Source organism: Lutra lutra, chromosome 13 (genome assembly GCF_902655055.1).
Source record: "Lutra lutra chromosome 13, mLutLut1.2, whole genome shotgun sequence".
NCBI lineage: Eukaryota > Metazoa > Chordata > Mammalia > Carnivora > Mustelidae > Lutra > Lutra lutra.
Window position 1 is genome coordinate 69,046,271 of NC_062290.1, and position 144,179 is coordinate 69,190,449.

Consider the following 144,179-nt stretch of genomic DNA (forward strand, 5'->3'; position numbering starts at 1 on the left):
CTACCAGCTTTGTACAAATTACATGTGCCCTCAAAAATGTTTTTAATCTCTTGGGAAAACACAAGCTTATTGAGGGCAGGATATTATTGTATTCTTTTTTATACCTCCACTAACTCACGGTGTGACTTGCACATTATGGTTGCTTGAGAAATGTTAGATGAAACAATTTAAAGAAACTAATCCCATTCTGAAACTCTACCCTTCTGGACTGCATAGGTTTATTCAAAATCATCGAACTTTATATTAAAAAGGGTGAATCAAATGTATGTAAATTAAACCCTTAAAGCTGACGTAAAAAAATTCCTTGAGGACCCAAAAAGAGTTCTCAAGAAGTTATAACAGGAAAATTTAAAACAGTCCTTCACGTATTCGTTTTAAAATAATAAAGGTGCTAATGTTAACATAAGTAATGTATTTTCCGACGGAACACCAGGAAGCCGCTCGCTCCGCCCACTCCCAGGACGCGCGGCCCCGCCCCCAAAGCGTGCCGGCGAGGGTCCCAGGGCGCACGCGCAGGGCTCCTCCAGGCCGCGCGGAAGGGCGCGCGGCCGCGGCGGCCCCCCTCCCCCACTTTTCGCCGCGCACGGCAGGAACCCGTCGCCCGGGCTCCTTCGCCTGCTGCGGTCGGTCGTCGTGATGGATTCTCCGTGGGATGAGCTGACCCTTGCCTTTTCTCGCACGTCTATGTTCCCCTTTTTTGATATCGCCCACTACCTGGTGTCCGTGATGGCGCTGAAGCGTCAGCCGGGTGAGTGCGGGGAGAAGCAGACGGTCCCCCTCAGGGTACCTCTCACTGAGAGGACGGCCTGGGCCGCCTGAACGGCCGAGTTGCTTCTGTCCCAGAGTCCTGGAGGGACGCCGCGAGGCGACCCTTTGGACCCCTCGAGCGCAGGTGGGGAAACAGGCAGGATAGAGAGGTGGCCCCGGTACTCGTCAAAGGAGGCACAACCTCGGGTCCGAGATACCGCGTCAGGGGCAAGTGACAGGGAAGCCGCTGGGGCATTTGGGAGCCCGGTTCCTGCCTGCGTCCACCCAGGATGTGCGCCGTCTCCCGGTGGTGCCACCACTTCCTTGGAAAGTACAGTATTTAAAAGTCCCCTGGGGACCGAGGTCCCGGGGACTGCAAGTGGGACTCGGTCGCTTGGAATAGTGAGTAGTTCTGGACGGTTCTGCGGTCCTGAAAGTTGTATCAACACTTAAAAAGCCTCAAGCAGGCACACCACTATTCTCCTTCACGCAGCGCTCTGTCACCTTGCTTAGCATGCTGGCTAAAGTGATTGCTGGAAAACAGTGGATCCCCCTTTTCCGTCGTATGAGACTCAGTATGTGTAGACTGAGGGTAGAGTCTGAATACAGCATTTTGAGGGGTTTTTTTTTTTTTTTTATGGCCAAGAAGCAATATTTGTATTTTCTTGTATTTTACATTCAGTGTATGTTTGCTCTTGTGCTGCTTGATTTTTGCAGTTATTCTCTTTGCCTTTTGGTTTTATGGATCTCTTCTTTGAGTTCAGGCATTTATTTTCTTTTTCTACTTTCTCCCTGTTCGTGCCGCCTGGTCCTACAGAGAGAGTGAGGGCTTGAGGAGGTGCTGTACCTCTTACTGACAATTGTTTGTTTTTTAAACTGTTTGGTCTCGGAAATATCTTTCATTTACATTGGTGTTTGTAGCTCAGTCTAAAGCATGGTTTGGTAGACGTTTTGACCTGGGAAAGGTGAATATGGTATTAAAGCAGGACCGATAATCTGCGTAAGAAAGTGTTTCCCTGATTTGAAAAGAAGTACATTACCGTGCCATATTCAATATTTGAAATTTTCTTGTATAGGCTCAATCAAGTTCTCAAAGTGTGGTCCAGGAACCCTTAGGGTTCCGGACACTTCCAGGTCAAAGTTACTTTCATAATAATATGCAGATGTTATTTGTCTTTTTTACACTAATTTTCTCACAAGTGGACAGTGGAGTTTTCCAGAAGCTACATGACCTATGATATGGAACAGACTGAATACAGAAGCAGAATGAGAGTCCAGCTGTTTTCCCTTTGAAGCCAGACATTAAAAGGGATTTGCTAGCGTATAAACAGTGGGACTTTTCTCACTAAATGTTTTTTGCTTTGGAAAAGTTATTTTTCATAAAGAATACATAATTTATGTTAACATTTAGTACAGTTACTATTTTTAAAGTGAAAACATTAAGTACTACTTTAAAATTTTTTCAGTTTCTAATGTGTTAAATATTGATACCTGTAACTCAATAAAAATTCTTTGGGGTCTTCAAGAATTTTTTTTCAGGTCTGATTTTTTTTAAAGGTTTAATTTGCATATATTATATTCACCCTTTTTAATAATAAAGTTTATGATTTTGGAGAACACATACAGATGTGTGATGACCAACATTATCAAGATATACGATAGTTTCATCACCCACCCCTGATTCCCTCCTGCCCCTTTATAGTCAGCCCTCCCCCAGTCCTTGCAACTATTCATCTGCTCACTAATTTTTAGGGGCACAAGGAGTCCCGAGACCAAAAAATTTGAGAAGCACTGGACCAACTGAATGCTAAAACAATATTACACATGGTGTGAAAAATATTTTATATTCCAGTAGCAGTGCTTGTAAACAGGTAGAAATGATAAAATTCATACAAAAGAGTTTACCTATTTAAGCTTTTGCCAGAAATGTGTTAGACTGCCCATTTCTTTCACAGTATTTGCTTTTTTTTTTCCTCCCCTGCTGTTACCATTCTTAAATATCTTGTCATTCTAATGATCAGAAAAATAGTTTTCATTTGCATCTGTCATGGTTGCTGGGTGTGTCCTGCTTAAGTTTATTAGCAATTTGTATTTCCACTTCTTATTGAGTTGATCATATTGTTTTTCCTATTTAAATTGTAATGTAGGGGCGCGTGGGTGGCTCAGTCAATTAAGCCGCTGCCTTCTGCTCTGGTCATGATCCCAGGGTGCTGGGATCGAGTCCCACATCGGGTTCCTTGCTCGGCAGGGATCCTGCTTCTCTCTCTGCTGCTGCCTGCCACTCTGCCTGCTTGTGTGTGTGAGCGCGCGTTTGCTGTCTCTCTCTCTGACAAATAAATAAATAAAATCTTAAAAAAAAATTGTAATGTAATACATTTTTTAAAATGATAAATCAGGGGTGCTTGGCTGCCTCAGTCAGAAGAGCATGTGATTCCTGATCTCAGGGTTGTGAATTCAATCCCCATGATGGGTGTAGAGATTACTAAAAAAATAAGTAAATAAAAATTAAAACTTAAAAAAATGATGAACCATCCTTACATTCTTGGGATAAGCTCCACTTGTTTGAGGTATTATTTTTGTTTGAGATATTACTTTAACTCATTAGGGATTTTGATTTGGCAATATTTTATGTAAATTTTTACTTAATTGGCAACATTTTCTTATCCACCATTGACTGATTCTCTAGAACTTAGACTAGTAGTACAATGAAACTACAATTCATCCATGTATTACCAGGATTCTTCTTCTTCTTCTTCTTTTTTTTTTTTTTTAAGATTTTATTTATTTATTTGACAGAGATCACAAGTAGGCAGAGAGAGAGAGAGAGGCCGGGGAAGCAGGCTCCCTGCTGAGCAGAGAGCCCGATGGGGGGCTCGATGCCAGCACCCTGGGATCAAGACCTGAGCTGAAGGCAGAGGCTTTAACCCACTGAGCCACCCAGGCGCCCTGATTCTTCTTTTTATTCTCTCAAGCATGTTACTCCTTGAGATTCTTGGCTTTTGGAATGTGCTCTGCCATTGCCAATACCTCACTCCTCACTTTCCTACTGTTTACATCTTATATGTCTCTACCTAGATCTTAAAAAATGCCAGTGGAAACAAGATGTAAAGTGGGTTAACTCTTTCTGTGGTGTAGATAAGGACAGCGTCCCTTTTTTGTTTGGTTCAGGTTGTAGGCCTTCAAATCCAAGGATAGATGATGGTTTTCCCCTCATTTCCTTTTCCACATGACTTGTGCTTCAAGCAAATCAGGGTATTTAATAAATTGGATTGTTTTTTATTTCTTTTTTTTTAAGGTTTTGTTTATTTATTTGACAGAGCACAAGTAGGCAGAGTGGCAGGAAGAAGGAGAGGGAGAAGCAGGCTCCCAGGTGAGCAGGGATGTGCTCCGATGTGGGGGTTGATCCCAGGACTCTGGGATTGTGACCTGAGCCAAAGGCAGATGCTTAACCAACTGAGCCACCCAGGCACCCCTGTTTTTTATTTCTTAATTTACCTCCGTTTGTAAATAATTAACTTTAGTTCCTCCTAAACCGTGGCATCTGATAGTTTTTAGTTTTGTTTTAGGATAGGTTTTGCTTGTGTTCCATTTTTCTGGGTATTTTATTAGGAAGTTGGAAAATGCTGCCTTGAGGGCTATTAGTCAGAAACCATTTAATAGAAAGTTTAATCTTTAATTTCTCTTACCTTACATTTTTAATCTGCCTTCTCTCCTTATTTAAATCTTCATTAAAGTAGACACATTTCTTCAATCATGTATTCATATCCAGTTGCTATTTTCTGTTAAGACTTCCTGAAAATTTAATCTACAGTTATTTCTACTTGATTTTAACACACAAAATCTGTTTTTCCCCTTAATTCTCCCATCACTATTTTGCTAACCTCTCTGGAATCACAGGGACTTCAATTAAGCAAATATTTATTGAAACTCCACTGCATATCAGGCACTATATTAGATATTGAGGATACCAAGATGAAAGATGCTGTTGTAGCCCTAAAGGAACTCAGCTGTGCTATTAGTCTTCTTTTTTGGATAGTATCACAAAAGGTTTTATGATACTTTCCTATAAAATAACGATATTCGGGGTGCCTGGGTGGCTCAGTGGGTTAAGCCGCTGCCTTCGGCTCAGGTCATGATCTCAGGGTCCTGGGATCGAGCCCCGCATCGGGCTCTCTGCTCAGCAGGGAGCCTGCTTCCTCCTCTCTCTCTACCTGCCTCTCTGCCTGCTTGTGATCTCTCTCTGTCAAATAAATAAATAAAATCTTTAAAAAAAAATAAAATAACGATATTCATTTCAAATACATACAAAAACATTGTAGTATCTTAATTCTAATCCTCGTATCTCTTTAAGATAGGTATTGGGGCGCCTGGGTGGCTCAGTTGGTTAAGCAACTGCCTTTGGCTCAGGTCATGATCCCGGAGTCCTGGGATCGAGTCCCACATCGGGCTCCCAGCTCCATGGGGAGTCTGCTTCTCCCTCTGACCTCCCCTCTCATGCTCTCTCTGTCTCTCAAATAAATAAATTAAAAAAAAAAAAAGATAGGTATTGAACTCCTTTTACAGATGAGGAATAACCTTACAGGAATAAAATAACTGTATTTAAGTCACATTGGTTAATAAATTATGGATCTAGGTCTTCAGCTAATTCCAAAGTTCTCAAATATTCCTTGCTTTCTTTTTGCAGGTCCATTTAATGTTTCTGGTTTCTTAGTATTGAGCAGTTTCTCAATAAGCTTTTCTTTGACATGGCTATTTTCTCCCATGATTTCTCTCATTTCCATATCACCAATGAGTTTTTCCTTTGCTTTTAGGAATTAAATCCAGGAAGAAAGCTTATTATTGTTTCCCCCTTCTGATTTGTAGGAAATGAAAGGATTAATATGTCAAGAATTTGTCAGTTCTGATGATTCTGTAAGGTGGCAGCATAGTTTTGCTCTCTTTATGAATCCACACGTAGCACACAGAGAAGTACAAAAATTGTAAATGTATAGCTCAATGAATTTTAAAAATGAGCACATCTATTTAATCAACATCTGGGTAAAAATAGAACATTCATGAAACCCCAGAAGCCCCTTTTGTTCTGTGATGTTTTAAAAACTGAGTTTGTTGTGCCCAGTGTAGGGTGGAAAAGGATGTTTGAGAAATGACAGTTCACAATTTACTTCTACTAGGTTAGAGAATCTTACTTAAATATCTTTAATTTATAAGTGAAAGATTGACATGACATAAAATATTGGTCAGGGGATGCGGTTTGGTAGAAAGAGCTCATAAAATCGGAGACCAGTGTTAAATCTCTATCACTAACTGGGTAGTTTGGGATAAGAACTTAAAACCCAATATTTCATTTGTAGAGTGAGTAGGCTGGACAAGAACAATGGCTGAGCAGTGTTCCCTGCTTAGGAGTCTCAGTTTTGGTTCTAAAGAGATGTTTGTTCGTGTTTCTAAATTTAAATAATTTCAGCCCATCCTTTGTTTCCCCAGCAATGGTAAACTGCTTTCTGTAGTTGATACCGTAGTATTTACTTTTTACCTTTTCAACAATTACTTAACAATTTTATATTTAATGATTTTAGAGTAAATTCTCTCTGTTAAAATAACCATGTATTTTCTCTTTCCTGACTGGATTCTGAAAGGTACAGATTCCTAGCAGTGGAGTTTAACTTCCTACTTTCTGGTTTGGATATGTCATGTTAGGATATCCAAAGTACTGGCTACTTCCTGCCCGTAGATCCAATCAGTATAATGTCATCAGTGTAGTGTAGTGTAGGGTCAGTGTAATATAGTTTGGATTCCCAGTATGATCAAAATCTCTGTGGACTTTGTCGGAGAGCAGGAAAGTTGACATAGAATTAAGGCAAGACTGCAGTAGTGTACTGTTCACCTAGCCTGGTAAAAGCGAAGTGTTTCTGGGGTTCCTTGCAAATTAATATGGAGAAAAAGGATTTGCTTACCAGGTTATAAGGGTTATGTTGCTTTGTTTCAGGAAAAGTACTTCATCTTGAACACCAGCTGCAATTGGAGTCACTGCCTGTCTACAATTATGATAATCCACATTTTCCAAGATCCATCTGCTTTACATATAGACCAAATAAGCATGTTAAATGGGATGTGATAGGTATCACCACCTTTTCAGCTTTGATGTTTTTGGTTATAGCACCCATCTCTGTGGTATTGCTTTTTAAAAATACCTTAAGGAGGAGAAGAAACTCTAGGCGCTTTTACTTGAATGTTTCTACCATCTACTGATCCTTACTCCATAGATCAGAGGATCAGCATGGGCTTTGTGTCAGTTGCCAACTGTGTCTGTTCTAGTTATACATTAAGGAACTGGGGAAATAACCACAAGGTGGGTCTGTAGATTTACTTGGCCCACTATGATTCAAACTTGATCCAAAACTGGAAGTAGAATATGACTTTATTTTCTAGCTTTCATTTCATAATAAACTATTTTGATCTTAAAAGTCCATAGGTGGTTATGAGTGCTTCAAAACTCATATACTTTGAATTAGAGTAAGGCTTCAGTGTGACAAATTTTGCTGAGTTTTGGGGAAAATAATTCCATTGCTAGCATATCACAAATATCTTAACTCAAGGTAGGACAGAGAATTTTTTGTCTTTTAAATATCAGCATGTTAAAAATAAAAAAAAATCTTAAATATCACGGCTTGTTCCTAGGCTAAAGGAATATATCTTTGTTTTAAAACTGAGAAAAAAATTAAAGCTATCATATTAACTGTTTCTTCCTATTGAAAATTATTTTATGCTGGAAAGATACACAGGCTGTTTCTGGTTAACTTTCTGTATTTTCACCATTTAACTTCATGGTGAACTAATTCTGGTACTGTTATGATATATACAAAGGAACATAACACCTAAGAAAATTTGTCCTAGGGTTGCCTCATAACTATAAAATGTGTTACCATAGTGTGCATACTGAAGAGAGCATTATAGAAAGGCCAGTTTGACTTAGGGAAGTTTTTTTTTTTTTTTTTTTAAAGATTTTATTTATTTATTTGACAGAGAGATCACAAGCAGGCAGAGAAGCAGGCAGAGAGAGAGCAGGAAGCAGGCTCCCCGCTGAGCAGAGAGCCCGATGCGGGGCTCGATCCCAGGACCCTGGGATCATGACCTGAGCCGAAGGCAGAGGCTTTAACCCACTGAGCCACCCAGGCGCCCCAACTTAGGGAAGTTTTTCTAGATGATGTAATTTTGAGAATTAGGCAGAAAAGATTGATGTGAGGGAAACCCTTTAATTCAGTTCTTTTCTTTTTTTCTCTAATAAAATCTTAGTATTGCTGATTTAAGTCTCTTAGGGTTATGAGTACTTTTTTAGAGCTGTGGTGTGTTGTTTTCATCCCAGCCTTGTAATAAGAACTCAAAAGAATTAGATCTTGGGCTAAGAGATTAAAAGCAACCCGAGGTCGTATTTTGCCTACTTTATCTGTGGGTCATGATCAGTCCATTCAGTAGGTAAGTCAACAAAGTGTCCGCCATGTACTAGGTAGTAAGTGTGTTTTTATGTATATTTCTTTATTTTAATCCTTATAAGTTATGTATTACTCCCATTTTATGAAAGTTGAAACTTAAGCTAAGAGGGCTTAGTGGTCCTACAAAGATGTCACAAAACTGGTATGTAATTATAGCTGCCTCTTTGGTTTGTACAATACAAAGGGAAATTCATGGTAGTGAAATCATAATATTTGACCTCTTGAAATATTTCACATATATTTTTCTGTCATTCAGTACATTTATAGAGCACCTACTCTATACAAAAGTCTCTTAGAATTTTAATAATAAGAACTTTATAAATGGAGCTAACACTTAAAAAAACTTATAAATCTAGAATGTGATATGTAAAATGTGCAAGTTGAGGAAAAAGGAAAGTTATTTTGACAAATGTAATCAGAAATGAATGTTACATAAGCAAATCATTAGTATGAAATCATTTAGTAAATTTGATTTGGATTGTTTTGCAAAGGAAAACCTGGGTACATTTGAATTTGGTTGTCAGTGAGTGGTGAGTATCAGGTGGATGAAGGTAATGCTAAATCTGCATTAGAGTAATACTAAGGAACGTAAAGGACAGACACCAGTGAGTGTTTCTAATTGTATGTTTATTCAAAGTAATCAGTTACCTTAGAATGGGTTCTTCATAGTGACTGTGCTGTGATGGGCCGTTATGGCTCTCATGCAGTAAGAACTCCCATTTCCAGAATGCATTTCCAGAGCTAACCAGGGTATGCCTGTGAGAAAGAGAGAGGGATACACACACACAGTAGGGTTGGAAGAGAGTTAAAGAGTAAGGGGGAAAAGGGGTGTATGTGTGTAAATAAGCATAGGGAAAAAAGCCTGAAAGTTGCCTCAGACAACTCAGAATAGGAGTGTGATGAAATGGCAGAAATAGAGAGGAGAGAGTAATTTTGCTTTTTATTTTTATTTACTTAGGTAATAATAGTGATTAGCTAATACTTAGTTGCTTACTATGTGCTAGGCCCCCATTCTAAGTGATTTCAAAGTACTCACTTGTAGTTGATCCTTAGTTGATCTTTACAACAACCCTGTGGTGTAGGTTACTTTTTTCTTTGCCTCTTCTATGTGTGTGTGTGTGTGTGTGTGTGTGTTTAAGATGTGTGAAAGCAAACAATTAACTTGTTGCATTCACACAACGAGTAAGTGCTGGTGCCAAGATTTATACCTGAGCAGCTAAACTCTAGAGTCTGTACCCTTTAAGCACTCTATATTGTTTTTTAATTTTTAAAGATTTTATTTATTTGAGAGAGAGAGAGAGAGACAGGTGCAGGCAAGTGGGGGGAGGGGCAAAGGGAGAGGGAGAAGCAGACTCCCCACCGAGCAGGGAGCCTTATGTGGGGCTCTATCCAGGACTCTGGGATCATGACCTGAGCTCAAGGCTGACAGATGCTTAACTGACTGAGCCACCCAGGTGCCCCTCTCTATTGCTTTTCAACATGAAGATGGTGCAGTATGGGAGCTAGTGACCATTACCTAAAGAAAAGATTATACTCATTTATTAGGCTGACTGACCAATGTTATAATCAGTCACCACTGTGTGGTGCTGTATTGTCTATACACATATTTAGGTAGGTCATAATATTTAGGTAGAGACATACTGGTATCACATCTTATGTGGGACTTGGGCTTTAAAGACAGCATGATCATGTATTATCAAACAAAGTTTAGGGGAAATTGCTACACTGAAGATTGATACCCTGTCTTTTAGTACATTTCTCATAACTGATTTTTCTTCCAGATTGGAACAGGTCACCATTTCTTGAGTTATCACCAGATGCATATAATTAAACCTTGGCATCACTTCACTTGACAGGATGTGTACACCACAGAAAATGCACATCTGCCAACTCATGTTCACTCCTGGGCACATTTTGTTGTATGGAATGGTGGGTTGCACTATTTGACTTTTATCTCCTCCTTTTGCTTTGTTTTCCTGAGCACACACAGATGAATTCCCATTATTTTAAAAAGATTTTATTTATTTATTAGAGAGAGAGAGAGAGCACAAGTAGGCAGAGAGGCAGGCAGAGAGAGGGGGGCGGTGTGGGGGGGAAGCAGGCTCTCTGCTCAGCAGAGATGCGGGGCTCAATCCCAGGACCCTGAGACCATGACCCGAGCCAAAGGCAGAGGCCCAACCCACTGAGCCACCCAGGCACCCCGAATTCCCATGTTAATACAAGTATGATGATGTTACTCTACTGAACTCACACATACATTTATGTAGTTTGTTTTGTTTTTGCATAAATGGGCCTTTTCCCAAGTGATAACAACAGTTAACTGTTTGGTTATAAATTCTTGCAGACCTTATTTTATTTATTACTTGTATAATATTCTGATAGAATAACTGGTTTTCTGTTTTTTCCCTGTAAATGATTTCCTACTGTATATATTATGTATACACACATGATTTTTTTGGTCACATCAGTACATGTAAAGCCGCTACATTCTTTTAAATAGATGCATTGTATTCCACAGATTGGGTGTGACATAATTTGTTAAAATTTTGTTTAATTATACAATTAGTAAATGAACATTTTATTTAAAAGAATCCCAATATGATTAAATAATTTACTCGGTATAATTAAATAAATTTACATCCCCTTTGAGCATCCTCCCAAATCCTAGGCTTCCTCAAGAGACAGTAACAGTTAACATGTTGGTGTATTGCAGACCCTATTCTTTGCATTCCATGTATATGCAGGTACCTAGAGAAATGTATTGTGTTTGCATTTTTGCTCATAAATGATTCTAAAAAAATTTAAAAAGTAAATGATTCCATGCTGTAATACTGCTGTTCTACATAATTGTATTTGGTTCCTTGTTTTTACTGAATAATAATATCCCATTTTGATACTGCTTTATCACACTCTTTATTGCTCCTGTATAATATTCCGTAGCACAAATGATCATGGTTTAACTGTTCTCTAATGATGGTTGTTTAGATTTTTTTTTCATTTTTTTCACAGTATTATAAACACACTGCTTTAATATTCTTGTATGACATTTCTTGGGTACTGAGTCAGTTTTAAATGAAATTTTTTATTTATACTCCCAAATTATTCTTCAGAATGACTTTTTAATACTCTCACAGGAGTATATGAATTTCTTCAGACCTTTGCTGACTAATAAGTTAATAAATATTAAGCTGTAAATTTTTTTGCCAATTGGATGTGTGAGAAATATAACATCTTTTTAAATTTTGTTTTTTCTTGATTACTGATGACTTAAGGGAGGACTTTCTTATTTTGGTATGTTTATTAATCATTTATATTTCCCACTTTGTGACTTGCTCATTTTTCTCTTGTGTTTGTTGTCTTTTTTTGTTGATTTACTGGAATTTGCCTTATGTAAATTGAAAAACACTGTTCCAGACTTTTTTCATATAGAGGTTTTAAATTTTAGTGGGGTCAAAATAGTCTTTCCCTTTATAGCTTAATTCAGGTTAAGTACTTTTCCTTCTGTTCTTAGATTGCTAGATTTTTTTGAAAATCAGGAACATTGAATTTTTAGGTCTTTAACTCTGTCTAAAGGAGAGATGATAATTTGTTAGTATGGTGAATGATTTAAATGAATTTTCAGATATTGAATCCTTTTTAATTCTTTGGATAAAATCTACTTGGTCATGATTTATTATCTTTTCAAAAAACTACTGATTTCAATTTGTTATTATACTTCTAAGTTAGAATTATAGTGTATCTTCTTCCTTTCCTTCCTCCCTCCCTTCCTATCTTTTTCCCTTCCTCCTTCCTCTCTCACTGTCTCTTTTTTCTTTATTTATAATTTTTGATGTTGGGAGTATGTTTCATAGAATGATTTAAGTTTTTCTCCTTTGCTATATTCCATAATGGTTATATAGAATAAAAATGAGTAATCCAAAAATATTTGGTAAATTTTTTCCATTAATTTATTGAGGTTAGCACCTTTCTTAAGATAGATCTTTGCCCTGTAGTTTTTTCCCCCATAGTTATATGTAGATTCAAGTTTCTGTCTATTCTTAAGGGAATTTTGCTGATTTACACTGTCCATTTCAACAGCATCTTCACATTTATTAGATTAAATGCATGTTGCTTTCCTATAATTAAAAAACTCTATAAAACTATTTCCTTATTTTTCCTTCTAATGTTTTGCATTATTTTTGTTTCTGCTCCTGCCCCTTTCTTAGACTTGTTGAACAATGGTCTGTTTTATTGGTCTTTTCCAGTAATAACTTTGGGTTGGTTTTCTGGTTGCCCATCTTCATCTCCCTATTCTAGCTTCTGTTTAATGGGTTTCTACTTTTATTTTTATAAATTGCTTCTATTTTTCTGGCTGAGTTTATTTTTTATTTTTTTGTACTTTCCCTTTGATATTTCATACTTAGAGAATTGCCAGAATAGGTCAAGAAATTCTCATATACTTTACTCAGATTCACCAACCATTTACATTCTGCCCCATATATTTTTTTCCAGCTTTATTGAGGTATAATTGATAAAATTATATATCTTCAAAGTGTACAATTTGATGGTTTGATATACATATGGATTGTTAAATGATTCTCACTCAAGTTAATTAGCACACCCATTATCTCACATGGTTACTTTTTTTTTTTAAATTGGTGGTGGTGACTTGAGATCGACTGTCTTAGCAAATTTTAAGTGTACAATACAGTATTAATAACTGTAGTCACTATGCTGTACATTAAATCCCCAGAATTTATTCATTTTATAACTAGAAGTTTGTACTTTAGCATCTCTTTGTGTGTTTTTATTTATGCATATTATTTTTTCAGAGCCACTTGAATGTAAATTGGAAGCATTTGCCCAGTTACTTCAAATTACTTAAGTGTGTTAATATTTACGAACCACAAAACAGTTACTAAAATCAGAAAGTTTAACAGTGATACAACACCGTTATTAGGCCAGGGTCCATATTTAGATTTCATCAGTTGTCCAAAAAGGTCATTTATAAATATTCTTTCCCACTCCAGGATATGATCTAGAATATGCATTGTATGTAGTTGTTGCCTCTTTCATGTTATTTAATCTGGAGCATTTCATCAGCCTTTGTTTTGTTTTTGTATTTCTTGACTTGGCTTTGCTAAAGTATAGGCGAGGTTTTTTTTCCAGAAGCGCCCTCAGTTTGGGTGTATCTGATTAGGTTAGTTTAGGTTATATATTGTTGGTAGCAGTACTGTAGGAGAAAGATGTGTTCTTGGTGAATCATAACAAGAGTCACCTGATGTTTGTTTATAGTAATGTCTGCAAGGTTTCTCCACTCTAAAATTACTATTTCCTTCTGTAATTAATAAGTGCCTTGTTAGGAAGCATTTTAAGATTGTGTATGTATCTGTTCCTCATCAACCTTTCACCTCTGGGTTTATTTTGTGATTCTGTTTCTAGCCTGTCATGTTAAAAGCTTAGTTTATTTATTTCAGCTTTTATTTTTTAAAGTGTTTAAGATAATTTTTCTTCAAATTTGCTCTGACATATCAACTGGAAGTACTTAAAATAGGGCTGGGAATAAAAGGAGAGAGTAGGTGGGGAGATTGTTTATAATAATGTGCTACTGGGAAACTGGCAGTAAGAGCCCGGACAGAGTATTTTAAAGGTGCCCCAAATTATGTATGTCTTAAAATGTTTCCAGTCTTGGTTTAAAGAATAATAGGTAGAGTTGTGATGATCATGATTGCCACACCTATGAGTAATAGTAAGCTTTTGAAAGTTATGAAATTAAGTTTATTTCTTTAGCCATTGGTACCTTAGGATTTGTTTAGCATACAGTTATCTCAGACCACATTTTTATTTTACCATTTCAGGAGCTGCGGCAGTGGCATGGAAGAATCCTCTTTCAAGCTGGTTTACTGCTATGCTCCATTGCTTTGGTGGAGGAATTTTATCCTGTGTATTGCTTGCAGAGCCTCCGTTGAGGTTTCTTGCAAACAACACTAATATATTACTGGCATCTTCAATCTGGTAAGCTGCCATTATGGTGAAATATGAGACATTTTAAAAATTGTTTTGTAAATTATTAATAAATGAATCTTTTTTTCTTTAAAACCTATTTTATGTTCCAAAAGTGAATGCATGTGCTAAGGAAGGAACCCAAATTAAGCCAATGTTTTTAAGTACAAAGTTTGTCTTTCTCACCCTTCACTTATATCCTGTCCCAGAGGCAAGTATTGTTACCATTTTCTTACGTATCTTTAGTTGGAAGCTTGTCAAATGTGAAAGGGCACCAAATATTTGGCCCCAAACGGTTTTTCTAACTACTCATACATACAGATATACAGCAGGATAAAATAAGAATGTGACTAACTACACACAAAAAGTCCAAGTGATTATGATTGGTATGTAATAATCGTTCTTTTCATAGTCTCTGTTGGATTTTTCAGAGCCTTGTGGGATGTAACATTAATTTTGTTTTGTGTTTGTTTTTTAGATTATTTATTTATTTATTTGACAGAGAGAGAGAGAGAGAGACAGCAAGAGAGGGAACACAAGCAGGGGGAATGGGAGAAGGAGAAGCAGGCTTCCCGCTGAGCAGGGAGCCTGATGGAGGGCTCCATCCCAGGACCCTGGGATCATGACCTGACCTGAAGGCAGATGCTTAATGACTGAGCCACCCAGGTGCCCCTAATTTTGTTTTTAATTTAATTTTGAAGTGAAGAAAAAAATGTTAGCAGGAATTGCTTTGGTTTCTTACAAATTCAAATATTTAGTTATCCTTAAGGAGAGTGATCCATAAAGCTAAAAGAAAACTATAATACAAAGTGCTTTGCTATGTCTGAAGCAAAAACTATACTTTTGAATAAAAACCGTATCAAATATGTAATGTTAGGAATACTTAAAGTTCATTTTTTTTGTGATAATTTTTTTTTTTTTTAAAGATTTTATTTATTTGTCAGGGAGAGAGGGAGAGAGAGCAAGCACAGGCAGACAGAATGGCAGGCAGAGGCAGAGGGAGAAGCAGGCTCCTGCTGAGCAAGGAGCCCGATGCGGGACTCGATCCCAGGACGCTGGAATCATGACTTGAGCTGAAGGCAGCCGCTTAACCAACTGAGCCACCCAGGCGTCCCTTTTTGTGATAATTTTTAAATGGGTATATAACCAGTCTTAAAGGGGAATATTATACATAGTGATGGCAGTGTGAAAAAGTAGTAGTGGAAATGTGTGGCAGTGGAAATAAGTGGAAATAGAATAATAAATTTGATAGCTAATATTTACTGAGTTGTTAACTGTATATCAGCTAAATTCTTTATATTCATATTTAATCATGAGTACTATAACCATTATTTTTCACATTTGACAAATGAGAAAATTGAGGTATCGAGAAACTTTGCTAAAATTTACGTGTTTAGTGATTGAACTAGGATCAAAACCAGGAAATTTGACTTTAGAACCTTAACATTTAATAGCCACTATCTCTCATAAATTAGATTTTTGTTTTTTTTTTTTTTTAAAGTAAACTCTACCCCCAATGTTGGATTAAACTCATGATCCTGACATCAGTAGTGCATGCTTTACCAACTGAGCCAGGCAGGTGTCTCTATTTCTCATGGATTTGTTTAACCACCTCTTATAAAAGCGTAGTCTTCCACTGGTTATGTGTTTTCTTTCTTTTTTTGAAGTACAATTAACATATAATGTTATATTAGTTTTGGTGTACAGTATAATGTTTCAAGAATTCTTACTCAGTGCCCATAATGATAAGTGTACTCTTAAACTCCTTTATCTATTTCATCCATCACCCTACCATCTGGCCTTTGGCAACCAGCAGTTTGTTCTCTGTATTTAAGAGTGTTTTGGTCTCTCTTTTCTTCCTTTCTTCCTCCCTCTCTCCTTCCCTCCTTCCCTTCCTTTCTTCCTTCCTTCCTTCCTAAGATTTATTTATTTATTTGACAGAGAGAGAGACAGCGAGAGAGGGAACGCAAGCAGGTGGAGTGGAGAGGGAGAAGCAGGCTTCCTGCTGTGCGGGGAGCCCTATGTGGGGCTTGATTCCAGGGCTCTGGGATAATGACCTGATCATGACCTGAGCCAAAGGCAGACACTTAATGACTGAGCCACCCAGGGGCCCCTCATCTCTTTTTTTCTTTGTTTGTTTGTTTTGCTTCTTAAATTCCACGTGTAAGTAAAATCATTGTATTTGTCTTCTTTGACGTATGTTATTTAGCATTATACCATCTAGCATTTCTATTTTAGGACCAATCACTATCAGGAAAATGCAAATCAAAGGTACAATGAGATATTACCTCACACCTGTCAGAATGTCTAAAGTGAAAAACACAAGAAACAGCAAGTGTTGGCCTGGACGTGGAGAACAAGGAACCCTTGTGCACTGTAGCTAGGAACGCAAATTGGTACAACCATTGTGGAAAACAGAATGAGGGTTCCTTAAAAAATTAAAAATAGAATTTCTATTTGATCAAGTAATTCCACTACTGGGTAAAATGAAAATGAAAATCCTAATTTGAAAAGATACATGCACCTCTGTGTTTATTGTAGCATCATTTATAATAGCCAAGATATGAAGCAAAAAAATACGGTATATACATACAATGGAATATTATTCAGCTATAAAAAAGAATGGATCTTGCTATTGACAACAACATGGGTGGACCTCAAGGGTATAATGCTATGTTTTTTGTTTTTTTTTTTAAGATTTTATTTATTTATCAGAGAGAGAGAGGAAGAGAGAGCGAGCACAGGCATACAGAGTGGCAGGCAGAGGCAGAGGGAGAAGCAGGCTCCCTGCCGAGCAAGGAGCCCGATGTGGGACTCAATCCCAGGACTCTGGGATCATGACCTGAGCCGAAGGCAGCTGCTTAACCAACTGAGCCACCCAGGCGTCCCTATAATGCTATGTTTTAAAAGCATTTCTCAAGGACTTTTATTTTTATAACAATATTTTAAAAAGATATTAGCTTAGCATTTATTATAATTTTTTTTGAAAGATTTTATTTATTTATTTGACAGAGATCACAAGTAGACGGAGAGGCAGGCAGAGAGAGAGAGAGAGGGAAGCCGGCTTCTTGCTGAGCAGAGAGCCCGATGTGGGACTCGATCCCAGGACCCTGAGATCATGACTTGAGCCGAAGGCAGCGGCTTAACCCACTGAGCCACCCAGGCGCCCCTATTATAATTTTTAAAATTTAATTTATTACAATTTTTATAATGCTGAGACTATATAAAAGGTAGGATAGCCGGAGTCTGACACTTACTGTTATTTCCACTTCTGCTCCTGTATACTAACCACCACTCTTTTTTGCATGGACAAAGTGATTAATAAAAACAAGTTAGAGTGGTGCCTGGGTGGCTCAGTAGGTTAAGTGTCCGACTCTTGATCTCAGCTCAGGTCTCAATCTCAGGGTCATGAGTTCAAGCCCTATGTCGGGCTCCATGCTGGTTATAGACCCTACTTAAAAAAAAAAAAATACTACTCCTAGGCTCAGTAGTTTCTTAATCTGATTAAGAACAAAATCTAAAACTCTTTACAGTGGCCTATAAAACCCTACAATATCTACCCTTTCATTCTTTCTGATGTAATGTCTTTCTACTGTATTCTTATTCATTCTGTTTTAGCCACCATTGGTTTTATCATTTCTTGAACACATAAGGTATTTTTCTACCTCAGTACTTTTGTACTTGCTGTCTTCTCTCTAATGCTGTTTCCCCAGAAGGCATATATATATATATATTTTAATTAAATTAATTAATTAATTAATTATTTTTCTTTCAGAGAGGTCTCCCTGACCAAAATAGTACCTTCTCTCCCATGAGTATCACATCATCCTTCTTTATTTTTCTTCTTAGGCTTATTACTATCTGATCTATTATCTGTTTATTTCTTTTTTATCTTGGTCTGTGTCATTCTACTAGAATAATAGCTTATGAGAACAGGGACTTTGTTTTGTGAACTGTGTGATAAGTACTTTTCTGTGTTCAGTAAATACATTGCTAAAGAAATGGACTGCTATGTATTGTTATAAGGGATTTCTGTACTTGAGTAGTAAGGAATTCTAGATCTTGATTATTTGATCCATTAAATGATATAAAATTGCTTTTCTATAAATGGATGCTTTCTTGGCTTAAATTAAAAAGTTATGTTAGAAATGGAAAATGAATGCATTTTTACATGGTGAATTAATAATATAATAATAAGAATATACGAATATTATAAATAACATAAAAATAATATTATAAAAATATTATTTGTTATCCTCAGATCTTTTATTATCCCATTTTTGTATAGGAGGAAATTGAGGCTTAGGGAATTGGTGAGTGGCAGGGCCTGAATTCAACTTAGCATTTGGACTATGATCTTAACCAAGATGAGTTTTCTTTTTTTCCTTAAGATTTATTTATTTATTTATTTATTTGGAGGGAGGGTGGAGAGAGAGAGAGCATACACACAAGCAGGCAGAGGGTCAGAGGAAGAGGGAGAAACAGACACCCTGCTGAGCAGGGACCCTGATGTGGGGCTCTATACCAGGATCCTGGGATCATGACCTGAGCCAAAGGCAGACACATTTAACCAGCTGAGCCACTCAGGTGCCCTTAGATAAATGTTCATTTTGAACAGTTTTCTTTTTTTAGGACCAAATCTTTTGTCTTATTTTTATTTGTTGATTTATTACAATATATTTTTTTAAAGATTTTATTTATTTATTTGACAGAGAGAAATCACAAGTAAGCAGAGAGGCAGGCAGAGAGAGAGAAGGAAGCAGGCTCCCTGCTGAGCAGAAAGCCCGATGTGGGGCTCGAACCCAGGACCTGGGATCATGACCTGAGCCGAAGGCAGCGGCTTAACCCACTGAGCCACCCAGGCGCCCCACAATATTTTTTTTTCTTTAAAAATTTTCAATTAATACTGAACAGGTACAAAAGAAAATTTATAAAATATATGCGAAGTGTAAAGAACTGTGATACAATAAAAACTGCATTTTTAAAAAAATTTTTTTTTTAAAGATTTTATTTATTCATTTGACAGAGAGAGAGGAGGAAGCAGGCTCCCTGCTGAGCAGAAAGCCCGATGTGGGGCTCGAACCCAGGACCTGGGATCATGACCTGAGCCGAAGGCAGAGGCTTAACCCACTGAGCCACCCAGGCGCCCCAAAACTGCATTTTCATTATGTAGAATAAGAATCTTTTTATTATAAAGTGAAATTCAGAAAACCACAAAAAACCGTGTTTTGCCTAATGAATTATTCTGAAGTATAACCTTGAATCCACTACCCAAGTCTAGAGAGAAGACTTAACCATTCATCCTAAAACCCCCTTCTGTGTGTCCCATTCCAGTCACAATGCTTTTCTCACCTTAAATAAGCATTATAGTAGCACACCATTATCTTCACTTTAATGGTAATTACTTGTATATTTTTATAATTTTATCATCCAAATGCATCCCTAGATACTATCCTTTAGTCATGCCTATTAAAAAAATTGATGTTTCTTAAGTTGCTTTCATTTTATAGGTTTCCTCTCCATTCCTTATTTCCCTTATAATTTTATCTCTTGAAGAACCAGAGTCATTTGACATGTAGAGTTTTCCATAGCCTGGAATGCACTGATTGTGTACTCATGGTGCATATCATTATATTTCTGTATCCTACAGAGGATACAGAGGATTCCTGAAAATTGGTAGTTTGACTCAATACAAATCAGATTTAGGTTAGATTCCTTTGGCAAGACCATAAAAGACCTAAAATATCTGATTTGCTTTCTTTTTTTGTTGACATTGGCACACTTACATTTAAAGACTGATTTAATTAACTGGGAATTACAAAATGTTGATAGTCTAATTCTATCTTTTCTTGTGTATTATATGAAGTAGTATAAATAAATACTTCCCACTAATCATCTATTATTTGGTTATCCAGTTGTATGGACATATAGGAACAGCAGGATAAATCCTTGATTCTTTATCTTTACGTACCAGTTTTCATGGTAATTAATTGGTCCTCTGTCATCCTCCAACGATGGTCTATTTTTTTGTTTTTTGAGTAATTATGAACTTATGGATTTAAGCATATTTTATAGGTTTCAATAAATTGCAGTTGTCATTATTGAAGATAAATTGTTTCATCTTTGGCTGGTGGGAGCTTCTTCAGATTGGTTCTTCAAACTGATTAGCTCCTTGCTACTTAATATTAAGATTCACCTTATAATTTTCTTCTGGAATCACTCATTTCTCTAAGAAGCTCTGGTTTCTCTTAGTGAGAAATGGCATTTCAAGACCAAAATTTTAGCACTAGAGATGTTTGTTATTACTGGATTGATATTGTTTCTAAGTCTTTTTAGTGGACAGAACTAGGAAAAATAAGGATGAAAATTATTCTATTTCTAATTCAAATGCAAGACCATAGAGCCTTCACTAAACTTTCTGTGTGTATATATATAATGTATATGTAATATATTTGTGTGTGTGTGTGTGTGTGTATCCTTTCTTCTACACTAAGAATTTTCTCTCTTGAGGGCACAAGACATAATAGAATATTCCAACATTACTCATTTCTTTTATTCTTCATTATACACACAATACATAGTAGCTTTGGAGTAACAGTACTAAACTTCTACTGATGGGATTACATTAATTTTTCTGCATATACACTTCTCGTTCTCTTCCCATTTTTAAAATAGTTGTGCTATTCTACATAGTCTTACAACCATTACACACTATTACTTTTTGCTTCCTAATCCTCATTCAGTCTTAGTTTTACAGTTAACTGTATGTTTAATGCTTATCACCAGTCCTTATGTCTGTGTCTTTTTAGTAATTTTAGTTGTTTGAAGCTTATGCTCTAGGAGATGCATCACTGATCCCATATGTTGGCGTTTGTCTGTGTCTTTTGTACTTGAAAGTTAGTTTTACTGGGTATAAATAAATTGGATCATACTTTGTATCTTTGAGGATTTTAAAATGTTACTCCATTTCTTATGTCATAAAGCATTGCTGTGAGAAAGTTTGGTAATCACTTTATTTTCTTTCCCTTATAAGTCACATATTCTTCTAGATGCCCAAAATAATTTTTTTCCTATTAATGCCTACTAATGTAAATAAAGTAAGTCTTGATGTTGGTCCTTCTGGGTCAATATTTCTAGGTATGTGGTATGTTCTTTTTAGTAGGTACTTTTTGTTCGTTTGTTTTTAATTGAGAACAAGTTATTTTAGTATTTGTACTCTTCAAGACTTTTATGGTTGGTATATGGCTCTTTGTCTTTCTTCAGTGACTTTTTAAATCTCTTTTTTAAACTTTAAAATGTTTCCCCTTCTGTTTCTTTCAAGGTATTGTTATGTTTATTTCTCTTTGTTTTCATTCTAGTTCGGTTTTCATTACTGAAGTGATTTCTTTTTCTTTAAAGAAATTTTTTTTTTCCTGAGAATTGTATCTTCAGTTCTCAGTTTTTCTAATTCAGATGTATGTTGTTGTTCTTTTATATGTTGTATCACTTTTCTTAATGTCTTTAGCTTATTTTGAACAGTAGGTCGGAATTTTGATCTTTTTGGTGGACACATTTTCCTGAATGCTTTCATTATCTGTAGGGATTTATTCCGCCTTTTTTTTTTTTTAAATAAATTTATGTGGGATTTGACCTTGATATCTTTCTTTTGGTCATTTTAGGTCGAATTAGGTTTCTTGAACTTTTAGGGTAAGGTGGAATTCAGGAAAGACGTTATGACTTCATAGAGCTAACTCCTGCTTCTGTTGTTTTTATAGTGTTCAGAAGATGAGGACCAGAACTTTCTCAGTTTTCCTGTGTCTCTTTCCCCTTAATCCAGTTTGGTCTGAACCTTCCATTTCTTCTATTGCTCTGTACTGCTCAGTTTTGATTGTATACTAGTGTTTTCTTCACGTGGGGCTTGTTCTGGGAGACAGCTTGGGTGGATCCGTTTTGAAAGTTCATGGGGACTAAACTGCTTTAACCCCTTAGACCTTTTTACTATGGACCCTTTTTCTCACCTGGTATTGGAGAATGCCAGAGTCTCTCCCAGTTCAGCTGTTATTATTGTTTCCAAATTGGCCTCTTGTACTTTCGGTGAATACTCATTTGCTATTTTGGAGTTGTTTTGTTCTTAGGTCCATTAGTTTCCACCTTGTTGTTTCCTTCCTTCCAAAAAGTAGAGGTCTTGTGGGTATCTGTGAATTGTCTCTGCGCTTTTGCCTTTTGGGGTTTGAAGGGATACCTTGTCACATAATTTTAAGTGTTTTGGATGGGATTTGGTTTTGCTTTCTAGTTGCCCTTTTTTTATGTTGGGATTTGAGGAGATCAAAGTCTGTACAGCCAGAGCTGCCACCATTTTCCCTAAAGCCTTGCCGTCAGTTTCTGTATCCCTTGTATGCTACTATCCCGCCGCCTGCTCGATCCCATCTCCTTTCTTCCTTTCTCAGAGGTAACCATTACTCTTAATTTTGTGCTTATCCATTCCTTTACTTTTCTGTGTAGTTTTAGGATATGTTTATATCCCTAAGCAATACAGTTTTTCAATATATATGGTATTGTGTGTACATATTTTTCTCTAACTTGCTGTTTTTGGTCAGTCTGTGTTCTTGAGATTCAGTCTTATTGTGTATGGTTGTAATTTTTTTTTTCACTTACAGCATACTAGAATGAATTGTCATAATTTATTCATTATTCTGTTGGCAGAGTTGTTTCTAGTTATTTTTCTATTGCAAACAGTGTTGCTAAGAACATTCTTATATATACTTACTGGTGTACATGAGCAAGATTTTCTCTTGGTATTTGCTTAAGAGTAGATTTACGGAGTTACAGAGGAAGTGATTTTTAAACTATGCTATGTAATGCCAAATCATTTCTCAAAATGGTTAACTAATTGACACTTCCATTGTATTGGATCCAACCTAAGAACTGGACCTTACCAATAACTTTCTTTTCCCCTGTCCCACTTCTCTGTACTTTTCCTGCAGATAACCTCTTTCCTGTTTGTGTTTATTCTTACCTTTCTAAAAAAAGAAGGCATAATAATATATGTCATATATAATTATATGTACGTATATATATTCACATGTATAATCTGTAATCATATATATAAAATAATATATATGAATATCTACACAATAAGTTTTTAGTTTTATTTATTTTTGCCCCTATTTTAAAATGGAGTATTACACTGCATATGGTTTTCTGGGATGTGTTTTTTTTTTTTTTTTTAATTTATTTGAGAGAGAGAGGAGTGGGGTGGTGGGTGTAGAGGCAGAGTTAGAAGCAGACTCCCCCCTGCGCAGGGAGCCTGATGCGGGGCTTGATCCCAGCACCCTGGGATTACAACCTGAACCAAAGGCAGAACTTGGCCCACGGAGCCACCCAGGGACCCCAGGACTTGTTATTTTCAGTCAAAATTATGTTAGTAAGATTCAGCTGTGTCTTTGCAAGTTCTTGTAGTACCTTCCTTCTTATGCTCTATAATTTATTAATACCTATATTTTATTTATTCTGTTGATGATCAATGTTATTGGTTACAAAACAATAATAATAGCAACCACTGATAGAGTATTCACTATGTCCTAAACATTTTTTTAAGTGTTTTATATGTATTATCTCCCTTAAACCTTATAAGAACTGTGTGAGGTAGGTACTATTTTATTTTCATTTAGCAGATGATATAACTGAGCAAGATGGGTTAAGTAACTTGCCTAAGGTAACACAGATATCTTCTACTAGTTGGGGCTGGGATTCAAATCTAGTCTGTCTATAGTTGGCTCTTATGTAGTGTGTTGTTTTGGATTCTGGAAATACAGGTAATATTTCTGTCCTCTCAGATCTTTAAATATAAAATATGATACTTGTTCAAAGACACAGCGTATTTTACGATTTTTAAGGTTTTAATGTTGAGAAAAAATTTATAATCTTTATTTGATTGTAATTTGAGAGATAAAATTATGTTTGGAATGTACTTCAAACTCTAGCAAGCTAAACTACCGGACTCTGAATGCACTGATTGGGAAGGCCATCTTTATTTAGTACAATAGCTCATAGTGCTCACATGTGGATATTAGCACCATCTACTGGCAACGGCAAACAATAGCTTGGTGTGTCACAGTATAGTATTGTTTGGAAGACAGTGTACACCTTCATAGGATTTTTCTTTTTGAAAACTGTTCCTGGAGAAATTAGTATTTTGTAATTTTTCTGTGTACTGGGTTTTATGCCGCACTTTGGTTTCCTTAAACTTCCAAGTATCAACTATTAAATACTGCACATTTGCATACTTCGAGACTGTATTGCTTTGAGGAAAAGTTCAAGAAAAAGTATAGCTTTATAGGTCTGTCATCCTTCAGTAGTCTTTTTCAAAGCATACATAAAATACATGAACTTATTAATTTACTAGAGTAATAGGAAGAGCAAAGTTGTCATATTGGACTAATATGAAGTATATTTAATTTGTCATTCTGCTTTGGCTTAGTTAAGTAATACTGTCTTTTGGAGTCAGAGGAGTAGAATTAATAATGGAGTGAAAATAAGGGTTCTCTGATAACTGTGGAAGCTTTTCTCTGCTCAGTTCTTGGTATTAACCTAAATTTTACTTTCATCTTTCCTCCTTAAACTGTTTTAGCTTTCATTTGTCAGTGGCCTGGTATCTTGTTTGTATCCTGTTTTAGACTAACTTCTATATTTTGAACTTTTCTTTGCTTTTTATTTCTCTCTTTTAACCTATGTGACTTAAAAATGTATGAGAAATCATTTGCCTTCTCTTTCTATTTCTTGTCTGATATTTTCCATTTTTTCTTCTTTTCCAATATGTTTTCTTTAGACACTTTACAAGTTAAAGTTGCCTTAGATGTGATGATTTTAGTAAGGAGAAATATAATCTTTATAAAAGGAGGGACATGGTGACTGCTTAATGAGTGTTGGTTGAGTGGTTCATTATGGAAATTTTAAAAAGCTAACTTATATTATAGAGCAAGAAGGACTCTGTAGGGAGCCATTGGTCTGATATGTTTATTTGTGAATCTACTGAGAACAATACACAATTGTTTTTTTATTGCCCTGTGGCTATTTAACACTTGAAATGAGAATTGTTTTCTGTTTAAAATGTTAGCTTATTATTGGTATACTTTAGCAATATCTGATTAAATAAGATAAAGGGTTGTTTATTTAAAAATAGCAATAAGGGGCGCCTTGATGGCTCAGTGGGTTAAGCCGCTGCCTTCGGCTTAGGTCATGATCCCGGGTCCTGGGTTCAAGCCCCGCGTCGGGCTGTCTGCTCAGTGGGGAGCCTGCTTCCTCCTCTCTCTCTGCCTGCCTCTCTGCCTACTTGCGATTTCTCTCTGTCAAATTAAAAAAAAAAAATTTGTATTTAAAAATAGCAATAAAAAATTTTAGACTGTATGTCACATTGGCACATAGTTGAATTTAAAAAGTCAAAGTTCATAATAGTTTAGGTTTTTAACTAATGTTAAAGATAGTCTTGGTGTAGGAAATGAAAATGGGGTCATTATGCTGTATTTGTTAAGTTTTTGTTGTTTCTTTGAGTATTTTACTTTTGAGCATTCATTACTGCTAAAGGGAAACCTAATTCCCCTTCCTTAATCTGATCTATGGTAGATACCAAAGCATTTTTATTACATTTAAAAATATTTAAAAAAATTGCTTACTTTAAGTGTAACTCCTCCCCCCCAATACTTAGTCGACTACCTTATTCTGTATTTAAAGAGAAAGGTGTATAGGAGGCTCTCAAAAATATATGAACATGTAAAATTTTTAAATGATATGAGTTTTCAAAATGCTTTTTATTACTGTCAGATAATTTATTCCTTTCTCTCAGACTCTTTAATTATCAACTGATTCTTTGATTTGATATATTTTGTCTCCTGATTAACTGCTAATATTGCTTAATTCAGAGCTACTTTTCCTCATGCTGAGTTTTAGATGGGGGGATAACAAAATGAATGATTACTGCCATCTAAGGACTATTATAATTTATTATGGGGGCGCCTGGGTGGCTCAGTGGGTTAAAGCCTCTGCTTTCGGCTCAGGTCATGATCCCAGGGTTCTGGGATCGAGCCCCACATCGGGCTCTCTGCTCGGCAAGGAGCCTGCGTCCTCCTCTCTCTCTCTGCCTGCCTCTCTGCCTACTTGTGATCTCTGTCTGTCAAATGAAATGAATAAAATCCTTAAAAAAAAATAATTTATTATGAACTTTACACTCTTTATATGTTCTAGAGAAAAATATGTAAAGAGATCTGTTGAGGCAGAAGAACTGATTGTTTTACTTGTACAGAGCCATCAGAATTTAGTCTGAACTGAAAATATTAAAATGAAACTCCCCATGTCGACATACATGGTAGGTAGTATTTGGGGGGGACCTTGAAGAATAGGAAGGAATTGGTAAGTGGAGATGAGGAAAGGGTGCTTAAGCCTAAACAAACCATTGCATTTTGCACTGGATCTTTGAAGTAGTATTTTAACAAATAATTTCATATTCTATGAATACTCTTGGGAATTCTGACTTTATGAATCATGAGTTGCAGTTCTTTTAGAAGACGTATAATACTTCTTTCATGTGGTGTATTCTATATCACTCCATTAGAAGATTATGTTCTGCTTTACGCATGAAATTGTCTGCCAGAGTATTTTAGAAATGGGAGAAAAAAAAACTAGTGTGTTTTCCAGTTAATGCAGTTGGTATACTGTTTGAACAGGTGCTTAGAGAAAAAATTAAGTTTCAAAACATAATTTACCTGGGGAGTGAATTGTTTTTAAACTAGTATCACAATTTAGGGAACATTTTTCATATTCTTTTACCTGTATGTAAAAATATTTTTCCTCAGCACAAATCTGTCTCCTTGAGAGTTATCACCTTTCTGTGTATAGACCCTAGTTTATGTGCTGCACAAAAGGGCACAGGTAAAGATGTTTGAAAGGGTTGAAATGCAGCTCTTCTCGCTACTAAGAGCTCTTCTCTAATTCCTTTTCCCAGAGGACAAACACACTTCAGTTAGAGAAGCCCCTATCCTAGAAGTGATTATACATTTGCTTTATTTAGTGAGTGGATTCAGCACTTACCTTCTAGAAGAGTATAGGCACAAATTAGGAACTCAGTAAATATTTTCTGCATATATAGAATATTCAGAAGTCCAATCAAGATGAAATTCCCCTTTGATCCTGTCGTTTGGGCAGATTATTATATATGTCTCTTGTGATTTAGAAAAATTGACTACCCAATCTATGGTTTTCTTGAAGTCAAATTCTTGGTTTATATGGGTAATTCAGTTCGTTGTGCTTTGCCAAATTGTTATTGCCAATATGCTGGGTTTTTATTTTTTTATATTGCTCTTGTGATTTAATGGTTTAAAATTCTAACTTATTGGGGCACCTGGGTGGCTCAGTGGGTTAAGCCTCTGCCTTGGGCTCAGGTCATGATCTCAGGGTCCTGGGATCGAGCCCCGCATCGGGCTCTCTGCTCAGCAGGAGCCTGCTTCCTCCTCTCTCTCTGCCTGCCTCTCTGCCTGCTTGTGATCTCTCTCTGTCAAATAAATAAATAAAATCTTAAAAAAAAAAAAAAGTCTAGGGACGCCTGGGTGGCTCAGTTGGTTAAGCAGCTGCCTTCGGCTCAGGTCATGATTCCAGCGTCCTGGGATCGAGTCCCGCATTGGGCTCCTTGCTCAGCAGGAGCCTGCTTCTCCCTCTGCCTCTGCCTGCCATTCTGTCTGCCTGTGCTTGCTCTCTCTCCCTCTCTCTCTGACAAATAAATAAAAAATCTTAAAAAAAAAAAAAAAGTCTAACTTACTCAACTAAATTGAGTGTATGTTAAATATTCATTAAATAATTTTTATCTATATATTAATGCACATTATACCTAATATATTTAACATTTTATTTATAAAATATTTATTAACATACTTTTATTATAAATATTTATACTTTATATATTAAATAAAATATTTAAATTTTAATTTCAGGTATATTATATTTTTTTGCCCATATGACCTAGTTTCCCAGGGCTATTCTTTCCTACCTGTTCAACTCTTGGCTGCGGGAATGAAGGAAGTGACCAGAACTTGGAAAATAGTAGGTGGAGTCACACATGCTAATAGCTATTACAAAAATGGCTGGATAGTCATGATAGCTATTGGATGGGCTCGAGGTAATGTTAACATTATGTGTTTGTAAATATTCTGTTACTGATATATTACTGCTACTGAAGGATTGTCTAGCAAAATTAATAAGGGTCACATACTTTAGTAACAGTATTTTTGGAAGAAGGAAGTCTTCTCTCGGCTAGTAAAGTTAATTCATAACTAGCACTTTCACTAGTACTAGTCATCAGCCATTATTTTGAGCCTGACTACCTTACAATATAAAATTCTTCTGATTGATTTGATTAGTAACTCAGAACCAGAGAGATTCATAGTTAATTAAGGTATAGTACCACCATAAATAAAATAAGTTGACTTAAGAAATTATGTAAAAAGATTATATTAAAATTTGCTCTTTTTTGTATTTTTTTTTTCATCCCAAATAACTAGAAGTAGTAAATATGATTGATTATGGGTTCATCTTTACTCTGTATCATGTAGAAATTGAACAAATTTCCCTAATCTCTTATTGTATTGTACTGCATCTAAAACTAGTATCAGGGAATGAAATGATAAAGCAGAAAATTTTAGTTTTCAGGCCTGAAATAAACCTTTAGGAACATCTCTGTTCTTGAGGCTCTTTAACCTTAATTTTAACCTTAATTGTGATATGATAGACAGTTGGCAACACTGACCGAAGGGAGGAATTACAATTGTTTCAGTACCACAAGTATACAAGAAAACTATTTTCTTCCTACTCAAAATTATATTGGGATTTTCTTGGGTTGTTTCAAATACTTCCTCCATAAAATTTGGCTAAATATTCTTGTTTTATTTTTAGGTGCAGGTGGTAGCATTATCACGAATTTTGAACAGTTGGTAAAAGGAGGTTGGAAACCAGAAGCTGATGAATGGCTGAAGATGTCCTAGTGAGTTGGTGTAATCTATACTGAGACCAGCTTTTTATCCTTAGATCTTACCACATTTTTAATATGGATGCAATGGAGCTTAAAAAAATAGTCATGATAATGGGAGGAGAATCAGGAAACTTACTCTTTCAAAAAGTCTGCTCTCTCAAATGTAGTTTTTAAAATAAATATCGATTCTTTTCTCTGTGGGTTCCTCCCCTTAGAAAATAAAACCAAACCAGAGCTCTTGGATTTTTATAGAATCGTGGGAACAGTGTGTATTTATGGAGAAAAAACTACATAGGAACACACTTCACTGGATGGAAATGAATCAGTTGCAGGTTCTTGACATTTTCATTAATGACTACATTAATTCACATAGTAGTAAAATGTTAAGCTTATGGGAACAAATCAGTTCGTTATCATAAGACATTGTTGCTTTAAAAATGAGAGTTGAGCTTAATTACACATAAAAATAAGATTAGAGAAGGTAAACCACTCTATAATTGTAGGATGCAGAGACTACCTTTTGCATCCATTTAAGAGAATCTGATCATTAAATGTTATCTAAAGATACTTACTCATTCGTAAATAAGTTCACAGATGTATCCCTGATGCTCCCAAAAATGAAATAGAGAGATGTAATTATTATTTCCACAGCTCAAGAAGGAATATACTTAGGGAATAGTGGTCATAGTAAACAAGGTAAGGAAAGACTCCATTTAAAAATAAGCTCATTAGAATAGATTAAAAATGAAGTTTAGAAGCAGTCTATGTGATGACGTATATGTTTCTGTGGACCAATAAATTCTAGGAAATTTAACTTAGAAGGAAAGTACCCCTTAAAGTGTGAATGAGGTAGTTTAGAAATAGAACAAATAAGGCTTTGATAAGTTATAAGTAAGGCATTAATGAGATTCAAGGGAAATTTTTCTCATTTTGAGCATATGCCTTGAAATGTCTTTTGTAAAACATTTCTTGGGCTCTTATAACCAAAATCAAATTGTTTCTCCTTTGTTCAAAACCTTGGGAATGACTGCCCAGATGGCCTGTAAAATCCTCCCAAGATCTGCCTTTCTTCCATACCCTATTTGCTTTGACTTCATTTCTTACTATTCTTTCTTTTGCTTGTATCCTTGAACAAGCCAGGGAACTTGCACTGTATTCTTGAATAAATCTACCACGTAGTAGATACTCAATAAATATTAGATGAATGAAAGAATTATCAGTTGGTCAGATGAGATTGATCACTGGTTTGTTATGGTATTTTGTGTATGTGTGTATATATAGAAATTTCCATTTATGTATTACCAAATACTTTTGCATAGTAGAGAAAGCCCATATGGTCTTAGAGAATACATATATTGTCATAAACACAATGTTGGTAGAATTATGAATGTTAAAGGTGAGGGCTCAGAAGAAAATGAGGAGCATGATATTGGAAATTGGAGGAGGTGTGATATAGTTAATAGTGGGAGAAAACTTAGTTGAGTTGTTTGCTACAATTACATGGAAAGCATAATTTGTGAGCAGTGAACTTGGGTATTTAGCTGAGGAGATTTCAAAGCAGTGTTAAAGGTCTGGACTGGTTTCTCCTTGCTGCTTTTAGTAGAGTGAGAGAGGAAAAGTTGAATTGAGGGAATAACTGCTGAACAAAGAAAACAAGATGACGATTTGGAAAGAACTCAGCCTATACAGATTGCAAAAGATGATTAAATTAGGAGATTCATTTTTAGTAAAGTCTGTTGTGGAGACTTTCTAAGTCTTACTCTAAAGGTAAAGATTAAAGGGTGCGGCTGGAAAACTTTTGCTGTTAAAGAAATTAAGTGTGTGACTCATGGATCCATTCAGCCATCACAGCACAAGCCAGGAATGCACCTGAGATTATCCAGAAAAGATACATGAAGGACCATCTTAACTGATATCATGGATCCGTGTCGTATGCTGGAGACTCACAAGGTTTTTGAAAATCTTCTATCAGTAGAAACACTGCTAGCTTTCACTGAAAGGGACAGAAATAAGGTGAAATAAAAGGAGGCTGTCAGACTCCCAAAAATTTATAGGCAGGAAACAGGCTGATAAAACTCAGCTGCAAACGTGTGTTACCCTTCAAAGAAAAGGAAAAATGAATTTTGGCTGGGAGCCATGGACCTAGAGGTCTGAGGCCAGGCTCACAGGTTAGAGTACAGGTGCAGAGGCCAGAGCCACGAGTGTAGAGGTTGGAGCTGTGGACTCAGAGTATGGATCCTAATGTCACAGGGGATTATTCCTAGGCCTTGGAACTTTGAAACCTAATGGAATTTGCCCTGCTGGATTTTGAAATTGCATAGGACTAGTGATCTCTTTTTTCCCTCCTTTCCTTTCATTTTCTCCCTTTTGGAATGGAAATGTCTCTGTTACCATATACCTATTCTACTATGGTATTTTGGATGCAGATAAGCTCATTTTCTAGTTTCATCGGAAACTAACATAAGAATATTTTCTAAATGCATCCTGATCTTCCAAACCAGTCTCATGGACATTTTCCTAAATCTCAGTCCTTCTCCAACTCCCTGTATCATTTTATTGTCTGCAGAATCCTTGCTTTTCAGATTCAGTGCCTCTGAATTTATGCTCTAAGGGAGTGCAATCCAAAATGGAATGTGAGTGTGCTAAGAGGAACCCATGATGAGGCACTGTGGTACAGAACCCAAACTTAGAAACAAAGAATAGCAAAATGACATTAAGATAAGCCTAATTTCTTTTTCTCTTAATCTCATCCTTTTTTTTTTTTAAGATTTTATTTATTTGACAGAGAGAGATCACAAATAGGCAGAGAGGCAGGCAGAGAGAGAGGGAGAAGCAGGCTCCCCGCCAAGCAGAGAGCCCGATGCCGCTGCCTTCAGCTCAGGTCATGATCTCAGGGTCCTGGGATCGAGTCCCGCATCGGGCTCTCTGCTCAGCAGGGAGCCTGCTTCCCTCTCTCTCTCTCTCTGCCTGCCTCTCTGTCTACTTGTGATCTCTGTCAAATAAATAAATAAAATCTTAAAAAAAAAAAAAGAAATGAACTCTTATCAGAGAATCATCATATATGTATGAACATTCTAAGATCTCTGGTATTTTATTAGAGTGAAATTATACTTTATATAGCTTAGCACTTCTAAAATTTTATAAGTATACTTATGTAACTCATTTTTGTCTATTAATAACTCATTAAATTAATATTTTCCAGAGTATTCTTTGAGAAATATAGAGATGGATCATGTTTGTTACTTACTGACTTATAATGTGTTTTATTTTCAGCCCTGCCAAGGTAACCCTACTGGGGTCAGTTATCTTCACTTTCCAGCACACGAAGCATCTGGCGGTATCAAGGCATAACCTTATGTTCCTTTATACCATGTTTCTTGTGGCCACAAAGGTAAGAATTCAAAGTAGCTGTAAATCAGTATTCTAAATTCTGTACGACCAGAATTCTGCATACTTCGCAAGTAACAGGAACATATATTTTTTAATAATATTACAGTCTCTAAAAAGGTAAATTTTGGGTTATTTATTCAGTGCATCCATGAGCTTCTGAAACATAGCTCTTCTTTGATTCCTCATTTGACTTATGCCGGGCTATCAAGAAAGATTTGCAGATAGTCTAATAGTATATTGGACACCAGAGAGTAGTGGAAATAGCTCTAGCTGATCAGAGACTGCAGACAGCATTGTCTCATTTGTAAAATTAGGTACTTGGCGTAGATGTTCTCTGAGGTTCCTTTAAGCTTTAACATTACAAAATTTTATAGTAGGACATACTTGTGCTTAGTCTCTTGTATTATTACTGCCTCGTTGGAAGCTTTATTCCGTCTTGAAGATAGAAGATCGTGTGGCGTAAGATCACAGGTTTTGGAGACAGGTAGTCTTAAGTTCAAATCCTAGCTTTGCTGAATAAGGCACGTCATTTAATGTCTCTGAATCCTGATTTCCTCATCTTCATTGTATGATTATTGAGAGGATTGGAGATGGTGCATATCCTTCTATCACTGTGACATATCTTATGAATTCTATTTGCATCATGAGGCTAATTCTGATTATTGTTATTCTTACCATTATTAGATACTGTTCGCTATTCAAAAGTAGATGGTTGGATTTAAAATAAGATTATTATTTAAGTGTAGAGGAATTCTATAGGTATTTTTGGTTAAAAATTTACCCATGGAATTCTTAAAAGGAAAACATTATGTATTATATAAATTTTATATCTTAGAGTCAAGTTGTTAGAGGGGTCATTTCCTTTTGTTTCAGTAGTCTCTACAGTGGAGGTGATCTGTGGCTGTATTTTAAGTACTGCAGATATCTGAGGCAGTTTCTGTCATATGTGTCCTTCTCTTCCAGTCCTCACATTTTGAGCTGTATGTATTTTTTGTAACAGCTTATTGAGCTATATGTTACATACCATAAAATTCATCCATTTAAGTGTACATTTCAATGTTTTGTTTTTGTGTAGTCACAGAATTGTGCGGCTGTCACCATAATCAGTATTAAAACATTTTCAGCATTCCAAAAAAACCCATCATGCCAATTAGCAGTCTCACATTTTCCCTCAGTCCCCCCAACTGTGGGCAACCACTGTTCTACTCTCTAGTGTTTTAGTTTATAAATTTGCCTGTTCTAAGATTTCGTGTAATTGGTATCATAAATATGTGGCTTTGTGACATGTTTTTTTCATTCTGTGTAATGTTTTTGAGGTTCATCCATGGTATAGTATGTATCAGTATGTTACTCCTTTTTTATTGCCAAATAATTATCTATCATATGGATATACCACATATTGTTTATCCATCATTTGATGGATATTTGGGTTGTTTTATATTTTGGTTAGTAGGAATAATGAGCCATGAGCATTATTGCACTTTTTTTTTTTATAATTTTTTTAATTTTTTATAAACATATATTTTTATCCCCAGGGGTACAGGTCTGCAAATCGCCAGGTTTACACACTTAACAGCACTCACCATAGCACATACCCTCCCCAATATCCATAACCCCACCCCCCCTCTCCCAACCCCCTCCCCCCATCAACCCTCAGTTTGTTTTGTGAGATTAAGAGTCACTTATGGTTTGTCTCCCTCCCAATCCCATCTTGTTTCATTTACTCTTCTCCTACCCCCTCTACCCCCCATGTTGCATCTCCTCTCCCTCATATCAGGGAGATCATATGATAGTTGTCTTTCTCCGATTGACTTATTTCGCTAAGCATGATACCCTCTAGTTCCATCCACGTCGTCGCAAATGGCAAGATTTCATTTCTTTTGATGGCTGCATAGTATTCCATTGTGTATATATACCACATCTTCTTTATCCATTCGTCTGTAGATGGACATCTAGGTTCTTTCCATAGTTTGGCTATTGTAGACATTGCTGCTATAAACATTCGGGTGCACGTGCCCCTTCGGATCACTACGTTTGTATCTTTAGGGTAAATACCCAGCAGTGCAATTGCAGGGTCATAGGGTAGTTCTATTTTCAACATTTTGAGGAACCTCCATGCTGTTTTCCAGAGTGGTTGCACCAGCTTGCATTCCCACCAACAGTGTAGGAGGGTTCCCCTTTCTCCGCATCCTCGCCAGCATCTGTCATTTCCTGACTTGTTAATTTTAGCCATTCTGACTGGTGTGAGGTGATATCTCATGGTGGTTTTGATTTGTATTTCCCTGATGCCGAGTGATATGGAGCACTTTTTCATGTGTCTGTTGGCCATCTGGATGTCTTCTTTGCAGAAATGTCTGTTCATGTCCTCTGCCCATTTCTTGATTGGATTATTTGTTCTTTGGGTGTTGAGTTTGCTAAGTTCTTTATAGATTTTGGACACTAGCCCTTTATCTGATATGTCATTTGCAAATATCTTCTCCCATTCTGTCAGTTGTCTTTTAGTTTTGTTCACTGTTTCCTTTGCTGTGCAAAAGCTTTTGATCTTGATAAAATCCCAATAGTTCATTTTTGCCCTTGCTTCCCTTGCCTTTGGTGATGTTCCTAGGAAGATGTTGCTGCGGCTGACGTCGAAGAGGTTGCTGCCTGTGTTCTCCTCAAGGATTTTGATGGATTCCTTTCTCACATTGAGATCCTTCATCCATTTTGAGTCTATTTTCGTGTGTGGTGTAAGGAAATGTTCCAATTTCATTTTTCTGCATGTGGCTGTCCAAATTTCCCAACACCATTTATTGAAGAGGCTGTCTTTTTTCCATTGGACATTCTTTCCTGCTTTGTCGAAGATGAGTTGACCATAGAGTTGAGGGTCTATTTCTGGGCTCTCTATTCTGTTCCATTGATCTATGTGTCTGTTTTTGTGCCAGTACCATGCTGTCTTGATGATGACAGCTTTGTAATAGAGCTTGAAGTCCGGAATTGTGATGCCACCAACTTTGGCTTTCTTTTTCAATATTCCTTTGGCTATTCGAGGTCTTTTCTGGTTCCATATAAATTTTAGGATTATTTGTTCCATTTCTTTGAAAAAAATGGATGGTACTTTGATAAGAATTGCATTAAATGTGTAGATTGCCTTAGGTAGCATAGATATTTTCACAGTATTTATTCTTCCAATCCAGGAGCATGGAACATTTTTCCATTTCTTTGTGTCTTCCTCAATTTCTTTCATGAGTACTTTATAGTTTTCTGAGTATAGATTCTTAGTCTCTTTGGTTAGGTTTATTCCTAGGTATCTTATAGTTTTGGGTGCAATTGTAAATGGGATGGACTCCTTAATTTCTCTTTCTTCTGTCTTGTTGTTGGTGTAGAGAAATGCAACTGATTTCTGTGCATTGATTTTATATCCTGACACTTTACTGAATTCCTGTACAAGTTCTAGCAGTTTTGGAGTGGAGTCTTTTGGGTTTTCCACATATAGTATCATATCATCTATTGCACTTTTTTTTAATGTGGATATGTATTTCATTTCTTTTGGGTATGTGATGTAGAAATGGACTAGGTAATCATAATTCTGTGTTTAGCCTTTGGGGAACTAACAGACTGTTTTCCATGGTGGTTTCATCATTTTACATTCCTACGAGAGGTATATGAAAATTCTCATTTCATATACCATCATCAACTCTTGTCTTTTTTATTAGAGCCATTCTAGTGGGGGTGAAGGAGCATCTCATTGTGATTTTGACTTACATTTCCCTGATGACTGATGATGTTGAGCATCTTTTCATAAGCCTCTTTGTAGATCTTCTTTGGAAAAATGTCTCTTCAGATTACTTGCCCATTTTTAATTTTTTCCATTTGTCTTTTTAATGTTGAGTTGTAAGAATTCCTCATATATATCCTAGACCCTTACTAGATTTCTGATTCGCAGATGTTTTTTCCCATTCTGTGGATTGTCTTTCACTTCCTTGGTCATGTTTTAGAAGCACTGATTTCTAAAATTTTGATGAAGTCCAGTTTACCTACTTTCTCTTTTGTTGTCTATGCTTTTGCTGTCATATCTAAGAAACTATTGCTAAATCTAAGGTTAAAAAGATTACCTCTGTTTTCTTCTATGAGTTTTAAAGTTTTAGTTCTAATATTTAGCTCTATGATCTATTTTGAGTTAATTTTTGAGTATGGTATGAGGAAGGATTCAATTCAACTTCATTCTTTTACATTCTGTGGATATGTATTTTAACATACATATTCATTACATTCATTATTTTACATGCATATTCATTACATTCATATTCAGGTTCTACCGATATCTTGTCATCCTAGTATTATGTGTTGAAAGGACTATTCTTTCCCTCATTGAATTGTCTTGGCACCCTTGCTGAAAATCAGCTGTAAATGTGAGGGGATTTTTTTTTCTCCCTCACTTTTCTTCCCTTCATCTATTTGCTCACCATTCTACTCATACCATACTGTCTTAATTCTTTTATCTTCATACTTAGTTTTGAAATTGAGAAGTGTGAATCCTCTGAATTTATTCTTCCTAAGGATTGTTTTGGCCATTCTGGGTCACTTGGATCTCCATATAAATTTTAGGCTTAATGTCATAATTTCTGCAAACAAGGCCTGCTCATATTTTCTTAGAGATTGCATTGAATCTGTAAGGAAGTTTGGGAGTATTATCACCCTAACACTGTTAAGGCTATCAATCTGTCAACACAGATGTCTTTCTATTTATTAGGTCTTTTTTTTTGAATATTTAATTTTTAATTAACATATAATGTTAGCCCCAGGAGTACAGGTTAGTGAATCACCAGGTTTACACACTTAATAGCACTCACCATAGCACATACCTTCCCCAATGTCCATAAGCCAACCACCCTCTCCCTATACCTGCCTCCCAGCAACCCTCGGTTTGTTTTGTGAGATTAAGAGTCTCTTATGGTTTGTCTCCCTCCTGATCCCATCTTGTTTCATTTTTTCCTTCCCTACACCCCAAAACCTTACTTTGCCTCTTAACTTCCTCATATCAGGGAGGTCATATGATAATTGCCTTTCTCTGATTGACTTATTTTGCTCAGCATAATACCTTCTAGTTCCGTCCAGGTCACAAATGGCAAGATCTCATTTCTTTTGATGGCTGCATAGTATTCCATTGTATATATATGCCACATCTTCTTTATCCATTCATCTGCTGATGGACATCTAGGTTCTTTCCATAGTTTGGCTATTGTAGACATTGCTGCTATAAACATTCAGGTGCATGTGCCCCTTCGAATCACTACCCTTGTATCTTTAGGGTAAAATACCCAGTAGTGTGATTGCTGGGTCATAGGGTAGCTCTATTTTCAACTTTTTGAGGAACCTCCATGCTGTTTTCCAGAGTGGCTGCACCAGCTTGTATTCCCACCAACAGTGTAGGAGGGTTCCCCTTTCTCTGCATCCTCACCAACATCTGTCGTTTCCTGACTTGTTAATTTTAGTCAGTCTTACTGGTGTGAGGTGGTATCTCACTGTGGTTTTGATTTGAATTTCCTTGATGCCAAGAGATCTGGAGCACTTTTTCATGTGTCTGTTGGCCATCTGGATGTCTTCTTTGCAGAAATGTCTGTTCATGTCCTCTTCCCATTTCTTGATTGGATTGTTTGTTCTTTGGGTGTTGAGTTTGATAAGTTCTTTATAGATTATAGCCCTTTATAGCCCTTTATCTGATACATCATTTGCGAATATCTTCTCCCATTCTGTCAGTTGTCTTTTGGTTTTGTTGACTGTTTCCTGTGCTGTGCAAAAGCTTTAGATCTTGATGAAGTCCCAATAGTTCATTTTTGCCCTTGCTTCCCTTGCCTTTGGCGATGTTTCTAGGAAGAATTTGCTGTGGCTGAGGTCAGATGCCGCCTGTGTTCTCCTCAAAGATTTTGATGGATTCCTTTCTCACATTGAGGTCTTTCATCCATTTCGAGTCTATTTTTGTGTGTGGTGTAAGGAAATGGTCCAGTTTCATTCTTCTGTATGTGGCTGTCCAATTTTCCCAACACCGTTTGTTGAAGAGGTTGTCTTTTTTCCATTGGACATTCTTTCCTGGTTTGTCAAAGATTAGTTGAACATAGAGTTGTGGGTCCGGTTCTGGGCTCTCTATTCTGTTCCACTGATCTATGTGTCTGTTTTTGTGCCAGTACTGTACTGTCTTGATGATGGCAGCTTTGTAATAGAGCTTGAAGTCTGGAATTGTGGTGCCAACAACTTTCGCTTTCTTTTTCAACATTCCTCTGGCTACTCAAGGTCTTTTCTGGTTCCATATAAATTTTAGGATTATTTGTTCCATTTCTTTGAAAAAAAAAAAGGATGGGATTTTGATAGGGATTGCATTAAATGTGTAGATTGCTTTAGGTAGCATAGCCATTTTCATAATAGTTGTTCTTCCAATCCATGAGCATGGAACATTTTCCCATTTCTTTGTGTCTTCCTCAGTTTCTTTCATGAGTACTTTATAGTTTTCTGAGTACAGATTCTTTCCCTCTTTGGTTAGGTTTATTCCTAGGTATCTTATGGTTTTGCGTGCAATTGTAAATGGCATTAACTGCTTAATTTCTCTTTCTTCTGTCTTGCTGTTGGTGTATAGAAATGCAACTGATTTCTGTGCATTGATTTTATATCCTGACACTTTACTGAATTCCTGTACAAGTTCTAACAGATTTGGAGTGGAGTCTCTTGGGTTTTCCACATATAGTATCATATCATCTGAAAAGAGTGATAGTTTGACTTCTTCTTTGCCAATTTGGATGCCTTTAATTTCATTTTGTTGTCTGATTGCTGAAGCTAGGACTTCTAATACTATGTTGAATAGCAGTGATGATGATGGACATCCCTGCCATGTTCCTGACCTTAGCAGAAAAGCTTTCAGTTTTTCTCCATTGAGAATGATATTTGTGGTGGGTTTTTCATAGATGGCTTTGATGATATTGAGTTATGTGCCCTCTATCTCTACACTTTGAAGAGTTTGATCAGGAAGGGATGGTGTACTTTGTCAAATGCTTTTTCAGCATCTGTTGGAGTATCATATGGTTCTTGTTCTTTCTTTTATTAATGTATTGTATCACATTGATTTGCGGATGTTGAACCAACCTTGCAGCCCAGGAATAAATCCCACTTGGTCGTGGTGAATAATCCTTTTAATGTACTGTTGGATCCTATTGGCTAGTATTTTGGTGACAAATTTTGCACCTGTGTTCATCAAGGATATTGGTCTGTAAATCTCTTTTTTTTTTGAAGGGGTCTTTTCTGGTTTTGGGATCAAGGTAATGCTGGCCTCATAAAATGAGTTTGGAAATTTACCTCCCATTTCTATTTCTTGGAACAGTTTCAGAAGAACAGTTATTAATTCTTATTTAAATATTTGATAGGATTCTCCTTGGAAGCCGTCTAACCCTGGGCGCTTGGGAGATTTTTGATGACTACTTCAGTCTCCTTACTGGTTATGGTTCTGGTTTTCAATTTCATCCTGGTTCAGTTGTGGTAGTTTCTGTCTCTAGGAATGCATCCATTTCTTCCAGATTGTCATATTTGCTGGCGAATAGTTGCTCATAATATGTTCTTAAATGGTTTGTATTTCTTTGGTGTTGGTTGTGATCTCCCCTCTTTCATTCATGATTTTATTTATTTGGGTCCTTTTCTCTTTTCTTTTTGATAAGTCTGGCTAGGGGTTTATCAATCTTATTAATTCTTTCAAAGAACCAGCTCCTAGTTTCGTTGATTTGTTCTGTTGTTTTTTTGGTTTCTATTTCATTGATTTCTGCTCAGATCTTTATTATTTCTCTTCTCCTGCTGGGCTTAGGCTTTCTTTGCTGTTCTTTCTCTAGCTCCTTTAGGGGTAGGGTTAGGTTGTGTATTTGAGACCTTTCTTGTTTCTTGAGAAAGGCTTGTATTGCTATATATTTTCCTTTTTTTTTTTTTAAAGATTTTATTTATTTATTTGACAGAGAGAGAGAGATCACAAGTAGGTAGACAGGCAGGCAGAGAGAGAGAGGAGAAAGCAGGCTCCCTGCCAAGCAGAGAGGCTGATGCGGGACTCGATCCCAGGACCCTGAGATCATGACCTGAGCCGAAGGCAGAGGCTTAACCCACTTAGCCACCCAGGTGCCCTCCTTTTGTTTTTTTAAAATCTGATCTTATATGCTGTGTCTTTTGACTGGGGCATTTAGCCCATTTATATTCGGAGTAACTATAGAAAGATATGAATTTAGTGTGATTTTATTACCTGTAAGGTGACTCTTACTGTATATTTTCTCTGTTCCTTTCGGGTCTATGTATCTGTAGGCTCTCTCTTTGCTTAGAGGGCCCCTTTCAATATTTCTTGTAAAACTGCTTTGGTGTTTATAAACTCTTTTAGTTTTTGTTTGTCCTGAAAGCTTTTTATCTCTCCTTCTATTTTCAGTGATAATCTAGCTGGATATAGTATTCTTGGCTGCATGTTTTTCTCATTTAGTGCTCTGAATATATCATGCCAGTTCTTTCTGGCCTGCCAGGTCTCTGTGGATAAGTCTGCTGCCAATCTGATATTTTTACCATTGTACGTTACAGACTTCTTGTCCCGAGCTGCTTTCAGGGTTTTCTCTTTGTCACTAAGACTTGTAAGTTTTACTATTAGATGATGTGGTGTGAACCTATTCTTACTGATTTTGAGGGGGGTTTTCTGTGCCTCCTGGATTTTGATGCTTGTTCCCTTTGCCATATTAGGGAAATTCTCTACAATAATTTGCTCCAATATACCCTCTCTCTCTTTCTTCTTCTTCTGGAATCCCAATTATTCTAATATTGTTTCGTCTTATGGTATCACTTCTCTCTCAAATTCTCCCCTTGTGGTCCAGTAGTTATTTGTCTCTCTTTTGCTCAGCTTCTTTATTCTCTGTCATTTGGTCTTCTATATCACTAATTCTCTCTTCTGCCTCATTTATCTTGATTGTACCTCATTAATGGCTTTTTTGATTTCAGCTTGGTTAGATTTTAGTTCTTTTATTTTTCCAGAAAGGGCTTTTATTTCCCCAGACAGAGTTTCTCTAATATCTTCTATGCCTTTTTTGAGCTCAGCTAGCACCTTGAGAATCATCATTCTGAACTCTAGATCTGACATGTTACAATGTCCGTATTGATTAGGTCCCTAGCCTTTGTTACTGCCTCTCTTTTTTTTTTTTTTTTTTTTTTGGTTTTTTTTTTTTGTGGTGAGTTTTTCTGCCTTGTCATTTTATCCAGATAAGAATATATGAACGAGAGAATAAAATACTAAAAGGGTAGCCAAGACCCCGAAAAATGTGCGTTAACCAAATCAGAAGAGACCCCAAATCATGGGGAGAGGAAAGGGGGTAAAAAGAAGTTAAAAAAAGAAATTTAAACAAAAGAGAAAGAAAAGAGAAAATAGATATGTTAGACTGGTGAGTAGAACAGAGCCACCCACTTGATTTTGGGAGTATTTTGGTCTCCTAGAAGAAACTACCTCCCAAAATTTTAAAGAAAGAAAAACATATATATATACAAAAATAAGGGTAAACACGATTAAGGGATGGAATCTGATGGTAAAGATGAAAATTAAAAAAAAAATCTAAAAAAGGAGTTGATAAGTTGGTTGGGAAAAGAAAGAAAAAGAAAGTGGAGAGAATTTGCTCAGGCTAGAGATAGAGCAAACCCTGTGCTAGATTTAGGGTGTATTTTGATCTATTAGAAGAATTTGTATCCCAAAATTTTTTTAGAAGAAAAAACCTTACGTGTATACAAAAGATAAAGTTAGATACAATGAAGGATTAAAATATGACTATAATAATAAAGGTTCAAAAAGATTTTTTTTAAGAAAGGTGTTGTTAAGATAAACTAGATAAAAAACGTTAAAAGAGAAAAGAGTAAAAGTTAAAAAAATTAGAATAAGAAAAAAATTTTTAAAAATTTAATTAACTTTGCAAGACTAAAGAATCATGGGGAGAAAACCATAAATTCCATGCTTTGCTTTCCCCTCCTCTGGAATTCCGCTGTTCTCCTTGATCAGTGAGCTTGATCTTGGCTGGATGTTCTTGCTGATCTTCTGGGGGAGGGGCATATTATAGTGAATCTCAAGTGTCTTTGCCCGAAGCAGAATTGCACTGCCCTTGCCAGGGGCTGGGCTGAGTAATCTACTCTGGTTTGCTCGGGAGCTTTTGTTCCCTGAACGGTTTCTGTAGCGCTCTGGAGAATGGGAATGAAAATGGCGTCCTCCCAATCTCCGGCCCAGAGGAGTCTAGAGCTCGGGGCCCCACTCCTTAGTGCACCCTCAGAAGAAAGCACTCAATTACTCCCATCTCCCTGGTCTCCACCTGTGCTCCAAGCTCACCGGGCCTGTGATAGAGCATTTCTGTCTCTGGTGCACATCCTCATTTTGAAGGGGTAGGGGGTGGGAGGTTGGGGGCACCAGGTGGTGGGTATTGTAGAGGGCACGGATTGCAGGAGCACTGGGTGTGGTGCAAAAATAATGAATACTGTTATGCTGAAAAAATAAAAAATAAAAAAAAAAATCTCAAAAAAAAAAAAAAGGTAACATTTAGGGGCACCTGGGTGGCTCAGTGGGTTAAAGCCTCTGCCTTCAGCACAGGTCATGATCCCAGGGTCCTGGGATCAAGCCCTGCAGCAGGCTTCCTGCTCGGTGGGGAGTCTGCTTCCCCCCACCCCTGGGTCTGCCTCTCTGCCTACTTGTGATCTCTGTCTGTCAAAAAAATAAAACAAAATCTTTAAAAAAACAAAAAGAAGTAACATTTACAATTGTATCAGAAAATAAAGAATGTCTAGGAACTAATCTAAGGAAAGATACAAAAGATCTTTCTGAAGAAAATTACAAAACTTACTGAAGGGCATAAAATAAGTCCTAAATAATGGAGAGATAAGTTATATTTACAAAAATGGGAGACTTGGGGCACCTGGGTGGCTCAGCGGGTTAAGCCTCTGCCTTCGGCTCAGGTCGTGGTCTCAGGGTCCTGGGATCGAGCCCCGCATCGGGCTCCCTGCTCAGCGGGGAGCCTGCTTCCCTTCGTCTCTCTCTCTCTGCCTGCCTCTCTGCCTACTTGTGATCTCTGTCTGTCAAATAAATTTAAAAAAAAGATGGGAGACTTAATATTGTAGAGTCGTTTATAATTTTAACATAGTATGAATCAAAATTACAAGTGTTTTTTAGAACATTAAAAACAGATCCTTAAATTTTAATCAAGAATCAAAGGGTGTCAAATAGACACATACTTAAGTAAGCAAAGACAGAGAAACTTCTATACAAGAGAACATGCTTATTTTTAAATGTAGTGATTAAGATAGTAGAATTTTGACATTAGGATAATAAAATGACCAACAGAGCAGAATAGGGAGCCTTGAACAGCTGCATGTTCATGGGAGGAAATCTGATTTGTAAGAGAAATAACACTGTACTTTTGAGGGGAAAGATGAACACTCCAACAAAGGGGGCTGGGACAACTGGTCAACCATGTGGAACCAATGTAACATACCCCCACATTCGCAAACATCAGTTCCAGGTGGATTAAACACATAAATATAAAAGGCAAAACCATAAGATGTTCGGAGGACAATAGAAGAAGATAGACATTATAATAAAACGTGTTTACTTTAGGAATGGATAAAAATTTGAAGCAAGATGCAAAACAGGACAAACTATAGACATATGAGTGGTAAATTTCCCATTAAAATGAAGAACGTCATAGGGCACCTGGGTGGCTCAGTTGGTTAGGTGTCCGACTCTTGATTTTGGTTCAGGTCATGATCTCAGGGTCATGGTATCAAGCCCTGCATTGAGCTCTGTGAGTCTGCTTGAGATTCTCTGTCTCCCCGTCTCCCTCTGTCCATCCTACCTGTCACAGGGAGGGAGTAGGCTCTCAGCTTGGGGTTACCTTAAACTGTGATCCAGAGCACAGTCGGGCCACTACTTTTTGAGCAGGGACCCCACAAGTGGCAGATATGGGGAGATTCACTTTTCTCTGGGTGGGGCAGGGCTTCAGGAATCTGCTGAGTGGTAGGTTTGGAGACTCCAAACAGGGCTGTGCATCAAAAATAGAAAAGTTCAGTCACAGGCCAGGTGAGCTCAAGAGTGCAGCCAGAGACCAAGGAGACAGGAGGGATTGACTGCTTTTATCTGAGGGCACACTGAGGAGTGGGGCCCCGAGCTCTTGCATCCTCTGGGCTGGAGACTGGGAGGCTGCCATTTTCATTCTAGTCCTCCAAAGCGGTACAGAAAGCGTTCAGGGAACAAAATCTCCAAGAGCAAAAAAAAAAAAAAAAAAAACCAGTAGATCCCTGCAGCTCTTCCAGGGGGGTCTCCCCAGATCTGCCACTTGTGGGGTCCCTGCTCAAAGAACAGTGGCTGGACTGTGCCACGGATCACAATTTAAGGTAACCCCAAACTAAGAGCTCACTCCTCTGCTCTGTTTCTGTAGCCGGCTTCCCCACTCTAATACCTGCAAGCTCTGCTATACTCAGACACCCCCATCCTTCTGTGACCCTTCGGGACCTGAGACCACACTGTCCCCATGAGGGCTCCACCCCTGCTTAGCCTCTGGAGTGATGTCCCTCAGTGGAGCAGACTTCTAAAAGTTCTGATTTTGTGTTCCGTTGCTCTGCCGCCTGCTGGGAGCCAGCCCTCTCCCCACAGTCTTATCTTCCCGTCGCTTTGGATTCTCTTCTCCTTAGGCCCTGCTTTTCAGAAAGTGGTTGATTTTCTGCTTCTAGAGTTGCTGTTCTTCTTCTCTTCCATCTCCTGTTGGATTTGTAGGTGTTTGGAATGGTTTGATACCTATCTAGCTGATCTCCTGCTACCTGATGTCATCTCAGCCTCCTACTCCTCCACCATCTTGACTCCTCTCCCTTTTTATTAGGTCTTTTAAAATATTTTTTCATAATGTTTTCAGTGTATGAGTTGTACACTCCTTTTGCTAAATTTCTTCCTATTGTTTTTAATGCAGTAGTAAATGTAATTGCTTTTTAGTTTTCCAGGTTGTACATTGTAAATGTGTAGAAATAAAATTGATTTTTGATCTTGTATTCTTTAATCTTGCAAATAAACTTGTTTGTTAGCCCTAATAGGTTTTGTGGGTTTTTTTGGTGTGGATTCTTTAGGATTTTATATATTTAAGATCATGTTAACCTCAGATAGAGATGGTATTACTTCTTTTTTTTTTTTTTTTTTTTAAGATTTATTTATTTGAGGCGGGGAGAGAGGCAGAGGGAGAAGGAGTGGGAAAGAGAATCCTCAGGCAGGCTTGCAGCTGAGCACAGAGCCAGAGGCAGGGCTTGATCCCAGGATCCGAGCCAAAGTCAAGAGTTGGCTGCTTAACTGACTGAACCACCTAGGAGCCCCTGCTTCTTTCTTTCCAATCTGCATGTTTTCTATCTAATTTTCTTGTGTAGTTGCTCTGGTAGACAATCTAATACAGTGTTTAGTAGAAATAGAATGAACATCCTTCTCTTTTTCCTGGATCTTAAGGTGAAGCCATTTAGTCTTTCTTCTTTTTCTTTTTTTTATAGTTTTTTAATTTTTTATAAACATATAATGTATTATTAGCCCCAGGGGTACAGGTCTGTGAATTGCCAGGTTTACACACCTCACAGCACTCACCATAGCACATATCTTCTCCAATGTCCATAACCCCACCACCCTCCCCTCCCCCTGGCAACCCTCAGTTGCCATTTAGTCTTTCACTATTAAGTATGATATTAACTGTGGGTCTTTCATTGATGCCCTTTATCAGATTGAGGAAGTTAGTTCCCTTCTATTCCTCACTTGCTGAGTGTTTTCATCCTGAAAGAGTGTTGGGAACTATATAATTTCTGAGATTTTCTAACTTTAAAAAAAATGAACGTGTATTATGGGCTTATTAGTAAACCAGTATCTTGAACTTTTTAATTACAAGCATCAGTTTTTGTTGAAGGCTTAATTTGTTCAATAAAAATGAGTTTTTCTTACAATAATTGCTGGACATAGAGTTCTTTAATATAAAACCTAAATTTAAATACCATATTGCAATGTGATAATAACATATAGTATTGAACTTGTCTCATAATATTTCCCAGCATTTTCCTAATTATCCACCAATTTCTAAATAGAATGTACATTTTAACCCATATTTTTGCCTAAATTCCATTTAGATTTATATCGATTTTTAAATGGCTTTTCATTTGCTTCTGAGTAGCTACTGTAGTTTTTCATTTCTTAGATATAAAAAAATGAATTGATAGAATATATAGGGAAAAATTTGGCAGTAATTATTTATTTTTCTTTGCTCTTTTCCTGTGTTGTTTGTATAGTCAGGAAATGTGCAGTCTGTTTTGGATAATAATCTAATGTTTTGGCATATAGAGAGATGCTAATAAATATGATTTCTCTTTTCAAAGAGAATAACTCCACAAAAGTAAAACAAACACATAGAATGCTATAATACAAGTATTTAAATTGTGTGTTCTGTAAGAGAAACAGAAAGTAAATTTTCCCTACCATTGCTCAATCTGTAGTGTATCTTTTGATATCTCAACCCACTAGCAGCCACTCTGTGATAGGCCACAGGAAGTTTCTCTCTTGACATATGCAGGCTAGCCCTAAGCCAAGGACTTGTGGCACCATACCATATAGATATCTGAAGTCTCCTCCGCCCCCCCGCCCCGTGCTTACCCATTTTCCTCCCATTTGATACCCTGCCCTGCAGATCCAAGTCTGTTTAGCTTCACTGAGTTCAGTCTCTGCCACGTCAGTTTCACTTCAAGCTTTCTGCTTGAGAACTGTCCTGAGGCAGAAGTGAGGTACGTGTATGGATCACTTCATCAGTTACTCTCTTTTCATGATCAGTCTTATACTCTCTGTTGTCAGATCGTAAAAGTACTTACCTCTTTTTTTGGTCAGGTTTATGGTTTTTGGTCAGGTTTATGGTTTTTATGCCTGGAGTCTAGAACCAGTTATTCTGTCATCAAGGATCTATTTGATCCGTCTTGTCAGAGGTTTTTGTATATTGTCAGTCTTTTCAGAGGACCAATTTTTGGTTTTGTTGTTCCTCTCAATCATACTGTTTTACATTGCTGTGTCTCACGTCACAAGTTTTCACGTATGTGCTTTTACTGTCATTCAGTAAATTCCTTCTTTTTTTTTTTTTTAAGATTTAAGATTCCTTTTTTTTTAAGATTTATCCGTTTATCCGAGAGCAAGTGAGCATGCAAGGAAGTATGGGGAGAGGTAGAGGGAGAGGATAAGATACACTTCAGCAGATTCCTCGCTGAGCAAGGAGCCCGATGCAGGGCTCAATTCCAAGACCCTGAGATCATGACTTGAACCAAAACTTACAGACACTTAACTGACTGTGTCACTCGGGTGCCCCAGTTTAAATTCCTCTTAACTTACAATTAGAATTTCTTCTTTCGGGGCGCCTGGGTGGCTCAGTGGTTTAAGCCGCTGCCTTCGGCTCAGGTCATGATCTCAGGGTCCTGGGATCGAGTCCCGCATCGGGCTCTCTGCTCGGCAGGTAGCCTGCTTCTCTCTCTCTCTCTGTCTCTCTCTCTCTCTCTGCCTGCCTCTCTGTCTACTTGTGATCTCTCTCTGTAAAATAAATAAATAAAAGCTAAAAAAAAAAAAAGAATTTCTTCTTTCACCAAAAATGTTTAAGAGTGTGTTTTAAAATTTCAGAAATTAAAAAAAATCTTTTAAACTTTTAAAATCTTTTCTTTAACTGCATTATAGATGGTATACGTGGTCCGTCTGTTATTCTTGTGTTTGTTGAGACTTCATTTCCTTACAATATTGATGAGATTTTATAATTATTTATATATATGAAAAGTAAGTATATTCTTTATTTTGGAGGTATAATAAGGAGCCTGCATATATCTATACATATGCTTGCTTGTTCATTATGTTTCAAATATATAGCAACTAATATTTTCCATGTCTGATCTATTAATTTTCTTTCTTCCTGAGAGAAATGTGTTAAACTTCTTCCTCCTCCTCTTCTTGTCTCTTTCCCTCTCTCTTACCTTCCTTTCCTTTCTTCCATAGCCCAAGCAAACTGAATATTCAGTGATATTCAGCCCTTGTAGGGTCCTCATTTCTTTCAAGGAGAACTTAGTTCTACTTTGCCAGCTTTCACAAGTCATTAATGTTTGTTAAAATCCAAGTCTCACAGTAAAGAAATAGGTGCCAGTTAAGACTGTTGATGTAGGGAAAAGCACATGGGCTTTGGAAGGACATGTGAAATCCAGGTTTCACAATTTTGAGCAAGTCATTTATGTTTCTTAAGCTAGAGTTATACATATTCTAAGGGATCTATGGCTTTTTGGGGCAGTAACTGTACAAAGTCACATTATAAATGTGATATATTATGTACCATTGGTTGATCTCAGTGTCAATTATTATAAACATTTTTAAGTTAAACAGGAATATATTATGGGATAGAATTCAAAAGTCACATTTTTTAAGATGAGATAAAATCTGACATTTTATATTTGGCATGCCTTTGTTTTGAGCCCGGCCAGGTTCACTTTTTCTTTCACAAGAGTTGATTAGAGAAAAGTTTGAGAGGCATGGATTATCTTTTGGCTCCTTGGTATAAGGAGTTATGGTGAAATAGTGTTATTGTGAAATAAAACACAGGGAGACTTGAGTGGTTAAGAGTGATTAAAACTGAAAAGAGGCTGTTGGATTTTGAAATGAAGAGGTATTTGGTGACCTTGGTAAAAGCAGTTTCAGTGGACTAGTAGAGAATAGAAAAATGATTATAATAGACTGAGGTGAATAAGAGGAATTGAAGAAAAAGCATATAAACTATTTTAAACGGATTTGGAGAGAGTATAAATAGAAGTAGCTTGGGAGAGCAGTTTGCCAATATCTGACAAAGCTGAAGAGTCACATATCTTGTGACCTGTTCATTCCTTTACTAGGTATAACCTACAGCAATAGGTCTCCCAGTGTGTGTTATAGAGCCCAACTTCATCAGTATCTCTGTTAGAAAATGTTTTTGCAAAGTAGCATTTTTTTTCTTTCAGATCCGTCTAATACCCAAGCCACCAACTCATTCTTTTGTGTACTCTGATTTCTCATCCTTAGTATATGTGGTCTTTTATTCAGGGTGTCAGATCTGAAAAAATTGGGCTAAAGGATCTTATAGAGAAAATTAATCTGACTGATTGACAGTACGTTTTCCAGAAATACAAAGGATGACTTCAAAGGGCTGTTACATTTATCAAAAACTTAGGAACAAGCTCTTTAAAAAAAATTTTAAAAACCCAACTTACTAAATTTTCATACAATAAAATATACTCACTCTAAGATTACATTTTGATGAGTTTGACAAATTTATGTACATGCATAATCATCACAATCAAGATACAGAGTATGTCTGTTACTTCAGAAAGGTTTTTGTGTATTACTCCAGTAAATCCCAACTATTGCTTGTAGCTCCAGGGTACCACTTACCCAGTTTCTGTCACTATAGATTAATCTTTTTTCAAGTTTCATATAAACGGAGTCATAAACTATATATCTTTTGTGTCTGGGTTCTTTTGTTGGGCATGATGTGTTTTTTTTAAGATTTTAGTTGAGAGCACAAACTCGAGTAGGGAGGAGGGGCAGAGGGACAGGCAGACTCCCTGCTTAGTGGGGAGCCCAACATGGGCTTGATCCCAGGACCCTGAGATCATGACCTGGCCAAAATCAAGACTTGGCCTTTTAACCAGCTGAACCACCCAGGTGCCCGTGTTCAGCGTAATATTTTTGAGATTTGGATATTGTTGGATATTCCTTTGTATTGCTGAGTAGCATTATACACCCCCGTTTGTTTATCCAGTTATCTGTTGACAGATTTTGGATTGTTTCTAGTTTTTTATTTTTCTATTAAGGTTATTATGAATAAAGTTGCTATAAACACATGTGCTTCGTGTGGACATGTATTTTCATTTCTCTTGGATAAATAACTAGGAGTGGAATTACTGGGTCGTATGGAAAGCATATGTTTTGTTTAATGTTTAAAGAAACTGACACACTGTTTTCCAAAATGGTTGTACCCATCAAGCATTACTGCCAGCAGTGTAGGAGAGTTCCAGTTGTTCTACATCCTTGCCAATATTTATTACTGTCAGGCGTTAGCTGTTTCCAGTATATGTGGTGGTATCTCCCTGTAGGTTTTTTTGTTTTTGTTTTTTTTACAGTTCTCTGATAGAAATTTGAGCATCTTTTCTTGTGCTTATCGGCCATTTATATTATTATTGTTAACCAGTGTTTGTTCAGTCTTTGCCCATTTTTGAAATTTAGATGGTTTATCTTCTTATTGAGTTGTAACAGTTCTCTGTATATTTAGGATACCAATCCTTTATGACATACATGAATTGCAAATATTTTCCTCCTACTTGGTAGCTTTCTTTTTTATTTCATTAAGATTGTCTTTAGAAGAGAGGTTTTTAATTTTGATGAAGTTCAACTTATGAAATTTTCCTTTTATGGCTCTGCTTTTTTGTGTACTATGTAAGTAATTCTTCCATACCTATCCCAGGGTTGTGAGGATTTTTCACCTGTATTTTCTTCATACAGTTTTGCCTTTATATTTAGGTATGTGATCCATTTCAAATTAAGTTTTATGATTGGCAGGGTGCCTGGGTGGCTCAGTGGGTTAAACCCCTAACTTTGGCTCGGGTCATGATCTCAGGGGTCCTGGGATCAAGTCCCGCATCGGGCTCTCTGCTCAGCAGGGAGCCTGCTTCCCTCTCTCTCTCTCTCTCTGCCTGCCTCTCTGCCTACTTGTGATCTCTCTCTGTCAAATAAATAAATAAAATCTTAAAAAAAAAAGCTATTAAAAAAAAGTTTTATGATTGGCATAAGATAAGGATCAGATTTATTTTTTCCATGTGAACATGAGTTTGTTCCAGGACTATTTGTTGAAAAGACTCTCTTTCCCTCATTGAATTATGTTGGCACCTTTGTTGAATATCAGTTGCCCTTTTATGTGTGGGTCTATTTCTGGACTATATTCTGTTCCGCTGATTTATATGTCTATCTTTAACCAATACCAAATTATCTTATATAACTATAATTTTATAATAAGTCTTGAAATCAAATAGTGTAAGTACTTCAAATTTATTCTTTCTCAAGATTTCTTTGTATATTTTAGGTATTTTACATTTTCATCTAAGTGTTACAGTTAGCATGTCACTTTATAGAAAAAAAACCCAACAAGGCTTCTAGAATTGTGATTGAGATTGTGTTGTGTTTATAGATCCATTTGGGAGAAATAATATCTTAAAAATATTGAACCTGCCAGTCTATCAATATGATATATTTCCTCTGTTAATTTAGGTCTCCTTAAATTTTTGTGTTTTCGTTGTTTTACATATATTTTGTTAAACTTACCCTGAAGTAGTTAATATTTTTGGATGCCTTTATAAATAGCAATTTAAAAATGTTCAATTTTACAGTTTACATTGTTTATATATAGATTTATGGTTGATTCTTGTTTTTCATGTATCCTGTGACCTTTCTAAATTTACGCATTATTTCTGGTATATTTTGTGTAGATTTCTTAGTATTGTCTACAAATGCAATCTTGTGTATAATTTTTTCCTTTTTCCTTTTTTTTTTTTTTAAAGATTTTATTTATTTGACAGAGAGAAATCACAAGTAGGCAGAGAGACAGGCAGAGAGAGAGGGGGAGGAAACAGGCTCCCCGCGGGGCAGAGAGCCCGACTCGGGGCTCGATCTCAGGACCCTGCTGGGATCATGACCTGAGCCGAAGGCAGAGGCCTTAACCCACTGAGCCACCCAGGCACCCCTCCTTTTTCCTTTTTAATAGATACTGTTTATTTCTTTTTAATTGCCTTATTGTCCTGGCTAGAACCTCCAGTACAATGGTGAATAGAAATGGTTAGTGAGAGTAGACATCTTTGTCTTGTTCCTAACCTTAGTGGGAAGACATTCATCATACATTAATATTGATATGAGCTGTAAGTTCTTATCAATATACTTTATCAGGTTGAGGAAATTCCTTTATATTCCTAATTTGGTGAGAATCTTTATCACAAAGTGGTTTGGAATTTTGTTAAATGCTTTGTTCTGGATTGGTTGAGGTGATTATATGGTTCTTTTTTTCCTGTATTCTGTTAATATATTAGATTACATTGATTTTAAGAAATGTTGTATCAACCTTTCATTTCTGTGAAAAACCCCATTTAGCTATGATGTATCCATTTTGTATATTGCTAGATTCAATTTGCTGATACTTTGAAAAGACTTTTTTCCAGTGTGTTCATGAAGGATATTGGTTTGCAGTTTTCTTTGTAATTTCTTTGTCTGATTTATATATCAGCGTAACACTTGGCTTATTAAATAAGTTGAGAAGTGTTCAATTGTCTATTCTCTGAAAGCATTTTTGTAGGTTTGATACTGTTTCTTGGTTCAGTGTTTGATATAAGACTATTTTCTATTTTACTTGTGTTCACTTGGTAAGTTGTATTTTTCAAGGAATTTGCCATTTTGCTTAAATTTTTTATTTCATTGGCATGAAATTTTCCTGGCACTTCTTTGTTACCCTTTTAATGTCTGTAGAATTTGTAGTCATGTCCCTGCTTTAGTTCCTGGTATTGGTCATTTGTATCTTCTTTTTAAATCAGTCCTACTAAATGTTTATCAATTTCATTGTTTGTTGGAAAGACCCAGCCTTTGGTGTCATTGTTTTCTGTTTGACATTTCACAATTTCAGGTCTATAGTATGTCCTTCCTTGTACTTACTCTGGGCTTTCTTTATTCTTTTTCTATAAACAAAAGGTTGATAAGTTTGACTCTAACACTTTTTGGAAAAGTTGCATGGAAGAAAGCACCATGGACAAAATAAAAAATACAGCTGTCAAATTGTGACGGAAGTACTTGTGACATATATCACAGAGGCTTATCTATGTAATAGTAACAACTTCTTAAAAATTAAGGGATACAGGGCCAAAAACCTGATAGAAGAATTAAAAGGAAGCTGTCAACAGACAATTCACACAGAGAAGATACGATATCTTTCAAACATGTGAAAAGATATGCAACACTCATCATTTGAGAAGTTAATTAAAATAACACTCAGATATCATTTCTCATTTATCTGGCTGGCAAAATTTGAAAAGTCTGGCTCCGTGTTCTATCTATAATGCTATGGAGAATCAGGTACTTTTGGAATTTTTTGCTTTCAGTGTTTTTTGGATATTCTTTCATGTTTGTTTTTCTCTTCAACTTTTTTCCAGCTATTTTTACATATTGGTATGAACTTTAATAGCAATTTGTCTTGGGATGCCTGGGTGACTTAGTGGGTTGGGGCCTCTGCCTTCAGCTCAGGTCATGATCCCAGGGTCCTGGGATCGAGCCCCACATCGGGTTCTCTGCTCAGCAGGGAGCCTGCTTCCTCCTTTCTCTCTGCCTGCCTCTCTGCCTGCTTGTGATCTTTGTCACATAAATAAATAAAAAGATCTTTTAAAAAATAGTAATTTGTCTTAACTACAAAAAACTTGTTGGCATTTTTTCAATTGAGATTGTATTTAATTTATAAATTAACTTAAGGAGGCAGTTATATTACATAGAGAAACAGAGTGAGACAGGAATGAGGATAGAACTATGAGATTCTTTAATACTTAGAGAAGGAAGATTCAGAATGGGAAACCGGAAAGAAGTTGTTAGACAAGGGGAAAACCAAGATACAGTTTTAGGAAGAATAGACTCTAGTGAGTTGTGCTGAATGCTGTTGAGAGGTGTATTCAGATAGTATGTTAATGAAAACATGAATGAGGGACAGTGTTATTAGGCCCTCTGAGGGATACATATGGGCATATCAACTTGGAATAAGACCCAGACTCTATCCTTAAGATATTATGAAGAGAAATGTCAGAAAGAGAAATATGAGACATACACACTCTACTTTTATTTTTTTTTAAGATTTTATTTATTTATTTGACAGAGATCACAAGTAGGCAGAGAGGCAGGCAGAGAGAGAGAGGGGAAGCAGGCTCCCTGCCAAGCAGAGAACTGGATGCGGGGCTTGATCCCAGGACCCTGAGATCATGACCTGAGCCGAAGGCAGAGGCTTAACCCACTGAGCCACTCAGGCGCCCCTACATTGTACTTTTAAACTTTGAGGATAGGGATCACATTTGTTTCATTTATCACTGTATCCCTGGCAGTTTGTTTAGTATTTTAGTAGATTTTGTTTATTTATTTATTTAAATTCTTTTTAAAAATTAATTTATCTATTTATTTGACAGAGATCACAAGTCGGCAGAAAGGCAGGCAGAGAGAGAGGGGGAAGCAGGCTCCCTACTGAGCAGAGAGCCCAATGTGGGGCTCCATCCCAGGACCCTAAGATCATGACCTGAGCCGAAGGCAGAGGCTTAACCCACTGAGCCACCCAGGCACCCCAAGTAGATTTTAAATATATATTGAGTGACTGATAAATGGTCAAAGCCTCTTTTAGAGGTCTCTCTGTATTGAATTCTTCCATACTTAATTATCTAAGATTGTACTACCAGAAATGAACAATTTATTTACCCAGTTTATTGAAAAGGACATTTACAAAAATTGAAATCTTAAATTTTTAATTTATTTGACATCATCAGGTTAATAATTACTGATGCCTGAGTGAGCGACATTGCCAATGAAGAAAGCATAGATGACCAGAAAACATGGTTGAATATGCCACTTGCCATTGGGAGTTCATTCAAGGGCAAGGAGACTTTTATTGGAGGTTGTTCAAACAGCTTAATGGAGTAGACATAGGAGTTGCCCTGCAAAGAATTGGATCTGGGGACTCAGAGACAAGAAGAAGTATGTTCTGGGTGGAGAGAGAGTAATAGTGCAAATTTTGCTTATATAGATTCGTTCAGTTCATGTGAGGTAGAAATTAGGTTTATTCATTGTACTCTGTGCTAGGCTCTGTAGAGGATCTAGAAGTACATTAAGTACTGTTTGTGCCCTTAAAAAACTTAGATTGTATGTCACATTTTTCTGGACATCTTTGAAATTCTATAACATGAGGTATTACATAAAGAATGTGTAAGAGCTTTTAATAGTTTTTTTAAACCTGAATTAGTTTATATTTTAGGATATGTTGTGTATATGAGGTTGTCTTTAGGGTTTCTACTTTCTTTTCCTTCTTTCCCTTTTTAAGCAATAGACTGGGAAGTCAAATGCTATTTAATTTAGGGATTATGCTTTTTCTGTTAATAGTTTCCTAAATAAGGAGACAGTTTTATATTTTATTTGTAAAAGAATAAAGGTTCATTCCATTTGTTACCATTATATTTGTGTCACCTTGCTGAATCAAGACCTGGTAAGAGGCTGAATTCACAGAAGTTTGTCCTTGAACCTCATAAGTCTATCTTAGCAGTAATTTCTGATGCCAGCAATTCTTCTCAGCTGAGTGATGAGTCTACTGGGAGTGGAGATTCTATTAAAACACTCGACTTTGAAAAATACTGTAGTTCATGTTCTCAGGAAATACTTTAGATCCTGGCAGTCTTCTCTTTTAGTGTTTGTAAAAAAGACTTTACTGTTTTCCTGACAGTGGACAATGGTTTTTAGAATTTTTTTATTTTGTTATTGGCAGTCCATGAAGTCAAGCTATGACCAAGGTAATCATGCTAGTACACCTTATTGTAACTATTATAAAGAATAATTTAATACAAAGAAGTTCTTCTTAGATCTTACCCAATAATGACATAAATTTGTAGATGATATTCAGACTCCTTTTTTTTTTTTTTAAGATTTTATTTATTTATTTGGCAGAGAGAGAGACACACAGAGAGGGAATATAGGCAGGGGGAGTAGGAGAGGGAGAAGCAGGCTTCCTGCTGAGCAAGGAGCCCATGCTGGGCTCAGTCTCAGGATCCTGGGATCATGACCTGAGTGGAAGGCAGACGCTTAACGACTGAGCCACCCAGGCACCCCGTATTTAGACTCTTCTTACTCTATATTCTCTCTCCAGGTGACCACATTCATATTCATGCCTTTACCTTTTACTTATCTGGAAATGACTTCCAATCTGTATCTCATACTTAAATATTTGTGACCAGACCTCCATCACTGCATTTATTCTTTTATGTTCTGTAATTACTGGTTTACTCTGTCTCTGACCAGCCTCTGACTACTCTGTAAGGACTTTCAGGACAGGGACTACATTCAGTCTTTTTCTGGCAGCCAGGTATAATGAACAAGAAGAATTTTTTAAATCCTGTCAGTATTTGCTTTTAGGTTTTGTTCATGCTGTTCTGTTTTGGGTTTGCCCTTCTAGAATGTGACCCTTTTGGGGTCTCAGTTTAAATTTTGGCTGGTCTTGAAGTCCAACCTTAAGCTGGCTGCTGAAGTGTCTGATCTACTTTAAGGCTTCCATATGTTGCTGTCTGCTAGGTTTTTGAAATCTTTCCGTGTTTGCACAGTTTAGGTTTGGTAAACTTCTCCAGGGCAAGTTACGTGTGGATCTTTGGGCTTTTTTGTGGTTCTCTTCTCTTTGAGCTGTATTGCCCTCAAGTCCCAGATGCTTTGGCCTTCTCACACTGGAGCCTTTGTCTCCTTAGCCCATTTTGGACTTGGGTTTGCTGTGAATTGACACATATCGTTAAAAAGAAAAAAGGTTGAATGTGGACCTCACCTTACTCAATTAACTTTCTCTTAGGGGGAATCATAGCCCTATTAGGTTTGACCTGGTTTGTTATTCTCCACTGCCTTTTAATGGTTGTTTTGTGTATTTGTTTTTTATATTGATTTTGGTGAGAGACTGGGTTTGTTTGATATAAGGCATTTTTTAAAGTCATGGCTGGCTTGGAGCCCATGAGCATGCATCTTTTAAAAAGTTTGTTATTTTGGGGGCACCTGGGTGGCTCAGTGGGTTAAGGCCTCTTCCTTCAGCTCAAGTCGTGATCCCAGGGTCCTGGGATCGAGCCCCACATCGGGCTCTCTGCTCAGCAGGGAAACTGCTTCCTCACCCCCCACCCCGCCTACTTGTGATCTATGTCTGTTAAATAAATAAATAAATAAAATCTTAAAAAAAAAAGTTTGTTATTTTGTTTGTTTTATTGAGGGCAAAGTTACAAAACAAAATGAACTATTCATAGTATACAATTCTGTGACATTTTGTACATCCACAATGTTGTGTGTTGTGCATTTTTAATTTATCTAAATGATAGTACATTATAGCTCTTGTTCTTTGTCTCATTTTCACCTAACAGTATTTTTAAGAATTTTTCTGTATTACTTTTCTATGTATTTCTTTTAACAGTTGCACAGTATACATTTCACTTACGCGTTCTTGGTGGACACCTGTCTCCCAATTCCTCACTATTAGACAGTATTGCAGTTAGTAAGAACTTTATTCTTTTTTTTTTTTTTTAAGATTTTATTTATTTATTTGACAGAGACACAGTGAAAGAGGGAACATAAGCAGGGGGAGTGGGAGAGGAAGAAGCAGGCTTCCCACTGAGCAGGGAGCCCGATGTGGGGCTAGATCCCAGTACCCTGGGATCTAGACCTGAGCCGAAGGCAGATGCTTAATCACTGAGCAACCCAGGGGCCCCAGTAAGAACTTTGTTCTTGATTCCATTTTCCTCAACCGAATGGATTCAGTAGGGTCCTCTTGTGGAGATTTGATTCCAAAAATTTCTAATTTGATTCATTATCTTAGATCTGCTGGAGGAATTGTCTTTTGGAAATTCTTGGGCTTTTCAGAACCATTCTAGTCTTTAACATTGTCCCTTCAGATCCATTTTGGTACCAGTCTAATTTTTTGAGTAAATCTGAACATCTCTGAACACTGTGCATTTTGCCAGATAAAGAATTGGTAGCACTGGGCGCCTAGGTGGCTCAGGGGGTTAAGCCTCTGCCTTCAGCTTAGGTCATGGTCTCAGGGTCCTGGGATCGAGGCCCACATTGGGCTCTCTGCTGGAGGGGAGCCTGCTTCCTCCTCTCTCTCGGCCTGCCTCTCTGCCTACTTGTGATCTTTCTCTCTCTGTCAAATAAATAAATAAAATTGTTAGAAAAAAAATAAAAGAATTGGTAGCACTTTATGTTCCATCCTCCTATGTCTTCATTCTTTGTATATACATGTGGGAAAAATTGGATGATTAGAGACTTTCTACTCTCCCTCCTAAGGGTAGTATTCTGCAGTTTACTCAAAGTCTGTGACCTTAGATAATGATAGAATGCATTGTACTTAGTGATTGAGTTCAAAATCTGGGTGTTCCAAACTGCTTTACTGCTTATTAGTTCTATGACTTTGGGCAAGTTACTGAACCTATCAGCCTTGGTTCACATCTCTATGCTAAGAGTAATAGTGGAATAATTGTTGGGTTAAATTTAAAGAGGATAAGATCATATAGAGGATAGATCATATAGAACACTTATCAAAGTTCTGGCACATGTTAAGAGCATAGTAGTGGTTTGTGTTATTGGTTGTTTTATATAGACTGTAGATGTTATTTTATCTTCCTGTTTACTTTGAATACTAAATGTATTTTTGTGGTTATACTGCTCATTTTGCACCCCAAAATATGGTACCTTGTATTATTATTATTAATGAGTTAAGTTCTTTTGCTTTGGTTAAGTATAAACTTGTAGAGAACAGAGATTTTCAAGAATCTAGCTGAGTTTGTTTCTCCAAAAGATTAAAGAATGTATTTTCTCTAAGAAATCCATGCATATATAGTCAATTAATTTATGACAAATGGGTCAAAAATACATCATGGAGGAAGGATGGTTTCTTCAATAAATGGTGCTGGGAAAACTGGAGAGCCACATACAAAAGGATGAAATTGGACCACTGTCTTACACCATACAAAAAAATTAACTCAAAATGGATTGAAGAACCAAAACCATAAAACTCCTAGAAGAAAGTATAGGTGGTAAGCTCCTTGACATCAGTCTTGGCTATTTTTTGGATCTGACGCCTAAAGCAAAGACATCAAAAGCAAAAATAAACAAGTGGAACTACATTAAGCTAAAAAAACTGCACAGCAAATTTAAAAAAAATAATTGTACAGCAAAGGAAACTGTTAGCAATATGAAAGGGCAACCTATCGAATGGGAGAAAATATTAGCAAATCATATATCTGATAAGTGGTTAATATCCAGAATACGTAAAGAACTTATACAACTGAATAGCAAAAGAACAAACAATCCCATTAAAAAATGGATAGCTCTGAGTGGATATTTTTCCAAAGACGTACAGATGGCCAACAGGTATGTGAAAAGATGCTCACCATCACTGATAATGAGGGAATGCAAATCAAAATCACAAAGAGACATCACCTCACACCTGTCAGAATGGCTGTTATCAAAAAGACAAGAAGTAGCAAGTGTTGATGAGGATGTGGAAAAAAGGGAACCCTTGTGCACTGTGGGTGAGAGTGTTAAGTTGGTGCAACTGCTGTGCAAAACAGTATGGAAGTTTCTCAAAAAAAATTAATCGAACTACCATATGATCTAGCAGTTCCATTATGGATATTTGAAGAAAATGAAGACACTAATTCAAAAAGATGGATGCACCCCCCATGTTCATTGCAGCATTATTTATATTAGCCAGGATAATAGAAACAACCTGTCAGTTGATGGATGAAGAAGATATGATATATATGTGTGTGTGTGTATATATACATATCTATACAATGGAATATTCAGCAATAAAAAGAATGAAATCTTGCCATTTGCAACAACATGGATGGATCTTGAGGACGTTAAGCTAAGTGAAATTAGAGAAAGGCAAATACTACATGATTTCACTTATATGTGAAATCTAAAAAACAAAACAAATGAACAAACAAGACAAAACTAAATATAAGAAATAGATTGGTGGCTGCCAATCTGTTGGAGGCAGAGGGTTGGGGAGGTGAAATCGATTAAGGGACTCAAAAAGTACAAATGTCTGGTTGTAAGTCATGGGGATGTAATGTACAGCCTAGTGACTATAGTTAATAATAGTGTATTACATATTGGAAAGCTGCTAAAAGTTCTCATCACACGAAAAGTATGTAACTGTATGGTGACCTATTGTGGTGATCACTTTGCAATATATGCAAATATTGAATCATGTTTTACACCTGGAACTATGTCGATTATACTCAATAAAAATCTTTTTAGAGTAAAAAATAAGAATGTGTTTTTAATCTTTCTCTCTTTTTAAATTTACATTCTCTTCTCAGTTTTGAGAAGTAGAAAACATTTGTTATTTCAATTCAAAATTGAACTTTTTTTTTCCAGATAACCATGATGATTACAGAGAATGGTACTGTGCCTTTTGCTTCTTTCGAGGATACAGTGAGTCGGATGCTGTTTGGCTGGCAGCAGCAATTTTCAACATGTGAAAAGAAAAGTGAAACAAAATCATCTTTTAATGGTACTGGCTCATCGACCTCAAAACCTATAGCTGATGCTTCAGATACTGTTAAAAAGAAACATACTAAGAAGACGGAGTAAATTTATTTTATGTGCTCTAAAGGCAGAAATTTTTTTTCTTATCTACCTGTCTGATTGTGATAAATATTTCTATGTAAATGATGTGAAATAAAGATTATATATAAGGAATGGAGGTGACAAAAAGAAAGAACTTCTTTCTATTTGAGGGAGATTGTCTCTTTCTGGATTGTAATTCGTGAGTGTTATGAGTGTATCATGTGAAATTGTTTTCCTAAGTTATATATAAAAGATTCTGTTGTGATTATTTTAATAGTTTTATATTGATAAAGAAGACTAGATTTTTTCCCTAACGTTAGAAAAAGTAAACTTAATATCATTGCAAAATAATAAAAATTAAAGCCTTTGTTTTATTTAGGTATCTTCATACACATTTTTAATTGAATCTATCTGAGCTTTAGTTCAGAAAAATTAAACTTATACTTAATATTACTATTATAATTCCTAGATATGGAATACAATTCCTGTTTAACTTTGAGAACTGTGAAACGTAAACCTTACCTAAACCACTTTATATTATGAATGAAAATAAATGACTAGTTTTTATTTCAGATATAAACATTGTATTTTTTAGCCCATATAAAGTGGAAAATATTTAAAATTTATTTAATTTTTTAAACAGTAGTATTTTTCAGCAAGAACAGAGTATTGGTATGAGTCTCAATCTGAAGTCTATTTCATGCCCTTGTTTATAGTGTTCCTTTTTCTCCAGAGAAAATCAGGGGTATAATTTTTAATAAATTACTAAGCCCATGTTTTGCTTTGTAAGTTTCATTGTAGGAGCTTATTTTTTTCTCTCTTAAAACACATTCATTTTAACTGTGAAAGAAATTACTGTCAGCATTTCACATATTCTTAACTTTTTTCTTTTCTTAGCTGGTCTGGATACATTGATGGTAGTATCTTTAATGATTCAGCATTTCAGTTTAAAATATAACAAACATATGCAAATTAGTAAGAGACTTTTCAGTTTTCTAGTTGAATGTCTCTTACTAATTTGCATATGTTTGTTATATTTTAATCTACATGTACATATATTATTTTATTTTAAATTAAAACTAATTACCCTTATGTGGAAATGCTCAGTTGTAATGAGAATTGTTCTTGAGCATTTGATATTAACCAGCTAACCAAGAAGAAACATAAACTAAAACCTCATATGAAGAATGATGTTAAGTCTGTCCTTATTGGCAAAAAAAAAAAAAAGAAGAAGAAGAAGAAGAAAGGGTCCTAAGTAATGTTAAACTGTCTTGCTTTATTTCATAGCTTAAAAATCTAGTTACAATTTTAAAACACTGAGAAAAATATGTTTTTTTTCAACCAAGACAATGAATCTACCTGCAAAGAGTTAGTATGTACATAAGTCATTTGGGGATGGCATAGAAGTACTCAAATCACAGTGAAGTTAGAAATTTAAAAAAAATGTTTTTTAATATAAACACCAGCAGGGTACTATGCTTTTACTTGTTAAATCAAAAAAGATTTTTTAGGGGGAGGACCTTTGATAGCTTTGGGATGCTAAGAAGTTTATTTTCAGTATTGTATCAGAAAGCATTAAATATTTGGGTTTTGTATTATATTTGATACTCTCGTAGTTAAAAACTTTTCAGAATTAACATGGTACTAATTATTGAATTAGCTTTGAAGTGTGGGTTTAACTGTAGTTGAAATGGTAGGAGTGTTGTTTTACACTTGTATTAAAGACAAATTTATTAAAATAAGTTATTTAGCACCAATGGAGTATTACATTATTTTTATTTTTTTGTTTTATATTTTTCTTGGGTTAGGAGTTCAGAACTCCTCTGGCATTTTGACTGATATACAGCATATATCCAATGATTACTGTCTAAATGGAATATTGGCACAAACTTTATTAATTTAGATGTGCATCCTGGAACCTTCAATTCAAGGTTCTTAGAAAAAAGCTACTGGAGAACATGGCTTAGACTTGAAACCTCCCACTCAAAATCTACTCATGTTACCTAGACTAGAGAGTTCACTAGGTTTGCAAAGCAAATTGTTTAGACTTCTTTCCCAACATGTAGCATGTGTGAGGCCTATGGGCCTGTTTCACACGGCCAGTCCTAGGTAGCAGTGAGAAAGTCAAGACCTGGTAGTTCTCTTTAAGTAACAGGAGACAAGATGCTGGTAAGAACATGGGCTGACTTAGTTCAGTGGTTTCACCTTCTAGTGAAATGTGGCCAAATTAATATCAAACTTTGATTTATCAGATTATTCACTCTTCTTCGCTGAGAGAGTAAGGGGAGGAGAGGGCTCAGATATGTAGAGTAGTGGATTTCAGTGGAAATTCCAGCTTCCCTCTAGGCAGAGACCAAAAGGTGGATATAAGAGAAGAAGGGAGAGATTCCTCCTCTACTGTATTTCTTTTCCATTTCTTTGAGGCCAGACACTTCAATCTACCTCAAAGCTCAAATGGATTGTGGTTGAGTGATATGTTGGAAATGGAATAATGTGTTCAAGAATACTTTCCTTTTCCCCACTGTTCTCTTAGAGTTTACATTCCACTGGTGGAGAGTCTCACAATAAACAAGTGTGTTCTTGTGGTGATACAAAAGGTTATGAATAAATATTAAGGAGGACACAGAATAGAAAGTGAGGGACTTGGGGGTGTTTGTTGAAATAGCATTGTTAAAGAAGGCCTTTCTGTTAAAATTGCATTTTAGCAGAGACATGAAGAACACATGAAGGAGCAGGCCAGGCAGATATCTGGGTAAGTACGAGGGTCATTCGGTTTCTTTACATACTTGAGTTAGATTATGTATTTTTTCCTAAAAAATTTTGAATTTGCTTTTCTTAAGTATGATTTTACTCTTGTGGTTTTTAATATTTTTAATTTGTTTTTATTTTTACATTTTTTTCTCTTGAGTAAAATTTGCATACAGTGAAGTGTACAGATTGTAAGTGTACACTTAAATAGTTTACAAATCCATTCTCATCAAACTTCTATCAAGATATAGAACATTATCAGCACCTTGGGAATATCCCTTCCAGTTAAATCTGCCCCCCCAAACTATTCTGAATAGAGTAGAATCGAATCAGGCAATATATTCTCTTTTTCATCAGACTGCTTTCATACTCAGTATAATGTTTTTGAGATTCATTCATCTTGTTGCATTTATCAGTAGTTCATCCCTTTTTAATTTCTTATACCACATTTTGTTTATCCTTTTGGTGGTCTATTTCTGGTTTGTGATGTTCTGAATAAGCTACAAGGACCATTTTTGTATAAGTCTTTTGATGAGCATATGTTTTTATTTCTTTTGGGCAAATATCTAGGAAGAGAACTATGTTTAGTTTTATTAAAAAAACTGGTAGACCTTTTTTGCAAAGTGGTTGTACGATTTTATACTCCATAACTTTGTATGAGAGTTCCAGTGTTCTACATGCTTACCAAAGATTAGAGTTGTTAAACATGTTAATTTGCCCATTTCCAATGGGTGGTTTGTGTTTTTTTATGTTTGAAATATGTATTTCCCTGGTGACTGATGATATAGAGTACTTTCTTGTGTGCGCTTATTGGCCATTTGTTTATTTCATCTTGTGAAGCGTCTGTTCAGATCTTCTGTCCATACTTTATTGGGTTTATCTTTTTATTATTAAGTTGTAGGGGTTTTTATGTATTGTGGATATTGATCCTTTGTCAAATACCTATTTTGCACATATTTCCTTTCTGGTCTGTGGCTTACCTACTCATTTTTATACTGATGTCTTTTAATGAACAGGGGTTTTTAATATTGCAGCGGTCTAATTTCTCAATATTTTATTTTACAGTTACTGTTTTCTGTGTCTTAAACTTTTGCCTACCTCTAGGTTATGAATTATATTTGCCTGAGGAACTCCAAATAAAGTAATACCTAGCTTTTATTCTAAGAAACACTTAGAAGAGAAATATTTTATGCTATTATGTTAAGCCATAATTTTGTTATTCAGCAAGGCACCCAGGCCTAATTTTTAGTTCTGCTTCTTGAAAATCATTGTACACCTCATATGTGTGGTCACTTCTTTGTGCTTGTGTTATAGGTCATATATTTTAGGAATTTAGTGCTTTTCTCTACGTGTCTGTTTAGGGACTGTGGGCACCTTGACCTTGTTTCATCACAATCCTGAAAATATAGAAGAGATGGTGAATTAGATTGTGATAATAGAAAATATATTTTTTAAAGATTTTATTTATTTATTTGATAGACAGAGATTACAGGTAGGCAGAGAGGCAGGCAGAGAGAAGAGGAAGCAGGCTCCCCACTGAGCAGAGAACGCAATGTGGGGCTCGATCCCAGGACCCTGGGATCATGACCTGAGCTGAAGGCAGAGGCTTTAACCCACTGAGCCACCCAGGCGCCCTGATAATAGAAAATATTTTTAAAAGTGAAATAAATCTCTAAGCTCAGTGTAGGTATAGGATTGTTTGGAAAGCAGTGGTCCATATTGGAATATATAATCTTAGGGCATATTTGCGGACAGAATGTGAACCATTGATCTGGTATGAAAATCAGTAGACCTTAGGTTAATTTACGTGGCAGACTATTAGGTGTTGCATCACAGTACATTTATGTAGTATGCTTAACTGAAGATAAGTATTACTTTCTTCTATGTTTAATAAAGATATTTAAGATTTAATTGGGATCAAGAAAAAGTAAATTCATTTGGTGGGATTATTATCAGCAAACAGTATGTTTGTTAGGGAGGCAGAGAATTGGAGGGCCTTCTGCCTGACAAATTTAATAACTTCATATGTATTTTTACTCCTGTAGAATTATTATATTAGTAAAGAGAATAAAGTTGTTAATGGACATTTGTATTTTTTTTTTTAAAGATTTTATTTATTTATTTGACAGATAGAGATCACAAGTAGGCAGAGAGGCAGGCAGAGAGAGAGGAGGAAGCAGGCTCCCTGTTGAGCAGAGAGCCTGATGCGGGGCTTGATCCCAGGACCCTGGGATCATGACCTGAGCTGAAGGCAGAGGCTTTAACCCACTGAGCCACCCAGGCACCCCGACATTTGTATTTTTTATAAACATTTTATCATGACTTATAAATCCATTATAATCAATAAAAATTGACTATAGACTGAAACCTTCCTTGAGAATAATACAAAATTAAATGATTCTGTTTGTGGTTTATAAATAGCATTTTTATATTTTGACATCTTAGCTGTGAGAGGAAGTACATAGTATCTTAATTAAATTTTCAAGGGACATTAGATGTCATGAAAACCCATAATGACAGGAAAAACTCAAAGGTCTAATAGTTATGTTTGGGAAATGATCGGCTTAAAAACTACAAGTATGCAGCAGGGAAGAATTATATAAGACCTAAACCTAAGGAAATATGTATGTGTTTTGTAATAAACTGTGATTGACAAGAATTAATGAAACATTAACATGTTACAGTCTTTGTTTTGAGCAGCCTGACATTTTGAGGGTTACCTTACTGAGGAAGAGAGAGAAGTTCATGTTAGAGAACAAATAGCAGTCTTTGCCATGACTGCTTACCTAAAAACAATGTCTTGAAAATAATGTATGTGAAAATGTTTCTAAAATATTATTTCACAGAGAAGAGTCTAGTTAATTTATAGTTGAAACCAGAGTTCTACACAGTTTGCAGGGCAAATAATGTGCCCTAGTCATTCATTTCCCATGTGTAATATTTGAATCTCACAAGTCAGTAAGACTTGAACTTCAGAAGTCTGTTCTCATTACGCTTACCGTATTTTATTGTTATGGTGCTGTGGTGATGTAATATTACTATGAAGGAGCTGAGTCACTCTGTATGGCATTCTTACTCATACATTTAAATCTCTGTTGCTCCACAATGTCAATTATCACATTCACATTCTGTCTGATCTTTCAATATTCTCAGTTGGATAGGTGTCCTCAAAAGCTTACCTTATTCTTCTCTATGTTTGCAGATTATGTATTATGATAAATTTTGTGGTAATTAACTCCATTTGAATATAGTCTTTTTAAAAAAATTCCCTTCTCTCTCCCTCTAGTTTTTTATTCTGTGTGCATTCAAGTGGCTTCAGGTTTGGTCCTGACTCTCTATCTTGAGCAATATTATTAATGTTGCTCTTCTTAAAGGAGACTTAAGCCAAACTGTCCAGCATCTTTAAAGCTTTAAAACTTTCCAGTCCCACTCTGAGCCAAATCCATGGGATTCTAGGCTACCCCAGGATGGTGGGAATGGCACAGATCGAGCTGATGGTCACTCCGCAAGCAGTGATTTGAGTCAGTAGGTGGTAGATGAAGCAGTTGATAAATGTAAAAGCTGTGGGCAGCAGGAACAAAGTTGAGCATTTCCTAGGAAGATAAGACACTCGTTGGAAAGGCTTCAGGGAGGGCAAGTGACTTCTGTGCTGGCATAGTTATCCCCAAATATTAGGTCTGAAATAAGGTAGCAGAGTGGCTAAATTCCGATCTAGCAGTTATTAAAGCTGCTGAGGTAAAGTTCTTTCAGAGCAGTTATTTAAAGGATAATCATCCTGGGTCTTAATATCCTAATAGACCTCTTAGAAACACTACCTTCCAGTACACAAACCTAGAGCCCTTATTCCTACTTCTTCACTGACTACCTCCACAAGAGATCATACTTAAAGCCATTCAGATACTGTTAGTTTTGTTAATAGTTTTACTAAGCCTTTCTCTTAGGACAGGAATCCACTCAAGAGATTCTTTGCAGGAAAGGGAGGATCTGCTTCAAGGTGACTTTTAGTCTTTGACTGTAGCAAAATACTGTTGACATCTCACCGTGGAAGAGAAATTAAAACACATATTTCAGTTCTGACAGGACACTCCCCTCAGAAAGCACCCTACTACCTAAAGGTGACAAATGAGTTCAATTCAGGCAAGGATGAGAGGAAACAGGCAAGGCAAGTAATCTCCATTAGAAACAGGAACATTTCTTCAAAGGGGCACTTATCAGATTTGCATTTAAAAATTTTGATCGATGTATAACATTCAGAAAAGTGTACAAATTGTGTTTATCTTGTTAAATTATCATAAAGAGAACATACCCATGTAACTAAATCCCAGGTCAAGAAATGAAACACTATTAATATCTCTGTTTTCTAATCACCCCTTTTCCCTTCTCATAGGTAACCAGTATCCTGACTTCTAAATATCAGATGTTTTAACTCCTTGAATTTTATATGAATGGAATTACACCAGGATTTTCCTAGTGTGTCTGACTTCTGCATATGTTTGTCAGATTCATCTGTTACTTTGTGTAGCTTGTGGTTCACTCAATTTCATTGCTAGTATTCCATTGTATGACTATACCTCAATTTGTATCGAGTCTATTGTGTTGGTGGGAATTTAAATTGTCTTTAGTTTGGAGCTATTGCAAATATTGCTGCTGTGAAAATATTCCTTTGCATATATTTTGAGGCACATGTATATACACTTTTGTTCTGTATGTTCTTAGGAGTGAAAGTGCTGGGGGTCTGGAATATGAACATATTCAGTTTTTACAGATAGTTCCCAAAAGTTTTACAAAATAGTTGGCTTAATTTGCACTCCTATGAGCAGTGTTTGAGAGTTCTAATTTCCCCACTTCTTACCAATACTAAGTATTCTCCATCTTTTACGTTTAATAATTCTGGTGAAGTTAGAATAGTATCTTATGTTTTAAAATTTGTATTTCGGGTGCCTGGATGGCTTAGTTTTTTAAGTGTCTACCTTCAGCCCAGGTCGTGATCCCAGGGTCCTAGAATCAAGTCCCGAGTTGGGCTTCCTGCTCAACTTTTGAGAAATGTTGGGGCTCCCTCCCCAACAAACAGTAGGGGAGCCTGCTGCCCGCTTCTCTCTCTTCTCTGCCCCTCTTCTTGTTGATCTTTCTTTTTCTTTCTCAGATAAGTAAAATCTTTTTTTTTTTTAAAGATTATATTTATTTATTTGTCAGAGAGAGAGAGGGAGAGAGAGCAAGCACAGGCAGACAGAATGGCAGGCAGAGGCAGAGGGAGAAGCAGGCTCCCCGATGAGCAAGGAGCCCGATGTGGGACTCGATCCCAGGACGCTGGGATCATGACCCGAGCCGAAGGCAGCTGCTTAACCAACTGAGCCACCCAGGCGTCCCAGATAAGTAAAATCTTAAAAACAAATAAATAAGATTAAAAAAGTTTGTGTTTTAAATAAGTTAAAAAAAACTAGTTAAAAATCTAGTGAAGTTGAACGTGTTTCAGACAAGTTTATTTGCCATTTGGATATACTCGTTTGTGAACTGTCTGTTCTAGTTACTTGCCCATTATTTTCAGTTGGGTTGTTTGTCCTTTCATTTGTGTACAGGGTAGTGTGTGTGTGTGTGTGTGTGTGTGTGTGTGTATGAGTTCTTTGGGAGTTTGATGCATTGCAAATACATTCTTCCATTCTGTCAGCTTTCATTTTCACTCTTAATAGTTAAGTACCACGAATAGAAGTTACTCATTTTAATGTCCAGTTTAACAAAATTCTCATTATAATTGATTCATGATCTTTTTTTGTCTTATTTAAGAAATCTTTCCCTATCCCACGGTCATGAAGATATTCTCCTATATTATCTTCTTGAAGCTGTATTATTGTATTTTTTATCTAAAAGATTCTAAAATTCCACCTAGAATTTATTATTTTTGTATGGTGTGAGCATGGGGTCAGTTTTCCTTTTTATTTTTTCTTTATATGGATATCTAGTTCATGCACCATCATTTATTAAAAAGTATTGTCATAAACTGGACATACATGCATTAAAATGTTCAGGACTCTGTTGCATTCTTCTCTTTGTCTATCATTATTCTATATTGCATGTATACTATATATTGATTATGTTAATTACAGTAGCTGGGTAAGTCTTAATATCCAGTAGAATAAATCTTCCCATTTTGATCTTTACCTTCTTCAAAGTTTTCTTGTCTATCCTTTTGCTCCTTTGCTTGTATATCAATTTTGAGATTGTCAACTTCCACAAAAATAACTTGCTTGAGTCTTTTGAGAGTTTTAAAATTGGGATTTAAAAAAGTTATTAGTATTTTTATTTTACTTTCACTTTTTTTTTTTTTTAAGAGAGAGAGAGAATCTTTCACCCCCAACATGGAGTCCGATATGGAGCTTGATGTGGGGCTCAATCTAATCACCCTGAGATCACATTCTGAGCAGAAACCAAGTGTTGGTTACTCAGCCAGCTGAGCCACCCAGGTGCCCCTTTCACTTATTCTTTCTTGAATGCTCTTCGTTTCTTCATGTAGATCTGAGTCCTGACCTATTTTCTTTCTTTCTTTCTCTCTAAAGAAGTTCTTTTTAACATTTCTTGCAAAGCAAATCTGGCAACAGATTGCCTCAATATTTATTCATCTGAGACATTTTTTCTCTTTCACTTTTGAAAAATAATTTTGCAGGGTGGAGAAGTCCAGGTTGGTGGGTTTTTTTCTCTTTGCATTTAAATATTTCATTCCATTCACTTTTTGCTTGGATATAATTCTTATTCTTTGTTTCTCTTACAGGTAAGGTGTTTTTCTTCCACTCTCATTTCTTTCAGGATTCTTTGTCTTTGATTTTCTGTAATTTGAAAATGATATGCTTAGTTGTAGTTTGGTTCTTTGGGGAGGGGGTGTTATTTATATGGTTTGGTGTTCTCTGACCTTCCTGGATCTCTGGTTTGGTGTCTGACATTGACTTGGGGGGACATTCTCAGTCATTATCATTTCAAATTTTTCTTGTTTCTCTCCCTCTCCTCCTTCTGGTATTTGCATACATGTATGTTATACTTTTGTGGTATTCCCATAGCATTTGAATATTCTGTTCCTTTTTTCAGTCCTTATTCATTTTGCTTTTTGGTTTCCAGGGATATCTCTAGCCCAGAGTTTCTTTCCTCCTTCATGCCTGTTCTACTAAAAAAGCTCATCAGAGGCATTCTTCATTTCTGTTAGTGTTTTTGATCCCTAGCATTTCTTCTTGTTCTCATTTATGATTTCCGTCTTTCTGCTGGCATTGCTTGTCCACCTGTTCTTGCCTGCTGTCTATCCATTATAACAGCCCTCAACATATTAATCACAGTTATTTTAAATTCTGGCCTAGAATTCCAACATCCCTTCCATGTCCGTTTTTGATGCTTGCTCTGTCTCTTCAAATTGTGTTTTGACTTTTGGTATGCCTTCTAATTTTTTCTTGAGAGTCAGATGTGATGTATCAGAGGAAGAAACTGCTGGAAATAGCCCTTTAGTAATAATGATGGTGAGGTGTGGGGAGAGGGGAGGCATTTTATAGTTTTATTATTAGGTCTCCACTTTTTAGTGAGCCTGTGCCTCTGGACTGTGACCATTGCAAGTGTTTCAGGTTTTTTTCTGTCCCTGTAAATGAGACAGAATGGCTAGCATGGGCTGATGTTAGGTATTTCCCTTCTCCAGATCCATTAGGCTCTGATAATACCCCAGCAGTTTAGGCTCTGGTTAACTAGATACTCCTTAGGGCAGGTCTTGTTAAGAACAGAGTTCTCTGACTTATTTCAGAATAGTTCCTTTCTCCTGCTGGAAGCTCAAGGAGATTTTTCTCCTATATTTACTGTGGGAATCTAGCTGAGCTTCTGCAGGTAAATCTCACAATATTGTTGGAGCCCCCTTATGACTGGGTCCCCCTGAAGATGTTAACTCTCAGAGTTGTCCCCACACTGAGCCTTCAGCAATTCATCAATTACGGTTCAGGTTTTTTACCTAGCACTGATTTTTTGGCAGTTTCTGCTGGTGAGTCTCTGCTCTGGTAAACTGTGACTCCCTCTATTTGCCTGTTTATTTCTGCAATCTTAGGGACAGTGTTTTATTCTTTGTTCTCTCCTTTCTTATGCATCCAAGAAGCATTAATTTTTCAGTCTGTTCAGCTTTTACTTGTTGTTAGGACAGAATGGTGACTTCCATGCTCCTTACATGTGGAACTAGAAACTGGAACGCTCTCATTTTTTTACTGTGTAAAATAAGTGAAATATTTATCAGTTTAACCATCTTTAATTGTACAGTTCAGTGGTATTAAATCTATCTAAAATGTTGTGCAACTGTCACCACCATCCATATCCATAACTTTTAACCTTACACAATCAAAACTCCATATCCATTAAGCAGTAACTCCCTATTTCCCTCTTCCCCAGCCTCTGGCAACCATCGGTCTACTTTATGACTCTATGGATTTGACTACTCTACCATAATGGGTGGAATCATACAGTATGTATGATTGTACAGTATGTATGTATGTATCTTTTTGTGACTGGTTTATTTTTACTTAGTGTAATGTCCTCCAGATTCATCCATGTTGAAGCATATTTTAAAATTTCTGTCCTTTTTAAGGCTAAATAATATTCCATTATGTGCATATATCACATTTTGTTTATCCATTCATCTGTCAGTGAACACTGGTTTCTTTCACATTTTCACTATTGTAAATAATGCTACTATGAACATGGGTGTATAGATATCTCTTTGAGGGATATACCCAAAAATGAAATTGCTGAATCAAATGGTAATTCTATTTTTAGTTTTTTGAGGATCTGCCATACTCTTTTCCACAGCAGCAGTACCATTTTATAACCCTGATAGTGATGCATAAGGGTTCCAGTTTTTCCACATCCTCTCCAACACTTGCTATTTCCTGTTTTTGATTTTTTTTTTTGTTTCTTATAGCCAGTATGAGGTGATATCTCATTGTACTTTTGATTTGTGTTTCTTAAATGACTAGTGGTGTTGAGAATCTTTTCACGAGCTTATTGACCATTTGAATACCTTTTTTGGAGAAATATCTATTCAAGTCCTTTGTCTATTAATTTTTTTTTCTTCATTGAGTTTTAGGAGTTTTCTCTATATTCTGGATATTAATCCTTTATTTGATATACGACTTACAAATATTTTATCCCACTCTGTTGCTGTTGTCTTTGATGCACACAGTTTTTAAATAATCACAAAGCCCAATTTGTTTCTTTTTTCTTTTGTTGCCTTTGCCTTTGGTATCATATCTAAGAAATCTTTGCCAAATCCAGTGTCACGAAGTTTTTGCCCTCTGTTTTCTTCTAAGAATGTTACAGTTTTAAGTGTTATATTTAGGTCTTTGATCTATTTTGAGTACATAGTGTTAGGAAAGGGAATAGCTTTTTTCTTTTGCATGTGGCCATTTAAGTTTCCCAGTGTCACTTGTTGAAAAGATTGTCCTTTTCCCATTTAATGTCTTAGCACCCTTGCCAAAAATGTATGTGAAGTTTTATTTTGGGGCTCTTTGTTTTGTCCACTTGATCTGTATGTTTGTCTTTATGCCAGTACCATAGGGTTTTGTTTGTTTGTTTGTTTGTTTCTTTTTGTGGGGGGAGGTAGGTGAAGTTTTTTGTTTTTTTTTTTGTTTGTTTTAATACTTACAGGGGGGTGACTGAGTGGTGCAGTTGCTTAGGCATCTAACTCTTGGTTTCAGCTCAGGTCATGATCTCAAGGTCATGTGATTGAGTCCCATATTGGGCTCTGTGCTCAGTGCAGAGTCTGCTTAAGACTCTCTCTGCTCCTCCCTCCTGTGCTGTCTCTGTTTCCCCATCTCTCTCTCTTCCTCTCAAATAAATAATTTTTTTAAAAAATTTATTTATTTATTTATTTGACAGAGAGAGCGATCACAAGTAGGCAGAGAGGCAGGCAGAGAGAGAGCTGGAAGCAGGCTCCCCACTGAGCAGAGAGCCTGATGTGGGGCTCAATCCCAGGATCCTGAGACCATGACCTGTGCCGAAGGCAGAGGCTCAACCCACTGAGCCACCCAGGTGTCCCTCAGATAAATAAATCTTTAAAAAATATGCTTAGAGGTATTTATTTATTATTATTATTTTTTATTTCCCCAAGGTTTTATTTAAATTCAAGTTAGTTAACATATAGTATAGTATTAGTTCCAGGAGTAGAGTTTAGTGATTCTTCACTTACATACAATACCCAGTGCTCATCACAAGTGCCCTTCTTAATAGCCATCATCCATTTAGTCCATGCCCCACCCACCCCCTCCCACAACCCTTAGTTTGTTCTGTATAGTTAATAGTCTCTTCTGGTTTACCTCTCTGTTTTTATTTTACTTCAGTTTTTTCCTTCCCTCCCCCTGTGTTCATCTGTTTTTTTTCTTAAATTCGACATGTGAGTGAAATCTTATGGTATTTGTCTTTCTCTGACATATTTCGCTTAGTATAATACACACTAGTTCCATCCTATCATTGCAAATGGCAGGATTTCATTTTTTTTGATGGGTGAGTAATATTCCTTTGTGTATGTATATTTATACCACCTCTTCTTTATCCATTCATCTGTCAATGGACACTTGGGCTCTTTCCATAGTTTGGCTATTGTTGATTAACGCTGCTCTAAACATAGGGTGCATGTACTCCCTTTGCATCTTTATTTTTGTATCCTTTGGGTAAATACATAGTAGTGCAATTGCTGGGTTGTAGGGTAGTTCTATTTTTAACTTGAGGAAATTCCATACTGTTATAAAATCCTTGCCAGCATCTGTTGTTTTCTGTGTTGATAATTTTAGCCATTCTGACAGGTGTGAGGTGGTAGCTCATCATGGTTTTGATTTGTTTTGTCTTGATAAGGAGTGATGTTGAGCATCTTTTCATGTGTCTGTTAGCCATCTGGATGTCTTCTTTGGAAAAGTGCCTGTTCATATCTTCTGCCCATTTCTTAACTGGATTATTTTTTTTTTTTGCGGGGGTATTGAGTTTCATAGGCTCTTTATAGGTTTTGGATGCTAACCCTTTATCTGATATGTCATTTGTAAATATCTTCTTCCATTCCATAGGCTACCTTTTAGTGTTGTTAATTGTCTTCCTTTGCTGTGCAGAAGCTTTTTATCTTGATGAATTCCCAGTAGTTCATTTCTGCTCTTGTTTCCCTTGCCTCCAGAGATGTGTCTAGTAATAAGCTGCTCCACCTGAGGTCAAAGAGGTTACTGCCTTTCTTCTCCTCTAGGATTTTGGTGGTTTCCTGTCTTACATTTAGGTCTTTCATCCATTTTGAATTTATTTTTGTGTATGGTATAAGAAAGTGGTCCAGTTTCATTCTTCTGCATGTTGCTGTCCAGTTTTCCCAACACCATTTATTGAAGAGACTGTCTCTTTTCCATTGGATAGTCTTTCGAGCTTTGTTGTCCATTTCTGGGTTCTCTGTTCTGTTCCATCGATCTGTGTGTCTATTTTTGTGCTAGTACATACTGTTGTGATGATTATAGTTTTGTAATATAATTTGAGTCTGGAATTTTGATGCCTCCCACTTTGCTTTTGTTTTTTGACATTACTTTGGTCATTTAGGGTCTTTTCTAGTTCCGTTCAAATTTTAGAATTGTTTGTTCTAGCTTTGTGAAAAATGCTGGTGGTATTTTGATAGAGATTGCATTGAATGTGTAGAATGCTTTGGGTTGTATAGACATTTTAACAATATTCTTCCAATCCATTTAGAAGCTTTTCCATTTCTTTGTGTCTTCAGTTTCTTTTATAAGTGATCAATAGTTTCCAGAGTACAGATCTTTTACCTCTTTGGTTAGGTTTATTCCTAGGTATATTATGGGTTTGGGTGCAATTGTAAATGGGATCGATTCCTTGATTTTGTTTTCTGCTGCTTCATTGTTGGTGTATAGAAATGCAACTGATTTCTGTATGGGATTTTGTATGCTGTGACTTTGCTGAATTCATGTATTCTAGCAATTTTTTGGTGGAGTCTTTTGGGTTTTCTACATAGAGTATCATGTCATCTGCAGTGAGTGAAAGTTTGACTTCTTCCTTGCCGATTTGGCTGCATTTTATTTCTTTTTGTTGCCTGATTGCTGAGGCTAGAACTTCCAGTGCTATGTTGAACAGTAGTGGTGAGAGTGGGCATCCCTGTCATGTTCTTGACCTTAGGGGAAAAGCTCTCAGTTTTTCTCTGTGGAGAGTGATATTAGCTGTGGGATTTTCATGTATGACCTTTATGATCTTAAGCTATGTTCCTTCTATCCCTACTTTATTGAGGGTTTTTATTAAGAAATGATGCTGTACTTTGTGAAATGCTTTTTCTGAATCTGCTGAGAGGATCATATGATTCCTTTATTTTAAAGATTTTATTTTTATTTTAGAGAGAGTGAGTGAGCACAAGCAGGCAGGGTGAGAGGGAGAGGGAGAAGCATACTCCTCACTGAGCAGGGAGCACAATGTGAATCTCAATCACAGGAACCTGAGATCATGACCTGAGCTGAAGGCAGATGCCCAACTGACTATGCCACCCAGGAGTCCTGAGGGTCATATGTTCTTATCCTTTTTTTTTTTTAATTATTATTAGTGAATACCACTCTTTTGATTAGTGTAGCTAATGAAGTTTTGAAGTTACAAGGTGTGTGTCCCAGGTTTGTTCTTTTTCAAGATTCTTTTGGCTGTTTGGGGTTGCTTGAGCTTCCATGTAAACATTAGGATGGATTTTTCTGCAAAAAAGCCATTGGGATTTTGATAGGGATTGCATTTAGTCTTTAGATAATTTTGGGTAGTGTTGCCATCTTAACCATAGTCAGACTTCCAATCCATGAACATGAGATCTGTTTCTATTTATTTATGTCTTCTTACATGTCTTTCAGCAATATATTGTAGTTTATATTGTGAAGTCTTTCAACTTCATTGTTAGTTCCTAAGTATTTTACTCTTTTTCATGCTATTGTAAATGGAATTGTGTTTGTAATTTCCTTTTTAGAGTGTTCATTGTTAATGTATAGAAATACTATTTGATTTTTGTGTGTTTACTTTGTATTCTGCTACTTATATGAATTCATTTATTATTTTTAACTAGTGTGTGTGTGTGCGCAGTATTTAAGGTTTTTCTACGTTGAAGATTACCTGAGAACAGAGATAATTTTACTTCCTTCTTTCCACTTTGAATGCCTTTTATTTATTTTTCTTGCCTAATTGGTTTTGCTAGGATTTCCAGTACTATGTTGAATAGAAGTGGGTATCTTTGTCTTGTTCCTGATCTTTGAGGAAAAGGTTTTAGTCTTCCACCATGGAGCACGATCTCTGTGGGTTTTATATATGGCTTTATTTTCTTGATATAGTTTCCTTCTAATTCTAATTTATTGAATTTTTTTTTTTCATGAAAAGACGTTAGGGGTGCCGAGGTAGCTAGTTAGTTAAGCATCCAACTCTTGATTTTGGTTCAGGCATGATCTCAGGGTCCAGGACCCTGGGATCTCAGCACAGAGTCTGTTTGTCCCTCTCTGAAACCCCACCGTCCCTCTTTCTTTCCCTCTGCTTCCCTCCTGCTCACGTGTGCATTAGTGCTCATTCTCTTTCTCTAATTAAATTTTTTAAAAAAGGTGTTGAATTTTGTCAAATGCTTTTCCTCTGTCTATTGACATAATTATGTTGCTTTTTCCCTTTCTTTCTGTTAATGTGTATTAAATTGATCAATTTTTAAAAAATTATTTCTTTTCAGCATTAACAGTATTCATAGTTTTAAATTGATCAATTTTCATATGTTGGGCCATCCTTGCATTCTGAGAACAAATCTAAGTTGGTCATGCTGTATAATCATTTTAATATGCTGTTGAATTTGGTTTGGGAGTGTTTTGTTAAGGATTTTTGCATCAGAGTTCCTAAGAGAACTCTGTCATTGCCCCCCCACCCCGGTAGTGTTGTGGTCTAGCTTTGGTATTAGGTAATCCTGACCTCATAGAATGAGTTAGGAATTGTTCCTCCCCCTTCAGTTTTTTTGAAAAGTGTGCAAAGGATTTGTAAAGATAAGTATGTAGTCAAAATCAGAGTACTCTGATACTGTAATATTGTGATATATTAATCTCTTAACTCTAGTGTAGATGTTAGAAGACCAATAGTATTAAAAATAACTAGTTAGAATAATTTGTTATGAATACACAATATAAAAAGAGGTAAATTGTGACATTGCTAACATAAAAGGTGAGAAGTAAAATGGTAGCATTTTTTGTATGTGATTAAAGGTAAGTTATTATCAGCAAAAATAGGCTGTTATATCTATAAAATATTTTATGTAAACTTATGGTAACCACAAAGCAAAAACCCTCAGATAAAGAGATAAAGATAAAGATGAAGAGAGGAGAATCAGAGCATGCCAGTAAGAAAAATCATCAGTTCACAAAGGAAGGCAACAAGAGAAGAAAGGAATAAGGGAATTACAAAACAGCCAGAAAATAATATGTCATTAATAAGTCCTTACCTATCAACAATTATTCTAAATAAAAATGGATTAAATTCTCCAGTGAAAAGTCATGGAATGGCTGGATGGATAAAAAAACAAGATCCAACTATATCCTTTCTATGGAGACTCACTTAAATGTTAAGGATGTGCATAGGCTAGAAGAGATAGAGAAAGATATTTCATGTAAGTTGAAACCAAGAGAGAGCAAGGCTAGCTATATATATATATATATATATATATATATATATATATATATATATATCAGACAAAATAGACTTTAAGCCAAAAACAGTAATGAGAAAGAAGATCATCATATAATGATAAGGAGGTCAATGTATCAAAAAGATATAACAATTGTAAATACATATGCTCTCAACATTGGAGAACCTAAATACATTAAGCAAATGTTAATAGATCTGAAGGGAGAAATAGACAACAATACAATAATAGTAGGGTACTTCAGTCTTCCACTTTCAACAATGCATAGATAATCCAGACAGAAAATCAGTAAGGAAACAGTGGATCTGAACAACATTGTAGACCAAATGGACTTAACAGACATACAGAATATTCCATCTGACAGCAGCAGAATACATATTCTTCTCAAGCACACATGTAATATTCTCCAGGATAGATCATATGTTAGGCCACAAAACAAGTTTCAGCAAATTCAAGAAAGTACAAAACATTGTTGAAAGAAATGAAAGGAGAACTAAATAAATGGAAATCTCTCCCATGTTCATGCATTAGAAGACAATATTGTTAAGATGGCAATATACCCCAAAGCGATCTACAGATTCAGTGAAATCCCTATCAAAATTCCAATAATTTCTTTTTGCAAAAATGGAAAGACTCAGCTTACATGGAGGTTATGAATCTACTGTGAACAAATGGATATCTACTCACCAAGGCCAACCTGGCTACAGCCACTGCTGATGCCCAGTCTACCAGCGGTACAGACCAACACTGAGTCCTCAATATGGTACCACTATGATTACGTTGGACTGCTTCTAACATGGAAGGGGAATTGCTTTGTTCTTACTGGAATAGACACAGTAAGAACTTTGGACACAGATTTGACTTGCCTATACACAATGCCTCTGCCAAAGCTGTCATTCTTGGGCTTACAGAATCTGTCTATCTACCCATTATAATATCCTGTATAGCATTGCTTCTGATCAAGGAATTCCCCCTCACAGCAAATGAAGTGTAGCCATGGACCCATGCTCACGATAATTCACTGGCTTTACCATGTTCCCCGTGTTTCGTGTGCCTCGTCTCTTCCCTGTGCTGGTTTAGGGGCCGAAGTTCTTAGCCTCTCATAAACATTGTAAGAAGAGTGTGTATTAGATAGGAACTCAGAACACTGCTAACAGTGTTTTTAAACTGGATTAACTGAAGTTTTATCTGGTTTCAGGAGTTCCCAATTACCCTAAAGAAAGCACTTTTCACATCTACTATCACAAGAACCAATTAAAAGAACCTATTCCAGGAAAGTAAGGGAAGTCAGTGATAAATTGACATTCTTTAGATCCTCTCAGCTTTCACAGAGGGACACCGAAGTTACAGACTTAGATTCTTCCTTGCTGAGGGATACCAGTCAAACCATCTCTGGAGGAGTAACTTGGGAGAAACAGACTCAGGGCTGTGCGTGTATGTGTACACTCCCCTATTTCCTTGCCATAAATCTAGCTTTTTCCATCCTTGAGCCTGTAAGGTACCACATGTGCTTCCTTAGATGGGATTGATAGATAAGATGCTGGGATCTCAGCCATACATGGTAGGGAAAACCAGCAAATTGGGTCTGAGCACATGGCCAGAGAGGTTAACTCATCAATGAGGAAGGTTCTTGTGGAGGATTCTCTAAAGGGTATTAGTGGATTGGTACTTGATCCACCTGTATTAGTTGGATAGGCCAACTGCAATAACTGAAGTCCCCAGAATATATAATGGCTAACATACACTCAAGTTTATTTTCACTCACATGAGCTGTCTTAAGACCTCCAGGTGGCGCGGAACTATCTTCTGCACAGGCATTCAGTGATCCAGCTTAATAAACTCTGCCATCTTTAATACATGGCTCCCAAGGTTGCCCTAGAAATTAATACCCAGCCACTGGAAGGGGAAAGGGGCACATCCAAGGTTTATATGGGCCAGACCTGGAATATCATTCCTTCCATTTGGTAGAACTGAATCATATGGCCACTTCTCACTGCAAGAGAAACTGGGCTATGAGCCCAAGAAGAAGAGGAAATCAATTTGTGAGGACTAGCAATGTCAGATATATAGCTTCTATATCCAGGGGATAGGGATGTGGTGTCTGGAACAGGGCAGCAGAAGCTAAAGGCAAGAGTTTGCTGTAATTCAGGCAGAAGGCAGCATTCTCTTTCAACTGTTCTGGCCAATGTAAAGTAAGACATTATCTAGCTGCAGGTGTGGAGATGGTTGTGTTGGTGGAAATGTTAATTGATGCTAGATCCTGGGAAAAGGGGTTCCAAAAAAGGGGGTTTCTAGGACCTGAGCCAAGAAATAAGATTTTAAGTCCAAGCCCTAGTGGTGATATTGAAGCCCAGTAGTATGATTTGGGAGATATGGGAGAAGGTTTTCATGTGATGGTTAGCCTTGAAAATTCTTTGCCCTTGACTACAAGACTTAATCCCAGGTCACCCCTGCTGGAGGGCCTGAGAGTGTGTGGGCCAGGGATAGCTCTCTGATAGTTTCAGGATGGTCCTCCTGAAATTTTCTTCTAACATTGTCTTTTCACAGGTGGGTGCCATCTGGGCTCTTCAGAGAGCTTCCTTTCCTTGAAAGAGTCGACCTGCTACTTGTGGCTTCTTTAATCAGCCATATTCATACTCCCTAGCTTTTAGGAATTTACATTAGAATAATGCTGGGACACATGTCAGAATTTCTGATGTCCTCTGGTCTCATAGGACACATTCTGTCTCAGTTTAGGCATGTAACCTAGAGGCTAAATAACTACTAGATTTTAAATAACCAATAGATTCTTTATGGAAAACTTGCATGAATTACTTGCTTTGTTCGCTTTCTTCTTTGGAGGTAGCCAAACAAAATTCTTAACAATTGTTTAGGGCTTTCTGAAAATTGTCTTTTAAGGATGATACTGCATGTACTGTCTAGAGATGTTGTTGGAACAGATGTTGTGAGGCTCTTACACTGTAATATGCTAAGAATGCCTATGTATCCCCCAGGCATTTTCACAGAAAGTCCTCAAACACATTCATAGCATGACAGGGCGTTGCCTTCCACTTGACCCTTCCATTCTCTTGATTTTTCAAAGCACAAGGGTTATTAAGAAGCTGAAAGATGATTATTACCCTACATCATGGTTGCCAGCTCTATGCTGGAAGATTTTTGAAAACAGACTCAGGAAACCACTGTAGGTTAATGACAGGATATGGAAGATTCTAGCCTGGGAGTAAGCTAGCCTATTACATGGAACAAAATATGGGATAGTAAAGGAGACCATATATATATATATATATATATATATATATATATATATATATATGAGATAGTATTTGAGCAGAGACCGAAGTAAGTGTACCATATAATGGCAACTTGATCTTGGGCTAATTTTAACCACTCAGTGCCTCAGTTTCCTCAGTTGAGAAGAGGGGATTATAACTGTCCTCACCTCCGTAGAGTTATTGATAGAGCTAAATGAGACAATGCATAGAAAGTGCTTATCATGAAGGCTGGCGTAGAGTAGGCCCTCGAAAAATAGGTTACCTATTATTATAGGCTGAGGTTTTTTTTAAGAAACCTATCATTTGAGTAAGAAAAAATGGGAGATTAAGCAGCCACCAAATCTAAACACTTGTTCTTAATGGTTAGAATCCTTGAAATTCTGCTGGTAAAAGAGAAATCTTTGATTATCTCCACCTGCATTAACCCTTTTAGTTACCCTCTAAGAGGAAATATCAGACCAGGTAGAGGAATAGCCCCCAAAAAGTCTAGAGCAGAGATTCTCATAGCATGGGCCCCAGGTCTGTCATGTCAGCATCACAGGGAACTTGCTAGAAATATAAATTCTTGGGTTAGGTAAACTGGACCTACTCAATCTGAAAATCTGGAAGTGGGGCCCAGCAATCTGTGTTTTAACAAGGTCTCTAGGGATACTTCAGCTCAGACTTGAGGACCAATGGCATAAGCCACCAGAGGTACATCTGTGGATAAAATTCAGCCCGCAGTCATTGCAGAGAACCTGTGGATGTTAATGAGCCCGGGCCTGCAGTTCTAGCTGCCTCCTGTGATCTCCACCTGAGCCCTTCCTGCCCCTTCTCGGCCTCCCGTGGCATCTTGCTTAATCCTGCCATCCATGTGCCCACTCTTCTGGATCCTTGTGTCCTCTCACTTGTCATCCAGCCTGGCTCTAAGAACCTGTTGATTTCCCTTCCTGAGAGCTTGTTGTCTGCCGCTGTCTCCCACCGCCCCTGCCTTCATTCGACTCCCATTATTTCTCATTGGTTTTAGGAGGACAGCACCACATTTTTGTCCTTTCTCAACTCTTTTTCTTTAGTTTCCCAATTCTTCTCTCCATAGAGGGACTGTACTAAAGCATGATCTTATTCCATGTCTTAAAAACCTTCAGAGGCTCTAGATTAAGTTCCTTATCGTGATACTCCAGTTTCCTCACAGCTGAACCAGAGATTACATTTCCATCCTCTCCTTCCTGCCCATGACTCTCATACCATATACTCCAGCCACGTAACCTGTTCTGTCATCTCCAAGCTCTTTCATGCCCTCTTGTTCTGCATATGTATTCGTCCCCTGCCTTGCCTGTTCTTCCTTATCTGCTCATTGAGATTCTCTTTAAAAGTTCAGCTTCAACATCCCCGGTCCAGGAACCTTCCTTGCTCTTCTAAGAGAACCTCTCTTTTTCATTTCACCAGTCCGACTCCATTTTCAAAAGCGTTGACTACTCCTACGGATGGTTTTCCTACTAGACCATGAACTTAAGGGCCCCCAAATGTAACCTCTTATTCCTCTTGGCACGCCAGCACTCAGGGCTTATTAAGTAGTTGCTTAATAAATGTTTGCTAATCCAGGGAAGGAATGAAAAGAAGTGCATTGCTAGAGAGACTTTTCCTTTTAAGGAACAAAACCTCAGCTGCCCAGGCACAGAATACTGCCTTTGAGAGAGTATTTATGTTCTGGATCACGGCAGCTGTGGAAGAGGAATACATCTCTCAGGGGAAACCAGGGAAGGGTTTGGGCAGGTGAAATGTAATTATCCAAGCTGGCCCTGGGCCAAGGATTCTCAGAGCCACCTCGAGGCCAGGGCTAAACACAAATGGGTATGACCTTCGTCTCTCATCCTTCTGAAGAGCTGCTCCTCTGGCAGTGTGGAGCCCCCTAACAGCTTGCTGGGGCCTGGGGTCAGTCTCACTCACAGGGAAGGGGCAGCAGAGCTCCATGACCCAGCTGAGCTGGCTGCTTGGCTCTCAGCTGCCTTTGGTCTAAACACAGGCTGGTGTGGGAAACGGAAGCTGGCCTGTGATCTTTCTTTCATTCTTTTGGGCTGCACTGCTGCATTCCTCCCAGCTGAAGTTAGCAACGTGCCCTTGCCTTTGAGGACACAAGACCCCAGCATGCAACAATAGCTTGACCTCAAGTTACTGGGCAGCTGATTCCCTCAACCTGTGTGTGTGTTGGTGTGTTTATGTTTATTTCTAGAAACAATGTCTGCTCCCCTATTCAAATTATGAGGCAACACATGCACAAATGCACATAACTGAAAAGCCTTTTTTGCAGATGACTTTAAATCCTTCCTGGAAGGGGGAGCATATTACACAGAAAGTGGCTGAGCTGGTGTTTAAACAACAAACTCTGACTCTGGCATCTGAGCTGTGAGACCGCCTGATTTTGTGGCAGATTTGGCTCTCAGAGGATCCACCTGGGAGGGGTGGCAGGTGGCAGAGGCCAACAAACACAGCCAGGACTCTCGGGCTCTTGGTTTCAATGTAACTAAAGTCATAGAGCCTTGGAGTTTCCACAAGGAAATGACCTTAGAGGTGGCCCCAGGAGACAGGCAGAAGAATGCAGAGTAAAGAACAAGGCACGTCCTTTATACAAAGCAATCTCAAAGTTTAGTCAGTATTGTGCTTCTTAACCATTCTCCAGACAAGATTTTTATGCCCAGAGCAGGGACTTTCCCCTAAACAGTAATATTCCTGTATGTTCTACTTTTCATTTCCTTGATTCTCCCTCCAAAGGTCTCCAAGCAATTTACAAACCGTAGGTTGTGTTTGCAATTCGGACCCTTGAAGTTTATCTATCTTTCTCTTCCCTCTCACTTTTCCTTTGTCTTTTATGATTGTGATTGAAAAAGAGGCAGAGTTGGGAGACCAAAGCTCATGAATGTATATGAAGCCATTACATCCGCTGGGTGAAATGCATGCCCAGGCACTCTCGTTTAAATGGTTGTCTCTGCATCACCAGCCCTGCTCTGGAGCTTTTCCTTCCAATCGCACAAATTCATTATTTACTCTTTTACTGCATCTATTTACAAGTCCACATGGACCCTCTGGGAGCCCAGTTCGAGCCTCAGAGCTCCAGTAATGAAGCCTGGCTCACTCTACTTTGATATATCTCACCGCTACTGCTACCTGGGGGATAGAGAGTGTGCCCACCTCTTTTTTGGAAGGTCAGCGTGACTGAGGACAAAGACTTTAAATTGTGCTCTGTGGAATCCTGGAATCCCGAGCAGGCTGACAAGAGCTCTAGGAAATATCAGTAATAAAATCAGCATGGGCATTTAAAAAAAAAATTTATTTTTCAAGGCACTATGATTTTGGTGTGGTTATTAAACTTTTTCTGGGGTTAAAATGTACATCTAGTGCAAACAGACTGTGCTCCCTGAAGTTCGTAAGAGTGAACCACAGGTAGGGATCGAGTGTGTATGGAGGAGCCCAAAGTGGCTGCTAGGGACCGTCCGGGGTTGTGGCTTGTCCCAAATAGAGGTTTGCCTATTTGACTGGAATGTCAACTCTAAGAGGAGGACCACCTGGCAGTAGTAGACACTCAGTAAACATTTGTTGAGTGAAGGAATTTTCTGGCTGCTCCATGTCCTCAGATGGTCTTGCCGGCTTCATCCTGCTCCTAGGTCTTCTGCCCATTTTGACCAAGGGAGGAATTTCACCAGCTGCTTTGCTCTATGTGCTTCACATATGCTTAGAGTCAGGATCCTCAGGCCCCCTGGGACTAGGTGACCCCACTGTGACCTACTGACTGATCCCATCACTGCTCCCCGTGTCTCCTTTGCTGCACAACACTTGCTCCTAGGGGAGATCCGGGTTGCGTGGCTCTTCTCTCTCCCTCCAGCAATGGCTCAGATGGTAATTCTGGTCTCTGCTCTCTAGTTCCCTTGACTCAAGGGCAGGAACTCTATGGTCTTGTCACCCTTGAGTTTTTCTCCATGTAAATACCTATTGTAACTCCAGAGTCTTGGCCACTGGCTGAGAGGATCAGATGCTTGGAACTGACAGCTTTGTAGCCTGACTGCTCCCTGGAACCTGCTTCTCTAGCTGTGAGCTCTCCCTCTCAGAGCTGAGTACGTGAGTGTGGGGACAAGACTGTCAGGGTGAGATCCAGCTTCTCTTCTTGAGTCACCCATATGCGCCAGTCCTCCAGCCTCTCCTCTGCAGAAGGCCAAGGTTCTCAAACGAGGGGGAAGGGATGTCTCTAACCTCTCCCCAAGCGGTCACAGGTAAATTAACATTAACACATGTGCCTCAACTAACGAGCACATATAGTGACTCTTTGGGAAAATACTGGGACCCTTGACCTCTTTGCTCTCTGAGGCCACATTTGTAACAAATGGACAAAATCCCTACCCAAAAACTCCTTTCTTAAAATTACCCAAGGAAAGTACTCAGAGTGAGAGAGCCTTGCTTCTTGGGGGATTTGGCCCATTTCCCTCCGTGGTGAGTGAGGGGGAGTCTCATCCTGCGGTGACTCAGTGACGGTGGAAGCAGAAGTGACGTTTGGTGAGGAAGGAAAAGCGCAGAACCCCCGTGGACAAGGCACTTGGGGAAAGTTCAGGAAGAGACATGGAAGTGAAGTTTTGGAGGAAACAGCTGCCGGAATCTACGAAATGCAAAAGGACAGAAAGACAATCTTGAGAAGGCTTACTTTGGGTCATGGGTATAACCTCTTTTAGTGGATTTTAAGAGCACAATAAAAGGTTTGCATTATTTTTGGCTGTTGAATTAGTTTACTTGAGTGAGACACCATGCTGGAATCCAGCTCCTTGAGAACCAGGGATTTCATTCAACAAATACTCACCGCCAACGACCGGGCAGATAGCAGTGAATAAAACAGACCCAAACCCCTTACTCATGGAACTTATTGGAAGAGGGAGAAAGTAAAGAAAATAAGTAAATTATGTCATATATTGTGAAGAGGTAAACCCTATTGAAAAAAATAAAGAGGAGAGAGAGATAGGGAGCTTCAAGGGTGGAGCGGGGGAGGGGAACATGTTGAAAATTTTAAATATTGGCGGCCTGGCAAGGCCTCCATGAGAGAGGGACATGGGAACAAAGCTTTTGAGGTATGCAAGAGGTGAGCCAGGCCAGATATCTGAGGCAAAATCTCAGAAGATTTGGTGCCCGGACATACTTGTGGAACAGCAAGGAGGCCTTATGACCATAGTGTAGGGAGTGAGACAGAGCACGGTGGGTGAGCACAAAGGCCTGCTCACTAGAAGTGTGTGCATATGAGCATTATGCATCCATTTATTCATTATTTATTTGTTTATTTATTAGGATTTTATTTATTTATTTGACAGACAGAGATCACAAGTAGGCAGAGAGGCAGGCAGAGAGAGAGGAAGGGAAGCAGGCTCCCCGCTGAGCAGACAGCCCGATGCGGGGCTCAATCTTAGGACCCTGAGATCATGACCTGAGCCGAAGGCAGAGGCTTACCCCACTGAGCCACACAGGTGCCCCTATTTATTCATTACTTATTTAATTTAATATATCATTTAATAAACAGCTTAATGAATATTTCCTTAGTCCTCACAGAGATGACGGTCTGAAATGGAAGTCAGTTAGTTAATCATCAGAAGCCCGTCCAGCTCCAGAATTCTGGGAGAGTCTAAGGAACAAGAGGAGGGAGGAACTTGCATTTTTCCGTCATAGAATCTACTGAGAAGCAGAACTTTCCATCATAGATGGAATCTATTGACAAACATAAACAAGAAGCATCTGGCAGATGCCATGCACATTCTGTATGGGCAGCGGACTGAGCAGGGGCAGAGGCCCAGATCCGAGCAAGGGGCATGCTGAATGTGGTTGGCGCCTGCTGTATGAGACAGGGTGGCTGGAGGCTGTGCCCCAAAGTTTGTGGGAAGCAACTGTGAGGGGCATGGTGGTGAGAAAGCTGCAGGCTGTGTTGGGGGTTGGGGGTCGGAACTCCCCTTGGCAATAGCCACAGCAGTACAAGATCTGCGTCCTTCAGTCCCACCTGTTCTATCTCTGGGGGGATAGATAGGGCGTCTGCAACCAAATGGGAGGCTGAGGCACTGAGGCAGACCGTCAGAACCAGAAAAGCACCCAGAAATTACCCACTCACCTAGAGGTCAGTATCCACTCGCTATCTAGAGGATGGTGTGGAAGCCCAGAGAAGGGAGAAATTTTCCAAAGTTACCGGTTAGAAAATGGCACAGTGGACCCTTGAGCGGGCATAGTTCTTTCTTTTAGCACCTGAGTATGCCAGAAGGTGTTTTCAGTCTTTTCTTCCTCTTCTTTATTCATTGGCATGCAGCCCTTTCTTTCTGGCATTTACTGGTCAGGACCCATCCGTACTAAGGATCTGGTTTCTGTCTTGGTAGGCTAATCATGGATGGGACAGACATGGTGATTCCAAAATCATGCTGGTCTTGGGCTTTTTCTCTGGAGTTTTGACCTGTGGCCCTTTCTCACCTCTTGTCATCTGCTGGGACTCTGTACTCTCATCTGTACATTGCTCTGTACTCTAATCTCTTTTTCTATGACCGCTCATCTCTACCTGATGACCCATCTGAGGCTGTGCCCAGTTCTGTTCTCCCTCTCGACTAATTCTCTTATACAAGGCAGCTATTACAAAGTCTCATTTTTCTCCCGTCCCAGAGTCCAAAATAGTCTCTTCTAAACCCAGCTTCTAAGGTCTATTTTCATCTCTGTGTTAGTTCTTTTTCTTTTGTCCTTAGTTCTCTCCTTTTCTGTTTTAAATCCTGATATCCTCTCCCTCTTCTTGTATTATCTTTCTTCTTGAATACCCCACTATTCACAAAAATGTCTAGGGACTGATTGGATAATTGGACAAGAAAGAATCCTTTTGGGAGTGAGTGGTAAGGAGGGAATGGGGCTCTGAATAGCCATACTGTATTATTTTTTGTGTCATATCTATGTCTCTTGTAGCAAATAGGGACCTGAAGTTTAGGTTTGATCTGGACTGTATAGAGTAGAACTGTTATGTCTTCTCTCCCTCCTCCTCTTCTTCCTTCAGATTGTGACTTTAGACTGTCAATAGGGCGAGCTTCCTTATGTTTCTTTTACCTGCCATTACTAAGCCTTGCCATCTTAGTTTGTGTGTTGGAATCCATTTGTGTCATTTTCATGGCTCCAAGTCTATCCATCTCTAACTTCAACTACCATCTCTTTTCTGATAGCTATCAATTTTGTACTTCTAGCCCATATATCTCTCTAGATTTAAGACTCTTTAGATAGTCACATCATTTTCTTTTAACTGTTACAACGTTGGGGTTGAGACCCACTCCCATAATTTTTAAATTATCCCTAAGGTAAGTTCCTTAGCTTTTAAGCTGTTTTTTTCTTCTATGGAAAATAGAGAGAATATGAATATCCACCTGTCAAAGCTGGTGGGATGATAAGATGAGATAATGGATCTAGAGTTCTCTTGTAACTTATAAAGGATGTTTAAAAAAAAAAAAAGCCCTCTGCATAGATGGCCAACAGACACATGAAAAGAAGTTCAGCATCACTAGTCATCAGGGAAATGCAAATCCAAACCACAATGAGATATCACCTCACATCTGTCAGAATGGCTGGAATGAAAAAGACAAGAAATAAAAAGTATTGGTAAGGATGTAGAAGAAAAGGAACTCTTGTGTACTGTTGTTGGGAATGTAAATTGGCACAGCTACAGTGGAGAATAGTGTGGTGGTTCCCCCCAAACTTAAAAATAAAAATACCATAGGACCCAATATTCCACTACTGGGAATTTACCAAAAGAAAACAAAACCACTAATTTTAAAAATATATTCATCCCTGTGTTTATTGCAGCATTATTTACAATAGCCAAGATATAGAAGCATCTAAGTGTCTGTGGATAGATAAATGGATAAAGAAGATGTGACACATGGACACACAGACATGCACAGTGGAATATTACACAGTCATAAAAAGGATGAGATCTTATTTGCAAGGTGGATGGACATAGAGGCATTATGTTAAGAGAAAGAAGTCAGATTGAAAAAGTCAAATACTATATAATTTTACTTGTATGTGAAATCTGAAAAACAAAACAAATGAATACATAAAAAACAAAGGCAGAATCAGACCTATAATAGAGAGAACAAACTGATAGTTGCCAAAGGAAAGGAGCTCTTGGTTGGAGGATGAGCTAAGTGTGAAGGGGAAGGAGAGATACAGGCTTCCACTTATGGAATGAATATGTTAGGGGAATAAGAGAAGATGAATCACTATGTTGTACACCTGAAACCAATTAACATTGTGTGTCAACTATACTCAAATTAAAAAAACAAAACCAAAAAACCCACTACACATCATCGTTTCGTGAGTTGTTTTTGCAACTTTAGCACGTACCAGCTAGCTTTAGAAATTGCCCCTGCAATAGACATATGTTGCCACCAGGTGGCAGGAGAAACCCGTGATGCAATCAAGGAAGGCGCTATTCCAAGAGATAAAATAAATTCTGATTGTTAAAGGCAGACAACTCTTCAGTGATTGTTAAATAAAAAACAAAGCTTATTTATAAATCACAGCATACCTGAGCAAACCAAATATAAAGTGTGTAATACAATGTGTTTAATTTTTTAAGGCAATGTTGATCATTTTCCAGATGAAATCTTATACAAAATCCCAAATATACAAAATAGATAAAAATGGCAAGGACACTGGGAATCTGTCCCTTCAGCCTCCTCTTTTATTCTTGCACCACCTCTGCCAAACCTCAGATCTTCATGGGACATAGTTTTATTTTATTATCATATTTTTTATTTTATTTATCTCATTGAGGTATAATCACCTACGGCATTATCTTAACATCAGTGTACAACATAATGATTTAATATTTGTATATATTGCAAATGATCACTACAATAGTCTAGTGAACATCTGTTGCTATACATAGTTACAGAATTGGGGGGATAGAGTTGTTTCATTTGTTTTGTTTTTTTAGGTGAGAGAGCAGCTGGGGGGTAAGGGGGAAAGAGGGGAGGAGAAGGAGTCAGAGAATCTTAAGCAGGGTCCACACCCAGCATGCAGCCCAATGCAGGGAGAGGAACGGCTCAATCTCACAACCCCGAGATCATGACCTGAGCCAAAATCAAGAGTCAGGGGTCAGACCCTTAACTTACTGAGCCACCGAGGTGCCATAGGGACAGAGTTTTAAACCACTGTTCTTATATTTTTCCAACGCCTTCTTAGAATATCCTTTAATCATTATTTAAAAAATACATAGTACTCTTTAAAAATATAGTTTTAAAGCATATGTAAAATATAAATCATAATTAGATAAAATGTATGTAAATATAAATTATAAAATTTATAGAATTTACAGTGCCTGGCTGGCTCAGTCAGTGGAGCATATAATTCTTGGTCTCAGGGTTGTGGGTTTGAGCCCAATGTTGGATGTTGAAATTGCTTAAAAATAAAATGTTTAAAAATTTTATAAAACGTATAGAATATATAAACATAGAATTTTTATAAACTCTATTCAAAATTAGAACATACAAATATAAATTTTTAAATTTTAGAATAAGAACATTTTAGGGCACTTAAGGAAAGTTTCTTAAAACAATATTCTTAATATTCTCAGCTGCTTTCAACCTTTATTTTAATTGTTGGAAAATTTCTATCTAGCTTTCAGCCCAAGAGCAGACTGAACACAAGCATTTCAACCCTTTTCACCCTTAGAAGTATCAACATGATTTCACAGAACTAGAACAAACAATCCTAAAATTTGTATGGAACCACAAAAGACCCCAGACAGCTAAAGCAATCTTGAGAAAGAAGAACAAAGCAGCAGGTGACACAATCCCAGATTTTAAGAGATACCATAAAGCTATAATAATCAAAACAGTATGGCACTGGCACAGAATAGACATATAGATCAGTACAACAGAATAGAGAGCCAGAAACAAACCTACACTCACCTGGTCAATTAATCTCCGACAAACGGACAAAGGAGACAAGAGACAAAGGAGACAAAGGAGACAAGACTATACAATGGGGAAAAGACAGTCTCTTCAAAAAATATTGCTGGGAACACAGGTCAGCTGCATGCAAAAGAATGAAACTGGACCACTTTCTTACACCATACACAGAAATAAACTCAAAATGGATTAAAGACCTAGATGTGAGACCTGAAACCATAAAAATCCTAGAAAAAAAGCGTAGGCAGTAGTTTCTTAGATACTGATCATAGCAACATTTTTTAAGGTGTATCTCCTCAGGCCAAGGAAACAAGAACAAAAATAAACTGTTGGGACTACACCAAGATAAAAAACTTTTGCGCAGTGAAGGAAATAATCAACAAAATAAAAAGGCCATCCCTACCGAATAGGAGAAGGTATTTGCAAATGATATATTGATGAGGGACTGGATAACCAGTGATCACCAAACTCATGAAGAGAATAAGAAAGAGAAAATGAAAATGAACTAACACAACTGACTTCAGAGGATATACAGATAATTCAGGGAAAAGAAGAAAACTTTAGAAGGATTATTAAAGCTGTGAATGGAGTTCTCTAGATGCTGCTTTGTACAGCCTGTCTGGTCCTATGCAATGGATTGTGTTTGCAGGTCAGGCACCTGGATTTAAGAGTAGACCATGTCGGGGTGCCTGGGTGGCTCAGTGGGTTAAGCCTCTACTTTCGGCTCAGGTCATGATCTCAGGGTCCTGGGATCGAGTCCCGCGTCGGGCTCTCTGCTCGGCAGGGAGCCTGCTTCCCTTCCTCTCTCTCTGCCTGCCTCTCTGCCTACTTGTGATCTCTGTCTGTCAAATAAATAAATAAAATCTTAAAAAAAAAAAAAAGAGTAGACCATGTCACAGTTGGGAGGAGAGCTTGGTTTCCTTCTGCCTCTGAATATTGTGGGATTAGGAATGTGTTCAAGGAAGGCACAGCAGGAGGCTTTTTCCTGCCTTTGGTTCCTATAGATGTTAAGAGATTCCCACAGGTGGTCCTGCTCCTTTCAGGGTAATTTAATCTCTGCATTTACAACCTGTTGCAACTTGTCTCTCCTTTGCATCTGTACTTGGGAACGCGAAGGGGTTGGGAGGGCACTCTCCTCTGCTACTCCCGCACCCAAACTCTGACTAGTCCTGAGACAATTCTTTCTTGGTAATGCCTCAGTCTTGGAGGAGTGTATCTCTCCTTCATAAAATGAGTGTATCCCTCCTTCAATGAAACAAAATCAAATTAAAGTTTATGGGAAATTTCTGTTGCCCAAGAGAAGCATGGTAATATACCGTGACTAAGCAAATTCACTTTCCTCTAGGTATATTTCCTATAAGAAACACATTTAAAAATATGTCAGTTGGGGCGCCTGGGTAGTTCAGTGGGTTAAAGCCTCTGCTTTATTAAAAAATAATCTTTAAAAAATATGTCAATTTCTAAAAAGACATGCAAAGATCCTTGTTTCTATTAAACTGACTGGGTTGTTCTTGGGAAAGGAAGGGAATAAGAAAATAAAAGGATACACAGAGCAAATATAGTAGCTGAAATAGAATCTACATAGGAATCAGAGTGGAGACTGAATACTATTAAAAAAAACAATTAAGTGAGGAGAAGACAAATTTTAGGTGTTCTCAGAATGCAGAGGAAAAGGGCAGAGATATTAAAGCAATATCAAAGAGGATGGCAACTGTAAGCAATAGAAAGCAGAAATTAGCTTCTTGATTAATATGCATCCTAGAAAAAGAATCCAGAACAAATGGAGTGGAAGCAATAAATGTAAGAAAAACATAAAAGTGACATTTCTGATTTTAAAAAAATCTTTTAAAGTTTTTTAAAAAATTGGATTTCAAAGAAAAAGAGATAACCCTGCAAGCATCCTGAAAAGAAAGTAAAAAAAAAAAAACAAAAAAACAAAAAACCTGTTTCCGACAAATGAGCAAAAAGCAGATTGATAGAATTCTTGGCAACATGGAATGCCTGGAAACAATGTAGCGATGCTTAGTGGAGAAGGCTGTGGTTCCTATGTGAAGGGAATAGGAAGATACTGTCAGAGGTGTTTGGTATCTGGAGAAATATCTCACCCACATAATATTGCTCAACAAATTGTTCACAAGGTGTCCCCAGATCCTTGAGATGTCATACACTATAGTGTGCATTGACTATGTTAAATACACAGATATAATTTAAGTAATGGTGACAGAGGGCAAAAGAATATATGTAAAGAAATTATACATTATATATACATATGTAAAGAAAATAATATCTGAATTCAAAATAAAAGCAGAATGGAAGGAATAGAGGCAAGAGAAAATGTAAGTGCTAATTTTCATATTTTCAATAGATTACAGTAACACTTACAGTCTCTGTATTTGATAAATATAGATTTGAGAGTGCTTTTGAAAGTTTTCCATGGAATTCATTACTCCAGAACTTCAAATTTTTATAGAAGAGTGAAACAAAGATTACCCTATAAAGAAAACTGGAACAGAAAGGAATATCAAAGAAATGAAAAACAGCATAAAATGGCATTAGAAAGATGAGCATAACCAGTCTCAGAATAAATATATGTAGTTTAAAATTTCCTATTAAAAAAAAGTTAAACTTTCTCCAGTTTGATCATAAAATTCAGTGGTTTGCTATGTTCAACTATAAAATAAAAGGCAAAGGTCTATTAGGAAAACAGAAAGAAAAAAGAGAATGGTTATAGGAATCACTGATAACTCATTTTAGAATCATTTTATGCTGCTAGAAGTGCTGGTATAGATCAGTGGTTTTCTAACAGGTACGTCAGAATCACTTGGAGGGTCTGTCAACAAACAGATCTCTGGGCCCCACGCACAGAGTTTCTGATTCGTTAAGTCTGGGGGGGAGTGGTGGGGCATGAGGATTCACACCGCTAACAAATTTCGGGTGAGGCTGATGCTTCCAGTCACCGAGAAACACTGACTGAGAGTGGAGATTTAATGGTAATACAAATGTATGTGTTGAGGAATTGCATCAAAATATACATAGCAAAAACCATTGGAAATATAGGAAGACAAGAGAATAACAAATTTCAACATTTTTCAAAAAATTGAAATAAAATTATTAAATCTCAAAAAGAAAAAAAAAAAGGAAAACACAGTCCAAGCTAGAGGTAATTATGGATAATTTTTCCCCAACTGACGAGAATTGGAAAATTTCCCGATCATTTGCATGGTTCTAGAATAGGAAACCTGGTGAGTTTAAAGTCAATCAAAAAGTAGTATGATATAAATATTCTCAATAGAGATGGATGAAAAGGAAACCCACAGACCATCCTTGAGAATCTGAAGTCTTAAGAAAAAAAGTGAGTGGAAAATGAGGTAATAGAACCAAGGAAGGTTAGTCCCATAAAGGAAAGGATTATTTATAGCAGTTTATTACAATAAAACACTATATTCATAGAGATCCCTAAAAGAGGAGAAAATATTACACCCACTTACTAGAAAACTTAGTGTAAACCCAAATCAAATTGGTGATCAATTATGGTGATCTAGAGCTCCCATTAATCTCATGATATTGGTGGGAGCAGTTATAGGTCTCAAAATAGAGAGTTTGGTTGGGTTGGTTTCCCTCCATTTATATGGAATATACCTCTTAACTAGTGTCTTTATCACATGATCATATAAGTTCCTGGCCTTCCTCAGACTCTTGTGACTGCTCCCTGGTGCCATCAGCTTTGCGTCAAGTGGCAAGATTATGTATATGACACATATGACTCCGGCCAGGGCATGCTTGTGGGATAGACCTGCTTGGGATCCCTCCTCTCAGGAGGAAAGTGACCTGGAAGGCATTCCCAGGACTTCTTTTGCAATGTGGACAGTTCATGGGCATCTACCTTCTGAGCCATACAGCATCTGTGATAGAAAAGGATTCAGAAAGAAGGATGATGGAACGTGACACATTTCTCGGTAAAGGAATCATTAAAAATATTGGCGATGGCGCTGAACTTTTGTGAGTTGAGGTTTTGAATTATTTCTCTTGGATTTTAAAGAACACAGTGACTCAAAGGGCCAGAAGTGGGGCTGGGACAATTGGATATCCAAATGCAAAAGAATGAACTTGAACCCCTATTGCACACAACATAGGAAAATCAAGATGGATTAATGATCCAAAAGGAAGAGGGCTTCCCCTAAGGATTCTTTTTTTTTTTTTTTAAGATTTTATTTATTTATTTCACAGATAGAGATCACAAGTAGGCAGAGAGGCAGGCAGAGAGAGAGGAGGGGAAGCAGGCTCCCTGCTGAGCAGAGAGCCTGATGTGGGGCTCCATCCCAGGACCCTGGGATCATGACCTGAGCTAAAGGCAGAGGCTTAACCCACTGAGCTACCCAGGCGCCCCCCATAAGGATTCTTAAAGTAAACATAGGATTCATAAAGTAATCATGAATCTTCATGATCTCAGATTTGGCAATGGTTTCTTAAATATGGCAATAAAAGCTAGGTGTCCAAAATAAAATATAAATTGGACTTAAAAACATTGGTGCTTCAAAAGCTTTTAGAGGGCACCATCAATAAAATGAAAAGATAATTAACAGAATGGAAGTAAATATTGCCAATCGTATATCTGATAAAGGATTTACATCTGGAATATTTAAGGAACACTTACAATTCAATAATAAAAAGACAACAAAATTAAAAATGGGCACAGGATCTGAATAGATATTTCTCCATAGAAGATCTGCAAATGGCCAATAAGCACATGAAAAGATGCTCAACATCATTAGTCATCAGAGAAATGCAAATCAAGACCACAATGGGGCACCGCTTTATACCCACTAGGGTGGCTCTAATTAAAAGGACAGATAACAAGTATTGACAAGGATGTGGAGAAATTAGAACACTCACATACTGCTGGTGGGAATGTAAAATGGTACAGTTTGCTTTGGAAAATGGTCTGTCAATTACTCAAAAATTTAAACATAGAATTACCATATGACCCAGTGACAATTCCCCTCCTAGGTATATGCCCAAGAGAAATGAAAACATATGCCTGCCAAACAAAGAAACAAACAAACTTGTACATGAACGTTCAAAGCAGCATTAATCATGGACAAAAAGTGAAAACAACCCAAATGTCCATTATTTGGTCATAAAAAGGAATACTGATACATGTTAAATCAATAAATCTTAAAAATATTAAGCCAGTCACAGAGGATCACATATTATAATATTCCATTATATAAAATGTCCTGAACAGGCAAATTCATCGAGATAGGAAATATTCTAGTGGTTACCTACACTAGTGCTTGGTGGGGAATGAGGAATTTAGGAGCTAACGCGTACAGAGTTCTCTTTGAAGTGATGAAAACATTCTCAAATTGATTGTGATAATGGTTGCACGTTTCTGTGCATGTACTAAAAACCACTGAATTGTGCACTTTAATGGATGAATTATACGGTATATAAATTATATCTCAATAAAGCTGTTATGAAGATTAGAATATCGTGGATATTGGGGTCATACATAGACTGATCCTCCTCAAAGTAACCTCCATATCTTCTTACATCTAGAAAATGTTTATTTTTCCTGCTTAGAGTTTTAAATTTCTTGTGTCTCTTCCACTGTGGTAATCCAATTTTCCGCAGTATCTGTCTGCTTCCATTACAGTTTTAATTCCAGTTTTATTTGCATGTTCATCCAATCTTTCTTGATGTCAAATTGTTGCTTTTTCATGACTCTGTTTTAGTTTCATAGATTCAATATATTCTTGAATCTTGCTGAGCATGTGACCATAAATGCTTCAAAATTTCTCCTGCTTTTTGGAGTAAATCTATTTCAAAAGCAATTTTTTTAAGAAAAGGATTTCTCCTTTTTCTTCTGACTGACCTGCAGGATTCTTATTTCATAGATGGGGTGACTTTACTGTTTCTTCACTTGGGACATCTCATGTCCAAGACTCAGCACTTTGCTGGTCCTCCAGATGATAAATTTAGCTGTTGCTAAATGCAGAAAAGGCTTTGAGGTGATGCCAATGTTAGTAGTCTTCACTGGGTTCAGTCTACAAATTGTTAATGGATTGCTGACTAATTGTGTTTGCCATTTTCATGGAAATTTGGGAGTGGAGACATCAAATGTCTGCTCTAAGTCACCATCTTAGCCATCTTTTTCTGGTCAAAAAGAAAAAAGATTTTCTTAAGCGTACACTCAGTTTACTTGAAAATTTCAAATAAAGGTGATTTTTTTAAAAAATCAATAAACCCTTTGGAAGTCTCCCTTTTTGCTTGGGTCGGCTAGGGATCCTGGTCGCTCAGGCAGTGTGTGCTCCCTTCTTCTTTCTGGTCAGATTTATTTGCTAAAAAGTTGAATGTTGAATTACCTATACATAGCTTAGGGAGATGGAGACTCATATTGGTAGGAATTCACATAATTGTAAAATCATTTGGAGACTTAAACTTTGAGAAAGGAACAACTTGTCTTGTGATAGTAATTGCAGGAAGAGGCAATAAGGAGGCTTTTGTCAGAAATAGTGTTAGCTAGACCAGTGTATATAAAATCCGATTACTACCATACATCAAAATGAATTCCAGATGGATTCAAGAGTTAAAAGAATGTACAGTCAGAAAGCAGACTCATGTAAAATGGAGTCGTTATCATATTTTTTCCCCAAAGAAGAATACCTTACCAAGCACTGAAGCCACAGGAAAATAAGAAATAGGGTTCCAAGTTCAGACTCCCAAAATGAAAAACTTCCGTCCAACAACAGAAAGAACCAAAATTTAGAAGGCAAACATACTTCGGATGTATTTGTAACAATAATGACAAGTCATGGCCATAGAATTTCATATCTGCATGGAACCTTAGGAATTACTTTAGCGAGGTGGGGTCTTGGGTACATAATGGACCTGTGACTAACAGGCTATGTGAAGACCCCCAGGTGTGCTGGTGTAGAGCATGGCCTTGGCAATCTGTCAGGCTGCCTTGGATTTCAGCTACTAGCTCTGCTACTTTGGGGAACACGTTTCTCTCTAAGCCTCAGCTTCTTCATCTGTAACAGGGAGGATAATGGTAATCTCTATCTCACAAAGTTACAGTAAGAATAAAATGAGATAAAGGATTGAGAGTACCTAAGAGTGTCTAGCTCCATGGGTGGTATTGCTTTCTTTATCACCACTGCCATCATGTTCTTGTCATCTTCATCACCGGTCATTACCATTCTCATCATCCTCATTGTCATCCCTACCTGTGTTTGGATCCTGAATCAGCATTCCTTAGCATCAGAAGCTTTTTGGAGCCTTCAGGGACCTTGGAGGAAGTCAGTGCAACAGGTGGATGAAATGATAATGAGGCCAGATAGGGCAGAACTTCACAGGTCCCTGCTGTCGATCTGCTCTGGTTCCTCTCTTCCCTCTGCTGGTTTGGTATTATTCTCCCTAATTCAGATACTCCATCCCCTGGCCAATTTTGATATCCCGGGACACTGTGAAACATTGGAAAGGTTCTAAATCTTTGCTTTCTTCCAATTTCCTCACTTGGAAGTCAGGAATAATAATTCCTACCTTTTCACGGTTGCAATGGGAATTTTTGAAAGGACACGATTGTGAAAACTAGCGTAGGAGCAGATTGTGAAAACTATCGTAGGTCCTCCAAAACTCTTAATTAATTTTGAGAGAGGGTGACTTGTTTGGTGTCACACATCTTATTGAACCAAGGAATGCCCTTGGGCACAGTGTCTAACTATTGTTAGATTTATGGCCCAATCTCACATTAAATACGGGAGGACAGGCTGTTGGTTGGATGTTCTCTGCTTGACCCATTTTTCTCTAAGCTCCGTATCCATCCACTTTTGAAATTCCTGGAGTAGCTTTTCCTCAGCCAGTGGAAATAGCCTTTTGGCTTTCTGTGTAGCTTTCTTTTCCTTTTTTTCTCTTTAAATTACTTATGACCACTTGTTTTTTTATACATAATTTAAAGAACCAAAGCTGACACCCCTCCCCCATGTAACAGTTGGCAAAAACACTAAAAATATGCCAAAACTTAATTTTATGTGTGTACTTTTTTTTTTACCCCCTAAGAAATAATAAAAAAATTATACTTGCAAAACATGTAGTGTGGGTCTTGAATCAAGTAATCAAGTTACTTCTGCCAGATGCCTTTGACAGCACCCCAAAAGGTCTAGATTCCTGAGAATTACATTTCCTGTGTGCACCCCTCCACATGTCTGCACTGTGTGTGTGGAGGCTGGATGTGGCCCACCCCCAGGATACAATTCCCGGTATTAAAAGGCAATACTAAGGACTTTTTTTTGTGTGTTTCAAACAGCATATTTTTGTCTCAACAGTCTGATGCTGAAGCAGACCTCTGGAAAAGCAAGTCTGTTTCTTGTGCAATTCCTCCTCAACCCCCTCCCACCCTAGCCATATGCTTTTTCTATCTAACTCCCATCTCTTGGATGCCATAAGGTTTGGCAGAATCTTGGCATGGGGCTCAGAGATCTGAAATTATGTTGGGTGTGATGTCTGACCATTCTCCCCTTGTCTGTCCAGCTTTACTTTTTGTGGTACTATGGTTGCATGTGGTACTATGGCTTGTGATGCATTCCTCTGGTAGTTGGAGTCATTTGGATCTCATTGACATTGATAATGCTCACCCTGATTCAAACACTGCCTTTTAATTTAAAGAATTTTATTGGGAAGGTGTTTTGAACATATGTTACCAAATGATATTATTCTTCCATAGCTGTAATTCAGTAGGAACTGCATTCAGTAGGAGCTGCGTTGTTGCGCCTTGGATGGGATTCCTCTGCCTCCAAGTCATAGTACCACAGTGTCAGGCACTGCTGATGAATGGTTGCCCTTGAGTTTTTTAATACAGAAGATGGACTCACATTTTTATGGTCCCTATGCTGCAAACACTCCAGGGTCGGTTATGAAACACTCTAAAGACCACAGTACGAGCTGCCATCTTGATATCAGCTGCCATCTTGTTTCCCAGAGCTCTGCCTTCCTCAGCAACCTCCCTCTGGATCTCCTGATATCTTCCACTGATAAGACCCCTCCTTCTTCCAGTCCTGAACACATCACGATTGAGAAAGCTCTTGTACTCCTTCCCCTTAACACTATGGTCCTTTAAAAGAATTCAGCACCTACCCTAGATCCAGGCCCCACCAGTTGGCCAACACCCTTAGTCTCTTTTTTATTTCTTTATTTTTAAATTTTTTTTAAAGATTTTATTTATTTATTTGACACAGAGAGAGAGATCACAAGTAGGCAGAGAGAGAGGGGGAAGCAAGCTCCCCACTGAGCAGAGAGCCTGATGCGGGGCTCAATCCCAGGACCCTGAGATCATGACCTGAGCTGAAGGCAGAGGCTTAACCCACTGAGCCACCCAGGCTCCCCTCTTAGTCTCTTCTTTACCCACACCCTAACCTACCTGCTAACATCTATTTGGTGCTAACCAGGTGTTAGACGCATGTGCCACCAGCACTTGGTCAAGGCACCTGTGTAGCTTTTCCTTCATGCATTCACCCACGCATTCCCCCACTCATGCGTTTTTTTACCAACGCATTCACTCAGGAAACATTTACTGAATCCCTGCTCCTAGGTAGGCTCTCCTTGGGCCCTGTGGGGGGAATAGAAAAGGAGACAATTATACTTGAGTACAGTATAGAACAGTACAGTACAGAGGGAAGGACAGAATACTGTGAAAACAAAGAGGAAGTTTTAACCCAGTTAAGGGCTGAGCAGAGAGGAGAGGGGGCCTGTTGTAGGGGAACATTTCCTAGGAAGCAAATGCATGGAACGGAGTCCCTGCATATAAGGAGCACTTCAGCCTCCCTCTGTGGGATTCGCTTCTGTCTTAGTTCTCTGTGCTTTATCTAATTCTTCAGTTCCACCCTGGGTGGGAGTCCCTCCTTGAAACTCAGTGAACTGGGCTAGAATCCAGGTACCCTGCTTGAGTCCTCTGGAGACTCCCCTGCCCTCTGGGTGCTGGAATGTGCCTGGTCCCCCATCCATTTTCTGAAATCTTCAAGAGCCATGTCTGCCACCTCTTGACTTCTGAGTGTTTGCCCTCCGAGCCTCGCACTTTGCTCCCATTGCTGCAGCAGCCCCCGGAACAGGTATGTGGGTGATGAGGCTTTGCAGGCTCTGCTGGGACCCACACACCCATCCACACCAGCCTGCTCCTGAGCCGGGTTAGCGTCCCTAGATCCCTCCAGTTTGGCCTCACCTTCCGGCTTCTCCTTCCATCTCAGAATACCCGCCTCCTCGAAGAGTCTAGTCTGCCTTATATTGGAGCGTATCCAAATTATGAGTACAATTGACCTATAAGTAGAATGCGTTGAACTTGGTAGCATAAAATCCAAAATTTATTTATTTATTTGTTTGTTTATTTATTATCAACCACTTCTCTTTAAACCAGCTCTGTTGGGAAACTCTTTCCTATTCCTAGCTAATATCTCAGAGATACTAGCTTTTCTGGCCATTTCACCTATCAGAACAGACTCATTTTTGGAGTATTAAAAAGCTCAATTTGATTTAAGTTAGGTTGGACTCAGCTTCCTGCCTTGGAGAAGAGAGACGTGGTCTGTTCTTTTACCTCACCTCCCAGCTAGCCCCCTTTCTACTGCTTCTGGATGAGTGGGAAGGAGGAATAAGAGAGAAATCTTAATTCTTATTTGACAGCTGCTGGCATAATTAGCCTTGATGCTGTCTGTGTGGCAGATGCCCAAATGCTCAAGGAGAGACTCTGTGAGTCCTTGAAGCCCCAGTCCTGGCCCTCCCAGGGATCTCTGGCTTGGGTGATGCCTCCTCTGGCTGGCAGCCAATAACCCCTCCTCAGCTCTTTCTCAGAAGGAATACCTCCAGACTCTTCCTGCTGACATCTCTTCAGCCTGCCCCATCCGTCTGCGTGGGGCTCCTTTTAAGATGGCTCCCGCTTAGCTGCTCTGGGGGAAGTCCACTCAATCCATGGGAAAACCCACGTCACCCTTGTCTCACCTTCTGAGGAGGGGGAGCTCAGCCCTGTACCCCTTTCCACTCTGCAGTCACAGGCAGCTCTCTGTGGGCTGACGTGGGCTGAGGACCCTCTCCCCTGCCCACTTCCTTCCTTTGTAGAGAGGGGACGGGAATGTCAGATACTTCTTGCCAGAAGGACAACTCTCTTCAAAGAAACACTTACTCTGACTCTTAGAAGCTTGGAAGGTGGGTGGCGAATAAAAAGAGCCAGAACCTGTCAGCTTTGGGCTTCCACAAAAATTCGGAGATACCAGGGACATGCCCATTCTACAGAGACAAACTGTGGGGGTGTTCTACTGAGAAAATGTCCCAGCTGGAATCATCCAGACTTGGAGGGACTTGAACTTCAAGTTGAACTTTATGGATTTGTGAACGGAGACTCCCTCATACCCCAGAGAAGCTCCAGGAGCTGCAGCTGAGGCCATAGTGGGCCCTGCTCACCCAAGCTCTGCGAGTCTCCACCAGCCCATTCTGAACCCGTAGGCTCTGGAGGGAAGCCAGCGGAGAGCAGGAACTGAATAGAAAGGTTGTCAGGCAGATCAGAACAACACCTGCTGCCCACAGTGGGCCACAGACACGTAACAAAGAGGAAACAAGCTCAAAAGCCAGCCCCGGTGACTGGCAACGCGTGTGCCACCGGAAACAGCATGGTGTTCAAGTGTGCGGAAACAGCAGGCGTGACTCCTCTCACCTGAGCCTCACCCGATGATGGTGAGTGTGTGTGCTGGAGAGAGAGAGACAGAGAGAGGGAAAGAGAGAGGGAAAGAGAGAGGGAGAGAAACAGAAAAGCAACCCCCACTGGAAGGCCATTTGAATCTGGGAGGGGAGGTGGGGGATAGGGAGAGAGGAAAAGAAAGGGAAAGAGAAATCGAGAGAAAGAGAAAGCAAGAGAGAGAAGGAGAAAGAGAATGCGACTCAGAGCAAGAGAGCGAGAAGGAGCTGAAGCCGTGTGAGCGCTGGCCAGCCCCCAGCGGCAGGTGGAAAGAGCCTCCTAGCGCCGGGCGGCCTCGCCGTGTGTGGAGGGCACATTTGGGCCATGTTGGTGGGTCATTCAAGGCCAAGTTGCCTTGTTGTATCTGGGCTCCTGCCCAACCACATGAGACTCAGTCTACGTCCCAAAGAACACTAACATGAGGGGTTCAGTGCCAGTTACTTCGAAGGAAGTGCCGATCGGGGGTCCTGGGACTTACCGACAAGGGCTTCCTAGAGGAGCAGGTGTTTGTCCTGGGACTCCGAGAAAAGGAATTAGGAAATGTGGTGCCTGGAGAAAGTGTTTCAGGAGGAGGGAGCGACAGCAGCCCCAAGGGGTGTTGTACCAGAAATAGAACCCCTCTGGTCCAGCAGGAGAGGAGACCAGACCAAGGCCAAGAGTGGTCAAGGGGTCAGCGCTCACCACTACTTTGGCTGACCACTTCGGACTTGGTTCCTTGCCTGTCCTGACCGTTCATGATTTCCAAGCCACCCCGTTTAGTGGGAGTCCAGGTCCTGGCCCCTCCTGAGGCGCCCCCTAATGCTACGGTTTCCTTCAGTGAAAGGAATCCTATCCTCATCACTGCCTGCTTCCCGTTTCCGCCTGGCTCCTCAGCTAACATCCCCCATTCCCCCCCGCCAGCCGCATCTTTGCCTCCCCACTGCCCCTGCCACAGGCCAAAGAGATGTCAGAGAAGCTTCGTGGCTTTTTAGTGAGCGTGGCCTGCCTTCCCACCCCAGTTATAGCCACAAGCAGATAGGAGGCCCAAGATGAAGACGTATCAAACAATAGAAGGAAGGATAATGAAGGGGCAAGACTGCAGCTCTGATGTGGGAAGTCTGGGTTTGATCTCAATGTTATCATAGCCTAGTGGGCGAGTTGAGACAAATCACTTACCTTCTCTGTCTCCGGTTTCCACTTAGCCCCCTTGGTGACTGTGAGACCTGTATGAAATCACTGGTAAGTAATGCACAAATGTCAGTGGTGAACAAGACTTTAAAACAAGGTGGTAAGGGGAATGCAAGCTGGTGCAACCACTCTGGAAAACAGCGTGGAGTTTCCTCAAAAAGCTGAAAATAGAGCTACCCTATGACCCAGCGATTGCACTACTGGGTATATACCTTAAAGATACAAATGTGGTGCTCCTAAGGGGCATGTGCACCCGAATGTTTATAGCAGCAATGTCCACAATAGCCAAACTATGGAAAGAACCTAGATGTCCATCAACAGAAGAATGGATAAAGAAGATGTGGTATATATATATATATATATATATATATATATATATATATACACAATGGAATACTATGTAGCCATCAAAAGAAATGAAATCTTCCCATTTGCAACAGCATGAATGGAACTAGAGGGTATTATGCTGAGCAAAATAAGTCAATCGGAGAAAGACAATTATCATATGATTTCCCTGATATGAGGAAGTGGAGATGCAACGTGGGATGCTTGAGGGGTAGGAAAAGAAAAATGCAAGAAGATGGGATCGGGAGGGAGACAAACCATAAAAGACTCAATCTCGCAAAACAGACTGAGGGTTGCTTGGGGGGAGGGGGGACGGGAGAGGGTGGTGGGGTTATGGACATTGGGGAGGGTATGTGCTATGATGAGTGCTGTGAAATGTGTAAACCTGGCAATTCACAGACCTGTATCCCTGGGGATAAAAATACATTATATGTTTATAAAAAAATTAAAAAATTAATTAAAAAAATTAAAAAAAAGCAAGGTGGTAAGAACGGTATAAAATTGTGTTTTCAAGCTAAAAAACTTTCAGAAATCATTTACTACAGCATATGTGTTGTATCAGTGTTTTCCCAGCCTTTTCCTGAAGGTGAGAATTACCTGAAGCTCTTCTTAGAAAATCCAGACTGGGGGGCTCTGTCCTAGAATTAGCATTTCTGGATGAGGCCTAATGATCTGTATATTTAGTAAGTAGTCCAGATAACTCATATTGGCAGTCAAGCTTGGGGTATCTGCTCTAGGATGTTATGTTAAGACTCAGGTGATGGGAATCCAGTAGAGGCCATAAGAGTGAGAAATGGAGGCTGAGAGTGAGAAAAGAGAAGCATTCAATAATTTATTAGAGGTGAGGGCCGAAGCCTTATTTTTTAAGTATTGGGCATTAGAGTTATCATTTTTAGTCCCAGTTGTGAATCAGAGTCAGGAACCTTTGCCCCAAGGAGGCTGACCTTCTTCCTGTCGCTCTCAGCCTGAAGATTAACAGCTCCATTCTGCAGCGCCTGCTCCTGAGGTCCGGGGCACTGAAAGCATGAAGACAGGGAAGGATGGGGAGAACTGTTCACTTTTGCTGCTAAAGGCAGGAGCTCCTGCCTGTGGGAGAAGGATTCTGCCAAAGAACAGGATCCTTTGGGCAAAGTGGGCTTCACCTTGACACAAAAAAAGACCTTGTCCAGCCCAGCCTCTTCCTAGTGGCTATAACCTGACTATTGAGACAGAAATAATACCTCTTCCTCTCCTGCACACCTGGCCTGGAGGGAACTGGCCCTCCTCTCAACTTGTATCATACTCAACTGATGTCTTAGAGAACAGGACACCTGCTACATTGTTTTCCAGTTGCTTCTCTAGCAGAGCCTGGCTGGATGGTTACAACTGTGTTGCTCTCCCTAGGTATCTGTGGTTGGAAATGATGTTTTCTGCATCTGGACCTGGGCATTACAGTTTCTCTGCTATATTCTTGGCTCTCTTTCTCTTACCCAACCAAGTGGAGATGAAGGACTGTGATTTGGTGGAAGGACACATAGAGGAATCCAGATCCCAGATCCTGGCGTGAACAAAACCCTCACAGACCCACGTGGGACTGTGAGAGCAGTGAGAAACACACCACTGAGATTCTAGGGTTGTTATCACGGTTAATACATCACTATAGACTGGAAATTTTGTGATGGGGATTGACGTCCAGTTTGTCTCTATGGCCTCCATGGCTAGAGACAGGGCCTGGAGCAGAGGACAAGCAGGTAAACATACTCTAGATGGAGGAAGGGGAGGAGTCATGAATACTCTGGCCATTGAAGCAGAACTGATGAAACACTATTCTTTGTATGAAACGATACACTATAAAAAAGCCCAGGTTTGGGGCCAGATTTACTTGAGTTCACATTGCCATTCTGCCACTGATAAACCAGCATTTCTGTGAATCTGTTGCATCATCTGTAAAATGGCTCTGAAAACTCCTTCTTGGTATGATTGTTTTGAGGATTAAATGAAGTGACATTTTGACACAGCTACAGAGCTATCAGAATGTTCCTTAATGTAATATATATAGACTGGTCCCTACCTGTGATGATCCCTGCATAGACTTTTCTTCTGGTTGGATCTGTATAAACATCAATGTATTGGACCCATCTTATGCCCAGGGAGGAAGCTATTGTAACAGCACAAAAGTTTCTTTTTTTTTTTTTTTTTAAAGATTTTTTATTTATTTATTTGACAGAGAGAGAGAGATCACAAGTAGACGGAGAGGCAGGCAGAGAGAGAGAGAGAGGGAAGCAGGCTTCTTGCTGAGCAGAGAGCCCAATGCGGGACTCGATCCCAGGACCCTGAGATCATGACCTGAGCTGAAGGCAGCGGCTTAACCCACTGAGCCACCCAGGCGCCCAGCACAAAAGTTTCTAATAAGCATGGAGGCCAGTGTGCAATTAGACCTCCGGAGCCTCTCTCTGCCCTTTTAGATGGTTCCTGTTGGGGCCAGGCTTTATTCTTCCCTCATCCTCAGAGTACCCTACTTTGTTTTCTTACCCTTCTGCTGCTAAAGGTTCTCCAAGAGGTCAGCCAGAACAGACCAAAGTCTAAAGTCTTGGGGAGCAGAGCTTAGTCCACTTTATTAGAATGGAAGCTCTGAGAGGACAGAGATGGCATTTTAAGTATTTAGCATCTGTCTCCCAGATATACAGAATTGGTGCCATGAACTGGAAGAATTAATGTTGTTAAAATGTCCATACCACTCAAAGCGATCAACATATCCAATGCAATTCCTGTCAAAATCCCAGTATTTCTCACAGAAATAGAAAAATTCAATTCTAAAATGTATATGGAACGACAAAGAGCCCAGGGTAGCTGAAGCAATTTGGAAAAAGAAGAACAAAATGGGAGGCACCATACTTCCTGATTTCAAATTATATTATGAAACCACAATAATCCAAACGGTATGGTACTAGCAGAAAAACAGACACGCAGATCAGTGGAGCACAATCAAGAGCCAAGATAGAAACCGACCCATGTACAGTCGGTCTTCAGCAAGGGCACCAAGACTACTCAAAGGGGAAGGGAGAGTTTCTTCAGTAAGTGGTACTGGGAAAACTGGATGTTCACATGCGAAAGAATGAAATTGGACCATTACCTTATACTAAACACAAAAATCCACTCAAAATTCATTAAAGACAAACATAAGAATGAAACCATAAAACTCCTAGAAGAAGACAAAGGGGAAAATCTCCTTGACATTGGCCTCGTGAATGATTTTTGTTATATGACACCAAAAGTACAGGAAACAAAAACAAACAAGTTGGACTATATCAAACTAAAAGCTTCAGCACAGCAAAGGAAATGATGAACAAAATGAAAAGGCAACCTATGGATTGGGAATAAATATTTTGCAAACCATACATCTGGTAAGGGGTTAATATCCAAAATATATGAGAAACTCCTACAACTCAATGGTATAAAAACAAGTAACTGAATTGAAAAATAGTCAAAGAACTTAAGTAGGCATTCTGCATATAGAAGACATGCAAACAGCTAACAGGTAGATGAGAAGGTGTTCAATATCACTCATCATCAGGGCAATGCAAATCAAAACTTCAATGAGATGTCCCCTCATACCTGTTGGGATGATATTACAAAAAAAAAAAAAAAGAACACAATTGTTGGCGAGAATGTGGAGAAAGGGGTACCTTTGTGCACTGTGGGTGGGAATGTAAACTGGTACTGCCATTATGAAATACACTAAGGAGGTTCCTAAAAATTAAAAGTAAAACTACCATGTGACCCAACCATCCCATATACTTCTGAATATATATCCAAAGGAAATAAAATTAATATCCTGAAAAGGGAACCACACTTCATGTTCATTGCAGCATTATTCACAATAGCCAATATGTGGAAACATACTAAATGTCTTTCAATGGATGAATGGATAAAGAAATTGTGAGAATATACATATATATGTATATAGGATAATATATATTTTATGTAATATATTAATATATTGCTTTATATTATTATATAAAATATATAAATATTATATTATTATGTGTATAGTATATATGTAACTCATCCTGAAAAAAGAAGGAAATCTTGCCATTTTGGACAACATGGACGAAACTAGAGGACATTATGCTAAGCAAAATAAGCACAGAAAGGAAAATACTGCACGATCTCACTTATACATGGGATCTGAAAAAGTCAAATGCACAGAAGCATAGAATGGAATGGTGTTTACCGGAGTGGGGGAGTGTGGGAAAAACAGGGAGATGCTGGTCAAAGGGTACAAAGTTCCAGTTTATGCAAGATGAGTAAGTTCTAGAGATCTAAGCTACAGCATGGTGACTATAGCTAATAATACTATGTTGCACGCTTAAAACTTGTTAAGAGAGTTGACCTTAAGTGTTCTCATTACACACACACACACACACACACACACACACACACACACACACAAGAGGTAACTGTGTGAGGTAAGGTTAATTTACCTGGCTGTAATAATAATCATTTTTCAAAGTATATGTATATCAAAACATCATATTGTACACCAGTGAGATAATAGGAAATATACATTGCTCTCTGTCCTCGGTTCCTGGCACAGAGTTCCTGAACACCTTATAATTTCCTGGGTGGTAGCAATGTCAGTTTGTTTGGGTGGGCTCCTGGGCTGCTGGATGAGGGCTGTTTCCTGGGAGGACCTAGCCATGATCGGAAGCTTGGACATTTTCAGCCTCACCCACCATTCTCTTGAGAGGGGAGAAGGGCTGGAGATGGAGTCAATATTCCATCATGCCCAGGTGATGAGGCCTCTATAAAATCCTAAATGCAGAGGATTCAGAGAGGTTCTAAGTTGGTGAATATACATGGAAATTTGGGGAGAGTAGTGTGTTCTGAGAGGGCATGAAAACTCTGCCCTTTCCCCATACTTTGCCCTGTGCCTCTCGTCCATCTGTCTCTTTCTGAGTTACATCTTTTTATAATTAACTGGTAATCTAGCAGGTAAAATGTTTCTCTGAGTTCTGTGAGCCACTCTAGCAAATTAATCAAATCCAAGGAGGGGGTTGTTGGAACTCCCGGTGACAATGTGGGCTGGATACTGGCATCTGATGTGTGTGTGTGTGTGTGTGTGTGTGTGTGTGTGTGTGTGTGTTTGTGGAGGGGGCAGTCTTGTAGAACTCACCCCATAATCTATGGGATGTGATGCTATCTCCAGGTACACAGTGTCAGAATGGAGTCGAATCATAGGCTACTTGGCTGGTGTCAGAGCAATGCCTACTGGGCCCCAGACCCCATGAACACAGTGGAATTTGTTACAGACCTTTTAACACCTTAAATATATACAACCTTTATAGAAAAAAAAAAAAAAAGAGATTCCCCAGCACTGACAACAGTTTCTGGCTCAGAGTAGGCCCTTAGCAATGGCCAAACAAATGGAAATCTAGTATTCGGAGACCAAGAGTTATTTTGTGATGGCTGAGGGTCTGTCCTACACTCAGACAATTCCTAGCAAAGGATGAACTGTCCAACACTCCAATTATATCTCCTCAGGTTAGTGTTTTATAAGCAAAAACAGCCCTCATTTGCTGGTCACACACCACTTGGAAGGCACTGTGCCAAGGGCTTCACTACAGTCTGAGAGGCAGGTACTACTGGGGAAGCTCAGAGATGAGAAGTAACTTCTTAAGGATCCACAGCTAGTGGGAGGGGAACTGGGATTTGAACCCAGGCAATAGGACTGTAGTGCTGGAATTACGACCTGCAGCACTTACCCATATCTCAGGCATCCTGAGAGTTGCTGAATGTCTTTTTGCTAGAGGCACGAGGCTGGACCCTCAGCATGCCTTTTGAAATGGCACTTAGCAGGGAGTGAAGGAGGCTGGAAGCAGGGAAACCAGTCACGAGACCAGGGGAGAGATGAAGTCATCTGGATCCGGCTTGGAGTGGAGACCCTGGAGGAGACATCCCATCTCAGACCCAATGACTTCGGGCTCCGCGAGCTTAGGTGTCTGTCTCTGATGTGTGTGGTTTTAGGCCTAGGGTATCACGTCCAGCATGATGGGCCTCTCGTGACCCTGCAGGTTGTCTGTACTCATGCTCTTGGCGGCTGGCACCTGGGGACAAATTACGGCAACCTTCTCTCTCTCGTGAAGGACCTTTCCGTGTTGGGTCTGCCCTGACAAGCTTTGACTCTAGTGCACCTTTGGAAATTTATGAGGTTGATTTGCTGTCATTGGTCACGATTCCTCTCTGAACTCTCGAATGCCCTCTTGCCTTCTGTGACAGAGTCCTCATCCTTTTCTTCCACTTATATTTTATTCTGCTTGATTTATAACAGTTGCCTTCTTCATTCCGTTCCATCCCAGAAGCCCTTTCCCTCAAGTTCATTATTGTCTGTCAGAGCAGCTCCGAGTGTTGAAAGAGCCAGGAACCTAGAAGCCGGGAAATGCAGTGTCCAGGGATAATTTGATAATTAGCTTGAGCCCTGATATCCCCGACTGTAAAGTGAGGAAAACCTAACCTCACAGAGCTGTTCTGAAGGGTAACTGAGAAGATGTTTGTAAAAGGGCTCTGTAAATCCGGTGGCATTAGATAAATGCTTTTCAGCTTCCATTAAGTTCGGTTGTTCATAATTTCATTTTTTAAGATTTTCTATGTATTTATTTGAGAAAGAGTGAGTGTGAGTGGGGTGGGGGCTGCAGGAGAGGGAGAAGCAGACTCCCTGTGCGAACACCTGCCCGGATGCCAGGTAGGACCTGATTTACATCACTTGGTCAAAGAGATCCTTGGGAACACCTTCTCTTCCCTGCTCAGAGTGGGCTTCTCTGTTCTAATCCAGTCTCAATACTTTCTTCACGGCTCAGATGAGCCAACAGGCTTCATGCGTAGCAATGCTTTCTTTTCCGAAATTAATTATAACAGTACTTCATTAAAAGTTGATTGTCAGTCACATTAGGGAATTGTTTAATGATTTGGTAGTTGTGTTGGCCAAAGCCAAAAATACTTGAGGCCAAAATTAGTAGCCTCGTGGGGAGGTAAAACATCTTGAAATTTGCAAGGTGGGTTTGAATCGTATTTTCCAGATTTGCCCGGTTTTAAGAATAACCCAGAGTGATCTGTGAAAGCCCAGCTTTCTTTTCCCTACCCTAGAGCCGATGAATCAGCAGGCAGCCTTGGAATACACTGATTTTGTACATCTGGGAGATATTTTTGATACGGTATTAGGATTCCTATCTTAACCCCAAATAATAAGTCAATTTTAAAAGCTAATAAGCTCAAGGTATAGATTATTTTAACAAATCCAGTGTGTACATTTTTTTTTTTTTTTTTTTTTGCATATCCCCTCATATACAGCAAAAGTGAAATACATTCCCTGGTAGGTAAAAATAAGAAATTTATAATATTGGGTTATGAAGTTCTTTCAGTGTCTACTTTCTTCCTGTTTATTCTTAACCTAGAAAAAAGGTGAACTCCCTTGCTTTTTTAATTCCACAAAAGAATTTGCCCAAAGAAATATTTCCTTACATCAACAAAAGTAGCCATGGCTATTAAAAGTTAGATTATCACTTCAATGGTTTCTGACAGTAAGGGATTTCTAGACTATCTCTACAGAGATTTGAAGATTTAGGTTAAAAAACGGGCACTTTGCTAGGCGATTTCCCATGTATAATCTCATTTAATTCACATAACGCTTTTTGCAAGGCATTGTTCTCTCCATTTTGCAGGTGAGCAAATAAAGGCTGAGGGTTTAGGGAACTCCCCCCAGGCTATAATGTAGTAAGTGCTGAGACTCTCTTGAAAACCCCATTAGCAAGAATCACCTTTATCCCTAAAACGAACTGATATTGAGTCTGGAGAGTTGACTTCAGATGTCCCTCTTTGGGAGATTAATGATTAACATTAGTATTTGAGAATAATAACAAGAATATTGGTAACATGCAGAAACATTTTTCTGGTAATGGAAAGAGAACAGGTTTTTGGAGCCATAAAAAAAATACCACGTAGGAACTAAGTGACCTTGAGCAAGATACTAAACTTGTCTGAAACTCAGTCTCTGAAAAATGAAGACAAGGGTGCCCAATTCACTCTTCAGAGATGGTCATGAGAAGTGAATGAGACAAAGGAGTTAGGGTTTAAGAGTGTCTGTCACATGGTTAACGCTTAATAAAGTTGAATTCTTTCTCCCTTTCTCCTTCCAGTCACAATGTGAATATCTACAATTTAACCCTGTTATTATACATTTTCTTCTCAAGCTTTCCACCAAGCCTTTCTCATATTTAAATGTATAGACAAGAACTAACATTTATGGTGTGTTTTACATGCATTCTCTCCTTGAACTCTCACCACAACTTTTTGAGGAAGATAGTATTATCATTTTTTAATTTATAGATAAGGAGAAGGCAGAGAGAGGGATGTGGTTGTCCAAGGACAAACATATACTATATATATTTACTATACGTGGTAGAGATGCGATGAAAACCAGATCTGCCATGTGTTCTTAACCACCATGTTCTATTGCTTCCATAAAAAGAACTACTTGCCATTTTTTTTTCCATGTGTGGAGAAATGGGTTCCTGGAGGGGCAACCTGGGTTCTCGGGTTTTCCTGAGACCAAGATTGCCAACTTTGGTTCAGAAGGATGGGGCGACTTGGTGATATCTTTCTTTGGAAACTGGCATCTTGTGAGGGTTAATCTTATGTGTCAACTTGGCTAGACCATGGGGTGCCTAGATTAAACAATAATTTCTGTGAGGATGTCTTGGATGAAATTCACATTTGAATCAGTGGACTTGGTAAAACAGATTGCCTTCCCTAGTTTGGGCATCAGCCAATCCAGTGAGGGCCCTGCATAAAACAAAAAGGCAGAGGAAGGGGGAGCTCCTTTCTCTGCCTTTCTGAGCGAGGACATCTGTATTGTACTCTCAGGCTGGAATTTGTACCATCAGTGCTCCTGGATTTCACGCCTTCAGATCTGCCAGGCACTGACGCCACCAGCTTTCCTGGCTTCCATAATCACATGAGCTGATCTTCATTATCTATCCATCTCTCCTCTGGGAGATTCTGTGTCTTTGGAGGACCTTGACTAATACGTATCTAATCAGGCTAATGTCTAGTATGATGCATAATCACCTATCATGATTTTTCTTGGAGTCTTCTTGGAGTTTCCCAAGTGGCTGTAGTATCAATGGCAGCAGAACCAGCAACAGAATGGCTTTGATGAAGGATTTGCAAATTCTACAACTGTAGCCAGTGTTTTGCAGATTGCCAAAAGGGCTTCTCAGAAAAAGGCTGCATCTACGTTATTAATGCCAATGTTTTCTTACCATGTTTCGTAAAGATCCTTTTTTCTGACAAAGCTACCTCCCAGATTCTACACCTTTCTTCACCATTTGCTCTAATACCTTTGCTATCTCTTCTTTACTTAGGTGGGTAATAACGACAACTGGTGTGAATGGAGCCCTTTCTACTTTATAAAGGACTTTCACCCATATCGCCTTGTTTTGTCCACATTACATCCTTGCCCCTGTTGTGCCTTCTGTCTGGAACACCCGTTTTAGATCTGGCGGACTCTGATTCATCCTCTGTAGTCCAGATCCACTATCCTCTGTTTGAGGCCTACGAGCTTCCCAGCACTCTGCCACTCTGACAGCCTTGTTGCTCAGGTGGCTGCACTGTGATGGGCGGACCCTAAGCAGCAAGGTGGGCGAGTGCACAGCCAGGGCTTCTAAACCAGATGGACACACAGGGAAGATCAGAGAAAATGATTTCTCAGTTGCATCTGGAGGGCAAAGCAGGAGCCAAGCATTCTAGCCTCCTAGTCCACACCCACCACGGATCTCATACGAGCAAACAGTAAACCTATGTTGTATGAAGTCCCTGAGATGTTGCATTGTCTGTTTCCATGGTGCAAGCTCAGGCACGGGCTTGAGAGTGCCCTGCTCCATTGCCTTGTTCTGCTCTGTTGTTCTTCATAGCGCTATATACTATCTGGTATGAAGTTATGCATTGATCGATTGATTTGTTTACCATCTCCTTTTCTCTAGTATAGTGAACATTGTGTCGGGGTCAAGTTCTGTGGAATCTTTGCTTTGTCTATTGCCGTATTCCTATGGTCTAGTAGAGTGGCTGGCACGTAGTACATGCTCAGTGAATGACTTCAAATGGAAAATGGAGTAAATGAATGGCTATCCAGGCCTGTCATATGCTTACCCCATAGCCTTATGGTGTTTTAATTTACATGTATCCATTTAACACCTATTACTCATGCATGTTATGTGCCAGATGGGCCCTGGGAATGGACTGGGGAATTTCTCAGCATGTTATATGTCTGTCCCCCTCTGCGATGACAACCAGAAGACCAGAGACTATATTCTTCCCACTTCTGTCCCCAGTTCCTGCTCTTAGCAGATATCCAGTAACGTTTGTGGAATCAAGGAATGGCTCAGTGCCCATGAGGAAGGGATTATTAGCATCTTCAAAAGAGGGCATAGGCTGAGATGACTTTTCTAGGCTCACATAGCCGGTGGGAGTAAAGGCCAGGCTGGACTCTTGCCTCTGAATCATCCTGAAATCTGTATCCTTACAAGGAGACATTATTCTCTTCAGCTATGACTCAGAGACATCAAATATATGGTAATAATCCATCAGGGGCTGTAAGTCCCTCGAGGGCAGGGCGGTGTCTGTTCCTTTCCTTGGTGTTTCATCATCTCTACCTGCACAATGCCTGGTTAATAGCAATAGGGGCACAGCACATGTACAGAATGAATGAGTGTGTTCAAGATAGCAGCTTTGGTAAACATGTCCCTTTCTTTGTGATAAACTTTCTTGAGTGTTTTACCTTTCCAGATGGTCAGAGGCCTGTCCTGTCCTAAAGACTGTGCCAGAGTATGATAGTACTATTCTTTTCACTTAAAGGCTCATTTGAACTTCCTTATTCCTTTCTTTTCCTTTTTGGGGTTTGCAAGCTTAGCACTCACTCGTGGGAGCCCGTCTTGCAGGTACCTTGACAACAGTAACAGCACATCGCCTGGATGGTGAAAGGGCTTTAAGTTCTGTGCATATGAGGGTCGGTCTACTAGAACTTACCTATCCATGGAGGACTTTGAGAGAAAAACTAGCTTGCTTTCCTGCCAGTATAATTTGTGTCAAGAAACACACTGTATGAAACTTGCAGATGGTCTGGATTCAAATCCTAGTTCCAGCAATTGTTAAGTGTATAATCCTGGTTCTGAAGCCAAACTTCTCTGTGCCTCAGTGTTCTCATCTACAAAATGGACACAATAATTATATCTGCATAATTAGTGTGTGTGTGTGTATTTCACATGAAACAGTGCCACGCACACAGTAAACATGAGATAAATGTTAATTATTACTATAATCAAGCATATATCTATCATTTAATTAAACACATTTTACTAGTGCCCGTTAGGGCTCAGGCACTTTGTTCTGGGAATGAATGAGTGAATGATTGAATAAGACACAGTCACTGCCCTTAAACTGCTTGCAGTATTCAGTGGAGGGAAAGACAGGAGAATGGGTACTTATTGTACAGTGGAAATGAGCTGGGAGAGTGGAGGTTGAGGGTACTTTGGAAGCCATGACGGGGGCTTCTAACCTGGTTGGTGGAATCAGGGGAGACTGGAGGAAATGATTCTAAGCTGAATCCAGAAGGTGGACTAGGAAGCAAGCATTCAAAGTGCTGTGCTATGGGATGGGTCAGGGCTTTCCAGGCAAGGGACTACTTGGTAAAAAGGCTATGTGGAGGCTGGAGAGGGTAGGAGGCATTTTCAGAGGAGTGCACATGGTTCAATGTGGCTGGAGTTTGACTTCTGGGGCAGGGATGGCCTGAGGGCTGGAGAGCCAGGTGCTAGATGAAAATGGGTCCTGAAGGTCAGTGTTTCCCAAAATGTAATGTGGTAACAAACCATCTGAAGATTTTGATCAAATGCAGCTTCTGACTCAGTGAGTCAGTGAGGAGATCTGAGATTCTGCATTTCTCACAGGCCCCTGAGTGCAGCAGGTGCTGCGGAATCACTTGGACTAGTAAAGGGGTATGATATTAAAGAGGAGTTGATTATATTCTGTAAAAATGAAGGGTTTTCGTCAGGAGCATGTAGCTATTGGAAAGAAGATAAGGAAGGTACGCAAAGGAAATAAAAGAAGGCCTCTTTCAGAGTGCCTGGGTGGCTCAGTGGGTTAAGCCTCTGCCTTCAGCTCAGGTCATGATCCCAGGGTCCTGGGATCGAGCCCTGCATTAGGCTTCCTGCTCAATCGGGGAGTTTGCCTCTTGCTTCTCCCTCTGCCACTCACCCTGCTTATGCTCTCCTTCGCTCTCAAATAAATAAATGAAATCTAAAAAAAAAAAAGAAAGAAAGAAAGAAAGAAAGAAAGAAAAAGAAAGACTTCTTTCCTCCAGGCCCCCAAGCCTCGCCTTTTCCCAGATGAACTAGACTCTTCCACACCCTTGGCCATTGCGAGAGCTGCTCCTTCTCCCCAAGAAGTGTTTCTCCTATAGATGAATGTCTCCTCATCCACAAAGTAGAGACTTAGTCTAATTTTTATTTCCAAATCAGATTAGCTTGTCAGGGTGTCTCTTGGAGAATGTTAAGGAAACTTCCTGCAGCAGAATCGCTTGGGGATGCTTATTTAAACCGCAGGTCTTCCTCGCTTCTGGTAGCTGACAGGGGCTGACTGGTGAAGTTGGAGGGGCCGTTGGAGATGGCACAGCAACATTCTGCAACCGTCATCTTTAAGACTGGTTCAGGCAAGACACGTCAGTAGATGCTAAATCTAGGGGAGTTTGATTAGGTGCCAGATACTTGCTTGATCTGAAATTGTATCCCCCCTTTTAATAGATGGGTTATTAGAAGCAAAGGAAAATGTAAGTTCTATGTAGTGGAGGAAGACCATACCCCCAGACATTCCTTGACTGGATGTTTATAATTAACATCGCCGATGTGAGGCGATGGACAGGGTGACAGTGTGTGCCTTTAGATATGGCACTCTGAGAAGGCCACAGTGGTGCTTCCATGCTATTACAGCTGGGAAGGCATAAACTGGATCTATTTGGGAAAAAACACCGGTGCACAGTAAAGAATGTGGGCTTGCCCAAAGAAATCTGGCTGTTGCCCTAAGCGCTGCGTCATCACTGATAGGAGTGGAGGCTGGGTACACCAGAAAGACCAACTTTGGGAAGAGAATGGGGAAGTTGGGTCATGTGACACAGGGTGCCCTGGGGACTGTGTTCAACCACGTGGGCCATCAGTCAGTCAGTCATGCCCATGGGATGAACTCCAATATCAGTCTACGCTTCGAGGCTTGAGTGGGCTTTCTTCACCCAATGCTTGTGAGTGTTGTCACTGATTGATTCTTGGGAGGCCAGTGTGTGCTAATTGCCTGGTAAGAGGAAAACAGAAAATTCCTGCTTGGAACCCTCCAAGACACTGCCCTGTACATCTATTCCTTTGGCTAATTTTAAGCTGTGTTCTTTCCCTGTAATAAACCACAACTGTAAGTAAAACAGCCTTCTGTGACTTCCATGAGCCCTTCTAGTGAATTATCAAACCTGAGGGTAGTCTGGGTAATTCCCTGAATTTGCAGTTGGTATCTGATGTGAGGATAGGCCTGGGAACTCTGCCTTCAAACTTCATAATTTGGTCAACTCTGGGCAATTGGACAAATCCCCAATGAGGAACTTTCTGTTTAAAAAAGCAGATGATAGGGGTGCCTGGGTGGCTCAGTGGGTTAAAGCCTCTGCCTTTGGCTCAGGTCATGATCCCAGGGTCCTGGGATTGAGCCCCGTATCGGCCTCTTGGCTCGGCAGGGAGCCTGCTTCCTCCTCTCTCTCTGCCTGCCTCTCTGCCTACTTGTGGTTTCTGTCTTTCAAATAAATAAATAAAATCTTAAAAAAAAAAAAAGCAGATGATAGTCTTCACAAAATGTCAGTGTCATGAAAGACAAAGCAAGGCTGGGGGACTATTCCCGATTACAGGGGGGTTAAAGGGATATGACAACTAAATGCAATACCTACTATTAGGCTGAGTTCTGTACTAGAAGAAAAAAAAATCCATAAGGGATATTGTTGGGTCCATTGACAAACTTGGAAAATGGATGGTAGTTTAGAAAAAAGAATTCTACATCTATGTTAAATTTACAAATCAGTAGCTCTTTGTGGTTATGTAAAAGAACATCCTTATTCTTTTTAGCAAATACACACGACATGTTTACAGGTAGAGAGCCATGATTTTCCACATGGTTTAGGGAGATTCTATACAGAGAGAAAGAGATCAAATGACCCAGCAAATGGCACAAAACACAATGCTTTATTGTAACTTTCCTGTAAGTTTGTCATTATATTCAAAGAAGAAGTTACGTAAAGTGCAGGTCCTCCACCCAACACCAGAGACTTTGTCACTAAAACCACTCTTCAATCAAAGGTGCCGGGCTCCTGGAAGAAATGGATGATCCTAGGAGTGGAACATGAAAGATGTATGGGCCTGAAGTATCTCACAGTGCTAGAAAGTGAGGACATGCTCAGAAACAAAGAAAAAACCCTAAATAGATGGGCATGTGTCAAAGGGACACAGAGGCCATCTGGAAGAGCTTCCAATCAATGGCCAACACAGAAACAGTTTGTGAAACCAAATACAACAGCGTTGGATTGTAACCTGAAGTATAAAATAAGTAGCCCAAAATAAATAAATAAAATAAAATAAGTAGCCATTAGTTCATGCTGACATAAAAATGATTGAATATATCAATAGGGAGAAGAGACAAATTTCCCATGTAGACATTTTCCAGATAATTTGTGGAGACTCTGCCCTCAAGGATGGGAGGGCAACTTCCCATTTCTTAACTGTGGGCTGTGCATAGTGACTTCCTTCCTAAAAGTAGAGTATGGAAGTGATTAAAAAAAGAAAAGGGGAGAAAAGTAGCTTTAGAGTGGAGAAAACTGGCAAACACTACCTCAGTCAGTGACAGAAGTCAGTACCAACAGTGGTAAGTCCTGCCTGCCGATTGTACGTTTGATGTGATGGGATGAAAATGACCCTTTCCCTCTGTGGTTGCCCTCCCCAAACCCACGGCCCCAGTCCAGTCATGAGAAAAACATGCAGTCGAGGGGCGCCCCACAAGGTGTCTGACCAGTACTCCTCAAAACTGTGAAAGTCACGAGAAACGAGGAAACTCCAAGGAACTGTCACAACCAGGGATGGCCACATTAAATGTGATGTGGTGTTCTGAACGGGATTCTGGAACAGAAAGAGGCATTAGGTAAAAAATAAGGAAATTTGAATAAACGATGGACTTTGGTAAATAAAAATATCAATATTGTTTCATAAATTTTAATGAATGAACCCTATAGACCTAAGATGTCGATAATTGAGGAGACTGGGACAGAGGGTACAAGGGGACTCTGGGTACCGTCTTCTCAATTCTTCTGTAAATTTAAAACTGTTCTAACAAATAAAGCCTATTTAAAAAAAATGCAGGTCCCGGGTTAAGTCCCTGAGAGTGGGGCCCAGCAAGCCATAGATTTAGAGTCAGATTAATTCCTATCAGTCAACATTTAAAGATGGCCGCCGGATCACACTCGGTTGCTCAGTGGCTTCCCCAGCTGGACGTGATTTAATCCAAGTCATGGAGCCCTGTCTCCTAGTTCCGGAGACCCTGGCTAATAAGAGTGCCTGGCTCAGGGAAGTACTCCATAGAAGCCAACTGAATAATTAATATTAACGACCAGTTCTGCCTGTGTGATAGCACCCGGGGAGAGTAACAGTTAAAACAATAACCCCCTAGGTTCAATTTCAACTAATCTTAATGACTGAGCACTTGCTATCCATCAGGAGTCAACTGATACTTACCTTGGGCAGATCTGCAATCCTTAATGATTCCAGGTTCCCACAGACTGGGCTTTGAAAGGGAGGAGCTGCTGCTTTCTGGCTCTGGGGTGTGTTCTCTGCTCCTGACTGTGCTTAGCAGGGGGCTGGGATGGGGAAGGAGGAGGAGATGAGGGCGAAGAGTCTGCAGACACCCAGGGTGCCTGCTGGGGGAGCTGCTTTCCTTGGTGCTGCTAAGTGAGCAGAGCTGGGAAGCGAGCCAGGCCACCGCCTGGGTGACCTGCTCATTCACAGACACCAATAGGGCGCTGGTTCCCTGCTGCCTGGCTGGATGCTGGGGCCAGAGAAGCTCGGTGAGTAGGGAACCTCTGCTGAAAGCATCGGGATCTGGGGGCTCCTCCCCTCCTCTCCTGGCTTTCCTCAGGGGTTGGTCTCATTTCCGGTCATTTTCTTCCTAGATCCGCTGTCTTTTCTTGGCTTTGATCTTTGGCTCTGGCTTCAGGTTCCATTTCATTTTTACTCTGGGGCAGCAGAGGGAGACTTTGATAACAGTGTTCTGTAGCCCTGCTCTGGGACAACGGTAAGGGCCAGTCCAGGAGACTCTGCCGACTAGGAAGGGGAATTCAAGAGTAGCTTTTGAAAAGGGCTCATAGAAATGAAACAAGCATAACAAGGGTTTCACCCCGTGGCAGGCAGTGTGCTGGGCGCTTTGCAAGAAGCATCCCAGGTACCCTTCAAAAACAGCCCTCGGAGGAAGTATGAGTAGACCCATTTTCCAGAAGAAGAAACTGAGGGCAGAGAGGTTCAGTCCCTTGCATCTAGTAAGTGGCGGACAAGGGCTCTGCACTCAAGCAATGTCACACTGTCGTTGGTTAACAGAAATACATACATTAAGAGACTAAATAATAGTCAATTAAGGAAATGGAAGGTTTCCTTTTCTCTTTCATAAAAGTCTAAGCTGGAATGAAGGAATGGAGAGGTGGGTGAGTGTCACACACATGTCGGTACTACGGTGGGGCCAGATCCCCGGCACCATCATCATTTGTGTGCACTTGGACCATCCATCTGTCTTCTGGCACCCACGCCTCCCTGAGGGCCCTCTCTGCCCCCAGAGCACTCTCCGCCAGCAGTGAGGGGGGCCCAAGGTGACAGCAGAGGAACGCCCCCTTCCTCAAAATTCCCAACAATTTCTGCAGGTATCACCGCACAAATCCCTCAGCATCCTTGCCCCTTGCTCGGGATAGCTCTGGGTCATGTTCTACGTTCTCCCAGGATTCCCATTTTGATTGAGGGCCAGCTGCCCATGGTGGTAATGACTTCGTAATGTACAAACTTTATTGTTCCTTTCTCTTCTCTGTTTTACTCCCCCACTCCCTCCTGGTGTTTCCTGGCATCATCTCTGAAATAAATCCACTGAAATCCTTATCTTCAAGGAAACCAAACCAAGCACAACAGTGGCATACTCTGTAAACCCTCAGAAACCCAAGTTCCTTCTATCTTTTTTTAAAGATTTATTTATTTGAGAGAAAGAGAGAGAACATGAGCAGGGGGAGGGGCAGAGGGGGAGGGAGAGAGAGAATCTTAAACAAACTCCCAGCTGAGCATGGAGTCTGACTTCATAACCTTGAGATCATGACCTTGAGATCATGACCTGAGCTGAAATCAAGAGTTGGATGCTTAACTAACTGAGCCACCCAGGGTCAAGAAGCTTCCTTTCAGTGCTACATCCCCTAAGTAGCTAACAGCACTTTCTCTTACATCCCATTGTGCAGAACCTTGTATATGGTCACACCGAGCTGCAAGAGAGTCCTTGTGCTCAGCTAGAGCTCCGGGGTTCCATTGGGGGAATGAACTAGCATTAATTATAGACCCAATACTACATCACCGTGTTAAGCAATTGAGTAGGGGAGGGCGTGGTCTTGGGGTGGCATCGATGAGATTGTAGAGATGGCCAGGGTCAGCACATAAAGGAGGCTGCTGGCAGGTTAAAGGATTCTGGTTTTCTCTGGGAGATGATGGGAGTGTCACTGTAACATTTTCATCAGCTATGTGGGTCCATGGAATTAATTTTTTGAAAAGAGCCCTCTGTTGACAGCAAGGAGCTGGACTGAGGAGGCAGGAGATTTTGGAGATTTGGACAGCAGGTGGCTGACTTTTGCAAGGATCCTCTTGAGAACCAATGGGGGCCTGACCCAGGGCAGTGGCAGTGGAGACCGAGATTAGGCGACTAATCTATGTTTAATCCGTATTGAGATGAGAGCTCAGGAAAGCACTGAGGATAATGCTCCTGAGTTCAGTATTTGGAGGGTCAGAGGACTGTGGTATCCTTCCAGCTCAGTCTAGAGGCAACGTCTGCATGAGAGAAAGTTGCTTTTCTGCAGCAGGAAGCCTCACTTGCCAACTGAATGATCTTAGATAGTTAAGTAACTCCCACCCTACATGTGAAACAGGCTGTTCTTACCTTTTGTGGGGCATTGTGATAGTGAATAAAGAGGGTAAGGTTAAAAAATAAAAGGGGGGGTAAGGTCATTTGAGGACGGATTAAATGGAAACTGTATTAGAACAAGGAAAACTCAAGAAAGACTTAGAAATTGAGATGGCTGAGATCTAAAAAGGGGACACATCCCATAGGGACACTTTAAAGAGGGAGATTTCAGATTTTTATCATATTTGGTGTGCATCTGTTGGAAAAACAGACTTCGTGTCTCCCACAGAAGATCTTTAGACCTAGCTCTCCCAAACACTTTGCTGTGTGACCTCCAGCAAGTTACTCAACCTCTCTGAGCCTCAGGTGCCTCATCAATAAAGCAGAGTCAAGCACCTCCCCATTGTAGGGCTGTGAGCATTACATGGGAGTTGTTAGAATGTGCCTAACACAGAGCGTGTCACACAACAGGTGCTGTACAAATGTGACTTCCCTCCTCCCTTTGTCTAAAAGAAATCAAAAGATCTAGTTGATTCTGTTGGTTTAGTAAAAAAAAGGGTTAATGCAGAGAGGAAAAATCACCCCATCTGAGATTTGGAATTTGGTCAAGGGAACCTGGTTGTTTAACTCAAATCTTCTTTTTCCACCAGTTGTGTTGGCATGGTTTTGGCACAGACTTTGTCAGAGTCACTTGCTAGAAGACCAAGAGAAGGCTCTGGAAATATAAGGCAGGATTAATACGGTGATTTCAGAAATATAAGGTAGGGCGACATGAAATAGATTAAATAACATTTTCCCCCTCCCCCCTCAGGGTAATGACTCTGGAGTTGAGGGGAATGGTTCTAACAGAAGGAGAGGGAGCCCTAGTTTGTGGTCCATATGCCTGCTTCATTTTGTAGCTACTTCTAGCTGCCCATCTGTTTGTGACTGCCTCGTCTAGCCATGGGGCTTATAAAACGGCATCTACATCTACGGATGCCCTCGCTGAACAGCTGTGAGAAGGAGGGATGCCCACATCTGACACTAAGAGCAGTCAGCAGCCCTTCGTGCCTCTTTCCACTCTGTTCTCTCCAGTTTGCCTTTCCATTTCATGTAAATGTATTTCTCAATGATTGTTATTTGTAGCAGAATGTGAAAAGGAGAGGATTCTAGAATTGATAGAGTTCCTGTTCTGTGCTAGGTACTTGCTGGATACTCTGTGTCTAATATCTCGCAGAATAATCATTACCATTGGATAAGAATGATGAAGAAGCAGGTTCAGAGAAATGAAGTCGCTTGTCCATATTTGTACACGAGGAAATGGTGGCCCTGGGATGGAATGCTAGCCTAACTGCGGAGATATGGACTAATGATGAATGATGATTAAAATTCTGGCCCCCCCCTCCACAACCAACCAACTAACCGTCCCCAGCTTTCTGTGTCCTCTAGCAGATGACCTCTTGAAATGACTTTGATGCTAAAGGATGAGCTCCCTCTCGTGGCAGAGTATGGTTCAGTGCAACCTCAATTTCTTGGGAATACTGGAACAGAAAGAAAGATGGGTCCTCTCTTTTATGCAGTACAATTTTATCTAAAGATAGATTATTGAGACTCTCTCAATACCACGCAAAACTGGGATCCAAATCTGGGTGGACCCCCATGGCAAGCTAATTCTGGGGGCAATGAGAACCCCTGTATATCCCAGTATAGTAGGATAGTGGAATTAGCATTTTCTCAGAGCTCTGTGATTTGCCAAGAGCTCTCGCATCCTTGTCTAGGATCTTCACAACATCTCTGGGAGGCAGGTGTTCCTTCTCGATAGTTAAGAGAGCTAGGAATCAGAGAGGTGAAGAGGCTTTTTCAAGGTTACACAGCTGGTCAGGAAAGAAGCCGTAATTCTAACCTGGGGTTTCCACTTCTAGACCTCATGTTCTTTCAATCACACCATGGAATCCGTTACAATACGAAGCAGATCTACATCACAATAGATCATCTGTCAGGTGAGGATGCATAATCAGGGTGGTGATGTCAGAATTCAATGAGACAGATGAAATTACAAACAGTTCGAATTTCCTGCCGTGCTCCTTTCTCCTCAGGTTCATCCTCTCACTGCTCCAGATAGATCAAAATGAAAATCACAAATTCCACTGGATCCTTGCCTGAAAACCCCCCATTGCTCTCCTTGACTCTCAGGATAACGTTCAAAATCTTAGGCTTGACATGCAAAATCTTTCTTGATCAGAAGCCTTTCTACCTGTACAGGTTTACTTTTCTCTGCATCTTCGCCTACTGCCACTTGGGAAGCCCAGCTTTGTCATTTTCCCCCAAAAATATCAGCTTTGGTCACATCTTGCGCCACCTTCTCCATCTGGGGCAATTCTCTTGTCCTTTTCTTTCCAGGTGAGCTATCACCTGACTTCGAATATTGCAGAAGCCCACGAATGATGCTCAGGGCATCCATCTCCGCTCTTCTCACGTGTGATACGCAACTTTACTTTTTTCACCTGCTGCTCCTGGCTTAGTTCATCTTTGGGTCCTCGATGCCTAACACAACTCCTTGGCTTGCTAGATGGCTTCATGGAAGGTATAAAGGAATGTCTTTGGGAATTGTAAGCTGAATCAAAGCCCAGTTCATGTGTGAAATGGGGTTTAGCACTACTTGACCATTTGTAATTAAAACTCCTTGCGGGGGGTGGGGGTGGGGCTTGAAAGCCTGCATTTAAAAACCATTGACCAGGGTGTTTAAAAAAAGATACTTTTAAGGAAAAATGATTGACATAAGGGACCCTTGGTTAATCTTGGGGTTTTTCCTCACCATATTCTTTTGAGCATGAGTAAGAGTCGGAAGTTTGTGGCTTCTTGAATGACTCAGCCTTGAAAGGTCTGAATTGTTTTGCAGACCAAACGCAGATCAGTGGGTCACCACAAAAGTTTGCTACAGGAGAGCTCTCAATGCCCTTCTCCGTGGGCTACCCTAGGCCATCTCACTTGGCTCTCCAGGAATCCATGAGGATCTGACCCAGCTAGTCTCTACCCAACCTTCCTTGAGTTATAGTTTAAATTATTTAAATTATCATCTATAAAATCTCCTGATTAGACAAATCAAGGCAGGGTCTTTGACCTCCTGAAACTCTTCCACAGTGTTCTGGACTAATGATCTTGTTGACCTTAAAAAACAAGAGCCACTTCTTTTACCCACAAAATGAGTTTATTGGGAATAGCAGAGGAATTGTAATTTGGGATAAGCAAACTATGGTGAGCCGTGGGCAAGTCCAGAGAACAGAGGAGATGAGCTTTCTTTTGTAGGAGAAAGGAGGAAGCTGGGTGCAGCGGTTTTGCTGAGTTCTCATTGGCTGGGCTGTTGCTGGGCAAGGAGAAATTCTTTCTTCCCCCTGCTGGGCTATGGAAAGTAAGCTTCTTCCAGTTGGATAAGGGGAGATACTCTTCTTGCTCCAAGTGGTCGTGTGTGAGAGCACCTCCTGCAGGGTTTCATGACTCCAATGTTTCATGAGGTTTCCTTTCTTTATTTTTATAATTTTTAGCATCTACTCAAATCTACTGGGCTTACTAATCTGAAAACAGCCTATCAGTTGTTCTTACAAAAACTTTGCTTAAATATCGATCTATATTCTGCCTCTTTTTATACTCAACTAGTCTCACTTACTAGTTGTTGGGACCGGGAGACATAAAACCTTCTTTTCTTTCCTCCTAGAAATATTTTTCTCATTGCCAAACTTTGAACCCCTTGTGTTCGGAGACAGAGCTAATGGCTGTGTCTGGACACTCTCTTAGCCGGCTTGGAGGTCTGCCTGCAGTGTGTACTGGGTACAGATGTCACTGTAAGGACGAAACGGGAGATAATGTGGGCCAGCCATACACCAACATGAACACATCTGTAGCTTCCTCTGGCGGGAGGTGGTCAAGGCTGGAAAAAAGGATTTATGACAAACTACGGTAATATGAATTAAAACCCGTCCCTACTCCTTCAATCATAAAAATCAATGGTTTTATTTTCTGTGTTCGCTGCCAGTGTCTGTCCATATGCAGAGCTCAGTTTTTATAGGTATACCGAGGAGGTGGCTATTTCATGTTCTTTTCTTTGCTGAATGAGTCCTAGGTATTTTTCATGTGATTTCAGAGTAGGCTGAATTATTATTTTTTTTATTATTTTTTTTAAAAGTTTTTTTCACCCAGTCTTTTTTTTTTTTTAAGATTTTATTTATTTATTTGACAGAGAGAGATCACAAGTAGACAGAGAGGCAGGCAGAGAGAGGGAGGGAAGCAGGCTCCCTGCCGAGCAGAGAGCCCGATGCGGGACTCTATCCCAGGACCCCGAGATCATGACCTGAGCCGAAGGCAGCGGCTTAACCCACTGAGCCACCCAGGTGCCCAGGCTGAATTATTTTAAAGGATGCAGAAACATGATGGTTGACTTGTTTGTTCCCTAGTGTTGGGTAGGCAGGTTGTTTCCAGAGTCTGGCAGTTGTGGTTAGAGAACACTGAGTGCCAATTCCTCCCATTCCCCCCGGGCCAGCAGCCACTGCCAGGGCCCCTGGCCTGGGCAGTCTGTCGTGTTGGAGGTCAATGGTCTGTGGGGCTTTGAACACTCCAGTGAGTCTGAAAAGGGTCCTGCTGCCCTTGGACTGGTATCCACAGAACTGGAGGAAGGCTTGGCTCCTTCATGCCCCCCAAACCCCCACCAAGTGGTTCCGTTTTACACCTGGGCTTTTGTTCTGGTTTCCAGTCCTCTCACTGGGAGACTGGTGCCAGCCCTCGTGCTTAACTCTGATGTTCTCACTTGTGGAACTTCAGGGGCCCCTGTGCTGGACCACCCAGGTCCCTCTTCAAAAGTGCAGGACCTGGCCCCCCAGCTTCCGGGACTGTTCCCTGCACACAGTTGTACAGGATGGCCTCCGCTGAAGACAGCTGCCCTGCCGAAGCCCCTTCCCTGAGCCAGCTCCATGACAGATGCAGGGGTGGAAAGGCCTGGGCCCCTGTCTGCAGCCCCGGACAGCTGTGAGGAGACATCGCAGCCTCAGGCCTGAGAACTCTAGCAGGGCTCCATCACAGCCCAACTGCCCCCTCTACTCCTTCTGCTTCTTTCCTTCTCCCACCCCCCCTTCCTTCCACAGCAACAATCCCCAGACCACACCCTAATAAACCTTGTGCCCACTCATCTCCATCTCAGAGCTGGCTTCCTGGGAAAGCCTGTGACACCTTCCTAGTCCCTACTGCCTGGGCTCTGCTCTCCCCAAAGTAGTCAGTGCCTGGGATGCTAGTGCAGGGGGGATGTCCCTACTCCCCTACACTGAAGGACCACCTTCAGTGACACTCTAGGCCATCACTGGCCACTGCTGAGCTCAGTTTCCAGCTCTTCCTCAGAGATTGTTTTCAATTCTTCTTTCCCCTTTAAATCTCCACAAAGAATTACTAAATTCCGATGACTGGGTGATTAGAATATGGAGACATTCTCCTGCCCTTCCTTCTCTCCCATCTATCTCTTTCTTTCCTCCTATTGTCTCTGTTCTGTGGGAGCATCCATTGCCTGTTCCCCCTTGGACCATGGCCACACCCTCCTAACCGGCCCTCCTGTCTGCCCTTATGCATCTGCTGCCCTTCATACTGCAACCTGAGGGACCATTTCAGAGCTCACATATATGCACGTCATTCCCTTGCCTAAAGTCTTCAATGCCTGCTTACAACCTGTAGAACAAAACCTAGACTCTTAGCAGAACCCTGAAGGCTCTGTGGCACAGACCCACCTGTCTCCCAAGTCCTTGTAGCCCTGGCTTCCCTCTTGCAAGCTTCCAAGCCTTGGCTCAAGCATTCTTCTTTTCTTTCTTTTTTTTTTCTTTTTTCTTCTTTTTTTTAGATTTTATGTGTTTATTTGAGACAGAGAGAGACAGAGTGAGCACATGAGAGCAGTGGAGGGGCAGAAGGAAAGGGAGAAGCGGGCTCCCTTCTGTGCACAGAGCCTGACGCATCTCATCCCAGGACCCTGAGATCATGACCGGAGCCAAATTCAGACGCTTAACTGAGTCACCCAGGTGCCCCTGCTCAAGCATTTTCAGAAATCCTTTTCCTGGACCTCCAGGTAAGACCAAGGGGCCCTCCTTGGAAGGTGTCATGATCTGTGCTTACCACTTACCTTCAATCTTGAAACAAGCATTCACTTGTCTGATTTGTCCAGTGCAGAGTGAGCCCTTGGAAGACAGGGAGCAATTTTTACTTGTGCCTGTGTTCCCAACACCTGCACAAAGTAGACCCTCAGTAAAGGACCCAGCCCGATGCTCGTGAGTTACCATGCTGCATGGTTTGCAAGGCATTATATTAATTTAAGTTGTTACATGCAATGCGCAAAAGAATCAGTTTCAGTAGAGCCTCACCCAAATCGGGTGTCGTTGTCTTAAATTTGATGACTGTAAAATGTCCTACATTGTTTTGACAGAATTTTAAAAAATTAGATATTAGGATTAAGTTGCTGATTCATAGTTCTTCTTCCTGTATGGAGTCTACATTCCTGTCTTTTACCTTTTGCATTATAGGCTATAGTGGAGAATCAGTTTCCGGACTTAGGATCATTGACACTGAAGTGGGCTTGTCTGAGAGTGAGCTGGTTTGAATGTGGCTGTGTGATTTTTGTGATAGTTATGTCCCTCTATGATCTTCAGTTTCTTTCTTTCTTTCTTTTTCTTTTTATTTTGTAAAGAGTTATTTATTTATTTGAGAGAGAGAAAGCAAGGTTGGTGAGGGGCAGAGGGAGAGGGAGTCCCAAACCGACTCGCAGAGCCCCATGCAGGGCTCAGTCTCATGACCCTGAGGTCACAACCTGAGCTGAAAGCCAGAGTGGATGCTTAACTGACTGAGCCACCCAGGCATCCCCAGTTTCTTTCTTAAAAATAATAGTTTTTGTTTTATTTATTTATTTATTTATTAATCTTGCTCCTAACAGAAATCATTTGGTTGCTTCTAAAAAATATGGTTTAGACGCACAGATTCGGGCTCTCTCAATGGAATTGGGGATTTTTAGAGCCTCTGGTGACTGTGGTGCCACCAGGACCCACACGCTGGGAGATCACTGATCTCCCAGATCTCCCAGCTCTGTTGTCTGCAAGCTTCTGCTGGGCCCATGCATCTCTCAGGCCAAGGAGAAAAGAAGGAAGAGGAATTTGCCCCTGGCATCTCCTGGAGTGCGGAGCCCTCACTCCCCGCGGTTCCAGAGGGAGCACCAGTGCGCAGGCACGGAAACTCCGCAGAGGCAGATTTGGCTCAGCCTCTGTGGGAGCTCCCTGTGGACCCACCTTATCCACCACAGGAGCGGGCTGCCTCAGGGGCTGTGGGGAGAGTCAGTGCAACCAGGCTTGGCCCTGGCACTCCCAGAAAGCAAGCCCTCTGTGGGTTACCCCCACGGAGGCCGGCGAGCAGCCTGGGAGGCGGGTGTCTTGGCTCTGCTCTCTGCTAGCCATGTGACTTCGGGGGGCCCTGGTACCTGACTTCGGAGGGGGGCGTCCTCTTACTGCACCTGTACAATGAGGAGAGCAGTAGCTCCTTTTTCACTGGAGGTTTGTTTTCGCTTTTAGAGCAGCTTTATAGAGATACCATTTATAAACCACACCATTCACCCATTTAAGGCATAGGAGTCAATGGTTTTTGGTGTCCACAGAATTGCACAACCGTCGCCCCCCTCACTTACTGATATTGAAGGTCAGATGAGCCGTGTAGGGGAAACATTTAGTGCAGTGCCGGGGGCACAGGCACGCTCAGTAAATGGCAAATACTGTCGTTCTTGATGGATCCCTTATCTCTGGGGCAGGTACTTGGGGTGACAACCTCATGACCTAGTGCGGGGGACACTCAGGCATCAGGAAGGGAGCTTCCAGTCTCTTCTGTCTGTGGCTTGAAGCTCCACATTCATTCCTGTTCTTCAAAGATGAAAAGTGAGGCTGAGGGAGGTCATGGCTTTCCCAAGATCACCACTCCAGGATCTCTTAAATAGGAGGGCAGATAAGTAAGTCTGACTATTTGCCCCCTCCCTGCCTCCCCCATTGTTTAAGTTTGGAAACCAACCACTGCAAGTTTCTGGAAGAGATAAGATCAGGTAGGGAAAAAATCCAAAGAGAAAAGGAAATTGACTTAAAGTTTATGTGATGATTCCGGGTGGGAGGCTCCTGTCTCCCTGCACTTCCCTTTTCTCACCTCCTCTGCATGCTTCACATGAGCTGCAGGTCAGGGCGACATGCTAGACAATGATGGAAGATGGGAGGCTGCTCGTTAGTGAGCGAATGACTGTGCAGAAAAGTCTGGAGGTGGCATTCCAAACTCGCTGGGAGCTCGGGCCCTTGGTGTGCATTTGGCTCCCGGGCTTTAAAATCCCCATGCTAGAGGGAATCCCCGACCAGCCAGTTTTCACCAGGTGGGTTTGAATCAGTTCCAGCCTCCTTTTCTGGGCTATTTTTCTTTGTTGCCTTGCAGCTAGATATGCTGGTGTCCCCGTATCAGGACTCCTTTGCTCCCGTCCCATCCCCTCCCTGGCTGAAGCAGGGGATGGGCTTTGTAGAGCAGGGAAGGGGCACCTGGCTTGGGCTACTGGGACCCCCAACTGTGGCCTGAGTTGAGCCCTGCCCCATGCCTCCCCATCCCACCGTCAGGATTACTATTCACTATTCCTAAATTTAGCCTGTGTTCTGCCTCCCTTTCTAAGTTCCTGTGCTGGGGCCTCCCTGTTTGTAAGGCTGTCTCGGGCACCCTCTCCAACCCCTCCTCACCCCAGTGCCAACTGTGGACCCACCTTCTGGCTGGACCTTGTCTATTTCTGTTTATGGTTAAATCTAGTCTTCTGCCTGGCACATAGTGGGAGCTGAATACATACTTGCTGAACAAATACATTGTAAACATCCGGGAGAAATGGATTTGTAGGAATGGAAGGTGATCAGCTGTTTGTTTCCAAAGCGGGGAGGATGTGAAAGGTTTGAACTACTTATTTCATCAAACCCTAACCTGTTAGAGAAATGTAAGACTGATTTCCTTAGGCTTTAAAAGCTGTCAAAGGACTTAATTTAACATGCTGAACCTCTTCAAATTTCAGAGCACTTACCCCATGTGCTTCTCCTGCATAATCCTAAATCCTGTTCACAATTCTGCCACTTGGATTTGACGTGTATTCCCACCCACGTGGGGATCAACTGCTTTTTCATAAATTCTATAATAAAATGACTGCAGCCATCTTTGCTGTTCAAACCCAAATCTATCCAGATATTTATTTATAAACACAACCCCTTATACATGCTGAAGGGATTCATGTAGTCTTCGGAGGTATTTTAAATCGAAGAATTAACTTCTCAAAAATGAAAATTTGTGGTTGTTTCTCTGTGGGGAGACCAACCACGTTTACTAATAAAATAAAGGAGAATAAGAGTGGCCCAGCATCAAGGGCACATGAGGCAGGCTTGAGAAGGCGGCAGAGGGTGCAGGAAGCTGTCCACTGGGGTCTCCCTCTGCTGCTACCTGCTCTGGGGGTTCCCACTCCAGGACATTGTCTTGTGCTCCCAAACCCCTCACTTGCCACAGTGGATCTGTTGCTGTTTGGTCTGGATTCTAACACACTCTTCATGTGGCCTCTGTTATGGACTGAATTGTGTTCCCCTCAAAATTCCTGTGGTGAAGCCCCAACGTGGCTGTATTCGGAGACGGGGCTTCTGTGGAGGTAGTGAAGGGTACCTGTAAAGGCAGAGCTCTAGTCCGGGAGGGCTGGTGTCCTCGTAGGAAGAGGAAGAGACACCCGGGTTCTCTCTCTGAGCACACACTCAGGGAAGGCTGTGTGAGGCTGCAGTGAGAAGGTGGGTGTTTAGAAGCCGGGAAGACATCCTCACTAGACGTGCGGTCTGCTCCCACTTTGACTATGGACTTCTAGCCTCTGGGACTGTGAGATATCAAGGTCGACGGTTGAAGCCACCCAATCCATGGCATTTCGTGATGGCAGCTCCAACAAACTAACATGGCCTCCTTGTGGTTTTTTATTTTTCCTTTTCTTCCCCCAGGGACAATGCATTGGCTTCCAAGGGCTACTGTAACAAAGGACTAGAAACTTGGCGGCTTTATGAAAGCAGGAAAAATGTATTCTGTCCAAGGTGCAGAGGTTAGAAGTCTGAAATCAAGGTGTTGGCAGGGCTACACTCCCTCCGAAGTTTCTAGTGAAGGCCCTTTCTGGCCTCTTGCCCCTTCTGGTGGCTCCGCTCTCCCTTGGCCTCTGGCTGGACCCCTCTGTTCTCCCCTGCATGGCTGCTCCTGCCTCTCTCTGAGTCTCCTCCCACTGTTTATGGGAACACTTGTAGGGCCCACCCAGTTAGTCCAGGATGGCCTCATCTTGAGATCCATAATTGAAGACGCTTTTTCCAAAAAAGGACACATTCCCAGATTTGGGGGGTTAGGATGTAGATATACGTTTTTGGGGTACCATTCAATCCACTATAGATAGGCTGTTCTATGGCACACAAATGATGACCACCATATGTACGTTTCTTCATAGATAACCACGCCCTTTTGATGCATATGAGCTTGTGTGTTCTTGGCAAATGCTGAGAGAGGTTACTCTAGGGCAGTCTCCACTTATGGAGGAAGAAAGGAAGCTGGAAGTGACTCGCACAAGGCCACACTAGGAACAAATTATGTAGCTGCATTTTCTTTCTTTCTTTTTTTTCGTTCACTTAGTTTTCCACCTAATAAGGTCTACCCTTTGAAGTTCTTCTTCTTCTTTTTTAAATTAACATATAATGTATTATTTGTTTCGGGGTACAGGTCTGTGATTCATCAGTCTTACACAATTCACAGCGCTCACTGTAGCACATACCCTCCCCAATGTCCATCACCCAGCCACCCCATCCCTCCCACCCCCGTCCACTCCAGCAACCCTCAGTTTATTTCCTGAAATTAAGAGTCTCTTATGGTTTGGCTCCCTCTCTGGTTTTGTCATTTCATTTTTTCCTCTCTTCCCCTATGATCCTCTGCCTTGTTTCTCAAATTCCACATATGAGTGAGATCATATGATAATTGTCTTTCTCTGATTGACTTTTTTCGGTTAGCATAATACCCTTTAGTTCCATCCATGTCATTGCAAATGGCAAGATTTAATTTTTTGATGGTTTTGTAATATTTCATTATACACACACACACACACACACACACACACATATATGGCACATCTTCTTTATCCATTCATCTGTTGATGGACATCTAGGCTCTTTCCGTAGCTGGGACATTGTGGATTATTGTGGACATTGCTGCTGTAAACATTGGGGTGCAGGTGCCCCTTCATATCACTACATTTTTATCTTTGGGGTAAACACCCAATAGTGTAATTGCTGGGTCGTAGGGTAGCTCTATTTTCAACTTTTTGAGGAACCTCCACACTCTTTTCCAGAGTGGCTACACTAGCTTGCGTTCCCACCAATAGTGTAGGGGGTTCCCCTTTCTCCGCATCCTTGCCAACATCTGACTTGCTACTTTTAGCCATTCTGACTGGTATGAGGTGGAATCTCACTGTGGTTTTGATTTGTATTTCCCTGATGCCAAGTGATGTTGAGCACTTTTTCATGTGTCTCTTGGCCATTTAGATGTCTTCTTTTTATTTTTTTAAAATTTTTTTAAATTTAATTTAATTTAATTTTTTATTTTTTTTAAAGATTTTATTTATTTATTTGACAGAGAGATAGATCACAAGTAGGCAGAGAGGCAGTCAGAGAGAGAGGAGGAAGCAGGCTCCCCGCTGAGCAGAGAGCCCGATGCGGGCCTCCATCCCAGGACTCTGGGACCATGACCTGAGCCGAAGGCAGAGGCTTTAAGCCACTGAGCCACCCAGGCGCCCTAGATGTCTTCTTTTGCAGAAATGTCTGTTCATGACTTCTGCCCATTTTTTGATTGGATTATTTGTTCCTTGGGTATTGAGTTTGGTAAGTTCTTTATAGATTTTGGGTACTATGTGGCTGCATTTTCATCCAGGATTTCCTGTCTCCAAATTCCATCTTTTTCTCACCATGCTCCACCGTCTCTCAATCACTGTTGATGAAATGAAGATGATAGTGTTAAGAAAAGTCCCTACAAACCTATATTGGATAATTGCCCTGGCCCTGGTCCTGTGCCAAGAGTTTTATTTGCACAGTCATTTTATCCTCACTGCAACTCTAAAGGCTGGTGCCATTATTATGTCTATTCTACAGTCAAAGAAACTGAGGCACAGATAGCTGACATCAGTCATCCAAGCTTCCCAGCTTGGCAAATGGCTGAGCTCAGATTTGAATCCAGGTCTGTCTGAATCCAAAGCTCGAAGTCTTAATCCACATTAGCTATGTGGTCACTTGGCATTTGCAAATACCTATGGAATTAAAATCCAAATGGCATACAAATTAACAGTCCAGATTATGGAATTAAACTTGCACTCTGATCTGTCTGCCTTTTGAGCCTAGAGAGGCAACATGCCATAATGATGAAGGGCATGTGTTCTGGAGCCAGTCTAGGTTTGAATCCTTGTTCTGCCAATTACTGTCTACGTGGCATTGAGGGAACTTCGCTCTGTGGTTGTCTCAGTTTCCCCATCAGTCAAGTGGGAACGATATTCATAGTACCTACATGGATTAATAAGTTAATACTTGTCAAGCTTTTGGAATGGGGTCTGGTACATGGCTGGTACTACGTGAGTGTTAAATTAAAACAAAATCATCAGCCTTCCTAGAGTCTCAAGACAGGATGGCACACTCATGTGAGAGCAAAATGTAAAAGCTCTCATGTGTCTCATGACACAGGCTTGCTTTAGGCTGCTAGACAACCAATGGTGGCTCTTATTTTCCTTGCATGTGGGGAGTTAAGTTTGCCTTGATGTCTTCCCTGGCTCTTCTTTGGCAAAAACACTGCAACCAGGGTTCTTGGGGAGGAAGCCCGCAAACTTCACGCTCCCGCTGGCACAGAGAGGCAGAATCGTCAGGGAAGCAGTTTGCTTCCATCAGAATTCCTGAAGGAGTGTATTTACTGTGATGAAGCAGTCAAGGGGACATCTGGCTCTAAGGACCCTCCCTTCCTGGCAGCACTGGGGAGAGCTGTCTTTAGCCAGATTTTCTCTAACTCCCCCCACCAAAATGCAGCCAGGCTCTTGCAGAAGGAGTGAAGTCATCTTCAGGGCACTGTGCATGAGACCATCTCCGGGGCGTGTTTGCACATTAGCAGGTCGTTGTTCACCCCTGAGATTCTGGGATCTGGGAGGGGCCCATCCTCCTCGCCTGCCTCCAGGGGAGTGAAGACACACGGAGTTCCCTTTGCAGCTGTGCACTGACTGCTTTCCCACTCTCAGGCTCTGAGCTCCGTGCAGGCAAGAACAGGGCACAGGTGAGGTGTTTAGTAAGTGACTGTTTCCAGAATTGGATGGTGTGTGGGTGGTTCTGGGCTGCCCGGTTTTCTGGGGCAAAGGAGCAGGATCAGCTTCATGGATGTGCCGCCTGTGTAGTTACACAGAAAGGCCCTGAACTTGGCTACCGCTCTGCCGTAATGGTCTTGAAAGTCTTAATAGTTTCTAAAGAGGCTCCATGGGCTGTATGGTTGCTCTTATGGAGGAGGGGTAACTGCCCCAGAGTTCTCTGTCCCCAGCCCTCAGGACTTCCGAGGGCCTGATCTGTCCTTTGGGTGGTGAATATCTAAAAAGACGTATAGAAGTTCAACAGTCTTACTTGGTCAGTGCTCTATTGTGTGTGCCCTTGGGACTGCACATTAAAATGCTTCCACTGCCTTCCCGAGACGACGCTCATATATGATGCTCTTTTTCTTCTGTTGGTGGGTTTATTTCCATTTATCCAGGCTTACAGGTAAGCATGGCCTTTTGCTAATCAGGTTGTTATCATTTTGCTCAAGAATGATAATAGGACAGGCCTGCCAAGGTAGAAACAAATGCACAGTCTCTTCTGCTGAGTTGGCCTGGGCTGATGGGAGGATGGGATGGCTTGGATCATTCCAACCAGGGACTTCTCCAGCGCGTGCAGTTTCTGGGAACTTGGGTATAAAAGAATGAGCAAGAGACAAGGTCTTTGCCCTGGCAGAGCTCAGAGCCTAGGGGACAGAGCAGACAGAGGGAAGTCACATAACAGCATGGATAGGTCAGTGCAAGTGCTGCTGTGTGTTATAATAGAACCACAGGGAGTTAGGAGTGTTTGCCAGGGAGAGGATGTCAGGGGGCAAGAAAGGCATCAGGAGGAAATGATGTTTGAGGAGAGAGGGGAAGGTGGATTTTCTCAGGCGAGGGCGTGTGGATGGGGGAGTAGAGGGAAGAGCATGTGCAAAGTGACTGATGTGGGAGGAAGTGGGGTGACATTTGAGGGGTGAGAATGACCAATGTGGAAGTGCAGACATGAGAGGCAAGAAGTAGGGGAGGGTGCAAAGCAGAGATTTGGGTTTTGGTCTTGGTCCTTAGAACCAGAAGTCACTAAAGCCAGTAAAGAGACTTTCAGCTCTGTGTTGTTAAAACTGATCTGTTTAAATTATGGAGGGCAGATTGGAGGAGACAAGAGTAGGGAAGGGCGCAGGGAGGAGGCTGTACCACTGGCCCAGACGAGAGCTAATGGGAGCTTGGACCTGTTGGTGCATCCCTGGGATAAACAGAGGCATATTTAAAAAGGAAAGAGTGGCACCTGGTGATGTCTTATTATGGGAAGACTCAGAGCCTCCTTGCCTCATAGAGAAGTAGGCGTTGAATGAGCGTGGGAATAACGCCGCACACAGCAGGCAGCAGGCATTCAGTGAATATGTTCTGCCTTCCTTATCCTTGAACCTGGGCTTCTGAGGCTCTGTCAGCCCTTAAACCAACCCTTGGAGGTGTCTGCACAGCTTCAGCTTCTCAGACAGTTCCAGAGTGTCACCTCCCATCTCTGTAGACCCCGTCCCTGTGCAGCTGTGGCCCACCTTGCTCTGGGACTGGGTGGACAGCATCCCATATTGACATCACGGTAAACCAGGGCCCTGAAATCTTTGTTCTCATGGTGTTGAGGCACACCTCTGTCACCACACGCTTGCTGGCCGCACTCACAGGCCCCAGGTGAGGAGAGATGCATGCTGGCAGCTAAGCACAGAGGTGGGGTTGTGGTCCTCTGGCCGCAGTCCTCTGAGGGGCCCCTGGTAACGGAGCCACGGACTGAGCACTGCCTACGTGCAAAGAGCAGGAAAGCAGAGGGGCAGAAGTCATGTGGGTTTCCATCTTTCGCTAGGTGATGACTGGGAGGAAGGGAATTACAGAAAGGGCCCTGGGGAGGGAGGGGCTCATTCGGGGCCCATGCCTTACTGTATATGCACTAGCGTATATGCACCTTAATGTCTTTGCACATGCTTTAATGTATATGCAAGCTGTGTGCCCGTGGGAGTGTGCAGGTGCACGCTTATGAGCAGTATATAATTCTGTTATGTCTGTCTGCTTGCATGCTTGCGTTCATATCTGCACGGGCGTGTGCATGTATGCATGGCTCTCTGTGTACGCACATGCGTGCTGAGGCATGTGGGATGTATGTTTCTGTGTGGGCGCGTGTGTGCACACCATGTACTGGGGTGCCTGTGTGTGGGTGCTCTTGGAGGAGCCCTGGGTCTAAGCAACCCTCTCCCCAGAGTCACACATGCCCCCAGCTGCCAGCAGGTGGCCCCTGAGCACCACGCGCGGGGCTCTGGGGAAGGGGCCCGCAATATTCCTCCAGCCCTCTCCTTCCTGAGAATCACTGCAGTGAGGACCACAAGATTCCTCCTCACTACTCTGGTCTCTCAGGCTTTATCCCTGAGGTTCTGCCTACCCTAAGTTCCACCCTCAGCCCACCCGGAAGCAGAGGTACATCCAGTAGTCATGGGAGACAGTGGGTGTAAGGAAGAGGATTCTGATGTGTGGCAAGGACCTGAGAGTGGCAGGGACTTACCTTTAAGTAGAGTGAATGAGTGACTGCTCTTGGTTCTGCTTGGGACTCTTGCTGAGAGATGCTGGCCCTACACCCAGGCAGACAGGAGGTGCATAGGCAAATCCCTGGCCTTGGCTGAGGCTGGAGAGCAGCACAGTCTGAGGGTGAGAACTACTCTCTCTGGGCCACAGAAGGGACAGAAGACAATGCCTAGGGATGCTTACTAACCTCTGGTTGAAGTGACATTGAGGCCAAGTGAGGCAGACAGATGGCATTTCTCTTTCTTGGAGGCGTGGCAGTTCCATCACCCATATCTCACAAAGACAGCAACCGAATGCATGCACAAAGACAGCCAGTCTTTATTTAATTTTGACTGTGTGGCCTCAGGACAATTTGGAAGGCTTGAGAAAGAACTAGGGACTGAGTTGGACTTGACCACATTCCTGTGAGAGCCACTAGAAGGTCAGAGAATTGACTATGACCCCATGCAGCTCCTGCAGAACAAGCCCCAGGTCTGTGTCTGGGTGCACCTGTACCCAGTGTGGAACTGAGTCGGGGCCGAGCTGGGGCCGTCCCTCACTGGTGACTCCATGAGCAGGTGCTGTGCAGGGCTAGTGGGCACAGTCTGGAGCACCTGGCAGAGGGTGGCCTGTGTGAGGCCAGTTGGCCTAGTGGAAGTGATGTGGAGATGGGTAGAGCTCTCCCTGAGTCTGGATGAGACCTACTCTGGTGGTCCCAGGTAGATACTGAGGAGGTGGATTTCCGAGAAGGAGGGCTGGGGTCAGACCTTTGTAGACTGTCTGAACTGGAAAAGATCTGAGCTATCAGACAGTCCTGTGGTTTTTGCATTTTCCTTCAGGGCCCTGGGGGTTCCTGAGATATACCTTAAGGCAGCCAGTGATGGTGGGAAGGGATTGGAGAGAGAGAGAGAGAGAGAGAGGGAGAGACAAGACTCTGGACCCCCTAGCCTTGGTTCCATTGAAGCAGCTCAGCTTTTTATCCTGAGGACAAATTGGAGTTCATTTTTAATCAAAGGAGTATTTATTGAGTGCCTACTGTATGCAACTCACTGTTCCAGATACTAGGGCTATTTGGAGACCAGGACATACAACCTCCCTGCTCTTGACCATTATATTCTAGCAGGGAAGGCCAGGAAACAGACAAATAGGTCAGTTTTGGGTTGTAAGTGATATGAACACAATAAAACAGGGCATGCAACAGAGTGACTTGGGGGGAAGGAAGAAGTGGAGATACTTTAGATCCTGTTTAAGGATGGCCTCTCTGAGGTGATATTTGAGCTGACGCCTGAATAGTGACAGTGGGAAGAGCATTCTGGATAAGATTTTGTTTGAAGAAAAAGCTCTGCGGAAAAATTTGAAAATCACTCAGTCTTTTATTTATATTCATTTATTTAAATTTCAAAGGTAATACATATTCATTGTAACAATTTCAAACCTTATTAATGTATATAAAGTCAAATGTAGAAGTAGCTTCTTTCCTCTTCATCTCCCCTCCCCCTACCCCCAGTTGCACTTCCTGGAGAGAATCCCTTTATCGGTTAGGTGGATACCCTCCCAGATTTTTCTCTCTGCATTTGCAAATATATATGTTAATTTCCCACTTTATCTCTACTTGCCTGTCTCATAGGACATTCAAGCTTCACAAGTCCAAAATGGACTCTGGAATTTCTCTACTAAACTTCTTTTCCCCCCGGGCTCTCTCATCTCAGTAAATAACACCACCAGCCCACCCAGTTGTTCAGGCTCCAAATTTGGTGCCATCCTCAATTCCTTCTTTACTTACTGTCAGACGCCAAGGGCAATCCACTAGCAAATCCTGTTGGCTCTACCTCCAAAGTATGCCATTATCTGGACACTTCTCTCCCTTTCCACTGCCAGCTACCTGGGTTTAGCCACCAATCCATCTTGCCAGGACCTTCTAACTTCTCTCCATTCTCTCCTTGGTATTTCCTACAATACATTCTTCACCTGGCAGCCAGAATGATCTTTTAAAAATGGCAAACCTGGTCATGTCCCTCCTTGCTTAGTACCCCAGTGGTTTCCTAAACTCTCCTCTCTAGTCTCATCTTTCCCCTTTCTCCTTCTTATTAGTTATCCTTTGTCTCCCTCCTACAGTGTCTCTGGGCCTTCTATTTGCTGGGCTAGTTCTCGGTCATCGTTCTGATCTTAGCTCAGTATTCCCCTCCGGGAAGTCATCCCTGAATGGCTTCATGTATAATAGTCTCGCCTCTGCCCTGTCCACCTCTGTACTCCCCAAAATGCTCTATCATATCTCCTAATCTTATTTCCTTTACAAAGTACTTATGTCACTGGAACATATCTTGCTTATTTATGTCCTTGTTTATCGTCTGTCTCTGCCTCCAACTGAACAAAGTCTCTGTCAGGGCAGAGATCCTTGTGTGCTTGTTCGCCGCTGTCCTGGTGGACAGGTGAAAGTTTTCCCAGATTGTTGCTAGTGAACGAGCCTCTAGACAACATTCTTGCACATGGATCCTTGGGTAATTGTGTAAGGGATTCTGTGGGACAGATTCCTAGAAGTGGAATTTCTAGGTTGAAGATAATATGCTTTAAATTTGATAAGGTATATCAAATTACAGCCCAAATTATTGTGCCAATTTACACTCCCATTGACTTTGCTTGTGAATGCCTTTCTCCAAGTCCTTGACAACACTGGGTAATAGAAATCTTTTTCTTGTTTTGGCCTATGTTATGAGCAAAATCCAAGTATTTTACTTTGTTTAATTTGTAGTTCTCTGACTAGATGAGATTGAATATCTTTCCACAAGATTTTTGGTCATTTGTACTTTTTCATTTGGGTAATAAACATATGGCTGGCCCATCCTCTAATATGGGTCTATTTGGAAGAAAGAATAGATTTTAGGTAGACAATTGCCAATGTTGACCACACAGGATTTGGCTATTTATTATTTTTTTCTGCTGTTTATTTCTGTCTTATTGATTGGTAAGAGCTCTTTATGTTGAGTGGAGTTAATTTTGTTACGTATGTTGCAAATATTTTCATTATGTCTTTCCTTTCTTTCAGTATTAAGATATTAACATCTTTAAACAGAACCAGAGATGGATCTTTAACTTTTCTATTTCTGTTAATGTGAAAATTACAACTGTAAAGTTTTAAAAACAATCTATAAAAAGATATTATGTGAAAAGTGATTCTTCCTCCCATTACACTGAGTTAACCTTGGGTATCTTTTCAAATTTTTTGTGTTTACATGTACATTCATCATTTATTTATTCATCAGCCATTCATTCCTCTAGCAAATAATTATAAGCCATTTATACTTCCAATATGTATTGGGTATTTACTTTATTCCTGACATCATATTAGATATATTAAAAAGAGGATATATGCACATTATCTTTTATTTAAAATTTTTCTTGGAACATGTGCTTTTCTTTATTCATTTTTTTTTTACATTTCAGATGCTTCTATAATAACACATCCATATCTACCTCATTGTTTTTAATGTTTGCTCACTGTTCTATTTCATGCATATACCAGAGCATTTTTAATCTGTCCTCTCTGATGGACATTTACATTGTTTCCTGTGTGTTTGCAATTACAAACAATGTTGCAGTGAGTATCCTTGTAGCTATATCTTTACAGCCATGTGCAAATATATCTGTAGGGCAGACTCCTAAAATGGAATTGCATTTTAAGTTTGATAGACATTGCCAAATTGTCCTCCAAAACTGTGTTTCAATTCACACTTCCATCAGATGTGTGAGAGTGCCCATTTCTCTACTTTATTTGCAACCCTGGATATTATGTCTTCTAAATTTTTGCAAACATAAGGCTGAGAGTGGTGTTGCATTGTTTCATTTTGCATTTCCCTAATTAGCCTTAGAACTGAGATTCCTTTCATATATTTATTGGCCACCTGTATTTTTTTTCCTATAAATTGTCCATATTCTTTCCTCATTTTTTATATTGAATTGTCTTTTTAAAAAATTTAAATTGACTTGTAGATTCCATATAGTATGAATATTTAAGCTTTGTCTGTTACATGTGCGGCAAATATTTTCTCCCAAGCTGTCTTTAGTCTTTTAATGTTGTTTATGGTATAACCCCACCTTTTTGACCCTAAGGTTCCCTAACATCTTCCTGTAGAGGTCTCAAACTATGTTTAGTTGCTCGTCTTTCTCTTCCCAGCCTAGAGTCTCAGGTGATCGTACTCTGGAGGACTGCAGGTGAATCCTGACAGAGAGGTGGGTAGTCTTCACAGGCCTTACTGTGGCCATTTCTCATCTGTTGACAGAGCACATCATTCCTTCACACGCATTTTTGTTTGCGTAAACTTTTAGGACTTCATGTCTTCTTCTTGCTTAAAATAGTCTATTACTCAAAACACAGGTGGCCCCCTCATTCTTGGTTTAGACGATCATTTCTGAAACGACCCCAGGAGTCCTAGCGATTCAGAGGAAATGACTCAGGGGCAGTTTTTGGGTTTGACTGAGCGGGTGGAGTAAAGGCCCCGCCCCTCTTCAACCTATGTATTTCCGCCTGACCTTCTCGATGAGGAAAGTAATGTGCGTCTGTGCCCAAACAAGCCTGGAAAACGCTACTGTAGAATGAGGCCTTTATTTTCTAAAACCTGTGAAGCACCAGGGCCTCCAAAGAATGCATCTTTTTTATACTGTAATCACTCCCTCAGCTCTTAATAATGAGGCCATCTTGGAGCTCTTGTAGCCACACACGGCTGGATGCACAGGGCAGATTTTGGTTAATAGGCTATCATGAGATTTTTCTTTCTTTGGAGAAGGTACTCAGTGGAAAGATTCATTAGTACCTCTTTTTTTTTTTTTTTTTTTTAAAGAGCATCATTAACCTGCGTTTTCTCAAATACATAAATGTGCCCATTTCAACCAAGAAGTTTGTCTGGGGCAAGGATGCAGCAAGACAGGAAGTGAGTGGAGAGTCATTTCTTACCATACCAATCTCTAAGGATGATAATGACCTGTGGCAGAAAAGCTGCTTTTGATTGTAGTAACAGGAACCCCAGCCATGAGGAAAATGATGACACTAGTCCCCCCCACCCCCTGGTTTTGCTTTCCTCATTTTCAGTTACCCACCATCAATTGTAGTCTGGAAGCAGATGATCCTTCTTCTGACGGATCCTCAGAAGACCAGTAGGAGCCAAACATCTACCA

At 39.8% G+C, this 144,179-nt stretch overlaps 1 protein-coding gene across 1 annotated transcript; it reads left to right on the top strand.

Moving 5' to 3' along the window:
- Positions 1 to 504: 504 nt before the first annotated feature.
- TMEM38B (transmembrane protein 38B) lies at positions 505 to 62,777 on the top strand. The gene is made up of 6 exons (XM_047700602.1): positions 505 to 748; positions 14,072 to 14,228; positions 28,175 to 28,359; positions 29,133 to 29,220; positions 32,482 to 32,599; positions 60,833 to 62,777. Exons 1-6 carry the CDS (start codon positions 637 to 639, stop codon positions 61,046 to 61,048), a joined length of 876 nt encoding a protein of 291 aa, XP_047556558.1. The 5' UTR covers positions 505 to 636; the 3' UTR covers positions 61,049 to 62,777.
- Positions 62,778 to 144,179: the final 81,402 nt, after the last annotated feature.

What these genes read in the sequence shown, in the direction of transcription:
- TMEM38B (XM_047700602.1), top strand. Translation starts at nt 637, where the DNA reads ATGGATTCTCCGTGGGATGAGCTGACCCTTGCCTTTTCTCGCACGTCT. An exon ending in GGCGCTGAAGCGTCAGCCGG is followed by an intron (nt 749 to 14,071) that starts GTGAGTGCGGGG and finishes TTACCATTTCAG; the next exon opens with GAGCTGCGGCAGTGGCATGG. An exon ending in AGCTATTGGATGGGCTCGAG is followed by an intron (nt 28,360 to 29,132) that starts GTAATGTTAACA and finishes TTTTATTTTTAG; the next exon opens with GTGCAGGTGGTAGCATTATC.